The 136,262-nt window shown below is 42.1% G+C and overlaps 2 protein-coding genes and 2 pseudogenes across 2 annotated transcripts in view; 3 read left to right on the forward strand and 1 right to left on the reverse strand.

The window, feature by feature from the left end:
- Papln (papilin, proteoglycan like sulfated glycoprotein) overlaps positions 1–159 on the forward strand; it is a 30,116-nt gene extending 29,957 nt beyond the window's left edge. The window contains exon 27 of the mRNA XM_059279191.1: positions 1–159. This exon is cut by the window's left edge and continues 417 nt beyond it. The gene's annotated coding sequence lies outside the window, so the exon portion shown is untranslated.
- A 3,338-nt stretch (positions 160–3,497) lies between these two features.
- Numb (NUMB endocytic adaptor protein) lies at positions 3,498–115,784 on the reverse strand. The gene is made up of 12 exons (XM_059279629.1): positions 115,576–115,784; positions 86,801–86,933; positions 52,728–52,868; positions 40,803–40,877; positions 34,204–34,236; positions 17,276–17,350; positions 14,757–14,897; positions 12,164–12,368; positions 9,784–10,077; positions 7,870–8,025; positions 5,180–5,326; positions 3,498–4,221 (listed from the first exon to the last, which is right to left on the reverse strand). Exons 3-12 carry the CDS (start codon positions 52,851–52,853, stop codon positions 3,506–3,508), a joined length of 1,968 nt encoding a protein of 655 aa, XP_059135612.1. The 5' UTR covers positions 52,854–52,868; positions 86,801–86,933; positions 115,576–115,784; the 3' UTR covers positions 3,498–3,505.
- On the forward strand, positions 48,671–49,025 carry LOC131924546 (uncharacterized; annotated as a pseudogene).
- Positions 56,550–57,797, forward strand: LOC131924354 (glyceraldehyde-3-phosphate dehydrogenase-like; annotated as a pseudogene).
- Positions 115,785–136,262: the final 20,478 nt, after the last annotated feature.

Consider the following 136,262-nt stretch of genomic DNA (forward strand, 5'->3'; position numbering starts at 1 on the left):
GTTTCTGCTGCATTGAGGATCCTTTATCTGAAATGTGTGGGACCAAAGTGTTTTAAACTTTTAAATATTTGCAGACTTTACTAATTGAGCATCCCTAATCTAAAAATCTGAAATGCTCTGAAGCTTGAAACACCCAAATGCCAGGTCAGCCTTCAAAAATGTCTGAAAGTATGTTTGATTTTGAGTGAGGGATGCTCAATTTGTAGAGGATCCACTCAGCACAGCGCAGAGCAAGCTGGGTGGGAGGTCTGTGACAGGAGGGAGTGGTAATTGCTCAGTCACAAGTATGCTGTGCTAGAACCCAGTCACTGGTCAGGTGGTGAGCTGTCAATCAGGCCTTTTCATCTTCCTAGGAGGTGGCACAGCTGGCATTAACACCCTCACTGTATGGAGTCCACACTGATGCTCAGCAAAGCTCTCAGCAGGGTAGACACAACCAGCAGGCCTCAATGTAGGGTTGTGGGGTGAAGAAACCAGACAGCACTGTAATCTGGGTGTGAAGGAACCGGGAAAGAACTAGACTGCAGAGATGGGCCTTGAAGCTCTCCGGGGCTGCCCCACAAAGCGGGCTGGGAAGGTTCACGTGCTTCCTCCTCCTTTACACAGTTCACTGGCCTGCTCTGAGCAGCCAGGAGAAGCCATGGTTCCTTAAGTGGGAATCTGTGGATCAGAATATCCGTTGCTAGAGAAAAATCAGAACTATGTTGAAAACAGCAGCTGGGGGCTGGTGAGATGGCTCAGTGGTAAAGCACTCACTGCCAAGTCTGACGACTGGAGTTTGTTCCCTGGAACCTACTGGTGGAAGGCAGAACTGACTCAGGCCAGTTCTTCTCTGACCGCTAGGTGTGCGCATGCACGCTCACCCACGCGTGTGTGTACACACACACACACACACACACACACACACACACACACACACACAACTGGGAATGGTGGTGTATGCATGCCTATAATCCCAATGCTTGAGGGGCTGAAGCAGGATGCCCCAAGTGTAAGCCAGCCTGGGCCACAGAGTGAAATCCTGTCTCAAAGTAAACAACCCCAAACCCACAAACCCCAGTATTAGCAGGATGAGGGGGTGCAAGGTCACAATTGGGGAAGTGGTTTTAGTAGTCTGAGATGTAGGAAGGGATCCTTCATCTTTTGGATCCTCTGATTTCTTAATACTAACACTCAAGGAAGAGGCCTGCAAGAATGAGCTTCCAAGGCTCCCCACTCTCACTCTCCGATTCTCCTGGAAGACTATCTAGTATCAAAGGTAACTATGGGACCAAAGCTCTGACATCGGCTGGGAAACAAAGCTTCATGTATAAGCAATGTCTCAGGCCATCTAGCTCAACAAAGAGAGAGGCAGAGCCTGCCTCTTTAAGAGATGAGGAACATCCGGTGTCAGCTGTTTGCAGGTACAAGGAGGGGGCTGAGAAGTGAGTGGTAAACTATGCTAATCCAGGGGTGCTTAACCTGCTATATAGAGCTTAACAAACCACCACAAACAATCTCCTCAAGATCTAAAGTACAACTTGGTGTTCCTGATTTATTGGCCTGGTGAATAGGCTGGATATTATAGGTTTTTTTTTTTTTTTTTTTTTTTTTTTTTGGTGTGTGTGTGTGTGTGTGTGTGTGTGTGTGGTGTGAGCGCTGGGGGATCTTTTTTTTTTTTTGGTTTTTCGAATCAGGGTTTCTTCATGTTGTTTTGGTGGCTGTCCTGGAACTCGCTCTGTAGACCAGGCTGGCCTCAAACTCACAGAGATCCACCTGGCACTGCCTCTGGGCACGCTGGGAGATCTTAAAGCATGCTGAGCACACATTCCTCTGAGCTACATCTCAGGGATTCCAATAGACAGCTAAGGCTGAGAAGCAGTGCTCTGTCAGGTAGTAGTGGTGCACGCTTTTAATCCCAGTACTTGAGAGGCAAAGGTAGGTGGATCTGTGAGTTCGAAGCCAGCCAGAGCTACACAGTGAGACCCTGTCTCTATACACACAGCACCACTCCACCCCAGGGCTAACAGTCTCCGGTTTCTGGGTGTAGTCCCGACTGATGCTGCAGATCAGACTCTGAGCATCAGAGTCACAGGTGCACCCACGACGTTTAAGGATATACCAGTCCCAAACTAGAAATGGGCAGTAGAGAGAGAAGTAAAAAAACACAACTATAAACTCATTTGCAAATAAGAACAGCCCCTCGTGGGCAAAAGCTTCTACCACGAACATTTATTTTTGTTAAAGCAGATTATAAATTCTCATCAGTACAAATATATATATATATGTATATATAACTTACATTTGATTGTAAGGCCAACGTTCAAAAGTAAAAATGAGATGGGGTCTCAGGGTGTTACCCGAGGTCAGGTAGCTGCAACTGGCATGGGATGTTCTGTTCATGACGGGAAGAAGGGAACTGACACACAGAGCAGATAAATCCAGAATCCTCGTCCTATAAAACTTACGGGAACAAAACGTCAAGGGTAACCCATTCAGACCACACTACAAACCAACACAACAGCCTGCGTCCCCTTCTGGATACGATGATGTCACTGTCACCTTGACGATGAAGGATCAACAGGAGGCGATTGCAATGATACACAAAAGATAATACACATTCTCTAGAGTGTAGACTGATTCCATTAAAGTAATGCCATTAGAATTTCACCATAGGTTTAAAACAGGACAACACTGCTTTCGATTTATTTAGAACTACAACCTAGTGACTGTACTGGTCATCATATGATTGTTGTTGCAATGCACTAGTTACAATGAATGATCACAGACAAGCCAGGGCTCCTGCCTACATTTCCCAACCCTCCCTCTTTACTTCAATAGGCATCAATGATAAATCAATCTTATGTACAATTTCTTACAACTAACCCGCTCACTTTTGGCAAGATTACTTACAACTCATACAACTTTTTAATATTGAGAACTATTTAAAATATTCTAGGTGCATAAAAATAAAGATTTGGCTTTTTTGATATATATATATATATATTTATAATATTTATCCTGTTACTCAAAATGGAAGCTCAGCTTTATCCCCAGTACATAGCTCCTGTGAACCCAGCAGGCCATGGCCTGCCTTGCTTCCCAGCCTGCACAGCCACACTGTTCTCTATAGAGCTAAGACAGGCCAGTCCTGGGAGGAATGGGTGACTGGCTTGAAAAATAAAGGGAGATTGTTTTGCTTACTGTTACGTTTTATATTCCAGTATATGTGCTTTGAATACAGATTCCTGTTCAGATACTTCGGCCTCTCTATTGCCAGAGACTTGTAAGGGTACGAGAGAGGCCACAAGGCTACATTTCCTTGATTTCTCTAGCTTAGCTGCAGGGCGGTCCTCTCCGGGAGTGCGTTCCTCACTGGACACCGCCCTCACTGGACTCTGTGCTTGGACTTGCTCCTTGGGACATAGGGATTAGTGAAGTGTACTCATCAGGAAGGCACAGTCCCCTTCGCTCCTCTGCCCCGTGTCCTTGCCTAAGTACAGAAAAGACGCGTCACAGAGCTTGTCTAAAGTTCTATTTCAAACGTCTTCTGTAAGTCGCTGGAGAAAGGGTTGGTAGGGGAGGGGTTACTGCGCTGCTTGGACTTGCTTTCTAGTGCGGCCCACTGGGCTTCGAAAGGATCCACGGGGCAGGCGCCTGCGGGGACCTCTGCGTGCCTGCTTCCTGAGGCCAGCCCGCCATCGTCTACGCCGTTGAAAGCTGCAGAACCATTGAGGTGCTGAGCAGGAGGCTTAAAGAAGGGACTGGTGGTAGCACTGCTCGTCTCATACTGAGGGAATGTCTGCTGCTTGGCCAGGCTTGGGGACTGATGGGGATGAGCGGCCTGAGGATGGCCTGCAGTGCCAAACACGTTAGCTACCATCTGGGACGGGGTGATGCCCACTACAGGCACGTTAGAGGCTGCATAGGGCATCCCATTGGCCACAGGGTAGGACTGGGCAGGGACAAAGGCTGGCTGCAGGGGTGGGACCACACCGATGGGCACAGGCTGAGAGGCGAGGAATGCATTTCCTTGGAAAGGTGCTGCTGGTGGGGCAGTGGCGGCAGGTGGAGGAGGCTGCAGAGCTGGCTGCAGAGCGGCAGCTGAGGGCTGGGGCTGCTGGACCCGGACGCTCTTTGATACTTCTTCTAACCAACGGTCGGCCTCAGAGGGAGTTCGTCTATGACCAGCCTGGAAGAGACCTGGAGAGGCAGCACCGGAAGACTGACCCCACTCAGTCCCTAGAACCACAAGATGGAGAGAGGGGGAGGAGGAATTAGAGCCGTTCTCACCTGGTAACCTCCATTATGTGAATGATCCTAAAAGGTGGACCGTGTCCCCATGATGGGACACGTGGTTCTGATAGAGGCACTGAGGTGTCACCAGCCAAGGAGCTCTGTTTTGGTGGGACAAGCAGAACCTGTCAGAATATGCTATTATCTTAAGGCATACTGAGGCTGTTCAGCTATGGCTCAAATGCCCTGAACCAAGGCAGGTGACTGGTGTCAAAAACCTATCATGTTGCCATCGTGCATCCACAGTAGAGAAACTGGCTTATAATACTCTGGTGGGTCAAAGAGCTGGGCACAATGGTGCACACCTGCGTTCCCAGAACAATGAGTTTGAGGCAGTAGACCAAGAGTTTAGGGCTACATAGCAAGACTCTTGTCTCAAAACCCCAGAAACACGAATAGTTAAAAAGAAAAAAACACATAAAGCCAGGACTGGTAGTGCACACCTTTAATCCCAGCACTCAGGAGGCAGAGGCAGGCAGGTCTCTGAGTTCGAGGCCAGCCTGGTCTACAGAGTGAGTTCTAGCCAGTTATATAGTGAGATCCTGCTTCAAAACACCCCAGAAAAGCTAGTAAATATATGTGTGTGTGTGTGTGTGTGTGTGTGTGTGCGCGCGCGCGCGCGCTCTTTGTGGCACTTTTGGTAGGCTACCTTTACCTACAGACAGCTGTGTGTGCTGCTAAATCCAGTGATAAAGTTCTCTGGTGGTGGCTCATTAAAACCCTACGGTAGCCAGGTTCTACAGTCTGAGAACCTCCCATCTAGTCCTTTTGTTCCCAGCTTTAGAGCCTTTTTTCACAGCCTCTTCTGTCTGGGAGGGAATGTATTTTTATAGTCCTCACTCAGGGAACTGGCCGATTTTAGAACCTGCTCCCAGAATCCACTTCACATCTGTGGCCACCTTACCCGCATGTATGGCTGCCATTTCCTTGTTAGCAGCATCAGGGGCATGGGCCCAAGGGTTGGTTTCACGCACAGGCATTGCTACGGGTGCTAGAGCAGTATTGGCTGGCTTAGCAGTAAGCACAGGGAAGGCTGAGTCAGTGCCATTAGCTACAACGGGAGCAGACAACATGGATGGAGTTAATGCATGCAGGGTGTCCAAGCTACCCCACGGAGAGGGGTCTGTCAGGCAATGCACAACACTGGTGAGACAGACAAGGCAGAGCAGCTGATGCTGGGGTGACCATGCTACCCTACAGCGGGTACACACACCTTTGACAAACAAGAGAGAGTATCAAATGACTGTGCTATGAAAACATGTACATGAGAGGAGAGATGAAGCCTGATACAATTCCAAATGAAGGTGAACAAGACTATTCATGTAACTAAGCTTTGGATTAATTAAGTAGATAAAGCACATTTCATCCTTCTTTACTTTTCCAAAAGATCAAATCAGGCCAACAATATTTTATATTCATCACCAAATTTAATTCTCTCAAAAGTCCCATAACTCTGGAATTGGGAAATAAGTTCCCAGATGTTCTACAGATGCCTAAAACCCTATATAATACTGTTTTTATCTATACCTTTGTACCTGGGATAAAGTTTAATTTGTAAGCTAGACACACTGAGGGGTTAATAACAATTATTGTAAGAACATATTGTAATAAATTTACTTAGAACTTATGAATTCCTTCTTCCTGGAATTTTCTATTTAATATTTTGAAATAGTAATTAACCACAGGCAACTGAAACGTCAAAAATACAGACCATGAGTAAGGGATACTACAATATGTCTATACAACAGATGAGAGATCAAATGGTATGTGTTTTCATTTATGTTAATACATTTGTCATTTACTACAAAATTAAGTTTATATCTTTAAGTCTTTCCCCCCATGTAATAGTTCTTTTTTTTTTCTTTTTTCCCGAGACAGGGTTTCTCTGTGTTGTTTTGGAGCCTGTCCTGGAACTCACTCTGTAGACCAGGCTGGCCTCGAACTCACAGAGATCTGCCTGCCTCGGCCTCCCCAGTGCTGGGATTAAAGGCGTGCGCCACCACCGCCGGCTGCCCCATGTAATATTTATAATATCCCAAATGCTGATCTTTCTTCCCTCATTTCTTTTACTCAAAGCTCCTAACCCTTGTTTCTTTTACTCCTTCATCAGTTTCTAGTCTGTGTTTCAGTTCTCCATCATACGCAGCATGGAGCAGACAAGTGCCTTCCCCTGCCCTATGACAAACCCTGCTTCTTTAGGACTGGACAACCACACTTAGGGTGATAGTATTTTTTACCTGGGGCTGAACAACAACAACAACAACAAAAAACCACCTTAGCCATAGACTGGAAGCCCTTTAAAGACAAAGGATTATGTTCTGTTCAGGTTTTAGACCCAGTACCCTGTAAGCAGACAGGGCCAGTGGGATGTAATTGGTTCTGGGAAGATCTCAGTTTAAATCTCAGCCATACAGTTTGGGCAACCTACTTAGCCTCTTTGAGCCTCATTTTTCTTTTCTTTCTTTTTTTTGAGACAGGGTTTCTTCATGTAGTCCTGGCTGTCCTGGAACTCACTTTGTAGACCAGTGGTCACAGAGCTCCGCCTGCCTCTGCCTCCTGAGTGCTGGGATTAAAGGCGTGCGCCATCACCACCCAGCCATTGTTATTTGTAATGCCTACCTCAAAGAGCTATTTGAGGCTTAAATGATAACGTGTGAGGATTCTCCACCGTGGCAGGCACAGTTGGGTGCTCAACAGACCAAGCTTATCTTTTCTAGTACTACAAATACCTGTCAGATGGAAAGAAAATCTATGATCTAAAGCACACACGATTATAGGCATTTGCTTCAAAAGAGACAGAGATCAAGACCTAGACCCAAACAAAGGCGTATGGCACTGTGTTTCAGGGCAGCCTTTCCCTGCAATCTCAAAAGAAATGGGAATGGGCAATCACTGGAGCTTTACTTCAGAAGTCACTGATTTAAGTGTACGTAAATTCTTTGTTGACCTATGAGTGAGAACTTCGTTTAGCATCAGGGGCTCTAACCTTGCAGTATAACTACCTCTGCTGTCACAAAGGCCAATGTAGGGTACTTGTTACAGACCTAAAATGAACCAGTGAGCCTCTCGATAGAAGGCAGGCAGGTCCAGGTCTCCTCAACTTTAACACCACTGACATTTTTGGAATGGGTAATTCTTTGCTGTGGGTGCTGTCCTGCACTTTGAAGAATGTTTGGCAGGATTTCTGATGCTGTAGTTAACATTCCCTCCCAAAATGTCTCCATACAATGACTGCCGGATTTTCCCTGTGGGGCACAACCGTCCCGGTGGGAATCACTCTGCTAGAAGGACAGAGCGTGAACCAGTCCTGAGAGCTGCCGATCTGTAAAGCTGGCTAGCTGCTCTGACCCTCAAGTCAAGAGGCAAATAAAGTGCGGACTGAGGTTACAGAGGCTCTTACTAGGAGATGAAAGACAGAAGTCTGTGTGCTAAATGACGAGACAATTTAGGAGACGGGCGGGGGAACAAAACCCAAGGGGTGGCTGGGCAGGAAGATGAGGATAATGGCAAGCTCAGGATGCCAACTTCCTTTCATAAGCAGCACACTAACAGGATTAGCTTTAAAGAGAACAAATGAGGTCAGAGGCTACCAACCTTGTAAGACAGGAGACTGCGGTGCCACCCACGTCACTGGTTTGGTCATTGGGGCCGAGGAAAAGGGGTCCTCAGAGGGTGTGCTGAAGGCACTGGTGATCCGCGAGCACAGGGAGCTGATGCTCTCCGCCTCTCCCTCTCCCTCTCCCTCTGGCACTGCAAGGCAAAGACAACGGTTCTGGAAAACGGAAGAGCCCTGAGATGTGGCAGGATGGTGTGAGAGCCGGTTCTCACTTTGTCTCTTCCCCCTGCAGAAGGACAAGTCTCAACTGTCAGGCTACACAATCGGCTTCAGTAAATTAACTGATGAACACTTCAGCTTTCAGATGGGGAAGGAGAAAGCATCAGTAACTCACGCACTAAGACAGAGTGCCTTTCTCTGCAAACCTCTAAATTCTTTATTTCCTCTTGGGAATTTGGTGTGGTTTTGTTGTTGTTATTTCGTTTTTGTTTGTGTTTATTTGTTTTAATGTAAGAGTGTTTGTAATAGCTGGATCTTTCTGGAAGATCTCTGCAATCTATTTGCCTTTCAACCAGTTCCTAGAAGCTATGACCCAATCAAGTTCTAGAGCTGTCAAGCGATTTTACCAAAAAAAAAAAAAAAAAAAAAAAAAAAGGTTAAGGCTGGATGCAAAGGCTTTCCCCTGAATCAATCGAGACATGTCGGCACTCTCCTTTTGTTCAAGTTTCTAGTACATGAACTATGGTATCAAAGAGAAGTGAAATGAAATGCAGGGCACTAAAGGCTCTCCTGAATACTAATTCTGGAAAGCCAAGCAGGAAGATTGCTTTCGCCCAGAGTGTGGGTCCAAGCAAGTTTGAGATCCTGTGTGTGGGGAAAACAAGACTCTGAGAACACTTCCTTATCACTGAGCAAAGAAATGATGTGTACTGAACCTTTATTCATCTGTGAAAAGAGAAAGACTTTTATGCCTCATCTGCCCCACAGGGAGAGTGCAATGTGGTACGTGAAGCATCTGGAGTTTGTTTTTGAGGGTGCTAGAGGCTGAGAAGATTTCCTGGGGTCACCTACCTCCAACTGTTCTTAAGCCTAGTTTTATTTGGCCACAGATCTTACCTCTCTGTACTTTTTCTTTTTTTTTTTTCGAGACAGGGTTTCTCTGTGTAGTTTTGGTGCCTTTCCTGGAACTCACTCTGTAGACCAGGCCGGCCTCAAACTCACATATCTGTCTGCCTCTGCTTTCTGAGTGCTGGGATTAAAGGCGTGTGCCACCACCGCCTGGTTTTACCTCTCTGTACTTTTATACAATGTCAGTAGAAGTGCCTATTGAGCCAAAGCTTCCTCATGTTTGTTCTAGCGATGGCGTGACGTGTGTCAGAGACAAGTATAATAGGGCTGATTCAACATTTTAGCTCTAGATCATATGGTAAGGATAGAGCTTACATGCTGCCTCAGCTCCACAGAGGACACACAGAGATGGATGACTGTGAGCAGCCTCCTGCTTCTGCTCCACAATGGACCTGAGATTTGTATAAGAGAGCCATTTAGAGCTGCTTCCCCGTGAAGCCAACCTCCCACAAGCACAGGGACACTCACTCATTTCTTCTGTTCCTCTGCAGTGGTACTATTAACCTGTAAATGTTTCTAAAGCCTCTTTAGCTTTCCCGGGTCCTATGCAGCACAATAAGAACGGGAATTCGGAGCACCTGATGTTTGGAAACAGGCTGGCTGAGAGACCAGACCTATGGCTCAAGCTCGAAATTCCATCATGGCTCTGTCAACTACTCATGGAAGAGAAGTTAATTATGCCTGGGCCCTAAGTTTGCTCTCATGTGAAATGACACACAATATAATTAACAGCTTCAGAGAGACAGGATTGACTAGGGTTCTCACTAAGTGAAACTTTGTGTCGTCACTGAAGGTGATGGCACTCCAGAGCTAGAGCATATTACCTGCGTTTTTTATTGGGAAATCAGTCTTCCTCTGCATAGTGGAAGGCAACTCATTGATGCGTAGGGACAGTTGGCGTTTAAAGGGTGACATCTTCTGGCTAAGAGCAGGAAATCCCCGGAAGGAGCCTTGGCGAGCAAGCTGTTCAATTGGTGCATGCCGGCGTGGGATGGCATGAGGATTGTTCATCTCCAGAGAGGCAGTGGTATCCGAAGTGGGAGAGGTGGGAGAGGATGGGGATGGAACAGTGTTGCCAGGGGTCACTGATGAACCAACAACTGCCTTATCTGTCTCTGCTCAAGAAAACCAAAGAAGACGACCTTAGACCTCAGCAGTGACCTTCAAGTCTTCGGAGTTCACAGAAGCCCGCTTGCTCTTTAACTCCCCCACTTCCCCATGTCTTATAGAGGACAGGCTGGAAATGGTTCAGACTTCCTACACTCCGACGGATGAAGGTCTAGCAACACCTACTTGTCTTATCCTCTATTAAGACTGAACAGACAGGGCTGGAGACATGCTCAGTGGTTAAGAGCACTGGCTGCTCTTCCAGAGGGCCCAGGTTCAATTTCCAGCACCTACATGATGGCTCACAATCATCAATAACTTTATTCCCATGGGATCAGATGCCCTCTTCTGGTGCGCAAACATACAAGCAGACAAAATACCTACACTCATAATAAGTAAATAATCTTAAAAAAGAGGTTAAAAAAAGACTCAACAGACATAAATAATCCGGCTCCAATGGAGTTCTCGTGCAAGGTCTTTGAAAGAATAATGGTTTGGGGACTAGAGAGATGATACAGTAGTTAAAGAGTATTTGCTGCTCTTCCAGAGGGCCCAGGTTCAATTCCCAGCACCCACATGGCAGCTCACAGGGGATTCAGACACTCTTCTGAACTCCACAGGTACTTGCACTTACATATGCATGCACAAATGTTAAAAAAAAAAAAAAAAGAATGGTGGGTCATCTGGATGGTAAAATCCTATAGCCAAAAACACATGCTCTGGCATAGGACACAGAAATCAAGTCAGAACTGTGCTGGAGGTTTTCTTCCTGCTGGCCAGCCTTCACAGCACAAGATGCTATGTAGGTTGCTGGAGGGAACTGTCACACAGTGTTGCTCAGCAGTGGACCCTGCAAGCAGCAACAGTGTGTCCACTGGAGCACCAGTATGAGGTCTATGGGGGAGTAACCACCACTTTCTAGCTGGAAGGAGGGGCTTCATGTCTGGCACTGGAAGTATAGTAATAACCTGTGATGAAGGCTGAGGAGAGAGCTCAGCAAATGCAGTGCTTTCTGTACAAATCTCACGACAGGGTCCATGTAAGCTGCCTGGGCATGGTGGTCCCTGGAGATTCCGGCACTTGAGGGGACAAGGTTGAACCGAGACCTCGTCTTTTTTTTTTTTTTTTGGTTTTTTGAGACAGGGTTTCTCTGTAGCTTTGCGCCTTTTCTGGAACTCGCTTTGGAGACCAGGCTGGCCTCGAACTCACAGAGATCTGCCTGGCTCTGCCTCCCCAGTGCTGGGATTAAAGGCGTGCGCCACCACTGCCCGGCGAGACCTTGTCTTAATGAGTAAGGTGGAAGGGACCAGAGAGATGGCTCAGGGGTTAGGAACACCACTGGCTACTCTTCCAGAGGTCCTGAGTTCAACTCCCAGCAACGACATGGTGGCTCACAGCCATCTGTAATGAGATCTGGTGCTCTCTTCTGGCCTGCAGGCATACATGCAGGCAGAACACTGTATACATAATAAATAAATCTTAAAAAAAAAAAAAAGAATAACGTAGCACTACTGAAGAAGACTTGATGCTGGCTCTGGGCTTCTGCATACTCTCTCTCACACGAGCATTCATACAAAAGTTAAAACAATACTTAAGCACCCAGGATTGGCACAGTATTGTCATTAACTCTCCGCCAGCATCACAGCCAGACTTTAAACCCTGGGGGCTTGTGCTTCGTCCTCCAAGATGGTAGGTCTTTGATGGTATTTGTGTCTCACAGAAACAGACACATCACAATTAAATCTGTTCCAGGAGGCAGGAGCAAGGGGTATTTCTCTGCAGCTTCTTTAACTGCTCTCCACCTTCCCCAAAGGAGCTGATTTTAATAAAGAGATATGGTTTTTAAGTCACTCGAAAGAAAGCACCTTTATTGGTCTTCTTACATCGCTAAGAGATCTCTCTTTGGGTGTATGGTGTAGGTGGGGGAGAAGGAACGATAAAAACAGAACCCAGACCAGGAACGCTCTACCACTGGGCTAGCTCTGCAATCCCCAGGGTTCTTTTTGTCTGTAGGAAACTTGTCTCTGAGAGCTTCAAGTATAAACCTGTTGGGAAAACCTGCATTAAATAAACACACCACAGCAGAACATACTGTACCTTTCTTGGCATCTTGCAACTGTTTCATGATCTCCTCTCTTTCTGCTTGTTCAGTGGCAGTTGTGACTCGGAACGACCCTTCTCTTGTAAAGGTGGTTCTACTGGCGTCAAAAGTAGCAGTGACTCCACACTCCTTCTCCCGTTTCTGTTTCCGCTCTAAACAGGCTGCAAAAGCACAGCCCACGGCGTGGCTCAGTCTTTCCCCCTGCAGAGAGCAGGTTTTGAAGGCTCTATGAGAGTCACAGCACCAACAACGGCATACACATAAAGCTGCCGCAAATCCCAGTTTAAAGTTAATGTGCAAAATGAATTGTCTTTGTACTCAAGCCTCCAATTCCCTTTAAATTTTAATTGTGTGTGTGTGTGTGTGTGTGTGTGTGTGTGTGTGTGTGTGCGCGCGCGTGCGCACACGAATACAGTTTGTACCCTCAGAGACCAGAGGTGTTGGATTCCCCTAGAGCTGAAGTTTCAGGAGATTGCGAGATGCTTGCAGTGGGTGCTGGGGACAGAACTTGGGGGTTCTCTTCTCACTACTGAGCCGCCCCTCAGCCCTCCAGTTGCTCTGTAAAGGGAAACAGCAGGAACATTTGCCAGACATTCCTAAGAAACCACTGGAGAGGCAGGAATTTCAGGAGCTGACTACAGTGCCAACGTATCGGGGTGGGGGTTTACAAACTTCAAAACAACTCCCCATTAAAAGGGACTCCAGTAAAGGAGCACTTTGCTTCGACTCCTTCATGCTGGCAGCCTCATGCTTTCCCTCATGCCTTCCCTATAGTCTAGCTCTCTCACTCCCCATTGTACCTCCCGACCACACACAGGCCAAAGTGCAAACATGTTTTCATCTATGCCCTACTTAGAAATGGAACTGATCTGCTTGTGTGTGGCAAGAGAATGGAGTTATATAAACCAATCATTATTTTATAGATCCATTCAATTACCCAGAGTCAAGTTACCAACCCAATAGATTACTTTTTGACAAGGCTATGTATTTTAAACCACGTCCCTACTATAGAATAAAAAAGTTTTGGGGCTGGGGATTTAGCTCAGTGGTAGAGCGCAAGGCCCTGGGTTTAGTCCTCAGCTCTGAAAAAAAAAAAAAAAGTTAGGTGCTGGTATAATAACTGTTGATATCATTCACAGTGAGAAGAGTTCTCTGGTAACAGAGAAGTTTTTGTGGTATTCTCAGAATCGTATTATGTAGGCAGCTGTGAACAAGCCAGTTCACTGGATTTTACATGCTAATGTTAGCTACGGCAAAGGAAGGTGATGTTTAAAATGCTCATGTGTGTAAGATATTACATAACTGTGGACCTCTGGCTGCTCATGTGACGACTGGCAGATTTATTCTAACTCTAGGAACAGAACTGGGGTGCGTGGGGACCCAGGTTCTTAGAGCCACACGCATCCAAGCACAGCTGTTATAAGGACGAAGATGTTCTCTCCTCCCAGTTCCTCTACATGCTTATTTTTTATAGTCTTTAAGAACTTAATACTTTTCAGGCTAGGCGTCAGTGGCGCACACCTTTAATGCCGACATTCAGGAGGCAGAGGCAGGCGGATCTCTGTGAGTTTGAGCCCAGCCTGGTCTATAGAGTTCCAGGACAGCCAGGACTGTTACACAGAGAAACCTTGTCTGGAAAAACAAACAAACAAACAAACAAACAAACAAACAAACAAAAAATCAAAACAAAAAACCCAACCAACCAACCAACCAACCAAAAACTCAGAGATGAGAGGATCAGGAATTAAAGGTCATCCTCAGGTACATAGCAAGTTTCAGGCAAGCCTAGCTACATAAGACTATCAAAATGAATAAATAAAAATTAAAAAAAGAAAAGGAAAAATCATTCCAGAAATTATACATTTAATGTTACGTGAAGAAGATTATTATCACAAAAGACTAGTCTTTTATTTTCGGATTTTTGTCATTTTTTTTAAGACAGGGTCTCACTCTGTAACCCTGGCTGTCCTGGAACTTGCTCTCTAGACTAGGCTGGCCTTGAACTCAGAGATCCACCTGCCTCTGCCTCCTAAGTGCTGGGATTAAAGGCGTTTAACACTGTCCAGACACAAAGTCTATTTTTTTAATTAATTATTTTTTTTTTATGTTTATTGTTGCTTTGTCTGCATGTATGTCTGTAATCCACAGTCCATGCTTGGTACCCATAGAGGACACCAGATCACTGGGTCTGAAGCTTAGATGGCTGTGAGCCATCTGAGTGCTGGGAATTAAACCAGGTCCTCTGGAAGAGCAGCCAGTGTTCTTAACCACTGAGCCATCTCTCCAGTTCCCAAACTCTATTCTAAAAAAAAAAAAAAAAAAAATCTGCAAGCACTTTACTGATGAAAAGCTCCAACTAAAGTTTAGTATTTTCCTCCTCCACCCCCATTCTTTGTTTGCTTCCTTCTTTGTGGTGCTGGGGAATGAACCAAGGTACCAGCCCATGAGCTCACCAGGGCATCTCTGCTTCCCTTTAATGACTCCGGGCATCCCGTCCTTACTAAAAGTGTAGTGGCACTGCTTGGCCGACCTTAGCTGCCAGCAGCTCAGCTAGACTCCTCAGGACGGCATATATCATGCTGGACTTACCGTGTCCTTGACAGCCATGAAGCAGTGGCAGATCCAGCGCCGAGTAGTGCCGTCTCGACATATATAAGAAAAGGCTCTGTCAAAGTTCCTATCTGGGGCACAGAAAGAAACCTTCTCTATGGTCTGGTCAACTATGAGGTCCTAGAAAATGGAAGCAGAGAGCAAGCGAAGGCTTATGAGAGCTTTCTGTCTTCTTAGAAGCATCACAGGGTTCATTTTACAAAGCAAAATCCCTACATAGGTTGCAACTGGGCTACGGAATAGCTGTATCCAGTAGCTGGAGGCTGTATCCAGAAGGTGGAATAGAGTTTGACTAGGAAGCATCACTTTGCTCAAATGGTTCCCTTACTTCATCTCCATATTCTAAAGTGCTTATGTGTCAGCTGGTCCGAGCTTGGGGCTCTTTCACAGTACATGTATGGACATACGTGATACATAAATGCATACGTAAATCAATGTAAAATCCTCTTGGTTTACTTGCAGATAGAGCAAAAACATGATAGTGTTCTATTCTTTTTCTTTTTTCAACCAGTAACTGTATCTCCATCCCGTAGATCTTTTTTTTCACTTCAAGTACTGTATTTCTTAGACGTACAATTTTCTCTTCCAGTCCTAGGATTTTTTCTTCTTCTTTCCTCTTCATAACTTCTGAGATTTTCAAGTTGTTTACTGACCAGTAGTGTCCTTCCTTTCACATCTCTCAGTGCAGCTGTAACACCTGCTTTACAAGTCTTGTCTGCTGCTTCTAACACCTACATTATTTTCGGAATCGGTCTCTGCTTTCTCTGCGAGAATGATATTTTCTGTTTCTTTGTATGCTAGAGATTCATGCATCACCACAACATTAGTTTCTTGCTCAAAGAAAGGTTAGGGACCTGAAGTTCAGACTTCTTTTTGTTGTTGTTTTTTGAGACAGGGTTTCTCTGTGTAGTTTTGGAGCCTGTCCTGGAACTCTGTAGACCAGGCTGGCCTCGAACTCAATAGAGATCGCCTGCTTCTGCCTCCTGAGTGCACAAGCACTAATTCCAACACTGTGTTTAGTCTCTGACAATAGGTAAAGTGGATCCAATGGTCCACCAATTACAGTATTCATAGTGGCTCACAACTACAATCCTAGCACTTAGGAGGCTAGGGCAAGAGAACTGATGCAAATTCAAGGCCAAACTGGGTTGGTGCACAGTGAATTCCAGACTGGACAATGGGCTCCCTATGCGCTAAATAGAGAGACCTTGTCTTTACCGACCCAACCCAACCTATCTACCAGTTGCTATCATCAATGTGGAAAGAATGAAATTCATAAAAGCAGGTGCTACAAGTAGCTACCAAGGGGCAATATCCATTTCCAACAATAGTGAAAAACAAATACACAGCCACAAGCATGACAAATTTGCCTGGTATGGCAGCACAAACCTGCAATCCCAGCACTTGGGAGACTGAGGCAGAGGGGTTGTTAGATCAAAGACAGCAAGACCCCTTTTCAAACAGAAATGTCATCCAAAACATCAATTAAAATTATACAAGTTTTAAAAGATATTTAAAAAATTTGTTAACGGGGTTGGGGATTTAGTTCAGTGGTAGAGCACTTGCCTAGCAAGCAAGAGGCCCTGAGTTCGGTCCTCAGCTCGAGGGGGAAAAAGTGTTAAAATTTAAGGCTATTAATATTTTGAACTTAAAAAAAGGTCAAAGATCTGAAATGCAGCTGTATTAAGCCACTTAAAAATTACCAGACATAGCTGGTCGTGGTGGTACACACGCCTTTGGAGGCAGAGGCAGGTGGACCTCTATGAGTTTGAGGACAGCCTGGTCTAGAGAGAGAGTTCTAGGACAGCCAGGACTACAGAGAAACCCTGTCTTGAAAAACAAAACAAACAAACAAAATGGGATAAATTGCTTATCAAACCTGCTCTTTGTCTGCCCAACTGTATCCACTTCCAAATTAAGTTCTGGTTAAAAATGTTTCCTGACTTTAGGTCTCAAGAAAATTTAGTAATGATTAAGTGTCCTTACATATCTTAAGCACTTAGGGTCACTTTCTATGAAATACAAAATGCCTAGAATACTGTTTGAATCCTAAATAAATTCTCACCTCTAATGTTTAAAATTTCACTTCAATTGAGCTTAGTTGGCTAATTCATTTATCACTTTCTAAAACATATTTTCTTAAGGAACAAGGGTAAGTTGAAGATGTGGCCTGTAATCTAAAAATTATAGTAAGAGATACATCACCTTATATACTCATGAATCTGAAAAAAAAAATTAAACATATAACAAAAATAGAACTCATATCTTAGCATTAAACAATTAATGCTTGGTCATGTAGAACAAAATGTTGAGAGGTTTTTTGGTTTTTTTTTTTTCCCATAAAGTAAATGAGTTACTCAATGAGTTTCCTGGACACTGAAACGAGACTGTACTTTGGACCCGTGGCAGGCTATCACAGAGCCACTACAGTTGATGGCACTTTGTCAGCAGAGATTAGAAGAACCACGAGCAGGACGGCTGAACTCCCAGAGCCTTACCTTGGTTTTCTCATCCACAACCCTGAGTCCATCGGCCGACACCCACAGAACTGCCTTCACCGCTTTCTTCCCCGTCTTTAAAAGATAAGGGAGGAGGGAGACACATACGTACGTACGTAATGTTAAAAGGAAAACAAAACTCATCTTCCACAGAAAATACTGATTTCTGTCTTCCAAAGGTCACAAGGGGAGAGGAAGTCCCAAGTTCAGGAAGGATGCCCAAAGCCAGATAACTCAACCAAACTGCAGCAACACTCAGGAAAAAACAAGCCCAAACGACACAGAAACACAACACAACACGGTAAGATAAACTAAGTAAGGGAGAAGGGACAGAGAACTAAATGAAGATAACACACTCTATACAGGGCAAAGAACTTACAACCAGACTCCTCACCCACTAAAAAAACAGTCGAGAAAACTGAGAGTCAGGTAAGCATTAAATACATAAGGAGTTACACCACAAGGACTTCTACAGGTATGATGTAGAGAGGAACAGATAAATCTGAATCATTATGCCCACCATTCCACTATCCTCTGAAAACATGTGTGACCCTTGGTCACCTGAAATTTTCATGTTAAAAATGACAAGAAACCTTCATTATTCTGTGAACAATCTTCAAAAACCATTATTTATCCCCTCAAGATTAACACCACTTCTGCTTAGGGTTTTTTTTTTTTTTTGGACAGGGTTTCTCTGTGTAGCTTTGCACCTTTTCTGGATCTCACTCTGTAGACCAGGCTGGCCTCGAACTCACAGAGATCTGCCTACCTCTGACTCCTGAGTGCTGAGATTAAAGGCATGCACCACCACCCAGCTGCTTAGTTTTTTTTAAAAAATATTTATTTATGTATATGGATGTTTTGATTGCATCTACATCTGCACTGCAGATGAGGGTATCAGATCCCATGGGACTACAGTTACAGATGGTTGTAAACAGTCATGTGTGTGCTGGGAATTGAACTCTGGACCTCTGGAAGAATAGCCAGTGCTCTTAATTGCTGAGCCATCGCTCCCAGTAAGCTCCTGATTTAGCTTAGTTTTTAATTTGACATTAAATGCATGGAAACATTTTGATAGCATAGGAAGATTTAAAAACTACTGAGAAAATAAGGGTTGTTTTGTTGTTGTCTGGTTGGTTGGTTTTTTGAGACAGGGTTTCTCTATGTAGTCCTGGCTGTCCTGGAACTCACTCTACCAGGCTGGCCTTCAACTCAGAGATTTGCCTGCTTCTGCCTCTGCCTCCCAAGTGCTGGAATTAAAGGCATGTGCCACCAACCCCCAGCCTTTTTTTTTTTTTGCTTTCTTTTCTTTTTTAACTGGCTGGAAAAAGACCTTTCTTTTGGGTTGCCACCCAAACAAGAATCACTGAGAACAAGTTGGCAATTTATTTCCCTTGTGAGACAATGTAATGGTACTTAATGTCCTTTCTTAACTTGTCTATGGATATAAGCAAATTAAAACAAAGGCTGAGGGTGGATATCAGATTATTATAGAAGTATAGACCAAAGGGAATCTGGTGCTAAATTTGGAGCAGCAGTTTCTAGAAGGGACAAGGACTAAGAGAACTGCCATTCTCCCTCCCATGTCCCCAAGCCCAGGAATCCTGGTTGCGGAAGCATGCTCTTAGTTAAAAAAGCTGCTAGGACCCACTCCAGGCTCATCATTTCCACTACCACCACCACATGCCAGATGAGTGTCTGCAACGGTTTAGTCACCGCAAATACAGGAAGACCTCACAGACCCCTGCAAAGCGATACTCCAAGAAAACATAATAAATAATAAGTGCTAGAGATGAGTGGAGAATAAGGTACAGTGATGCTGAGACAGTCAAGTCTGTCTGTGGGACTGGGGAAGACTATACCAAGAAGACAGAACTGAGCCCTAAGATCATGTTTCTCGATGCCCTAAAACAGGGTTAGGGAGGCAGAGAATGGCATGGACATGCCAGGCAGAAGACAGTAGTCCAAGAAATTGAGGCAAATGGTACAAAAATCTGGGACCCTGAAGTATTTTAGTACAGGTTGAAAGTAGACTGGGCAAGAAGCAACGGTAGATGATCAGGAGGGAAGTCTCGTCATGCAGGACCTGTATGCCTTCCAGGGAACTGGATCCTAATTCGATGGGCAATGGAAAGCTTTGGAAAGAATCAAACACAATGAAGCTGATTTCCATTTCTATTTTTTTTTAATTTTTTAGACCAAGCTGGCCTCGAACTCACAGAGATCTGCCTGGCTCTGCCTCCCGAGTGCTGGGATTAAAGGCGTGCACCACCACCGCCCGGCCCATTTCTATTCTTATTTATCACGTGTGATTGTGTGTGCAGTCAGAGAACAACTTGCAGGAGTCAGTTCTTTCCTTCTATGGTGTGGTCCTGGATACTGAACTCAGGTCACCAGACTTGGCAGCAAGGGCCTTTACCCACTGAGTCATCTCACTGGTGTTAGGTCTGCATTTATTAAAAAATAACTCTTAATTATGTTTGTGTCTGTGCACGGGTCTGTGCCTGTGAGTGCAATGTCTATGGATGTCAGAAGGTGGTGTTGGATCCTGTGGAGCTGCAGTTACAGGTGGATGTGAGCCGCCTTTTGTGGGTCCTCTGGAAGAGCAGTAAATGCTCTTAACTACTGAGTCATCTCTCCAGTCCCTAGATTTGCATTTTGAAACATCACTTTGCAGCAGTGTATGTGAGGTCAAAAAGAGATCAACGAGTAAGATTCCAGGTGGGGAAAAAACCTTCAGTGTTGATCTATCTTGGTTAAGATAGAAAAGGAGGTTTTATATAGTGTAGGGGAGAGGATGGGTTCCTGTCTTGTGTTACTGAGTGAAAAGTAACTCTGGCTAAGATAGATAAGAGATGCGAAATACGTTTTAGAGATTTCAGGAAGTCTGAGGTGTCTGTCAAACATCCAGCTAGGTGGGGATCAGCAGACAACTGAATATACTGGACTGAAGCTAAAAAGAGAATTCTTTTTTGGGAGGAGGTGGGGGCAGGGAAAGAAAGGGTCTCTCTACACAGCCCTGGCTGTCCTCGAACTCACAGAGATCCTCCTGTCTCTGCCTCCCAAGTGCTTGGATTAAAGGAGTATGCTGCCACATTTGGTAAAAAGATAATTTCTTAAAAGAGTTATTTATTTTATGTATATGGGTGTTTTATCTGTGTGTGCATCTGTACACTAGGAAAGGGCACTGGATCCCATGAGACAACAGTTATAGACGGAAGTGAGCTGCCACGTGGGTGTTAGGAATTGCACTCAGGACCTCTGGAAGAGCAGCCAGTGCTCTTATGCTGAGCTACCTCTCCAGCACCAACAGAAAATTCTTAAGACAGAATTCTAGATTGGGAGATAATAGAAGGGTAACGACACAGACCATCAATAATTAAAGAGTCAGGAGGAAATAAGCAATTCCTTGAAATATCAGAAAAGGAATACAGTCATGGGACAGAACAACAGGAGATGACAATCATTAAAAGTGACGGAGGAGGGTTTCAAAAGAGGCTGTGTCGCCGGGCGGTGGTGGCGCACACCTTTAATCCCAGCACTCCGGAGGCAGAGCCAGGCGGATCTCTGTGAGTTCGAGGCTAGCCTGGGCTGCCAAGTGAGTTCCAGGAAAGGCGCAAAGCTACACAGAGAAACCCTGTCTCGAAAGACCAAAAAAAAAAAAAAAAAAAAAAGAAGAGGCTGTGTCAAATGTGATGCAACGACCAAGTGAAGACGATGTTAAGAGCCCACTGGATTGAGCAACGAAGACACAGCAGAATGACAGGATGGTAACTTTCACGTGTTAACATGGCTAGGCTGTAGTACCTAGCTGCTTGATCAAACACTAGTCTAAAAGTTACTGTGCCTAGGCATGCCTGCAATCCTAACACTCAGAAGGCTAAGGAAAGATCAGCATGTGCTTGAGCCAGATGGATAACATGATGAATTCCAGGCCAGCCCAATGTACCAGGAACATCCTCCCACCCCCCTCTTTCTCAAGACAGGGTTTCTCTGTGCAACAGCCCCTGGAACTCACTTTGTAGACCAGGCTGGCCTTGAATTCAGACATCCGCCTGACTCTGCCTCCCGAGTGCTGGGATTAAAGGTGTGCACCACCACGCCTGACATAAGACTGTGTCTTAAAAGAAAAACAAGGGCTAGAGAGATAGATGGCTAGTGGTTCAGATCACTTATTTTTTAGAACTGAAATTCAGTTCCCATCCCTCAGCTCAAGTGGCTCACAACCACCTGTAACTCTAGTTTCAGCAGACCCAGGACACAACACTCTCTTCTGGCCTCTGAGGACATGGCATGTAGGCAGGTACACAACAAACAAACAAACAAATAAATAAATAGCGACTGACTTTAGATAAAGAAGATTAGCTTTTAAAATTTGGGCAGGTCTTGCCTGTTCAACCAGTTGATAAAGAGAGTCTACCTTGAGTCTGGAACACAGTAGTCTTGCTTGAGTTTCCAGCCTGCCAGGTTCAAACTTAGGACTTGCCACATGCATGAACTCATGAGCTAACTCCTCAAATAATCTATCTCACATGTACATGCATGTGCCCAAAAGTACATGTGCAGCCATGTACACCTATCAGGTGGGCTTCTCTGGAGGACCTGATAGTGAAGTGGAAGTTAGATTAGAATGGGCTGAGAAATAAATAAAAGGTAAGAAGAGTCTGTGAATATTAAACACACTCTTTAAAAAGCTTTATTAGCTGAGTGTGGTGGTGCACTCCTTTGATCGCAGCACTTGAGAGGCAGAGGCAGGCAAACCTCTGTGAGTTCAAGGCCAGCCTGGTCTACAGAGAAGCTCTCTCTCTCAAACCAACACCAGGCTTTCCTATAAGGTTAGATGTGGTGCTGCATGCTTGTATTGTAACCTGAAGCACTAAGAGGTTAAGGCTGGAGGCATACACAGCAAAACTATGCTTTAAAAAAGCTTTTCCATAAAAAGGAGTTACATACAGGGCAATGAGGGAGGCAGAGGACCTAAGGATGTCTATAAGACTGTGAAAAATTAGCATGCATTTGCAAGCTACTCTAGAAACACAAAACAAGCCTGAATTCAGTGCTACTATTTACAAGCTAAGCAAGAGATAGAATTTCTGTTTCTTCATGCGTAACATATATGTATATGTGTTAAAAAGACTGGGGATTATATACAGTACCTGGAATTTTTAAAAAGTAAAAAGGTAGTATGGTAGCCTGCCACTTCTCATTATTTAACTGCTCCTGTTCATTTTCTTAAGTTGTGCTTTCAGCTTCGCTAAGTGAAGGACATTAGTTCTTCCCTTTTTTTTTTTTTTTTTTTTTTTTTGGTTTTTCGAGACAGGGTTTCTCTGTGTAGCTTTGCGCCTCTCCTGGAACTCACTTGGTAGCCCAGGCTGGCCTCGAACTCATAGAGATCCGCCTGGCTCTGCCTCCTGAGTGCTGGGATTAAAGGCGTGCACCACTACCGCCCGGCAGTTCTTCCCTTTTTATGTTCAAAGAATTGGCTAAATATTTGCTGTGGGGAATAGAGAAGGCAGCTATCCAGACATAAAAGGCTGCTAAATAGTAGAGAAAGTCCTGAGTATGTCCATTTACAGATTTATCACTTATCACACTATACTACTCTATAAACTGCAGTAGACAGCATTTGCAACAGATAGGTCAAGGTTAGCCAACTGAAGGTGGGGAAAAACTAGTCATTTTAGAATTGGTCTCTGTTAGATTCCTTACAATACTCAGAAATGTTCTGAAACTCACTCTCGGCTCAAATTTATGGCTATAGAAACATTTGTTTTTCATTTATGCCTTCATAAAAAGTTTTATGTTATAATAATGGATTGTATTATGTATAACCTAATAGATTCTGGAAGATGCATACTAAGACTGAGTTGTGATTCTGGGAAAGAGATCTGTAAGGAAGAAGAGGGGATGGGGGTTGGTAGCAGTGGGAGGGAAGTATGGGAGGCCGGGGAAAGAGTAACCAGAATGCATTATATACCTGTATGAAGTTGTCAAAGAACAAAGCCTATTACTAAAAAAAGGCAATTCTGAATAAGCACAAAATGTAGGACTTACCTATGGTAGAAATACCCCCTCCAAAAGGTGCATATTTTAGACGCTAATAAAACTGTGGTAGTGATGATGTATGCATGAGAAATTTAGAATGAGTTCATTACTGTTGCTACAACTCATTCTGGCTGGGTCATTGTTTCAAGGTTACAGGTGGAATTCCTACAGGCTAATGCTCATGTCAAGAAGAGTTTCACATGAAAGATTATTATTTTTCAAAGAAAGACAATGGACCTAACACAGACAGAATGGTAGTAACAGAATTTAGAGAAATCTGGACAGAAGGATCAAGCCAACCCGTGACTAGCGAAAAGCATAACCTTCAAGTCATCACTTTCTAAATAGCCACCTTGGAATTAAGAAATTAGAATCTGCTTTACATTTCTTTCATTACGAGTAAATCTTTTAAATTTAATTTCTCTCTCTTTTAGATTTTGAGACAAGGTTTTACTATATAGTCTAGGCTGGCCTCAAACTCTGTTAATCTAAACCTACATGGCTAGTAACCAGGCTCAGGCATTGAAGAAAAACCCAACAGGCAGGGAGTCAATTATAGATGACTAAAGCCACTGTGGGGACCTGCTACAAATAAGAGTCATAGGTTTTGTAATTTTTGTTTGTCTGTTTTGGAGACAGGGTCTTGCTACCCTTGAACTCTCTATGTAGCACCTGGCCTTGAACCTGTGATTCTCCTGCCTTAACCTCCTGGGATTACAGGAGTGTGCTACTATGGATGCCCAGTGTATGGCGTGTTGGGACTGATCCTCATGCATGCTGGTCCAGCACTGTGCCAAGTGAGCTACACTATATTCCTTTAGAGTGATTAAAGAGAAATAACTTCTTAAAATAAATTGAGGGGGCTGGAGAGATGGCTCAGAGGTTAAGAGCACTGGCTGCTCTTTTAGAGGTCCTGAGTTCAATTCCCAGCAACCACATGGTGGCTCACAACCATCTATGAGATTTGGTGCCCTCTTCTGGTGTGTAGAACAATGTATACATGATAAATAAATCTTTAAAAAAATAAATAAATGAACAAATAAATAAATAAAATAAGTTGAAAACCAATGAACATAACAGGCTGTCAATTGTCTTCCCAGATTAGAGGAGACTTGCACTGCTTTCATTTTACATACTGATGCTAAGCTGGAAGAAATGAGACACATTTATAGGAATGAGGTTTTTGGTTTTTTTTTTTTTCCGAGACAGGGTTTCTCTGTAGCTTTGGAGCCTGTCCTGAACTAGCTCTGTAGACCAGGCTGGCCTCGAACTCACAGAGATCCACCTGCCTCTGCCTCCCGAGTGCTGGGATTACAGGCGTGCGCCACTACCGCCCGGCAGGAATGAGTTTTTAAACTGTTTAAATCAGGGACTGGCACTTTCTCTGTGAAGGGCCAACTAGCAAATACTTTGAGTACTGTCATCCATATAATCTGCATGGCAATTACTCAACTGTCATCGTGGTACAAAAGAAGCCAAAGACAACATGTGAACAAATGGGCATGGTCTTGTTCCAATAAAACTTGAGTTTTCAAAGACAAATATGGTGAGCTATGCTCTGAAGATTTTTCTAGAACACAGTCATTAACTGAATCTTTTGAAAGATTCATTATTCATTATTCTGCACCCCCCATATTTATACCCTATCCAATATTTTAGACTGACTCACATCTTAGGTTCTGTCTAAATCTACAATTCTATGATTCCCAGGATCACTAATGAAGTAAGAACGCACACTACCATAAACAGAATTGATACTCAGAGACGAGACGGTTTGGGAGCACATGACAGCTAATAAGAAGGGTAAGCAGATGTTCTCAAGGAAGTCAAAGTAAGGAAATGTCATGAAGGCCAGGGAAGCAGATGTGGCACAGCTATGACGACGTTCCCAGCAGCAGCACATACACTCACAGATGACTCAGTCCCCAGAGGAATAACGACACACGAGCCAGGTAATCATGACGCGGTGTGCCTTGTAAGAAATAAAGAAGAGCAGGGAGGGGGTGGTACATGCCTCTGATCCCCGCACTCAGGAAGCAGAGGCAGGTGGATTTCTGTGAGTTCAAGGCCAGCCCGGTCTACAGAGTGAGTTCCAAGACAGGCTCCGAAGCTACACAGAGAAACCACATCTTGAAAAACTAAACTAGAATAAATAAAATAAAAATAAATAAATAAAAAAGAGAACTTATTCCCCACAGGGAACTTAGATTCAGTTGTTGTTGTTTTAAACTTTATTTAAAATTTGAGGAACAAAGACTGTGTCTATAACTCAGTATTTGCATTTCTGAGAAGAATGACATACTGAACAAATACATGCATACTCTCCAGAGCAATAGAGGGACGGAAACACAACCCCCTCAGATTTGAGGTTGGCTCAATGTCTAATGGCTGCTTCAGTAAAAGTTCCCCTTCTTTTCCAACGTCATTAGCCAAACCTCAGTGGGAAATCTCAGCCTAGGTGTTCTCTCCAGAAAGCCTTCATCAGACCTTCTCAGGTTTAAATTTCCATCCTGCTCTAGCAGCATTGGTCACTGTTGAACAATTTGGTAGTATTTCATTAGCACTGACTGATTCTGTGTATTACAGAGTGAACTTGAGAGTATATATTTCAATTATTCATCCACCAAACTCGAATATTGTAGAGTAGAAACGAAAGACCACGTAGTACTCTAGGTACTGAAGGTTCTGCCACAAAGTGAAGACCCATGTCCTCCGAGAGCTCATGTTAGAGTGACAGACACACACACACACACACACACACACACACACACACACACACACACGTCAGTCAGTGTATGGAATGACAGCGAGACAGTAAGAAATAGAGCTAGGAAAGAAACAAGGAGCATATGGATAGACAATGGGGTAGGTCTAGAGTTGTAAACAGACGCCTCGTTTAGACGAGACTTTTGAGCAGAGAAAGAGCTGGAGAAGTGGGTCATGCATGTATGTGTCTGGATGGTGTGTGTTCCATATTATTAGTAAATACAAGGGCCCTGACATCGGAGCACTCCTGGAGTCTTGTAGGATGAGATGAGAGGAACAAGGACAGGAGGAACAGCTGTACAATTACCTACAAGTTCCTAAAGTGTCTTGGGTAAAGTCATTTTGCTGAGGTAGGTATAAACCACAAAGCTTCTAAGTGCTTGGGGTAGAATTAAATACAAGTGGCTCCAGAATCTGTCTTTGATCCCATGCTATATACCATTTCCATAACAGAAATACTAGTACCAAGTTCAGAATTCCTGGCACAACACAGCATCGGGTGACGTCATCTAGGGAGAGTTGCATATAGAGAGATATCCAAAACTAAGAAGTATTTGGGCAGGGGCTGAACAATGTTTCAAGCCAGACTGTCAAATGCTGGTAATAGTCTGCGATCAGGGTGGTAGAGTCATTGCAATAACATGAAAGACTTGAAAGGAACAGCTTTGGTAGAGAGCCAGAGGCCAAGGCAACGGTGGTTATGAACGCAATCAACAAAAGACAGGATGGCAGATCTGAAGACACCAAGGAGCTTCTCTAAAAATGTGTTTTATTTTTAGGACATTCCACTGAAGAAAAGACTACGGAGGAAAGAGGGGATTGCAGTAAGAGCTGAAATAGTAAGAAACTAATGGAAGCTGGGCATGAAGGGGCAGCCTGTCAATCCCAGCCCCCAGAAGGCAGAGGCAAGAGGATTCCGAGAGGTCAGCTTTCCCTGCCTGGAGAAGCCCTGTCTCAAAACCAAACCAAACGAAAGGAAAAAAACAAGAGCATACGGGCACAGATTCCAGGCAGGCAAGTGGATGTGACCTAAGGCTGGACCAGAAGCTCACTTGAGCCAGGCAAGTGCTCTCCTACAGTTACAGCCTCAGCCCTAGAGGTCAGTTTCATATTCTCAGTGAAGCAAGAAGCAGCTGAAAAAAACAGAGTAAGAAATTCCTGGGGCAGGAGAGGTGGCTTAGCAGTTAAGAGCACTGGCTGCTCTTTCAGAGGACCCAGGTTCAATTCCCAGCACCCACATGATAGATCACAACTGTCTATAATCCAGCTCTAAGTGATCTGACACTCTCACACAGACATACATGCAGGCAAAACACCAATGCACATAAAATTAATTAAATAAATAAATTCTGAAAGAGTTTTGTTGTTTGTTTGTTTTTGAGACAGGATCTTACTATGTATCTGTCTGGAACTAAGTGTGTAGACCGGGGTGGCCTCAAACTCAGAGAGATCTACCTGCCTCTGCCTCCCAAGTGCTGGGAAATTCTGAAAGTTTAAGGAAAAAAGAAGTGTAAAAGTTATCTAAAACAAGAGAGTAACTGTGCTATGAAAATCAAGACATCTTATTCATCCTTGCCTAAGGACAGATAGCACATTCTCTAACATGTTTTATATACTAATGCTGACTTGAGAATGACTGAGATGCTATGAATATATAGTGTATATATGAGGATTGGCTTCTGAAAATTAACAATTTACCCCTAAATTTTAAATCTAGAAAAGGTCAATGACTAAGACCTTTAAAAGACTAAGTGCTCACGCATAAGAAAAAAAGGACACAAAGGTGACTGTTAAAGCCTCGTGGTTACTGGTTACTTCTTGTTCGTTCCTCCTTCCCTTTCAAGGATTTGTCCTAATATACTTTCCTCTGGTGTGTGTGTGTGTGTGTGTGTGTGTGTGTGTGTGTGTGTGTGTGTGTGTGTGTGTAGAGGCCAGAAGACAACTTCAGGTGTCCTCCTCAGAAACACTGTCTGCTTCCTTTGAGATGAGGTCAGACCGTCTGTCCGGGGAGCCTCCTGCCTCTGCCTCTTCAGCACTGGATTACCAATGCGTGCGTACTACCACACCTGGCCCACTGTTTTCACCTGGGTGCTGGGGTTCACACTCAGATTCTGTGCTTGCTTCACTAAGCTAGATTCCCACTACGGGAAATGGACTTTCAAAAGGAAAAATAAAGCAAATCCTAAAAATTATCTAAGAAGGAATTGAAGAATATAAAATTCATGTAAGGAAGAGTTCAGGAATTTAAAAAGCAATAAGGAAGAAAAGGACCCAGAGGTTGGGGACATATAGCTCATGGCTAACTTACAACTAACTTGCACAAATACAATATTCTTAGTAATTTTTATACGTCAGCAATAAATGACATAATAGCTTATATAAGTTCACAAACTTAGATTCTTACAGAGTTCAAGGCAGACAAGACAACAAGACTGAGTGAAGGTAACATGAAACTTCTGGAACTGTAAGAAACAACAGTCCAGGGCACAGACGCTCAGCTCAAGCTACCTTTCACACAGAATGCATGCTACTTTCTCTGAGATAACCTGGCTTTTTTGTCAGAGTACTCAACATCTGAGGTGTCTGCAAGCAGTGCAGTCCATGTCTAGCATCCTCTGTGTTACATACTTCTTCTCCACTCATTCTAATGAAAGTAGACCCAAGGAAAGCAGGTCAGTGCTTTTAAATGAGATGATATTGACATGGGGTAGGGCAAAGATATTTGCACCAAATTTCAGAAAAATTCCCATTTTAGCATATGGTGAAATGTACTAGGTAGGTGACTCTTGAGCTTGTCTTTATGTGCTTGTAAAATGCAGCCTCATGAACCACCAGGCAATTCACCAGATGTTGTTAAGTAGCAAACCAGAAAGTAGGCCAGGTAGCCGGGCGGTGGTGGCGCACGCCTTTAATCCCAGCACTCGGGAGGCAGAGCCAGGCGGATCTCTGTGAGTTCGAGGCCAGCCTGAGCTACCAAGTGAGTTCCAGGAAAGGCGCAAAGCTACACAGAGAAACCCTGTCTTGAAAAACCAAAAAGAAAGTAGGCCAGGGCTCACTGTAAGCTACGAAGCTCAGAGTAACTACTGGTAACTCTATTGATATAGTTTTCATCTACAGAGTTGGTTCTCTCATAAAATGGGAATAGAGACTACATAGCTCATAAGACTTCTCAAACATATTATAAACCGCTTTCAAATGTTTAAGTGAGAGGTAGGCAGATCTCTGAGAGTTTGAGGCTAGGTCGGTCTATAGAGCAAGTTCCAGGACAGCCAGGATGGTTATACAGAGAAACCCTGTCTCAAACAAAACAAAACAAATAGTCTTATGCCAGGTGGTGGTAGTGTAAGCCTTTAATCCCAGGACACTGAAAAACAAAAAACAAACAAACAAAGAAATGTTTATGTGTCATGTAGCTATTTGGTAATAAAGTATTTGTTAAACACGGCATTTGTACAAAAGGCATGAGGTGCATATAATCATTTCTCAAAAGCTGAGTACACTATGGACTGCAGAGAGCAATTAGCTAGTTTGGAAAAAGTTAAGCTCAGGTCCAGTTACCCTCCCTTTCTTTTTAGATGTTCATGGTACAGTTCTATAATCAATCAGATGTCTATGCTTTTATTACTGAAGTTTCTGGAAGCATTGCTGTCACCATGGAGGTAAGCAAGAGTGGTTGGGTCAAGAGGTGAAATTCGAGATGATAAAGGCAGCTTCTTGGCTATGACTAATGAATTGAAATCAAGACTAACTTCTTTCACCTACTTACTTCAATGTAAAAGTGTGTGGTGTAAAAAATTACTAGCCGGGCGGTGGTGGCACACGCCTGTAATCCCAGCACTCGGGAGGCAGAGGCAGGTGGATCTCTGTGAGTTCGAGGCCAGCCTGATCTACAGAGCTAGTCCAGGACAGGCTCCAAAGCTACAGAGAGACCCTGTCTCGAAAAAAAAAAAAATTTACTATTGTTCTCTTTATCGTGGACCATTAAACCATACAGGCTCAAACACTAGGATAGCATTATAATTTATGAGGAGCTGTACTATAAAAACACCACCTGCTGGGCGGTGGTGGTGCATGCCTTTAATCCCAGCACTCGGGAGGCAGAGGCAGGTGGATCTCTGTGAGTTCAAGGCCAGCCTGGTCTACATAGTGAGTTCCATGACACTCAGAACTGTTTACACAGAGAAACCCTGTCTCAAAAAACCAACCAACCAACCAACCAACAACTCCATATACCTGCTATTTATATTTTGTTTTTTTGAGATAAGGGTTCATGTAGCTTAGGCTGGCCTCAATCTTAGTACGTAGATGAGCCTTGAACTCCTGATTCTTTGGCTTCCTCATCTACACACAAGAACTAAAGGTGTACGTACACTACTATCCCCCCTACTATTTAGACACACACACACACACACACACACACACACACACACACACACACACACCTTGAAGATTGAACCTAGGGCCTTATACATGCTAAGCAACTGTTCTACTGCTGAACTACATCCACTTTTCATTTTTAGTCTGAGTCAAGGTCTTGCTAAAAATCCCAACTTTGCAATCATCCTACCTCAGTCTCCTGAACAGTTGGGATTACCTGTGTAGCAACATGCCTGGCCCATCAAATATTCCTGTATAAGATTCTTCATTTATAGGGTGACTGAGATGGCTTAGCAGATTAAGGCACTTGCTGCCAAGCCTGACGACCTGAGTTCCATTCCTGGGGACCACATGGTGGAAGGAAAACTGTCCTCTGAATCTATATGGCCCAGACTGGCCTTAAACTTTTGGCAATTCTCCTGCCTCAGCTTCTCAAGTGCTGGGATTACAGGTACACAACACTTCATTACTATTAAATTTCCACATAATCTGAGTGTGATGGCACAATGTCTTTAATCCCAGAATTTAGGAGACAGCAGCAGGTGGATCTCTGTGAGTTCATGGCCAGCCTGGTCTACATAGCAAATTCCAGGACAGCCAGGGCTACATTATAGAGACCCTTTATCAATAAACAAACAAACAAAAATCTCTAAATTAAAATGAAGTGTTAGAGCCAGGCATGGTGATGTACAGAAAGCAAGAGCCTCATGAGTGGAAGACTAGGCTCTACACGTGTTTCAGGCCTGACCGATTAACTAACAAGACACTGTCTCAGAGAGGGAGGGAGAGGTGGGAGAGGCAGAGGGGCATAGAGGTCAAGCTCAGTGGCACAGTGCTTATCTATCATGCTCTAGGACCTCTGTTCCATGAATTAGTTTAAACCACTGGGGAAAAATGGTTTTTATACCAATACCAAGCTGTTTTTATTACTATAGCTCTATAGTAGAGCTTGATGTCAGGGATGGTAATTCCTCCAGAGGTTGCTTTATTATATTTTAGCTATCCTGGGTCTTTTGTTTTTCCATATGAAGTTGAGTATTTTTCTTTCCAAGTCTGTGAAGAATTGTGTTGGGATTTTGATGGGGATTGCATTGAATCTGTAGATTGCTTTTGGTAAGATTGCCATTTTTACTATGTTAATCCTACCTATCCATGAGCATGGGAGATCCTTCCATTTTCTGATATCTTCTTCAATTTCTTTCTTTAGAAATTTAAAGTTCTTATCAAAAAGGTCCTTCACTTGTTTAGTTAGTGTTATCCCAAGGTATTCTATATTATTTTCGGCTATTGTAAAGGGTGATGTTTCTCTGACTTCTTTCTCAGCCCTTTTATCATTTGTGTATAGGAGGGCTACTGATTTTTTTGAGTTGATCTTGTATCCTGCCACTTTACTGAATGAGTTTATCAGCTTAGGAGTTCTCTGGTAGAAGAAAAATGGTTTTTGAAAAACTATAATAAAAAAGTAATTTATGCTGAGTGGCGGCGGCGCATGCCTTTAATCCCAGCACTAGGGAGGCAGAGGCAGGTGAATATCTGAGTTTGAGACCAGCCTGGTCTACAGAGCAAGTTCCAGGACAGGTAGGGCTGTTACACAGAGAAACACCGTCTCAAAAACAAACAAACAAACAAACAAACAAACAAACAAACACAAAAAGCCACCAGACAAAAAGAGTAATTTACTGGGAATAAAATCCAAAGACAATTATTAGCTCTTTAAAATGAAAGTCAGATGGTTAGGGATGTAGCTCAGTTGGTTGAGTGCTTGCCTAACATGCATGACATCCTGGTTTTTGCAGCACTAGGCACAGTGGTACACTCCTGTAACCCCAGCACTTCTGGAGGCAGAGCCAGGAGAATGAGAGATTCAGGTGATCCTCAGCTAGAAAGTAAGTTCTAGGCCATCCTAGGACACATAAGACCTTGTCTCAAAAACCCCAAATAATAGCTCCCTACCCCTCAACACATAGGAGAATGGAAGCCTGTTAGCACAGGTCTGTAATCCCAGCTATTTAAGAGAATCACTAAATTCAAGGCCAGCAAATTAGTAAGATCATACCTTGCTGTGGAACAATCCTTTTCTACACTATGAATACATATTACTCTCATTGGTTAATAAAAAGCTGACAGGCTAGTAGCTAGGCAGGAAGTTAGGTGGGAAAGCCAAACTGAGAATAATGGGAAGGAAGGCGGAGTCAGGAGAGACACCAGCCAGCTGCTGAGCAAAAAGGATGTGTAGAAAATGAGGTAACAAGCCATGAGCCATGTGGCAAAGCACAAATAGAAATATGAGTTAATTTAAGTGTAAGAGTTAGCCAGTAACAAGCCTGAGCTATCAGCCGAGCATTTATAAGTAATATAAATTAAGCCTCTGTGTCAGTTATTTGGGTCCAGGCAGTGGGGACAGAAAACTCTGATTACAACACCTCAAAAGAGAAAGTAAAAAAAGGCTGTGGATATAGTTCACAGTAGAACACTGGCCTGGCATGTGCAACCCCCAGCATTACAAAAGAAAACAGAAAAACAAAAGTGATTGTGTATAGCACAGTGGTTAAGAGTATAGACTGGAGACAGATTATCTAGGTTCAAATCCAAACTCCTATCAATTTATTGGATCTGGGATTAAGGAGGGCACTTAACCTCAGCTGAAACCTCAAGTTTCCTCACTGTATAAAGGAGAATAATAATTCAGTGTTATTTAAAGATTAAGCTATAGCTTTATACATTCCTACAACTTGTTTCCATTTATTTAAAACTCTTTCGGAAAACTTTATGATCTTTACAATAACAATTTATATAATTTTTTCATATCTCATATAAATTTGAAGTTGTGACAGTATTGTCAACTTGGCAGAATCTGAAATCACCTGGGAAAAGTGTCTAATTGAGGGGCTGTCTAGATTAGGTTGGCCTATGGACTAGTTGTGAGCTATCCAAAGTGGGTGCTGGGAACTGAACTCAGGTCCTATAAGAGCAGCAATCACTCTTAATGGGCCATCTCTTTAGCCTCTTTTATTCTATTTTGCTCTAGTGTTGAAGATAGAAGCCTGGGCCTTAAGCATGCTAATTCTGGGCAAGCACTGTACCACTGAGGTACATTCCTTGCCCTGGTACTTCTGAAGATCTGAGTAGTGAACAAGTATCACTAGAAAAATATCAGAGTACCTACATAAACAGCATCCATGCAGCAGATTTTGGTAGACAATTAATTGAGACAGATTTTCCTAGATCAGCAATACAGGTTAAAGATCACAGCAGAATCTTCAAAGATAAGTTTATGTACTTTCATTTATTCTCCTGAAATTTAACTTAGATTTCAAAAATAGTAATAGTCTTGAATGTAAAGTTTGGGGTACTTTAAATTTTTACCTGAATCTAATATTTCTTCCTATTTCTGTCAGTCTTGGGCCCTAACTAAAACCTACCTGTTAAAAAATATAGCTAATACACTAACAAAACAGTTATGAAAGATCAAATAGAGTTTATCTAATAGCAGGTGCTGAAGAGATCATTAAAAAAACTTACTTGATTCATTTATTGGGCTTTCCTAGAAATGAGATTAAGTATCAAAAGAAAAACAGGTAAAACCATAGACAGCAACTACTTCACTAATTTTCAGATACAGTCAAATCTATTTCTGTTTGTGTAGAAATCAAGGCTTTATTCTTATTCTGTTAGCATGTCAGTGCTATACTGGGGTGTAACTCCTTATAGAATAAGCACAATCACGGCATTAAACTTACTTTTCCAAAGAAGCCTTTGAAGAACTTCCTTTCCTGGAGGAACAGGGGGACAAGTCGAGTGCTATTATTGAATAGGCTAAATGTCCCAGGGTTTCACATCAATTAAGCACATACAGAAATAGAAGAGAAGGAAAGTGGGAGAAGGGGAGGGATGAGAGTTTTAAAGAGTTATCCATATCAGGAGTGACAGGGAAAAGGAAAGGTGCATGAAAACACAGGGCAACACACTGTATGACCTGAGGATCCCCGGAAAGAGAGGAATTCAGAGCTGTATTCATGCAGTGCAAATACTTAATTAGGAATCTCTTTTTCCAACAGAGATTATCCAAATTTGGCAGCAGAGGAAAAGATTAGGACATACAAGTTGGGCACGACTTTGTATTTAAAATTCACAATAGTAACAAATAGAAGCTTAGTTCTACATACATTTTTCTACTTAAAATCAATGGTAGTCAAATGTGGTGGCATGTGCCCATCATCTTAGCTCTTTAGGAGGCTGAGGCAAGGCTGCCTGACCCTGGGAATTCTTGGTCAGCCTTGACAGCATAGTAAAAGCCTGCTTCTTAAAGAAATAAAAAGAAAACAGGAACCTGTGAAGGCCTTTATAGTGAGATCCCAGACCAAAAGCAAACCACCACCTTGTTGGTATGCTGTTAGGTTCTGAGTTTGATGCCCTGGAATTGCAAAACTTAAGAAAACACAAAAATGGCAACCCATATGCTAAATCATGAGCATACCTCAACAGTTCTTGCCACACCTTTTCTAATTCAGGGAGCTTAGTCACAGGTGGTCCACATTCATTAGTGTAAGTGTGTGCTCAGCAATTCTACAACACACAGAACTAGGAGGATCTATTCCAAGTCAGAATAAGTCATTATAAAGGATCTAAGGCTAATGTTTACACTGGGGCATAGAAAAAATATGGGAGAACGAAATTATGTTCATGGGCCACAAATGGAACTTAGGAAACAGGGTTTTGTTTTCTTTTTAACTGTTCTTTTAAAACAAAGACTCTTGCATGGATATAAACAATTATCAACCATCAGGATAAGGGAGCCATAACAATCTATGGTCCTACCATCATTTCTTTTGTTTTGTTGAAACAGGGTCTTACTATGTAGCCTGAACTCACTGGCCTGAAACTCAGAGATAGATCTGCCTCTGCCTTCTGAGTGTTGGCAGTAAAGGGGTTCACCACAACTAGCCCTACCATCGGTTTTTAAGCATCATTTATACAAACTGATTATTAAGGAAATTTAAAGAATGTATGCAAAGTAGATAGGTTCTACCCCCCCCCCCCAGCTTTATATTCCCTTCCTAGGGCTGAACTATACTTTTAATCCTTTACTTTTTATAACCAACTTTTGTAGCTGCAAAAATGTCTAGTAAAAGACAACTATGCTGAAATTTGGGTCTCCCAGTTTTTGAACTCATTTAGTGCTTTTAAACACTACAATGGGGCTGGAGAGATGGCTCAGAGGTTAAGAGCACCAACTGCTCTTCCAAAGGTCCTGAGTTCAATTCCCAGCACCCACATGGTGGCTCACAACCATCTGTAATGAGATCTGGCGCCCTCTTCTGTGTACATAATAAATAAGTCTTTAAACACTACAATGTTTTCCCTTAAGTTTTGAAAGTCACAAATGGCATCAAATATTTTCACAAGATACTCTAAACTGAAGCTGGAAAAATAATCATGTTATTCAGGTAGCTGTCACAGCAAGACTAAAATGATTTCTGCTGCCAAGTTTGGTGGCCCTAGTTCTGTTAGACTGTGAGTAATGCTCAGCTTTCAAGGATGCAGCCAATGTTAAAGATTCACCATTCTCGCGGGGTGGGGTGGGAGTGACAGTTAATATTTAATTCCGCTCCTAGAAAAGCTCTTGTTAAAGATGGCATTTTTTCTTTTCTATAAAAGACCCCAGATGTTAATGAAAAAAGATGACATGCAAAATGCATAAAAGACAGATAATGGATTAGAAAATATTAATGTTCTTAAAAAAAAACATGTTATGATTCTTTTACCTGCTAAAATAAGAACATATATTAAAACAAATATATCAAATAGTGAATAAAAACCCAACATACTAGGAACTAGTTATATAATGAAACAAATCTAAAACCAAGGCAGAGAAAAGAGAGACATTCAGAAGACAATGGAATGAAATAGCCTTCTACAAGGTGTTTGAATGAAAGGTGTTTTGGATCACAGTGAAGCAAGGCAAAGCCTGATACAATAATTATAGAGCTCACTGCTAAGTGACAATATTTATCACCCTGTAACATACAGGTAACACAACTAAGCAACAGCCATTTCTGAAATTTATTCTATGCAATCTAAGATTTGTAGTAGCTTGAGCTATGTCACAAAATAATTGAGTTAAAAATACTTGTTACTTTATGCATATGAAGGTAAGAAATGGTCTGAGGTACACATTTAAAAAACTATCCCAACTCTATTTTCTTCACTGGAGAACGTCAACTTTGCCAATGATCTCTAATACAAGTTAAAGTAATTCTAAATTACAAGGGACCATTTCTGGGAGGGCCTCCATGCAACTATACTTGTAAATTATTTTCAATTCCCCACAAGGTTAAAACCAGTAGAAATAGAATTTTTTGGTTTACAGGCCATTACATATGACAAGCTTAATATGTCTGTTTTGCTGCTTAACTGGTACCTGAGTTACATAATTCTTCAAATTTTAAAGCTCTGATAGTCAAACAGATTCCAAAGGTATTTATCCTCTATAGCTTTATACATTCCTACAACTTGTTTCCATTTATTTAAAACTCTTTCGGAAAACTTTATGATCTTTACAATAACAAACACTAGTGGTATAGCATTTGACAGTTGATTAGCTTGAACTGTTTAGGGGTCCCCCAGGCAGTGGGATTGGGACCTGTCCCTAGAGCCGGCTTTTTGGAACCTAGTGCCTATGGTGAAACACTCTGCGCTGCCTTGGTGCAGGGAGGAGAAGCTTGGACCTGCCTCTGCTGAATGTACTAGGCTCTGCCGACTCCCCATGGGAGACCTTGTCTTGGAGGAGACGGGAAAGGGGGATGGGTTGGGGGGAGTGCTGGGGGGTGGAGGAAGGAGAACAGGGAAATCTGTGGTTGGTATGTAAAATGAATAGAAAACTCTTAATAAAAAAAAAAACTATTAAAAAAAAGAATCGGGCACAACAGGATGTAGATCCTAGATGGGCATCTGTTAAAAGAATGCTGTCAAAGAAACAAGGGAACCTAATATCTCTAATTCGTGAAAATGAGAGAAGATGACAAAAACATATCGCAGAACTATGTGGACTCATAAGACAATATCCTGAAGACTTCCTAGTTACTGCAAGGTCTCAGTATACCACTAAGCAGCTTATCTACAGAACAGTGATGTTTTATTGAGCATAATAAACAGAAGTTTACCTATTACCCAAAAATCCAATTTGATTTTTTAACATGTTTGCCAATTTAGGTCTATACAACTGTCCTAAGTTTCCTAGATATACCAGAGGATGATGCAGGGGTATTCCTCAATTGTTCCGTATTTTTTTTTGAGGCAGGGTCTCTCTGAACCCAGAGTGTACTAATTCACCTAGACTGGTTGGGTGAGTGAGCCTCAGAGATCTTTGTCTTCAGGCTCCCAGCTAAGGGATTATAGCCTTGTGAGTTGTAGCCAACTATCTGGCCCTGAATAACTACAATTTTTAAAATGCAAATTTAGGTTATATTTATGGTGAATATAAAAATACACTAAATGTTATTCAAACAGTCCTAGGCCTTAAATAATAATCTTGTCTTAAAAGTAAAAGGTAAAATTAAAAAAAACCAATCTACTCAACAAAAAAATTGGCTTTAAACTAGGTGATGAGCAGAGTGGAGTGGCTTGTATCTGTCCTTCCAGTGTGTGGGAAGTGGAGGCCAATAAGACTTGGAGATCCTGTCTCAAAAAAGACAAAAACCCCAACAGCAGCAGCAGCAGCAGCAGCAGCAGCAGCAGCAGCAATAAAAACTAGACATTTAAACACTGGTGACACCAGGAATTGGAAGAGATCTTGTTTTATTTAATAAATATTTTTAAAAAATTAATTGTATGTGCATGGGTATTCTGTCTGCATATATGTCTATGCACCACATATATGCCTGGGACTCTTGGAGGCCAGAAGGTGGTTCAGATTCCCAGGAACTGGAGTTACAGACAGTTGTGAACTACCATATGGGTACTGGAAATTGAACTTGGGTCCTCTGGAAGAGCAGACAGTACTCTTAACCATTGAGACATTTTTCTAGCCCCTATTTATAAATCTTGAGGTTCATTTGTACTTTATACAATAAATTTCCTACACAGTAAAGAGCCGTTTCTAATTTTTTTTTTTAAAGTTAAGATTCAAATGAAGTGATGCACCCAGGAGGATAATGTGCTGGAAGTTGAGACTGTCTCAAGAACCTAAATAAGACAGACACCAAAGTTTAAAAACAAAACTAGATAGTAGTGCTAGATGTGTGGCTTGGCAGAGTGCTTGGCTCCTGTGAGGCCCTGGGTTTGATATTCAGCATGGAAAAAGAAGAGGACCGATTGTTCCCAAATGAAAAGATTTTCTTTTTAAATATTTATTTATTTTTTTATGCACTGGTGGTTTGCTTGCATATATGTCTGTATGAGGGTCCAGATGCCCTGGAACTGGAGTTACAGGCAGTTGTGAGCTGGCATGTGGGTGCTGGGAATTGAACCTGGATCTCTGGGATAGCAGCCAGTGCTCTTCACCGCTAAGCCATCTCTCCAGTCTTGAATTAAAAGATTTTCTAAAGGCTAATTCCACAGTGGCCTCAGAACCCTAAGTAATGTAAATTTTAAGACTTTAATAACTATAGTTTGTTTCAGAATAAACTATTTGCTTCCTAGGATTTTAAATTAAGATTTATTTTTATTTTTAATTATGTGTGTTTATATGAGTGTGGGTTTGTGCACATGTTATGGAGTGATGGCCTCAGCCAGAAGAGGGCATTAGATCCCACAGAGTTGGAGTTAGAGGCAGCTGAAAGCCACCTCAAGAGAGTGCTGGGAACTGAATTTGAGTCCTCTACAAGAGCAGCAAGCCCCTTTAACTGCTGAACCATCTCTGTCTCCTCCCCTACCTGTTTCCTGGGAGTTTTCTGTTGTTTCCTATGATTAGTAATACACTGATATAAAATATTCTTTAGGCTGGGAATAGGGGCTCATGCCTATAGTTTTAGCACTAGGGAGGCAAGCCAGGATCAGGCTAGCTTGGAGTACTGAGCTATACAAAGAAACTATCTCAAAAAAGAAAGAGGAAAGAAACAAAAACATTCTTTAAGAAGGTTAAATAATTATTTTTAAAACATCCTAAGCTAAACTCATCTAGTTTATCATTCTAGAGGAATGGAGAATTACTTTATGAGAAAAAAATCTAAAACTTTTATTTCTCTTTTAAACTAATTTTGATAAAAATGGAAAGCTAAATTATCCGAGTCTGTATTTAACTAAGGAATAGTTATATAAGAGCTAGTCTGTCAAACTAGTTTCATGGACCACAGAACACAGACACAAGTCCTCTTAACACTGATGAAGTCAAGGAAACTTGCTAGGCTTCTATCATTTAAGAATTTAAATGTCCAAAACCCGAGATAAAGGGTTCTATACATATAGATGAACGTATCTGTGCTCATTTGTACACAGGGTTGTTTATGTTCTGCTTTCTACATTTAGTTATTTCTCTGCTTTTCTTTTTACAACAGATTCAGGCATTTACTCCAAAGTACAATCTACCTCTTTGATATATTTTTAAATTTTACATATTTTATACTGAGGGAATACATAAGCAGTAACATAAACTTTATCAATAAAACAGAAAAGTTCTGGTTATTAAGCAAATTGAGAAATAAAAAGCACTCATTAGTAGCCAAACTTATACTAGCAAACCCAAAGTAACATCAATGTAATGCTGTTTGGGGATAGCACATGCGGAAGTAATGCTTAAAGCTCTCACAGCAGAGTGGGGACGGCTACGCGCTGGGGAGAAGGCAGGTGTGAAGGGGCTTGGAGAGTTAGGGGATGGTCCTCAGACGTACTGGAAACAGGAAATTAATACTTCAATGTGATCCTTTACAACTGTGGATATTTTCTCCCCCTCATTAAATACATATGAATGTAGGATGCAGTCTATGGTGTAACAGGCAAAGAAAACGTTTATCTTGAAAAGGACTTACACATTTCAAGTTTATGCAAAAGGAAGGGAAAGTAGGTTGTTTGTGTCGGAGGGACATAGGAAGAAAGATGTAGGAGTCAAGATAATGAGACGTCCCTCTCACCAGGCATCACTCAGGCATTTTCTACTTTTGTTCCCAGCAAGCTCTTTCTTACAGATTTAAAATTAACAGTGTTATTGTCCAGGTATCACAATTAAGTTGTTAACGCTAACATTTCTGTGCTGGTTTTAGAATATGATCAGATTTCATGCTGTTTCATATAGGCCATAATAAGTGAAAAGCATAATTTGGATAATGTAGGAGCAAAAAGAGAACACAATCTTTTAAGAAAATATTGGCAGCATATAGATCAATAGCAATCACCAAATACATACAGCTTTCAATCTTTTTACAGCATCTTCACAGATGTGCATTCCTCTTGACTCATCAACTTCTACGTGGCCAAGGTACTGTGGAGAGAAGGGAAAGGATGATGTTTATTGAGACGCTATTTATCTAGTAGATAGTGGATGATAGAAAATTAAACTCCTGCATCAAGAAAATCATGGTTATTGTAGAAAAGTGAAAGTAATCTTATTTTATTCACTCAGTGTTTTCATAGGAATGAAATTTAGAATATATCAGAATTATTAGGGGAATAAATGAAAAAGTATATGATAGTCACTAAATGTTACCCGAATCTATGGGATCAAGTGCATAATAGCCTAAGTGAGATACAATTCCTCTATCTCAGATAAAACATATCAAACCAAGCCTAAGACAAAATATGTACACCTAGCATGAAAAAGCACAAACATGACCAGCAAGATAGCTCAGCTGATAAGGTGCTTACTAATAAACTTGACAACCTGGGTTCAATCCCTAGAACCCATATGGAGGAAGGAGAGAACCAATTCTCACAAACTGTCTTCTGACCTCTACACATGCATCATGGCATACATGTGCTTGTGCGCGCACACACATATGCAACACACAGATGTGTAAAGTTTGAGAAGGAAGGAATTATAAGGTTCAGAAATTATAATGAGCTGAGAGAAGTACACAACCATGTATGTGTAATAACTAAACATCAGCAAGTATTCCTGTCGCCTGGAATATGAGCTATAAGAGCATGGAGATTTTGAGTACTGAAATGAGTCTGTACTTGACCCTAGAGACAGTAGGAATGTAAGAATGAATTTATTTACAAGGTGATTATGATTTAAACTAAACCTTATTATAGGACTAGTCTCAGGTTAAAGCAAAAGGGATGGTGGCATTATGCTCCTGATACCATATTCTAAGGGTTCCCTCCCTCCTTCCCTAATAGACAAGATCTTAAGAGTCTTGTTATGCATCTCAGGCTGGCCTTGAACTCATGATCTTCCTATCTCAGCCTCTGGAGTGGCTGGGACTACAGGTGTGCATCATCATACATGACCTACAAGTGCTTTCTCTTTTCTTTCTTTTGTTTTTGTTTTCTCAAGACAGAGTTTCTCTATGTAGCCCTGGATGTCCTGGAACTTGCTTTGTAGATCAGGCTGGCCTGAAAGTGCCTGCCTCTGCATCTCTAGTGCTGGGGGATGGTCTTTCTGTACGCTGTGAATATGTGTTGCTATTATTGGTTAATAAAGAAGCTGTTTTAGCCTATGGCAAGACAGGTTATAGCGGCAGGAAATCCAAGCAAAGATACAGACAGAAGAAAGGCAGAAGAATCAGAGCAGATGCCAGCCCACTGCCCAAGGAGCAACAGGCCAGCAGAGTAATACCAGTCATGTGGCAATACACAGATTAATAAAAATGGGTTAATTTAAAATGGAGAGCGAGCTGGCTATAAGTCTGAGCAATAGACCAAAAAGTTTCTAATTAATATTAAGCCTCTGAATGATTCTTTTAAAAGTGGCTGTGGGACTGCGGGACCAGGGCAGGACAGAGAAAAGTGTCTGGCTACCAATGTTGTAGAATATTATTTTAAAGTGTGTTACTTTTGTTTATGTTGCATTTGTTTAACTCTGTGAAGCTGTGTTACTAAACACCTGATGGTCTAATAAAGAGCTGAATGGCCAATAGTGAGGCAGGAGAAAGGATAGGCAGGGCTGGCAGGCAGAGAAAATAAATAGAAGGAGAACTCTGGGAGAAAAAAAAAAGAGAGATGGAGGAGAGAGAGGAGGAGGAGGAGGACTGACGCAAGGGGCCAGCCACCCAGCTACACAACCAGCAACGGAGTAAGAAAGAAAGACTACAGAAATAGAAAAGGGTAAAAGCCCAGAGGCAAAAGATAGATGGGATAATTTAAAGTTAAGAAAAGCAAGACAGGCGGTGTTGGCGCACACCTTTAATCTCAGCACTCGGGAGGCAGAGCCAGGAGGATCTCTGTGAGTTCGAGGCCAGCCTGGTCTACAGAGCAAGTTCCAGGACAGCCAGAGCTACACAGAGAAACACTGTCTCAAAAACCAAAACAAACAAACAAACAAACAAACAAATAAATAAATAAAGCTAAGAAAAGCTGGCTAGCAACAAGCCAAGCTAAGGCCAGGCTTGCTTGCTTGCTTCCTTCCTTCCTTTCTTTTGCTTCTGCTTCTTCTTTTTTTTTGTTTTTTCGAGACAGGGTTTCTCTGTGTAGCTTTGCACCTTTCCTGGAACTCACTCTGTAGTCCAGGCTAGCCTTGAACTCACAGAGATCTGCCTGCCTCTGCCTCCCGAGTGCTGGGCACATGTGCTTTCTTAAAGGCAATTCAGAATCTGGTTCCAGGTAAGATGGAGAACACTTAGTACACAGACCCTAAGCCTCCTACTAAATGAAACCATAAAATCTGGATAGAGTGCATTGGAGCAGCTATTGAGGTTCTGAAAAGAAAATAGAAGAATCAGAATACTTAACTCGAGGCATCACTAATTTTTAAGTTTAAGTTTACTTTTCCCACTTCCTTCTTTGGAACCTCCAGCTTAAAAAAAATACAGCCAAAGCAGTGAGATGGGGCATGAAGAAACTCTGGTTAAAAAAAAAAAAGTACTCTAGTTCTGACGTGAGGACCAGGAATGGAAACTCCTAAACTCAGAGAGAGCCAAGGAGCTGCAGGAGGAGACAATGAAGCAGCAGAAGTAGCATGACTGAAAACATCTTCATCAGAGTATCCTCTCCGTTGATTCAAAGAAAAGAACCAGAGAATGAGGATGCGACAGAAGAGATCCAAGAAGCAAATAGCTATTCAGGAGCACAAAAGCTTGAGACCCAAGTTCTGGGCTAAACTTGGACTACACAGGTAAGGATCTGCTCCTATAACTGGTATATCAGATTTTCAGAGCTGAACCAATAGAGATTTCCCAGTTCTCATACTCACCACCAATGGGTGATATGCACATCACAGATTTATACAGGCTTTGAAAACTAGACAGATACAATTCTCATATCTAAGTAAGAAAGTCCAAAGTCCTCCAAAATATGGAACTTTTTGAGTATTGACTTGAGATATAGATATGATATATGATATGATATATAGTATGATATGATATAGGATATAAATAGTAACAAAGTCCACACATGGCCTCAGGTGGTAAGTGACAGTCAAAATCAGGTATGCTAAAAATACTATATATAATTACCATTAGGATATATATATAATGCATATATGAAACATAAATGTTTATATTTAGACTTGGGCCCTATCTCTAGGATATCTTACTATGGATATATGCAAATAGTCCAAAGTTTTAAAAAAAATCTGAATAATACTTCTAGTTCCAGGACAGCCAGGACTGTTGCACAAAGAAACCCTGTCTCAAAAAACCAAACCAAACCAAACAAATAAACAAACAAAAACAAAACAAAACAGAAAAGCCCAAAGTCTAACTACTGTAGTTTCTTTTTTGCTTCTGTGATATCTTTACTAGGTTGTATAGTACTTTGTTAATTCCACCAATCTATAAAACTGCCCATGTTTTCTATTTATTTCAATATATCTAAATAAAATAGAAATAATTTTTTTAAAAATATTTTATTTTGGTTTTTCGAGACAGGGTTTCTCTGGAACTCCCTCTATAGACTAAGCTGGCCTGGAACTCACAAGAGAGTCACCTGGTTCTGCCTCCCAAGTGCTGGGATTAAAGGCATGTGCCACCACTGCCTGTCTAGAAATAATTCTCATAGGGTTTTGGAAACAATGGTCCTTAAGACCATGTCTACTCAGTCATTTAGAGAATTTGTCAATTTTAAAAACAGCTCTCTTGCTGGGTGGTGGTCGCGCACGTCTTTAATCCTAGCACTTGGGAGGCAGAAGCAGGTGGATCTCTGTGAGTTCAAGGCCAGCCTGGTCTATAGATCGAGTTCCAGGACAGCCGGGGCCACACAGAGAAATTCTGTCTCAACCAACCCTCCAGAACCCCCAAAAAACAAAACAAAAAATCCAAAACAAACATTCAAACAGCTTTCTCATTTTACTCATGGCTAAGGCCTGTTCAACTTTTATTTTTCTACCTTAGTCAATTTTAATAATGTATATATCTATAACATTCATAGTTCATTACATTTTCAAAATCATCAGTATAAGTTATAAAATGCTTACATAACTTAATTTCTTTGGGCCTGTGGTAGCATCTCCTCACATTCTTATCTCTAATACAGATGTATATGAATTACCTTTATATTCTAGAAATGAATACAACATTTTCTCATCATTTTCATTCTACCATGTAACTCAGTCAATTCAATTGGCCACACGTGACTATTAATGCCAACAATAACAAAGATTTGATAAAAAGCAAAAAACTAAAGTATTTTATATTTGTGCTGACTCTTAGTGGCGTTCTGTTTAGAAACATGAAAACAGAGATCAGCCCTGAGTCTCAGTAGACTGTGAAAGAACATGTCCACTGAAATAAACACCATTTCAAAGGTCTCTTTTCTTCTCTGAGACACTATCTCACTGAAAAACTGCAGCTGACTTATGCTTTAATGGCTAAAATATTTAACACTGGAGCTTCTTTTGTGTATGCCTTTCACAAATTCTCTGAGAAAGGGACTTTTATTCATAAAAATGTGCACTAGAGAAACTACTATGTGGAACTGCACCCTTCATGAATGAAATCATTTTCCCCTTTTTTGAAAAAATTAAAAATTAGAACCCCTGCCCCCACTTGGTCATGTTGTCCATGGGAAGAAGCATGGAGCCTGATGTGAGAGACCACACAGGAGTACTTCCCAGCAGTAGCAAAAAAGCAACATCCATAATCACTCATTGTAACAAACTAGGAAGAATTTCATCATGCATATATAGATATTATTTATATAGCAAATATTGTATGCAAATATATAGAAAACAGTATCAAAGTTTTGTATCTTTAACCCAAGTGTAGTAACAAGTCAAATTAAAATATTCTCATCTTTAAAATCTGGATTATAATTACTTCAGAGTAAGTCATGACACATAATTGTGGAAGTTCAGTACTGGAAAGAATTTCATATATCCAAACCTTTTCTTTTACAAAGTGTCAATAAAGTTAAACTAGTAGAGTCAAAGTCGTATTAACTAGTAAATTGACAAAGCCAAGAACAGAACTCAGGTCTTTTGCTTCCTAGGTCTTTTCCAACTACCAAATACTATCTGTTAAATAAAGTACATGTGAAACTCTCCTGTTGAAATAATGGCTCACAGTTTACTGTTCTTACATGCATTTACTTAATGTTATTCTTCAAAACAAAGTGGCCACCCAGACAGAGCAGCCACCCATTTTGGTGGCCCTACTTATGGCTCAAGCAGGATTTAAGCTCAGTATTTCCCTCACTATTGTCTTGCCATACCTTTCCTAATTAAACTACAGGACTATTGCTAACAGAAGATTAGATACAGGGAAGTTTAAGTTTATAGACGATACATAGATCATAAATGAATAAGGGATAGGAGAATTGGAGTAGCAACATTTTGCAACTCTTTCTGTTGGTGTTGTTTTTCTAGACAGTCTCTGTGTAGAAAAACTGGTTGTCCTGGAACTCTCTATAGACTAGGCTGGCCTCACATAAAACTCTCAACTCTGGCTTTGAACTTAGAGATCTGCCTGCCTCTGCCTCCTGAGTACTGGGATTAAAGGCATGCACCACCACTGCTAGCCCTCTTTTTTTTTTTTTTTTTTTGCGCTCACATGCATGCATCACGGTGCAAGTATAGAAGTCAGAGGACTCTCCTTCCACCATGTAGGTCCTGGAGCTCAAACTCAGGTTGTCAGGCTTGGTGGCAAGTGCCTTAACCTAGTCAGTCACCTTTTTATGCACCTCTTAATGAATCAATAAACCCAGGCAATGATCATCAATGGCTGATGTACCCCAAAATAGTTTGTTATCTGTGGCTGCAGAATTTCTCTCCAGCTCTCCAACTGCTGTGGAATGGTCTGTATGTCAAATTGCTCTGATTGGTCAATAAATAAAACACTGATTGGCCAGTGGCCAGGCAGGAAGTATAGGCGGGACTAACAGAGAGGAGAATTAAGAGAACAGGAAGGTGGAGGGAGAGACTGCCAGCCGCCGCCATGACAAGCAGCATGTGAAGATGCCAGTAAGCCACGAGCCACGTGGCAAGGTATAGATTTATAGAAATAGATTAATTTAAGATGTAAGAACTAGATAGCTAGAAGCCTGAGCCATTAGGCCAAACAGTTTAAATAATATAAGCGTCTGCGTGTTTATTTTGTAAGTGGGCTGTTAGACTGCCCGGACTTGGCGGGAGCTGGAGAGAAATTCTGCAGCCACAGATAACAAACTATTTTGTGTGTTCAGGTAATAGTCCACACTACAAGTGAAGTATTGTGTGGGGGGTGGGTGGGATGTGGGGGATAGATAAAAACTAAATTTGAAGCTGGGCGGTGGTGGCGCATGCCTTTAACCCCAGCACTCGCCTGGTCTACAGAGCGAGATCCAGAACAGGTACCAAAACTACACAGAGAAACCCTGTCTCAAACAAACAAACAAACAAACAAACAAACAAAAAACCCTAACTCTGATAAACATTTGTCTGCCTCTAAAATCAACAATTTAAAATAACTTGTTAAGCAAAATGAGTTCCTGGCATTTTCACTTTAGTAAGGAAATGGAGACTGGAAATCAGGAACTACAAGAGAAACAGGCTCTGCTGAATACACCATGCTCTCAGATGAAACACCTAGAAAGTACACCCTGTAAATGGAAGTAAATGAGAAGTAGACAGAGCCCTGCCCAAGTGATGCTTCACTTTTGTTTGCTTATTTGTTTGGTTTCATTGGTTTTATGAGGCAGGATCTCAGTTCAGGCTATCGCCAAGGAGGACCTTCAATTCCTAAACCTCTTGCCTCCGCCTCTCTCTGTCTTACATGTACTGGGATCACAAGCTTGTGCCAACCATGTCTGGTCAGGCTTACTTTACTAAACTAAAACCTGGCAAAAATATTATAAGAAAGAAATTTTTAACAGGCCCAAATGTCTCAAAACAGTGACATAAACTTTTTGAACAAAATATTAGCACACAGAATTTAGTTGTGCCCTAATAAACTCACCTTGGTTGTGATAAGCATTAATCAAATTAAGATTCCAAGAACGTACAGTTAGTTGACTTTTAGAATACGGTCATGGGCTAGAGAAGTGCTTCAGCAGGTGAAGGTGCCTGCTGTCACGCCTGGCAGTTGTCCTCTGACCTGAACATGCACATCATGGCATTTGTTCACCTACACATATACATTTACATGCGCACATAAAATAAAATTTAAAAATGTAATAAAAAAAAAACAAACAAGCAAACCAGAATTTGGGGCTGGAGAGACACTTCAAAGGTTAAGAGAACTTACTGCTCTTGCAGAGGACCAGGTTCAAGTCCCAGTGTCCACATGGTGGATCACAACCATCTATAATTCTAGTTCCAAGGAAACCAACGTTCTCTTCTATTGGTGCATATACATACACGCAGGCAAAAATGCCTGTATACATAAAATACAAATACTGGGGCTAGAGAGATGGCTCAGCGGTTAAGAGCACTGGCTATTATTCCAGAGGACCTAGTTCAGTTCCCAGCACCCACATGGCAGCTCACAACTGCCTGTAACTCCAAGATCTGACACCCTCACTCAGACATACATGCGGGCAAAACATGGATGCACACACACAAAAAAATTTCTTTCTCGGGGTTGGGGATTTAGCTCAGTGGTAGAGCTCTTGCAAGGCCCTGGGTTTGGTCCTCAGCTCTGGGGGGGGGGGGGGGGGACAAAATAAAATAAAAATTTCTTTCTCTGCAACGAGGCAGCCAACATGCAGATCTTGGTGAAGACCTTGATGGACAAGACCATCATTCCAGGTGGAGCTCAGTGACACCATCAAGAATGTCAAGGCCAAGACCCAAGACAAGGAAGGCATTCTACCTGACCAGCAGAGGCTGATACTTGCCAGCAAGCAGCTGGAAGATGGCTGCACCCTGTCTCACTACAACATCCAGAAAGAGTCCACCCTGCACCTGGTGCTGTGCCTGCGTGGTGGCATCATCGAGCTATCCCTTTGTCAGCTTGCCCAGAAGTACAGTTGTGACAGGATGATCTGCTGCAAGTGCTACACACACCTGCACCCCGACCCCCATGCAGTCAACTGCTGCAAGAAGTATGTCCAATAAAGCTGGGGCCATACTTGGCCATGATCCCAGGACCAAATACAGTTCCTTTCAATTGACTAGAGCAGTTAAAAAAAGAAAGAAAAGAAAAGAAAAAGAAGAGAAAAGAAAAGAAAAGAAAAGAAAAGAAAAGAAAAGAAAAGAAAAGAAAAGAAAAAGAAAAAGAAAAAGAAAAAAGAATATTCAAGTTAATTACTAAAATTAACATCTGAGTTTAGTAAGGTTGCTAGATTTTAGTTAAACATTCGAAAGCTAGATGTGGTAATATATGACTATATGAACACATGGGAGGCAGAGGCAGGAGGACTACTCTAATTTTGGAAACAGCCAGTCAGGGTTGTAGTGTGAAAGGTTGTCTTTTAAAAAACAAAAACAAAACAAAGGGGGAGGGGCCCCCTCTGTACTTATGTAACATTACAAAAACAAAATGAAAATTTAAAGAGATCCCATTCACAACAGCAAAACCGAGTTTATATTCTCCCACTCACAAATAAATATAACCCTCTAACAATCTCCTCCAAAAGAATATATGCTGTTTAACCTTTTAACTACTCAGATTAGCCATCTTAACGGTGTGGGTTGCACACCTGTAATTCCAGCACTTCTGAGGTAGAGACAGGAAGATTGGGAGTTGGAGGTCATCCTCAGTTACAGTAAATTCAAGGCCAGCTGAGACGCTGCCTCAAAATAAGTATCTTGAACCATCCTTTCTTTTTCTTCTTTGTGATACATCACAAATCTAATCCATCAATATATGCTATCAGCTTTCCCTATAAAATATATATACGCGTTTTATAATCGTAGCTGAGTGCTTACGGTGATGGTCTTAAAAACTATCTCCAGAAACTGGAACTGAAGAAAGGGGTCAGTTATCACCGTGTCTATTTCACAAGGACTTCTGCAGTGGCCTCGTAACTACACTCTGCTTTTAATCTTGTAGTTCTATAGCCAACTATAAGCAAAGGACCCAGAGTGAGCCTTCAAGAGCAGCAGTCCCATGATGAGATTTCTCTGCTCAACAATCTTTAATGGTTTCCTATTTTGTCTAAGTAAAAGTCAAAATCCTTAAAATGGAGTTGGGCGTGCTGGTAATAAAGCACTCAAGAGAGTGAGGCAGGAGAATCATGTATTTGGGGTTAGCCTGAGCTGTGTAGCAAGACTCTGTATCCCCCAACTCTCACCCGTTAAGAAGCTCTAGGCAAAGTACTTTTCAGTAGTGTTTAGTGACTGTAATGAGGGCATTTGTAGTAACAGCAACTGAGAAAATTACTTCTAGCTAGTAGACAAGGGCCCAAGAATGAAGAGATGACACTCTATCAGACACCTGTAACACAGAAACAGCTTCCTCAGTTATCTTTTATTAGATTCTAATTCCTCTTTCAATACACATACACACAGTGACTTTTGACAGATGTAACTGCTATGTCAATCACGGGAAGACTGCACATGCTAGACACAATTTTAGCAACATTTATTTCTTCTTTATACACAGAATGAAGTGCAAGTATGGAACTGTGTAAACTAATTCAGAATTTATAAGGAATATTGTATTTGTATCAAAGAATGCAGCTGGGAGGGGTGGTATTATTTGAAAGTACTAAACTACACAATGGACTTTCTACTTACCCACTTTCACGGCTACCTGGTCTACACAATGGCTTCTTTTGCCTCTTAGTACGCCAGGCCTCTCCTGCTAACGAGCACTCCACTTGCTGCCTCCCTGTCTAACTGTTTCCTTAGACACCTGCAATGCTTATTTTCTCAAATGGCATTTCCCCTGCAATGAGGACTTCCCTAACCATCATATTTAAACTCTATCTATCCTCATTTATTCCCTTCATACACAGTTCCTTCCTGGTACATCAGACAGTCTATGTTTGTTCGCTCTCTAACAAACATGAAAACCCTGCAGGGATTTTTTTGTCTGCGCTGTTCATTGCATACCCAGGATCTAGAACATGACCTGTTCTAGGCAGCAGGCAGCAGACATTCAGCAATTATCTGTCAAACTTATCAATGAACCAATGGTTTCAAAGAGAAGAAATTATAGTAAATTCCTTAGATTTACATTAAATTTAATGCCTCATAATACATATTTTTAGAATAAACATAAGATATAGGAGATGGGGCTGGAGAGATGGCTCAGGGGTTAGGAGCACTGGCTGCTCTTCCAGAGGACCCAGGTTCAATTCCCAGCACCCACATGGAAGCTCATTAACTGTCTGTAACTCCCGTTCCAGGAGATCTGACACCTTCACACAAAAGCACATAAAATTAAATAAATTATTTTTTAAAAAGATATAGGAGATTTAATTAATATTTATAGGAGAGATTGTAAACATTAGCGATCTATTAATATGTGAAGAAAATGAAATAAAAACAGCTGATACAAATTTGAAAATACGAGAAAGTGGTTTCATTTTTTATGACGGAATATCAAGAAAAACCACCTAGTATTCATGGAACAAGGAATTAAAATGGAAAAAGAAATTAAAAGTAATCTAATCACAAATGTTGGGTGAAAAAGAGTTTAAAAATTCAGACAGAGAAAAATGCAAGGATAAACCATGATAAATGTGAATAAATTGAGACTGGGTAGAAAATTATATTAGCTAAAGAAATCACAACATTATTACTGGGAGAAGCAAGCAAAAACAATTAGCTCTCACTGGGAGGGAAAAACTGAGAGTGGGGTGCTTTTGCTTTGTTCTCTTTTGGTAGTGTTGAAAATAAACCCTACTCCACTTGTCTCCTCAGTTGTTAAACATATCTCACTGAAAATAACTTAATTCTCCAGGATCTTTAGATGTTTCAGGACTTGTATTCTCATCGCTTAGAAGCGATCTTATCTGGCCAGACATGACGACAGTGCACGATTCTAGGTAATCTCACCTACCTGGGAGGCTGAGGAAGGAGGACATAAGTTGATGCCTCCCAGGGCTACAGGGTAAGCTCAAAGACAGTTGGACAATTTAGTGAGACCCCGTCTCAAATAAGTAAAAGGGCTGGGGATGTAGCTCAGGGCACTTGCCTAGCATAGGCAGCAGTACCCTAGGTTCAGTTCCCAGTACTCCAGTACTCCCAACCCACACCTATGTGTTCTTATTTGTACTAATTCCAGATTATATAGCAGAAATTATTATTATTAATTAAAACTTTTTTTTTGTTTTTCAAAACAGGGTTTCTCCGAGTAGCCCTGGCTGTCTTGGAATTCATTCTACAGACCAGGCTGGCCTCAAACTCAGAGATCCACCTGCCTTGCCTCCTGAGTGCTGGGATACCACCAGCCAGAAATTCTTATTTAAATAATTTAAATACAAAAAGGAAAATCACTAACTGCAACATATTTTTCTCATTTATTTCCATCACTGAAGCAGATTATGGAGATTAATTTTTGGAAGACTTTTTTTTTTTTTTTAAAGATTTATTTATTTATTATGTATACAGCACGTATGACTGCAGGCAGGAAGAGGGCACCAGATCTCATTACAGATGGTTGTGAGCCACCATGTGGTTGCTGGGAATTGAACTCAGGACCTCTGGAAGAACAGTCAGTGCGCTTACCCTGTGAGCCATCTCTCCTGCCCCGGAAGACATTTTCAATTGCCCTGATTCATGGGATTTCACATCCTATGCGCTATCATGGAGAATTCCTCACTCCCCACCCCAGCCCCCTGACAGAGAATCATAGACATTTGATTTTACCTTAACTGGGAAGCTACACTTTCCAGTTCGGACTCCTTCTTCATCTGTCTGCCACTGATGTGGACGACTGGCCTCCGGGACATAAACATCTTTCTTTCTCCTAAAACTTTGCCGTAGTTTGTTCATGTTAACTTTTACAACCTGCAGACACAGTAAAGAGGTGCAAACAGTTATCATCTTCTACATAAACTTCGGATCACCATCTTAGTACAAAACTCATCCCAAACCCCAAAGTCCCATGTGAAGGTATGGCTTAAAGGAAAAGCGGCCATTAGTACACGTCCTTTGAGAGGCATTAAGTTTAATCAGAACTATCATTTTAAAGACAACCACAGTCCCCTCTAACCACACTGCCCCCGCAACAATGTCTGATGCCTGTGTCATCTTTTCAAATGCTGGGATTATGGGTGTGTAGCACTGTGCCTCAGTTCATGTGGCACCAAGGATTGAACCTAAGATTTTGTGCATGCTGGCACACATTTTGCCAACTGAGCTACAGGCCCGACTCTTCACTCTTTCTTTCTGTGGCCTTATCTACTGATGTTACTTACCTCTGTAGTATCTTTTCCCTGTCTCTTGTCCCACTACTCCTTCATTCTCATAGTCTATCCTACCCTTTCATCTGTAGTTATATTACTGGCAGACAAGAGAAAGACACTAGTGTTCCCGATCTGAAGGACATTTGACAATAGCCAGGACAGCACACACTGCTGGAGTGAACAGAAATGCCTCCCCGTCTGGTTTGCAGGGCAAGGGACTGAAAGCACAGCCCTGTACACACCAGGCGAGCACTCCGTCTCTGAGCCCCTTAGTCACTTTTTTCTTGTTTTACTCTGATCACTTCTCATGCCTCCTGATGAGGATGGAACTCACAGGCAACTAGAATACAAACTCCACAAGGACAGGATTCTATCACACTCCCTGTTTACTCCCTGGCTTCCTGGAGCTGGCAGGCAGAGTAGCTGCTCACGTCTAAGTACTTCTGATTAATAAATGATGCACACCCGAGGTTCTGTCACTATCTAGGTTATGTACCGGGGCACCTCAGCACAACTCAAAGAACCTTGTAAGTTTTACAATGAGACAGACCTGAGCTGGAATGCTATGCTGTCACTGCTGGTGGTGTGACTGAAGCAAGTAAATTAAATTTTCTAATCCTTAGTTTATATTGCTATAAGATATGGTAATAACTGTTACCTTGCAGGATCATTGTGAAGTTCAGAAATAATGTTAAGTAAAATGGCTAAATGTTTTAAGAGGGACTCATTATGTTTCTAGGGCTGGCCTTGAACTCTTGATCCTCTTTCCTAAGCCTCTTGGGTAGCTAAGGCTACAGGCCTGAATGTGGCCAGCATCCAATTCTACTATTCTGACTGAGACAGTTTTGTTTAACGTCTTGCAAAAGGCCATTACTGAGACTGCTTCAAATAAAGGCCCACTTCATTCTAATCTGTTCCGATTACTGTCAGCTTCTAAAACATCAATCTGACCATGCAATCACTCTACTTTAAAGTCCTCCAATTGCCTCACATCACCTTCAAGACTAAGTCCAAATGCTCAGCACGGCAACCACAGTCTTTGTCTTACGTCTTCTCTTACCAGCCCCCATGCTCTTACCAGCATTTGCATGCTAAGTTCCAGCTACACTAAGCTACTTACAGTCTTCTACAGCCAGTCCTTTTTCCGTGCCTCTGTCTGCACAGAGAAAAAATACTTCAGTTTGAGTTAGCTCAAGAGAAGCTAACATTTAACAAAAAAATCATTATTTTTCTGACAAGCCCTTACCCTGCCTTGGCTAGGTCCTTCTACATTCATATGGCTCCATTAAAGCTTTTGCTGACTTCTATGACTGTACTCATTAGACCCTGGAGCAATTGTCATTTCCTTAACAGCAGGCTGTATCATCCTAATCCGGTCCAGTCACGTGTGGCATACTATAAATTGGGAGAAACAACAAAGAGCCCTCGCTCCTAGCAGAGACTATTCAGTGAGTAGGATGGCGCTGTACAACGCCCAGAGAATCATCAGTGCTGGGAAGACTACAGATGTCACAGCCCATCGACACATCAGGACCCCCACCTCTGTCTAACCTGGGGCACTAGCAGAGCAGAGTCTCTTTACTTCCCAGGCAGACGTCCTGTTGTAGCATTCTGCTTGCTGAATAACAGAATGAAAATGTCAAAAAAAATTGGGGTTTAAATATTGAATCACTTTTGGTATTCAAATGATTTGCTATCTGTATTTCTGCCATGGTTCTTGAGTTATGCTTTAACTAACCATAGGATTTGCAGTAGAAAGGCCCAGCAGCCACTGCTTGTCTAGGAGGAAACGTTAAGGAAGATCTGGAAGACTGGACACAACTCTTAGGAAAGGCTTCAAGTGCCTGTCACAACTTCAGAGAAGATCCATTTCATCTGATTTCCATGTAAAAGTTTAAGGAAAAGGTTCCATAGGTAGGGCAATTTGGAAAAGCAGTGACAAAAGAGTTCTAAAATAAATTTAAAAAGTAAAAAATATGTAATTATGATATCTTGCTCACTATTTTTTTTTCTTGGTTTTGGTTTTTTTGAGACAGGATTTCTCTGTGTAGCCCCGACTGTCCTGGAACTCACTCTGTAAACCAGGCTGGCCTCGAACTCAGAGATCCACTTGCCTTTGCCTCTTGTGTGCTGGAATTAAAGGTGTGCGCCACCACCGCCCGACTGCTTGCTACTTCTTTTTTGTTTGTTTGTTTGTTTGTTTGAGACAGGGTTTCTCTGTGTAGTTTTGGTGCCTGTCCTGGATCTCGCTCTGTAGACCAGGCTGGCCTCGAACTCACAGAGATCCACCTGGCTCTGTCTCCTGAGTGCTGGGATTAAAGGCCTGTGCCACCACTGGCCAGCTGCTTGCTACTTCTTAGTGAACAACTACCACTAGCCTGAAGACATCCATCCTAGCTGAACATAGGTGACAGATTAAAAAAAAAAATTTTTTTTCCGGAGGTGAGGACCAAACCCAGGGCCTTGCACTTGCTAGGCAAGCGCTCTACCACTGAGCTAAATCCCCAACCCCTGACAGATAAATTTTTAAGTATAAGAATTGAGAATTATTTTTGTCCTATAGGCCGATTTTTTAAAAAGCTCCATTATACTACAATTTCCAAAGGTAACTAAATACAATTTAATTGTCAAAGTGTGTGTGTGTGTGTGTGTGTGTGTGTGTGTGTGTGTGTGTGTGTTATCGGCATGTGGGTGCCTCAGGTCATTAGGCTTGGTGGCAAGTGCCTTCACCCAGGAAGCTGTACCTCTGTCCTTAGAAAAACTTTTATCTCTTTTATATACTTGTTTCCTCCCTAGACCCCTCTCTTCCTCAGTATTCCTCTAGTTAATTTCTTCATCAATCTGTTGACTCTTGAGGGCTTCTACTGTCTCCAATCATTAAAGGTATTCCCTAAACAGCATGGTTCCACTGTACTCTCTCATTTATACTATCATTCTTTAACAAGCCATTACCCCTATGTATGATTTTTCTCCATCTGTGCTTTTAATTCAAATGTATGATGTTGTTTCACATATACTTAAATCATCCCCTTTTACCTCTCATTCCTACACCTCCTCTTCACCTCAATTATGTGGTTCAATAAAAACTAAAAGGCAGAGGCAGGATTGTATTTCTGAGTTTGAGGCCAGCCTGGTCTACAGAGCAAGTTCCAGGACAGCCAAGGCTACACAAAGAGACCCTGTCTCTAAAAAAACAAAAAACAAGCAAACAAACAAACATCCCAAAACCTGAAAGCTTATTGTGTGTTGATCTAGTTAAAGCTAGTGGTTACAGGCTCCTCCCTCTTCCAGAGACAGCCGCATCTTTCTGTGCAGTGCCAGCCTCGTTCCTGAGACACGATGGTGAAGGTTGGAGTGAACGGATTTGGCCGAATTGGACGCCTGGTTGCCAGGGCTGCCTTCCAGACTGGCAAAGTTGATATTGTTGCCATCAATGATCCCTTCATTGACCTCAACTACATGGTCTACATGTTCCAGTATGACTCTACCCATGGCAAGTTCAACGGCACAGTCAAGGCTGAGAACGGGAAGCTGGTCATCAACGGGAAGGCCATCACCATCTTCCAGGAGTGAGATCCCGCCAACATCAAGTGGGGTGAGGCTGGTGCCGAGTATGTTGTGGAGTCCACTGGTGTCTTCACCATCATGGAGAAGGCTGGGGCCCACTTGAAGGGCGAGGGCCAAAAGGGTCATCATCTCCGCCCCTTCTGCTGACGCCCCCATGTTTGTGATGGGTGTGAACCATGAGAAGTACGACAATTCACTCAAGATTATCAGCAATGCTTCCTGCACCACCAACTGCTTAGCCCCCCTGGCCAAGGTCATCCATGACAACTTTGGCATTGTGGAAGGACTCATGACCACAGTCCACGCCATCATTGCCACCCAGAAAACCGTGGATGGCCCCTCTGGGAAGCTGTGGCGTGATGGCCGTGGGGCAACCCAGAACATCATCCCTGCATCCACCGGTGCCGCCAAGGCTGTGGGTAAGGTCATCCCAGAGCTGAATGGGAAGCTCACAGGCATGGCCTTCCGTGTTCCTACCCCCAATGTGTCTGTCGTGGATCTGACATGCCGCCTGCAGAAACCTGCCAAGTATGACGACATCAAGAAGGTGGTGAAGCAGGCATCGGAGGGCCCACTAAAGGGCATCCTGGGCTACACTGAGGACCAGGTTGTATCCTGCGACTTCAACAGTGACCCCCCACTCTTCCACCTTCGATGCTGGGGCTGGCATTGCTCTCAATGACAACTTTGTGAAGCTCATTTCCTGGTACGACAATGAATTTGGCTACAGCAACAGGGTGGTGGACCTCATGGCCTACATAGCCTCCAAGGAGTAAGAAGCCCACCCTGGACCACCCACCCCAGCAAGGACAGCAAGAGAGACCCTCGGCTGCTGAGCAGTTCCTGTCCCATCTCAGTCCCCGATACTGAGCATCTCCCTCACAGTTTCCATCCCAGACCCCCAGAACAACAGGAGGGGCTTAGGGAGCCCTACTCTCTTGAACACCATCAATAAAGTTCACTGCACCCATAAAAAAAAAAAAAAGCTAGTGGTTACAGAAATTAATAAGACTACTTCCATGGCTTTAGGTGGCTCTCTATAGTAGTAATAATATAGAAACCCTGAAACATATTATTTCCTATAAGCAGTCACGGTCTGAGTTAAGTTTCAAGGAACCAAAATTAGTGACAGATGGTGGGGTAGAGGAATAGAAAGTATTCCAAGTAGAAGCAACTACATCAACAAAAGTAGAGATGTGGAAAGTCTAATGCTGGTGGCAGCACACAGTAAGAGGAGTGGCAGAGATAAGGCCAGAGAATCTCAAAGGAGTGAGGCTTTATGGAAAATCAGAAGCTGTCTAAAGAGCTTAAACCATGACTGGCATGGTCAGACTTGCAATTTGGTTTAATTACTCTGATAATAATATGGAGAAACAAACCCAAAGGGGAAGACTTACAGACAAGCTATGAAGAGAACTAAACTAGGGACTGGAGGTGGCCTTGGTGGGGACAAGGGAACTGAAGAGAAGTACAGGAAAGCAGCAGTAAGAACTGAGTTAAGGGCACACAAACTGAGGGGAAGGGATGGGGGTGGCGGGCGAGATAATAAACCTGTTAAACAGTGGTTTTCAAAATTTAGGTCACGACCCCTTGGGGATCAAATATCAGATATCTTGCATATCAGATATTAACATTAAGGTTGGGGGTTACTACAACACAAGGAACTATATTAAAGGGTCACGGTATTAGGGAGGTTGAGAACCACTGTGTTAAACCCTTAATTAGTCTCACTGATTCCAGAAATCCTGGTGAACTAACTATCTAGACAACTAGGTCCTACATTAGGGCAAACAGCTTTCATACCAGGACAAGGGAAAAGACTCCCTTCTTGCTGGGCCCACCATTCTAAGTGTGTCACACACTTGATTTCACCCCAACCAGCTCAGGACCTTGAAGGACTTGTCTAAACCAAAGCAAGGTACAGTGATTGGCCTGTAATTCCAGTGCTTGGACTGAAAGTAAAACAAACAAGATGTATGTCTAGATTCCATTCCTGGAGTATTAAAACACGATCATTTAATTTCTCTCTTTCAACACACTGTGGCAGGGGTAAAGCCATGGTGCCTATGTGGAGGCCAGAAGACAACTTGGAGGCTCATCCTTCCTCCACAGAAGTGAATCAGGGCGTGAACTCAGATCACCAGGGGCAGTGGTAAGCACCTTTACACGCTGGGCAATCTCACCACTCCTGAAATTTAATTTCTGAATCTGGAGGGGGGTTACAACAAGTTCAAGGCCAGCATGGACCACCTAGTGAGAACTTATCTCAGAAGATGCCTGGGGTTTACTGGCTGGGCAAGCCTAGCATACTCAGTTAGCTCCTGGATCAGTGAGAAGCTTTAACTCAAAAAATAAGATGGAGAGCAATTAGGAAAAACTCTTCTCTCATGCGTGGTCTCACGTGGTCTCATATCCTCACAAACAAGCATACACACATACACCACAAACATACACATAGCAAAATCAAACAGAACCCACTGAATCGACAGCTTAAAAACAAAACAAAAACCCCTATACTCTTTTTAGACAGTGTTTTTCTCTGTGTAGCCTTGGCTGTCCTAGAACAAATTCTGTAGACCAGCCTGGCCTTGAACTCACAGAGATTCACCCGCCTTTGCCTCCTGAGTACTGGGACTAAAGGTGTGTGCCACCATTGCCTGGTTAAATACTCTTTCTTAACTTCCCCTAATAACCAATAATCTGTCAAAGAGGTGCTCTCTCTTGATGCAATAAATCAAGTGAATTCATCTTTTGACCAACAGGAGTCTCTTGGTAGGGAAAGTTGTCTACAAGAATTGAGAAAGACTATTTTAGGTCTTAGAAAACTACATAGAAAAAGATGAGCAGACTACAACTGGATGTGGTTTCACACGCCTTTAATCCCAGAGCTCAGGAGGCAGAGGCAGGCAGATCTCTGAACCTGGTCTACACAGCGAGTTCCAGGACAGCAGGGCTACACAGAGAAACCCTGTCTGGAAAAACAACAAAACAGGTAAGAGAATAAAGAGGGGATCAGAAGTGCCTAGGGCCATGTGAAGTTTTAAATTATAAAACAGACATTTGTGCTGGGGGTGTAGCTCGGTGGTAGAGTACTTACCTAGCACTACAAAGCCCTGGGTTTGATTTCAGCACAAGTAAACAAATTACATTTGAGCAAAGAATTGAGGGAGGCAAAAAGTTAGGCATGGCAGTCAGGTAAAAAGTAAATAATGTAGTGTTCTAAGTTAGTAAGCTTGCCTACGGTATCCGTGAACCTGTCCTCCAGACACATTCACTGGTACACTGACGTCAGAAATAAACCATGGGGGTTTGTTCTCATTTGAAAGTTTTCACAGTATCCCAGCACAAAATCCTTTGACAATCAGGTCTGTGACTCTTATTTCCCTACCACCTCTATCACTTCATGAGAGAACGGTATCCACTGTTTATGCTAGGATTTAAGAGGTCCATCCTCACCTTTATACTTCCTAAAGTTGAGATACTTGTTTGGAGGGTTTGAAGGTGAGTTGAAATTAGTACAGAAGCTCAACACCAAACTCAAAAATCAAACTTTAGGATCCACAATAATTCTGAACACAGTCAGAATGAACTCTGAATGCATTCTTCTGTTGTTTCACTTTTTTTTTTAAAGATTTATTTATTTATTACGTATACAGTGTTCTGTCTGCATGTATACCTGCAGGCCAGAAGAGGGCGCCAGATCTCATTACAGATGGTTGTGAGCCACCATGTGGTTGCTGGGAATTGAACTCAGGACCTCTGGAAGAGCAGCCAGTGCTCTTAACCGCTGTGCCAGCTCTCCAGCCCTGTTGTTTCACTTTTACCTTACTCATTCACACAACCGATTCAAACAGGAAATCCTACAAATATCAATTAGAAGTCAGCTGAATTTTTATATTTTTCATGGTAAATAGCTGTATACTTGACAATAATTTCTGAACATTCCTAAGTTTATGTGCCTATGTGGCAAATTATACTCAAAATCTTGGGATTGTGCATACATGCACCATGCATGGTATATGTATGCACATGCACACAACTACGTCCATGCCATAATCCATTCTCCAAAGAAAGGAATAAAATAAAAACAAGAAATAATAAACACCACTAGTCACTGTATAAATAGTATTACAAAAGGCATTTCATGTGCAAGTTTACAGATTGGCAAGACGAAATTGTCTCAAAATATCAGATGCTCCATGTTTAGGAAGAGACTAACTGAAAAGCAGTTCCAAAGAACTCTATAAAACATAAGCAGGGGCTGGAGAGATGGCTCAGAGGTTAAGAGCACTGACTACTCTTCCAGAGGTCCTGAGTTCAATTCCCAGCAACCACATGGTGGCTCACAACCATCTGTAATGAGATCTGGTGCCCTCTTCTGACCTGTAGTCATACATGCTGTATACAAAATAAATAAATAAATCTTTAAAAAAAAATAAGCAGAGTGACAAGTAACACTCCAAGGAAAAGAAAACTTTAAAAATGAATGTTCTACTGTAAAAAAAAGACTCAATGAGTAAACAAAGCTTTACTGACTAGGTTCACCAACTAAGGAGGTTTTGGTTCCTAAAACAATCTTCTACAGCCAGTTTGTCACAGGACACCACTAGCCATGGCCTCAGACAAACAAAACTTCTCTAACAGAAAATGATGAACCATATGCCTCATATACACAAGCTATAAAATAGAAACAGAGCTGGGAAAACATATCAAAACTAAAGAGGTGAGGAATTAATGCACTAAAGGTATAACCTAACCATGGAACAGCAGCCAGGAAGGTGAGACAGGAGGATCAGGAGTTTAAAGTGTCTTACGCACTGAGACCCTGACTCAAAACAGAAACCAACTATTCCAGCAATGGCAGAACTTCAATGTACAGATGTATGGAATCGGCTTTGAATCTGCAGTTATTCTGATATTTAAAAAAAGAGGCACTTATGAGGCCCCATGTCTGAGGAGCTACAGAAGTTAATGGCTGCTGGGAGAGGGCGTCACATTCCTCAGTAATATGGCCACTAGTAAGCTGCCCTTGCTCAAATAAATAGTCTACCATCCAGCCTGACCCAGGTAACCCTGATTAGATGAAGTGGGCCACCAAACACAAACAAAGACATAAAAGTAGGAGGAAACCTTGTTGGGAACAACAACAGGTTTGGTGGAAGGGAGAAGGGAACAAGAGAGGATAATGGGTAGGGGGAGGGAGCTATGATCAAAGAACATCACATACGCATGAAATTATGAAATGGTTTTCATTAAAGTGTTAATGAAACATTTTAATGAAAGCTATTGTTCAGGAACTCTGTAATTATATAAGACTACTTTTCTACCTTGATAATTCACACTGCAGTGGATTACTGAGGGATACGGTAAAAGCCTCATGTTTCAAAAGCACTACTTTCGGGTTCAAGGACTAAATGTTATACATGCCAAACAAGGCACGAGTTCTAACGAAAGAATTTGCTCTCATCAGAAAAAGGAAGGAAGAGCCACCCACCTAAGATGAACTGGGAGCCACTACATGCTGGTGGCCATCAGTGGCTATAGGTTTCTGCTATCACAATCCTTACTGGACCCCAGGCAGCCCTGCCGCCACTTCCGCCCGCTTCCCTAATGTCGCAAGCGTACATCCAAGGAAAGTCTCTCGAGTAGCCTTTCTTTGCCTACTTGAGTAGTGCAGCCTGGGCTGGTAACACGAAGAAAAGCACAGCGGACAGTGCAGTGGCAGCAAGGACAGGAACAGCAGGGGGACAACAGCCATGATAGCCGAGCAGTCAGCAGGTCAGCTGCAGAGGGGGTGGGGCTTCAAGTCCTGCCGCTGACCGTGGTGGAGATGGTGAAAGATGGGCAGTAACTGCCTCCTTGGCAGTGGCATCAGTGACAATGGCCATAGCAAGAAGAGGCAGCTGAACAGTGCAAGAGAGTGAACAGGGCAAGATGAGGAGAGAAAATGACAGCAGAACAAAGTTAAAGACCAGGAAGGGCCAGAGAAGTCAAACTGTAGGCCCTGCTCTCCAGAAGATGAAAAGCTGTCAAATGTTGAAATCCCAGTACACAGGCCTGTCTGGAAGCGGCGACACCAGTTGTTGCCCAGGGCCTAGAGAGGAACTCTCACACCTGCAGACCTAAGAGCCTCTTGACTAGCAGCACGTGAGCCAGGAACACTAACTAGACAGTAGTAGCACTGCCCTAGTGTGCCTGCTGCCACCACTTGCTACTCAACCCCAAGGGCTGCAGCAAAGGCTGTCAAAGGCTGTGCTTGAAGAGGTCCTCCTGGCCTACCCTAGATTTCTGGTACCAGCAAAGCACTTGACTTCCATGTACGAGGCCCGGCTTCAATTCCTAACACTTCAAAAACTCCCAAAGCAACCAAACATGGTTCTTCTTGTAGTTACAAAACCATGTTTTAAAAACTTCTATTATTATTACTAGCGTGTTCATGTATCTGACGTATGTGTGACTGCTGGTCTACAAGTGCCCGAGCACACCATGTGGAGGTCAGATGGTAACTTCAGGGAGTCAGCTCCACTGGGGGTTCCAGGGATCAAACTCAGGTTATCAGGCTTGCACAGTGAATGCTTTTACCTGCTGAGCCATCTTGCAAGCCCTAATTTTTTTTTTAATTGGGAAAACAATCAGTGAATTGAATTTATGATTCATGAACATGTGTCTTAAGTCATGTTAACATTTTATAGATTAAAAAATACATACGTAAATGGTCAAAGCTGGACACTGTAGTACTAGCACACCTGTAAGGCTGAGGTAGGAGGATCATGAGTTCAAAGCCAGCCTAGGCTAAACAGGGAGACCTAACCAAAAAAAAGATATGGCCATCACCCTTAAGTCCACAACACACATTCACATATGATTTCATTAGGAACATACTCAAGAACTTACCTTTACTTTAAAAATAAAATTTAATTGTGTTCTGATATAGTAAAAACTGATTTAGCAAGGAACATCTTGGTGAGAAAGGGCCGAGTTCCTGAGAATGATAACGTACTTTTTCCACTGGCTCTCTTCCCCTAAGCATCTGTCAAGTGTAGGAAGAGGAAAAGGTGCTGAAATCTGGAGAGGCAGACTAGAATAAAAATATGCTTGGTTCCAAGAATGAGAAGTGAGAAGAGGGAGAAGAGAAGGAGAGGCAGCGTGGCAGGCAGGAGGGAAAGTGGAAAGCAGGAGGAGGGAGGGAGAGAACGGCAGGGCGGAGGAGGAGAGGGCAGGACCGCAAATGTTTGTAAGCTGGGAAGTACTTTACACACCTCATCGTTTAGCTTTTTCAACCCTCTCGAATCGTGGTCTTCCCTTTCTTACACTCCTACTCCCTAATCTAAGCTATCAACAAACACTTCTAAAACAGAACTCACATCTGTCCACTGCTCTGTCTCCCGAACCACCACAGCCCAATACAACTTATCTAGGCTACCGTAAAGTGCAAACTAGGATTTATTTCTATTGTTCCTCTCTGATCAGCCATGTACGCGGTAGCCAGAGCTTTATGTTTACGGACTGACTTATTATAGAAGTCTGTTTTATCTTTCCAACATGGGGGTCCCAAGGACTGAATTCAAGTCACCACTTGGTGGCAGGTGACCTTACCTGCTGAGCCATCTCAAGCCCCCAGAATAATCTTTTAAAAATAGATTATGGCACTGTGTAAGCGTCCCATTGGCTTCCTAAGTGTATTTTCAAGTCAAGTTCAAACTCAGCATTTAGTGCCTCCGCTCCAAACAGCATCCAGACACAAATGCTCAGCAAATGCTCACATACTGAGTAGTGCCTCTGCCTGACTCTTAGCTTCAAGTGGCCCTCTCTGTAAGGAACTCATTATGATTCTTTCATTTCCTGAAGCTATTTCCAGGTGAAGCCTGTTGTTTCTTTCTCCTGAAATGTTTTTCTTCTAGACTCCTCAAGGGCATATTTCTTCCTCATACTTCAAGTTTCACCTTCAATGTTATCTCATTGATGAGATCTTTTTTTTACTTTCTAAACACTTTTCTCTATAATTCATTTTTAAAAAGATTTATCTATTTTAAATTTTTTTGATTTGTAATTTTTTCTGTATATGAGTGCCTTGCTTGCATGTATGTATGCATACCCACTACATGCACACTTGGCTCCCACAGAAGCCAGAAGACGGCATCAGATTCTCCTGGAACTGGGGTTACAGATCGTTGTGAATCTCCATCTGGATATTGGAAACTAAACCCAGGTCCTCTGCAAGAGCAGCAAGTATATTTAATCACGGAGTCACCTCTCCTGCCCTCTTTAATTCTTTAAAAAAAAAAAGAAACAAATGGGTTATCTCTAATATGTATCTCTGGCTATCCTGGAACTTGCTATGTAGACCAGGCTGGCCTCACAGAGATCCACCTGCTTCTGTTTCCCAGGTGCTGGGATTAAAAGCGTGGCCCTCCACTCAACTCTTCTTTATTATACAACTCTTCATTTCTTTCACAGTAAATTGTAATTACTTACTTTTTTGTTTCATTGATTTAACTTGTCCTTGAATATTTTCAGATGCTTCAACATTCAATAATAAGTTCCCTAACTTGTTTTAAAAGCATCTTCTTTTGCCCCAAATAATCTTAGCTAAAGAATATTTAAATTCTCTCACCAAGAAGCTGAATGTCGCTAACATACTGTTATAGTCTGCACTATGATTCATCAGACCTACATGCTTCCCTTAATTGCTAACACCTTTTGGCCAACAAAGTACTGTGCTAGGTAATGGAAGAAGCGCAAGGATAAGAAAATTAAATTATAACCTCAGGCAGGGGGTATGATGTTAGTCTAGCATGGGTAAAGCAGGGCTTGATTTCAGCACCACAATGTGTATGCGTACACATATATTTCATCCTTTAAAGGTTTTGAATGTGACAAGAAAGGGGTATTTCAAGTAGGATGAGGTCAAGAACCATACCGTACTGTCTATGTAAAAATGCATGTTTTATCAAGGAGGTAGTGGTAGGAATTGGTAATGCAGCCAGCCCTCATTTTCAGGCAGTTTGTCAAGTTACAGAGCCAAGAGAAATAGTAATCTATGCCGTGGGGGAACCAGTAGTCACCTCCAACAACACTGAGGTTTTACAGCGAACAACCTAATTGGTGAGCTTAAGGAACTAAAATCTAAAAAGCCCTGCCTCATCAAAACACTGGCTGAACACTCTCTTCTTTTTACTTGCTGGTTCCTTACCCCCCACATGGAACTTTTGGTGGGCTTTCCTGAGACTGTACACGCCTGCTCATCTGATCAGAATTCCCCACTTACATATAAATTAACTATCCAGATTCATCCTGGCCTAATACCTAATTTGCATACTGATAGGACCAAATTGGCCCGTTCCCAGGACACAAACATTCTCTGCTCCAAAACCATTATTTGGCAACTCATTAGAGAGCTGTTTCTGTCCTTCCAATAAACTCTGCTGCTTGCCCTTCTTGTACTGTCCTCGCTCTTCATTCTTCTTCATCGTGAAACAGAAAACTTGGCTCTGACTCAAGAAACCAGTAACACTAGATACCGTCATCTGCAAGATGTACCATTATTTTATATTCCACTAAAGAAAAATGCTGCTGAAAGTATTAATAAATGTTCATTAATTATGAAAAAATGTTAAAAATGAATGAGAGATGCTCCCTAGTTTCAGAGATGTTAAAGTTTGTGAGGAAGGAGGGAAAAAAAGGTGGATTGGGAGGAAAAGTAGAGACAAAAGAAAAAGAAAATTACCATTCTATCAATAACACTAACTGAGTTCTCCAGAAACCATAGGACATGAAGACATGGGTCACTGGTTATTCCTTTAAGCTTCATCAGCATGAGGAGGAGAAGCCACAGAGGTGCTGTCCCCCAGCAACTGCTACTTACTGTCTTCATTTGCCTGCTCACCCTGGCTCGTTCCTTTAGATTTAGACTGACTACACCACCGTGCTTTAGATGGATCTCTGCTGTGGGATGTCTTTCTGTATGCTGTGAATATGTGTTCTCTGATTGGTTGATAAATAAAACACTGATTGGCCAGTAGCCAGGCAGGAAGTATAGGTGGGGTGAGCAGATGAGGAGAATGCTAGGAAGAAGAAGGGCTGAGTCAGGAGTCACCAGCCAGACACAGAGGAAGCAAGATGACAAGGCAGACCTGAGAAAAGGTACCAAGCCACATGGCTAAACATAGATAAGAATTATGGGTTAATTTAAATGTAAGAGCTAATCAGTAATAAGCCTGAGCTAATGGCTGAGCAGTTATAATTAATATAAGCTTCTGAGTGATTGTTCTGTAAGTGGGCCACGGGACTGTGGGGGCTTGGCAGGACCAGGGAAACCTTCTGACTACAGATCTCTTCTTGAACACAGTAGATAGTTGAATCTTGTTTTGTAGTTCAAATTGACTATGACAGAAAGATATGCATATGTAAACACACACATACACACTTTCAAAACTTAAAACCACACATGGACTTATAGACTACAGATCATAGCTTATGACAGAAAGATAAAGACAATTATAACAGAAACTTTGCACTTGAAGATACACATAATTAATAATAAAAAGACTCACATGCTGGGCCACTTGTAAATTAGACTAAAAAAATAAAACTAGGATGCCTCTGCCTAGCATGGTTTGACCAGCACCACAGAAGGAAAGGAGGAGAAAGAATAGTTGATAAGCTTCTATCTTAAAGAATCATAAATACGAAAAAAAACTTTAAAAAAAAAGATGAAAATAGCATTCCTAGTAACACTAGGCTAGATTTATCCAGTCAATTTCTCATTCTAAAACCATGTAATTACCAAAATTATTATTATTATTTTAAATCTTAAGAGTATTGGAGGCTGGGCGGCAGTGAAACACGCCTTTAATCCCAGCACTCGGGAGGCATAGCCAGGCAGATCTCTGTGAGTTCGAGGCCAGCCTGGCCTACAGAGCGAGATCCAGGATAGGCACCAAAACTACACAGAGAAACCCTGTCTCAAAAACACAAAACAAAACAAAATAAAAAAAACAAACAACAACAGTATTGGAGAGCTGACAAGATGGAACAGGACTGCTAGATTAAAACCCCCAGAGGCGGGGGTGGGGGGGGTGGGGGTAGGGTGGGGGTGGTGGTGGTGGTGGTGGTGGCAGCAGATGGCCCAGCAGTTAAGAGTAGTTAAACACTAGCTGCTCTTCAGAGAACCCAGGTTCAGTTCTCAGGACCCACATGGTGACTTACAACTATCCCTAACTCCAGTTCCAGGGGACCTGATGCTTATTCTGATTTCCAAGTGCTCCTGTATGAATATTGTGAACACACATACCCTCAGGCATATATACATACACACAGAATAAAATGAAAAAAATATTTTTTTAAAGATTTATTTATTCATTATGTATACAGTGATCTGCCTGCATGTATGTCTGCAGGCCAGAAGAGGACATCAGATCTCATTATAGATGGTTTTGAGCCACCATGTGGGTGCTAGGAATTGAACTAAGGACCTCTGGAAGAACAGCCAGTGCTCTTAACCTCTGAGCCATCTCTCCAGCCCCAAGAAAATATTTTTAAAATTCATGGGAAGGGACCAGGCAGTGGTGGCATATGCCTTTAATCCCAGCACTTGGGAGGCAGAGGCAGGCAGATCTCTGTGAGTTCAAGGACAGCCTGGTCTACAGAGAGAGTTCTAGAACAGGCTCTTAAGCTACACAGAGAAACCCTGAGTTGAAAAAACAACAACAAAAATCATGGGAGGGTATGGCTATGACCAAAATACTTTGTTGATATTCCATGAGAATTCCACATATAGAATTCTCTATACACACACACACACACACACACACACACACACACACACACACACACGAACATAGTCTTAAAATGGGAACCACGTCTCACAGACACCCTTCTGCATGAACTTGGGGCTCTGCCATGCCTTTCCGCCATTATGGCCTCAGACTCACTAATGATGTGAGTCCAAATAATCTTCTCTTAGGTTGTTTCAGTCAGGTGTTGTCATCACTGTGACTACGTAAGATTCTGGTAGGTGTCAGACTTGTAAACAGCTACCCAACATGCTTCACAACAGATCTGAATTTCATCAAATTAGTGATTTTCCTCTAGGTCTAATTTATTCCAGTTTAATTTTGGTTTAAGTATATTGTAGTCTAAACTTTGTCATTTCCTATTTGGTAATTTACTAGCTGCTAAAAGATGAAAATACCTAGTTGACATTTATTAAATGCTTACTATGTGCCAGGCATATAGTAAGACAAGTGCATACAAGTAGAAAAGTGTCTTACATGTGTAAAATGACCTCGTATTCACAGCAATCCCACCACAGCACTACCAGTATTTTACAGAAAGGGAAACTCACCTATAAGCAGTTAAGTAATTCCCAATGTCACACATGTAAGCACAGAAGCTTAAAAATCTCTACCCATGTTATCTGTCTTCAAAACCCAAGCCCTTAGCTACTATGCTATATTACTTTTCACAATACTTAAAATGAAAAATGTAGGAAGGACAAAAACCTCACCATTAAAAATTATCCAAAGGAGTTAAGGAATACGTAAGCAATATTAATACCAAGATAATTCATCATAGGTTGGCACATGACAGCTATTTCAAAGTGTCTTAGCCTTGATTAGTAGTTTTGAAGTTGGACAGACCTGGCTCTGAATCTTGGCTGTGCCTTTTACAAGCTGTGTGACTTTGGACAAATTTCGTAACTTCACCAAGTGTCAGTTTCCTCATCTGCAAAATGAGAATAATAAATGTCTTACACCACTGTTCTTAGTGACACAGGTACAAAATAAAAAGAGGTTTTCAATTGTCAGGAACGGCTCTACTGTAGTGAGAGAACGAAGATCATCACTCTGAGTCACTGGGCTGCAGCTTCAGATCCACACATGGATTGAAAACACAACAAATAACCCCACAAATACAAGCAAAATGCCTAGAGATAAGTCACTTGGATTTCTGTTGTTTGTGTTTCTGCAGCATCAGGGACAGACGCAGGGCTTTGCAGGCCTATGCTAGTCCACAGCTGAGACAGACACCCGAGCCTGATCACTGGATCCTGGCAATGAAACAGAAAAGGGAAGATCAAGGGACCAAGAGACACAAAAGAGGAAGGTCTGTGTCAAAAAGGATCAATTCTTGGCACTTTCAGGAAGGAGTTTTTATGGAAGAAAAACAGAAAGAGTAGAAAATGGACGCAGAGTTGTGGAATGCAAGGGAAACCTACTCAAAATGACAGGGATCTCCATGATTAATCTTAAAGTCTTACCCATTTTTTTTCCTTTTTCATATCAACTAAGGCAAAAAAAAAAAAATTCATTTTCTTGTAGCAAACAGGAGCTCTGCTATGTGTTAAAAAGTCATTTATAATTTGATTTTCTTCCAGTGCCCCCTGGTATGTATGGCCAGTAAAGGATAAATATTATAGAGTTATAGTTAAGAACAAGGATTAGATTTTCACACATGAAACAATGGTGAAAGGAAATCTGTTTTGTAAAATCTGGTTTAGATTCATTTATTTTATTCTATGTGTATGAGTGTTTTACCTGTATGTGTATGTGCACCACATGAATGCCTGGTGCTTGTAGAGGTCAAAAGAGGGCATCAGATCTCCTAGAACTGGAGTTATGGACGGCTAAGAACCAAACTCAGGTACTCTGCAAGAGCAGGCAGTGCTCTTGACCACCAAGGCATCTCACCAGCCCCAGGAATCTGTTCTGTTCTTAAAAAATATTTTATTAATGATCAGTGTGTGTGTTCATATGAGGTGTGTGAGCACATGTGCCATACTGTGTGTGGAAGTCAAGGGACAACTTTATGGAATCAGTTCTCTTCCACCTTTACGTGGCTTCTAGTAATTGAACTTGGGTCAGTTGAACAGGTTTGTGCAACAGGTATCTTTACCTACTGAACTATCTCGCCAGCACCAAAATGGAAATCTGTACATTGAAGGTCTCTGCTTTGTGAGAGCTATTATGCATGCAAATTAAGCTATAAAATGGTTTTCAAGACTAAGAACAATTCAGATCAAATAGTTAGGGAACATCTACTATGTACAATATAACTACAATATTCAGTCTCAGGAGTATAGAAGAACAGTGATATCATCTCCAATCCCCAAGTTCTCACAATCCATAAAATACATAAAAATAAAAACCTATATACATTAAAATGTATTTAGAAAGAAACACATTGCTACCTGCTTTAAAAGGAAATTGAGCCGGGCGGTGGTGGCGCACGCCTTTAATCCCAGCACTCGGGAGGCAGAGCCAGGCGGATCTCTGTGAGTTCAAGGCCAGCCTGGACTACCAAGTGAGTTCCAGGAAAGGCACAAAGCTACACAGAGAAACCCTGTCTCGAAAAACAAAAAAAAAAAAAAAGGAAGTTGAGATTACTGAGTTAGAGAAAAATGAAGAAAGGTTTCTTGAAAGATAAAACATTGAAAAACATGGAACTCTAACAACCCTAACTTCTGACTATATAAATAAATTAAATAAAAATGTTATCCTTTTGTCAACAAGGTGCATACTGACTGTTGGTTACTATTAACTATGAGAAAAGTAGAAAATAAAAATGTACTAAATAAATCTAAGAGGATATTCTTGAAAAGGAGATCGACAACAATAAATAAGTATATTGTTAAATTTCCATTTACCTCAACTACCTTAAAATTTTATATTAAGAAATGTGAAAGACTAACAGAAAATACATTTGAAGTAACGTATTCATCCACTTTTACTACTTTAGAAACCACTTTAAAAAAAAAAAAAAAAAAAAAAAGCCCTTAAGAGCCATGTCTCCACTGTCCATACTTCTCTTGGCATTCTGGTCTTTCATACTACCATTAAGCTCTGCTACATTCTACATTCTAGCTTGGAGTTCTTCTACATTCTACATTCTAGCTTGGAGTTCTTCTACAGTCTACATTCTACATTCTACATTCTAGTGTGGAGTTCTTCTACATTCTACATTCTAGCTTGGAGTTCTACATTCTACATTCTAGCTTGGAGCTCTTCTATATTCTACATTCTACATTCTAGCTTGGAGCTCTTCTACATTCTACATTCTAGCGTGGAGTTCTTCTACATTCTACATTCTAGCTTGGAGCTCTTCTACATTCTAGCTTGGAGCTCTTCTATATTCTACATTCTACATTCTACATTCTAGCGTGGAGTTCTTCTACATTCTACATTCTAGCTTGGAGTTCTTCTACATTCTACATTCTAGCATGGAGTTCTTCTACATTCTATATTCTACATTCTAGCTTGGAGTTCTTCTACATTCTACATTCTAGCGTGGAGTTCTTCTACATTCTACATTCTAGCGTGGAGTTCTTCTACATTCTAGTTTGGAGTTCTTCTATATTCTACATTCTAGCTTGGAGCTCTTCTACATTCTTCTTCTTCTTCTTCTTTTTTTTTTTTTTTTTGGTTTTTCGAGACAGTGTTTCTCTGTGTAGCTTTGCACCTTTCCTGGAACTCACTTTGGAGACCAGGCTGGCCTCGAACTCACAGAGATCCGCCTGCCTCTGCCTCCCGAGTGCTGGGATTAAAGGCGTGCACCACCACCGCCCGGCTGGAGTTCTTCTATATTCTATATTCTACATTCTAGCGAGGAGCTCTTCTACATTCTACATTCTAGTGTGGAGTTCTTCTACATTCTACATTCTAGCGTGGAGCTCTTCTACATTCTACATTCTAGCATGGAGTTCTTCTACATTCTACATTCTAGCTTGGAGCTCTTCTACATTCTAGCTTGGAGCTCTTCTATATTCTACATTCTACATTCTAGCTTGGAGTTCTTCTACATTCTACATTCTAGTGTGGAGTTCTTCTACATTCTACATTCTACATTCTAGCTTGGAGTTCTTCTACATTCTACATTCTAGCTTCGAGTTCTTCTACATTCTACATTCTAGCGTGGAGTTCTTCTACATTCTACATTCTAGCGTGGAGTTCTTCTACATTCTACATTCTAGCGTGGAGCTCTTCTACTTTCTACATTCTAGCTTGGAGCTCTTCTACATTCTAGCTTGGAGCTCTTCTATATTCTACATTCTACATTCTAGCGTAGAGTTCTTCTACATTCTACATTCTAGCGTGGAGTTCTTCTACATTCTACATTCTACATTCTAGCTTGGAGTTCTTCTACATTCTACATTCTAGCGTGGAGTTTTTCTACATTCTACATTCTAGCATGGAGCTCTTCTACAGTCTACATTCTAGCTTGGAGCTCTTCTACATTCTACATTCTAGCGTGGAGTTCTTCTACATTCCTCCTGCAAATGATACAAAAGCCTACAAATCATGTGGTGAGGTTTATCATAGGAGCTTACTCCTTGATACCAATTTCTGTGTTAGTTTATTCTCTCACTGCTCTGACAAAATACCCAACAAAAGTAACTTAAGGAAGGTTTACTTTGGCTCACAGTTTGAGAGTACATCCATAGTGGGAGGGAAGCCTGCTGTGGCTAGTCACAGTCAGGAAAAAGAGAAATGAATGCGGGCACTCTGCTTGCAGAAAACATGTTTTCTGTTCGCCTTTCAAGTTTCTCAGTATAAAATTTTAAGCTAGTCACAGAAGACGGGTCTTCTCTCCTCAGTTAAATCACTCTGGCAACCCTCTCATGGACACATCCAGAAATGTGTTATCTAGAGGACTCTCAATCCAGTCAAACTCATAGTCAAGATCCCATGGTTTTAAGTTTTTAAAATCAACTTCTGAAAAAACTGAAAGCACAATCTTAAAACAAATCTGAATTTGAATTTCAATGACAACAGGAGCAAACATCAGACAACTTATTTACGATTTGAACTCTTTAATATAAAAAAAATTATAAAGTTGTGCTACGCATAGCCTTTAATCCCAACGTTTAGGGCTAAAACTGCACAAAGTCTGCAATTCATTTTCACCTGGTTTAAATAAAATTAATTCCAGGACTCAGAAGGCAGAGACAGGTAGATCTGTGTAAACTTGAAGCCAGCCTGACCTACACAGTGAGCTCTAGACCAGCCAAAGCTAAATAGTGAGACTCTGTCTCAATCTCCTTCCCCTGCAAAAAGATGGTAAAGTTATAACGTTTAAGTAAGAAAATAAATGCACAGTATTTGGTATAGAATATGTGCAGAACTGAAGAAATAGTTCTCCTATTTTTCTCCTCCCTCCTCAAGGGGAAGCTCTATTAAAGGTAGTCTCATACAGTCCTCTCCCTGCTGCACCCATTTGGTTCCCTCTGCCTGGATGCCCTTCTTTGTCACATGTAACACACTCGAATCCTCCTTCTTGTTCAAGTTCATACTTCAATGCTACCTCTTCTCCTATCTCCCACGACTAACTATATTTCATCTATGTTACTTAATGTTTTTTCTGTCATAAGCACTGTCTCAACTGCCTGCTTGAAAAGAACACAGCTCATTTATTTTCATTCCTCCTCCTAACACAAACCACAATTTTGAACATGGTAAGCTCTCAAATATTTGACAAATAAGACTATTCTAGATTTCTCATTACAACTGCATATCATGTTGAATTCTTTCTAGCATTTTACAAATAAAAAGATAACTGTCCCTATGCTGTATTCAGAATCTCAATTCTTCAGTAAGTATCAACATTTGTATCTGACTTATTTTTTAGGTGGGGTTTTGAATGTAGCTCATGCAGATACATAAAAGAGATGTTAATTTAGGAGTTTTAAGATAAACTTTTGGTTTTATATAACCTCAGAGTAGAGGAAACTTTATTAAACTGTATTTTGTCCTACTTACTTTATCACTGTGTCTCACACTCTTTCTTTCCTTCCCCCTTGAGTCAGGTATCCTTGGCTGGCCTAAAACTCAGAGAGATCCATCTACATCTGCCTTTTGAGTGCTGGGATTAATCTCACACTTTCAAAAACAAAAAACAAACAAAAAAATGTGAAAATGAGTTGCAGACACCGTACCACTTAGCCCTAAGCATTTCCCTATATTTTCTTAGGAATGAGGATATTTGCTTAGATAACCACAGTACAGCTAAACAAATCAGTATTACAACAACGTGACACTTTCTATAAAATTATTTGCCTTAGAGTTATTTCCCTAGTTCAGAATATGTTCAGGGTCATGGATTACAGCTGTCAGGCCTCTGTAGCATGTAACCTTCTACAGCAGCTCCTCAGATTTTTTGCACCTTTTGACCGAGAGTCTCACCAGTACTGAACAGTTACTTGCACAGCAACACTTCATTTAGGTTCACCTGCATTTACTTCAGGTTAAGAGGAACTAATGGATAGAAAATCACGGAGTTACTTTACATCCTGGTCCACAGGCAGAGTAAGACAGACACTGGGCCTATCGTGGGCTTCTGAAACCTCGAGGGCCACCCCCAGTGACACAACTCCAACAGGGTGTCATCTCCCAGTCCTTCCCAAATAGTTCCACTAACTGGTGACTAAGCATTCAATTATATGACCCTATGGGGGCCATTTTCAAACCACAAGGGGCAAATAGCATGTGGGTCAAATAAGGATACTATTTGTCAGAAATCTGAAACTTCTCTAAAATAATTATACGTTTTAAAGCTGTACTAATTGAAAACTCTTCTGAGAGCCTGAGAATTCTTGTTATCTCTTGGGCAATACTTGGTAAATGACAAATTTCTTTCTTTTTTTAACAAAAATAATGAATGACAAATTACTGCCTGCTTTTATTATATTCCTGTTCATGAGTAAGGTAAAGCGTCTGATTATTTGTGACAGAGATGGCTGGCTCTTCATCCGTATTTCTTGTACTACTAATATAGATGTGTTCAGGGCTCATGTTGTTTCCTGAGCTGATTATAAAGAAGTATGTGGATTACCTACTGCTGCTGGAGATAATTAAGCCCAGTTCCTGTATTCCTACACAGCAAAAAGTTACCCTCTCACAAGATTATGTTGGACCATTAGAGCACCCATAATTACCACTGTTACTTTACAGAGTTTGTGTATGAAATCCATGATCATATCTCCCCTCTGCTTTCTCATCTGATGTTTGTCCGTTACATATTGCATTGTAGACTGTCTTCATGGAGTGTGGAAAGCCATCCTTCATCCATCATTTATATTGCAAATGTCTTTCATTACTGAAAAATTATAAGGGCCAGAGGATTGGAAAATGTGCTGTGAAATACTGTCTTCTGTACATGACACAGCTGATACACTCACAAATGCACAGAAGCTGTGGTCATCTGAATAACATGTACACAAGATCATAATTCTAGCATGGATGGGGGAGGGGCTACCAAGATGAGGAGCTAACAGAAGCTGATGGCTGCTGAGGGAGTGAGAATCCTTCTTCAGGGTGTTGACCACTGGTAAGCTGCCTAAGATCCAGTACATGGTCTCACAACCATACACATACAAGCAGCACTAGCTGGATTTAGCAGATTATTTAAAAAATAATAGGACAAGAAATTGGGAGGGACATATGTTAGGATGGATCTGGGAGGAATTAGAAAGGAAAAAAAATAAATGTTTATGATCTTATTTCAATGTATACACATATGAAATTCTCAAAGAATAAATTTAAAAACTTAAAAAATAACAACCATTTATTGATATCTTTAAAAAAGAAAAAAAGAAAAAAAAAACCCATGGAGTTACAAGTAATATTAAACTTAGTTTGATTCTAAAGTAACTCTTTAGGCTGAGCACATTCAAGCTCCAGCACTGCAGATATCCACATTTTCTTGAATCTACTATAGTACCAAATTTAGAACCTTACCAATAAAAGATATCTAATATAATTCTATAGAATAAATAAGTAAGTCTGTGTAGCTGGAGTTATCTCTAGTCCTGCCTGGGCCGCAGCCACTCAGACCCAAATAAACACACAGACGCTTATATTATTTAAACTGTTTGGCCTAATGGCTCAGGCTTCTTGCTATCTAGTTCTTAAATCTTAAATTAACCCATTTCTATTAATCTATAAATTGCCACATGGCTTGTGGCTTACTGATACTTTACATCTTACTTCTCATGGCGGTGGCTGGTAGTGTCTCCTGACTCAGCCTTCCTGTCCCTAGAATTCTCCTCTCTGCTTGTCCTGCCTATACTATACTTCCTGCCTGGTTACTGGCCAATCAGCATTTTATTTATCAACCAAATCAGAGCAACACATTCACAGCATACAGAGCGATCAATATCCACAGCAAGTCTGTCTCGGGACAAAGGAGACTAAGGAAAAAGCAGAGTCAGATTAATGATCAGATTAGAGCTGGAAGAAAAAGGAAAACTGTAAGAAAATCCTTACTGTGGCTTACAAAGTCTAGCATGATTTAGCCTTTACTTATCAGACCAAACATCCCAGCCTTCTTTGAAACTTTAAACCTGCCATGCTTCTCACCTCAAAGTCTTCAATTCATAGTTCTCACAAGCCATTACTTTTCCTGAAGTTAATCTGTGCATCCTTCAGAGCTCTGCTCAAATATCACTTCTTCAAAGTAGCTGCCCTTAACCACCTCCACACTGTAACCAAGCCGGCTACCTCTATAAGTTTATAATACAATGAGCTGCTCCTTTCCTGTTTATTACAATTTTAAATTAAAAAGTGAGTATTCAATAACTGCTTTCCCTACAAGAATGTAAATTGTATGATGGCAGGATTCTGATACATCAAATTAGTGAATCAACATATGTTTAAACTATTAATTTGTTATTTTATGTTATCAATATTATTTGTTAAATTCTTAATAAGCTGAGATACAGAATACCTTTCATCCAATCAATTCTGGTAAGAAAAATTGTAGGAACTTTACTTAAAACAAAGATGCTAGAGAGATGCTCAACAATTAAGAGTGCTTCTTACTGCTCTTGTAGATGACCTGAGTTCAGGTCACAGCACCCACATCAGGGAGCTCACAACTCCTGCCCTGGGGGATCTGACACCATTTTCTGGCTGCCCAGGCAGTTCCCTAGCCCTACATAAGTAATTAAAAATAAAAAAAAGTCTAAAACAAATAAAGAGACAAAGCAATTGGGATTACGAAGTATATTAGAGAAAAACAAAATATAGAGGAAGTCCGGCACTTTCCACTACCTTTTCTGAATGATGGACTATGGGTAAGAGCTTCTCTAAGTCTTAAGGCAGCTGCAGAGATAGAAGTCAGAGTTCAGAGCTGCTGAAACAGGCAGGATGTGAGGGGCTGTCTTTGTTAGGGTTTCTAGTACTTCAATGAAACACCATGACCAAAAACCAAGTTGGGAAGGAAAGGGTTTATTCAGCTTACACTTCCACTGCACTGTTCATTTTTGAAGGAAGTCAGGACAGGAACTCAAGCAGGGCAGGATCCCGGAGGCAGAGCTGATGCAGAGGCCATGGAAGGGTGCTGCTTACTGGTTTGCTCAACCTGCTTTCTTATAAAACCCAGGACCACTAGGCCCAGGGATGGAACCACCCACAATGGGCTGGGCCTCCCCCATCAATCACTAATTGAGAAAATGCCTTTCAGCCAGATCTTATGGAGTCCTTTTCTCAACTGAGGTTCCCTCCTTTCAGATGACTCTAGTTTGTGTGTCAGGTTGACAAAAGACTAGCCAGCACAGGGGCTAAAAATCCAGAGAAAAAGCAATCACAGGAAAATAACTCTAGACATCCAATATTGCTTCTGTCCTCAGAGTAATTAAGTGAATTCTAACCTGGGTGAGGCAAAACGTCAAGAATTAAGCAAACTGCCTATTTTGAAGTATAAAAATAAATAAAATAAACAAATAGAGCCTTCAGATTGACTAAGAGAAAAAAAATGAAGAGTTCAAGATCTGTCAAAAAGCAAAGTCCTGGCAAACACCCCAGGGTTCCATTTGATACCTCTGAGGAGCAACACTTGAAGCAAATGGAAATTGGATTTAAACCAGCCCTTGAGAAGCCTAAAACAAAGGCTCAAGCCATCTCAAGCCTACGAATCAAGGTCACTTGCTTCTACTTTTAACTACCATCAGAAGAAAATTAAATCTTCTCTAACGAGCCATATCATCAACAGCATCTATCATTCCTCATGTACAAGTTTTGACATTCATTTGAAAAATTACCAGAAAAGGTAAGACAAGACCAAATGAATGAAAGTCAAGAGAAAAAGCAGACAACAGAAAAACCAAACAAAAATAACAAAAGGCTCTAAACACTGCAATTACCAAGTACAGACTTGAAAATAACTATGATTAGTATGTTTCGGAAAATAGGTGACAAGATTTACCAGAGAATTGGAATCTATAAAAACAAACAAACAACAACAACAAAGACAAAAACAACCCGGAATTCTAGAACTAAAAAATACACACTATATAATATCAGTATAACAGATGCCTTTAGCAGTAGATTGAATATTAAGTGAACTAGAAAATGCATCTGGACAAACCAAACAGATGAAGCATGAGGGGGAAAGGTTGGAAAGTACAGAAACAGCATGAAAGTGGCCAGGGATGCAGCTCAGATGTAGAGTGCTTGCCTAGCAACCAGTCTCCAACACTGCATGAAACAGGTACAGTGGCACCAGCCTCTAAGTCCAGCACCAGAGAGCTGGAGGCAGGAGGATCAGAAATACCGGTCATTCTTGACTGCACAGTGAGTGGAGGCTGGCCTGGGATTTATAAGAACTTGTTTGTTTGTTTTTAAAGGAAAACAGCATGAGAGACACATGGAACTCAAGGAATGATTTAACACAGAGATATCTAGAATTCAGAAGAAAATGAACAAGTAAAGCTGAAACAATATTAGAAGAGGTAGGACAAACTTGGCAAAAGACAAGTATCAGTGATGGACTTCAAGTGTCTTAACTTAAAGCACAACAAAACAAAAACATGGCTCCTTTAACCAAAACAATGGACTAAGAATACAATAGCATGATATACTTGAAAGGTTTAAAGAAAATTATTTCGAACAAGGAATTCTATGTCTGACGGACAGATCCTTCAAAAATTAAGGCAAGTTGGGTAGTGGTGGTGCATGCCTTTAGTCCCAGCACTCGGGAGGCAGAGGCAGGCAGATCTCTGAATTCAAGGCTAGCATGGTCTACAGAGTGAGTTACAGGACAGCCAGGACTGTTACACAGAGAAACCCTGTCTTGAAAAACAAAACAAAACAAAACAACAAAAAACAATTAAGGCAAAATAAAAAAAGCTGTCTATTAAGAAAATTCCAGATGGAAGCATGATAACAGGAAAGAAATAAGGCACTACAAAGAAAAAACATGGGTAAAATTATTTAAATAACCATGGATTATTTAAAAAACAATGAAATCACAACAAGAAAGACTATATGGGAATAATAACTGGAATGAAAGAGCTGTAAGGCATAGAAAAAAATCAGTAAATTGTGAGCAAAACTGGCCACAGTAATTCCTCCTATTCTTTATCTGTAACTCTTCACAATGTGGCTTTGCTATTCTTCACATCAAGAGATGGAATCTATCTCTACTCCTTGAGAATTCTGGCTTGGCTATGCTCATTGGACACGGCCAGTGAAACATTACAAAATGTGACATAGCTGAGACTCGAAAAGCATTTGCGCAATGGGATTTGTTCTCACCTGCTACCTACAGAACTCAAACCATCAGGCAAATGAACTAGTCTGTTGGAGGACCCATAAAGAAAGAGAAAAATATTTCTTTACATGTACACTGGTCAAAAATCTATCAAACAGCAAACATAGGAGTTTTATTTTACTTTATCTGGCCTCAAGCAAACTACCAGCAGATCAGAGATCAGCATATTCACAACAAATGCTAGACCACCAAACTATGAACTATCAGTCACTAAGCTTTAATGCAGAACTCAAGTGTATTTACTGTGCTCACATGTAGACTAGTGATCGCCAAGCAGGGCCAACTGTGCTCCCTACAGGCATCTGGTTACTGTAGTCTGGATCTTAAATGTCTCTCAAAGGTCTATGTGTTAAAAGCTTGACCAATTTTTTTTTTTTTTTTAAACTGTGATAGAGTTTGGAACCCAGGGTTGAGTACATGCTAGGCAAATGCTCTACAACTGAAATTATGGGACTTTTAGAGGTGAGACCTAATGAGAAATCTTCTGATCATTGAAGGAAGTCCTTTAAGTGGATGGGGACACGAGCTCCTTCCTCTTCCTCTTTTATTCACTTCCCAGTCAGAAAACAGGTGGTGGCACCATGTACAACCACCATGACATTACTGCCTCGTATAATAGCTAATATTGACTGTCAATATCTAAAATCATCAAAGAAACAAGCCTCTGTGCATGGCTGTGAGGGTTCCCTAGACAGCTTAACTGAGGTAGGAAGAGTCACTCGCTGAGCAGGAGCATTAGCGATCTTCAGTGACTAGCTGCCACAGTCTCCTGCTGCCGAGTCTTCCCCACTAGGATGGAGGTGTCCTCAAACTGGGAACTGAAGGAAACCCATTCTCCTTGAAACTGCTTCTGCTGGTATTTGACCACAGTAACAGTAGTAATTAGAAAGGGAACATACAGAAAACTGGAATCAGAAGTGGGGTCACTGCTGCACTAAATCTCATCATGTGGCTCTTAGGTCTTTGGAAGTAGAGTGTAGGAAGAGTTTGGAATTATTGGCTGAAATATCTTAAGTACCATGAATACCTTAAGTAGAGTTTAATAGGCCATTTTGGTAGGAGCTTGGGAAGATAAGAATGCTCTGCGTGCCGGCAGACATGATGCTGGAGAAGGAGCTGAGAGCTCTACATCTTGAACTGTAGGCAGCAGAAGGAAATTCTGTGCCACACTGGGCACAGCTTGAGCATAGGAGACCTCAAAGCTGGCACACTTCCTCTAGCAAAGCTACACCTCGTAAGAGTGCCCCTATGGGGGTCATTTTCTTTCAAATCACCACAGTCAGGCTTGGTGGTAAGCACCTCTGTTCACTGGGCCTTCTTGGCGGCCCAGATCTTATAGTCTTGATACAATCGTCTCTAGCTCTAACTGCTTGTTGGATATATACATCCAGACTGTACTTCTTTGCTGATTAGACACACTACTTTGGACAACTTTACAAAAGAAAACCTTGTTTTTCTTTTCTGCAACAAGGGAGATAATGAAACAATAACCCAGTCCTCTATATGAAGAATTAAACCACCACAGAGAAATATACTAGGCCTAAATGATGCATTAAATAGCACTGAGGAAATACCATTGTGTGCTGGTGATGGCTCAGTAAATAAAGGGCACTTGTCACCAAGCCTCAGGACCTAAGTTCAATCCCTAGGATCCACATGATAGAAGGCAAAAGACTCCTTTTGCACATTGTCCTCTGATCTCCACCCCTTTATCAAGGCATGCTCATGTCTATGTCTGTCTGTCTGTCTGTCTCTCTCTCTCTCTATGTCTGTCTGTCTGTCCGTCTGTCTGTCTGTCTGTCTGTCTCTCTCTCTCTCTCTCTCTCTCTCTCTCTCTCTCACACACACACACACACACAAATAAATGTAATTTAAAAAAATTATTGAATTATCAGTAGGAATACAAAGATGGTCAACATACTATTCTGTACAACCTTGTCTTTATCTGAAAGGTTTCCTAATAAATTGCAGTTAATATTATTTTCCTAGCTCGGATCACCACTATACCTATGTAATATATATAACGTCTGTGGAAGAACAGGGTAATGAGCACTTCATTGCTTTCTTGATTAACTTCTTGTGAATCAAAAACCATTTCAAAATAAAAGTTAAAACAAAAATGTTAGGAAGCCTCCCATTCTGGTATATCTTATCTTACCTTTCTTCTTTCCACCAAACTAAACTGTAAAACTGGACGTAGAACTCTATATAATGACTGGAGCATTATCTAACAATATCATAGTATTGCATTCAAACTAGGTATACTGTGTCACAGGAAAGTTATAGAATTGGGAACTTTCATCAATAAGACAACCAACCAACCATTATAAGACTGTAAGTTTTCTTGTACCACTGAATTTTTTTTTTTAATTTACTAGAAATTTACCAAGTAAGATTGTTCAATTCTAAGAAGAGAGCATACAGTTTTCTATAAAGGAAGCAGAGACAAGAAAAACTTGATGTGTGTTGTTAAGCTGACACTAGTTTTTCAAATTTAAATTGGACACCAATTCCTCAAATAAGTCTCAAATTATTAAAATAAGGGAGAAAACTCCAAGCAGACTGTAAAATTACTAGCATATTCTGGAAGAAGAAGAAAACAAAGCCCGTTATAGATCTTATACTTTGTCTTGTTTGTACACTTGTATCTCTGCTTTTAATTACAGCTGTGTATTCATTACTTTGTCAGCACAAAATAAAATCCAAACTCCATTTCTTCTCTTTCTATTTAGGCATTTCAATAATTAATTTTAACTGTCACCTTCATTGTCAATTTAACTGTCAACTCCATTAGATGGAGAAACACCTAAAACATTTAGGAAAGCATACTTCTAAGTATGTCTGTGAGAGCATTTCTAGAGATGACTGACACACAGAGCAGCAGCTAAGGAGAAAAACCCTGCCCTCAACATAGGGGCACTTCTAACAGGCTGGGGGGGGTGGTGGCAATGCATGGCAAGATGGAACAAAAGGTGGAAGGAAGCCAGGTAGTGTGTGCCAATTTCATTCTTCCTGAGTGAACGGTCTACTGCTGCTGCCACCGTCTGGACATCAGACTCCAGTTCTTTAGCTTTCCATACAGACTCACACCAGTACCTGCAGGGGACTTCCAGGCCCTCCTCAGCCTCCGACTCGGGCTGCATCACTGATCCCTCTCGTTCTTACTTCCTACTTCTTGGACTGAGAAGCTACCTGGAATCTGTCTGTCTAAGCATGCACATGGCCACTGCTGAACTGACTAGACAGACTTCAACTGTGTAAGACAATCTAATAAAATTCTTTTATAAATCATATATGTATGGTTATGTATATTTGAATTTTATTCCTCAAGAGCCCTAATAATTTTAGACAAGAAGAACTCAAATTTTTATTGAATGCTCATCTTTTTCATTTATTATATATTTCTCCTTTGGTTTTTAAAAATAAACTTTTTAGCCGGGCGGTGGTGGCGCACGCCTTTAATCCCAGCACTCGGGAGGCAGAGCCAGGCGGATCTCTGTGAGTTCGAGGCCAGCCTGGGCTACCAAGTGAGTTCCAGGAAAGGCGCAAAGCTACACAGAGAAACCCTGTCTCGAAAAACCAAAAAAAAAATAAAAAATAAAATAAACTTTTTATTTTGTTTTTCGTTTATTTTTTTAATTTAATTTTTTTTTTTTTTTTTTTTGGTTTTTAGGCTGGCCTCAAACTCACAGAGATCTGCCTGGCTCTGCCTCCCTGAGTGCTGGGATTAAAGGCATGTGCCACTGATGCCCAGCTCTAAAATTTTTTTGATATTATAATTACATCACTCCCTGCTTCCCTTTCTTTCCTCCAACTCCTCCCATGCAACCCCTTGGCTCACTCACAAATATATGGCTTCTTTGTTGTTGTATATATACACATACGTTTGTGCGTGCATGCATGTGTGCGTGTATGTATTCCTAAGTACAAGCTGCTCAGTACGTACACTGTTCATTTTATGATCTCAGGACCCTGGATATTGGATAATCAATTGAGGGCTCTTCCTGAGAAAGACAATTTATTATTTCCAGTCTCAGTGTCCCAACTTACCTGTGACTCTTTGTCTAGATCTGAGGCCCCAAGCTTTCCCCTGTTTTGGGGGGAGGGAGAATTTGTTTGTTTGTTTGGTTAGTTGGTTGGTTGCTTTTTCAAGACAAGGTTTCTGTATATATCCCTGGCTGTCCTGGATCCCACTCTGTAGACCAGGGTGGCCTAGAACTCAAGAGATTGGCCTGCCTCTGCCCCCCAAGGTGTGTACCACCATGCCGAGCTTAAACATATTTTTAGTTTTATTTTATTTTATGTATATGAGTATTCTGCATGCATGCATGTATTGCACCATGTGTATGTCTGGTGCCAAAGAAGGTCAGAAGAAGGCATCAGATCCTATGGAACTGGAATTATAAATGGTTATAAGTCACTATGTGGGTGCTGGAAATTGAACCTGGGTCCTCTGCAAGAGCAACAAGTGTTCTTAACCACTGTGCCATCTCTCCAGTCCCAATTCTTTCTTTGGTTTTTTGAAATGGGGGTCATACATTGCAGCCAGGCAGGCTGACCTTAAACCCTCAATCCTCCTGTCTCCATCTCTATGGTGTTGGGATTATAAATACGTACAACACTTAGAGCATGCCTACATACAAGCGCGCACACACACATATTTTGAGACAGTCTTGCTGTGTAGCTTTGGCTGATTTAGAATTTACTATGCATACAGAATGGACTCAAACTTGCAGCAATCTACCTGCCTCTGCCTCCTAAGTACTGAGATTACAGTGTGAGCCACCATATCTGAATAGCTACAAGGTTCAGTACTGGGAATCAAATTCATGGCTTCACACATTAAATTATTTATCTGGGTCTGTGAGATGGCTCAGTGGGAAAAGGTGCATATTGCCAAATCTGACAACCTGAGTTCAATCCCAAGGTTACCCACGGTAGAAGAAGAGAACTGACTCCTAAAAATTGTCCTCTGACTTCCACATGTGTGCTGTGAACTTGTGCAACCCCCTCCAACACACACACACACACACACACACACACACACACACACACACACAAAATAAGATAATTTTAAAAATACAAACTGTGACAAATCATATCCCTGAAAGATGGCAAGAACAGTTGATTCCCTATGAAATGCTCTTACAATGTGATACTGATAGTCCTGCCTTCAAAGGAGGGGTTTATGTCCACTTCCCAATTATCCTAACCTATACAGACTTTTATAACTTCTCAAAAAACATAATGAAGTAGCCGGGCAGTGGTGGCATATGCCTTTAATTGCAGCACTTAAGAGGCAGAGGCAGGCGGATCTTAGTAAGTTCAAGGCCAGCCTAGTCTACAAAGCAAGTTCCAGGACAGCCAAAACTGTTACACAGAGAAACCCTGTCTCAAAAAACCCCAGAATGAAGTAATACTATGTGACTTCCAAGACTTCCAAGCTAAGTCAAGTAAATCATCTACCTGCTCCCTCCTCTCTCAGGATGTTCTTGAATCTGGTAACCATGCTGTGAGAAAGCCAAGCAGTCGGAGGAGAAGTACAGTATAGGTGTTCTGGCTAACAGCCCAGGCTGAGGACTCGGCCAAGTCAGCATTCACCACCAGACACAGGAGTGAGCAAGCATTCAAATGACTCCAGTTCTTAGCCACTGAGTCACACTCCTAGCTATCCCACCTCATACCACGAAGACAAGAAAACCCATCAAGAATCTTAATCAAATTGCAGATATGTAAGGAAAACAAACAAGCCTGCCAGGTGTGGTGACGCACGCACACCTCTTATCCCAGCACTCAAGAGGCAGAGGCAGTGAAACGCTGTGAGTTTAAGGCCAACATGGACTACATAGTGAGATGTAGGCCAGCTAGGGCTACAGAGTAAAACCTTATCTCAAAACAAAATAGATGGATGGATGGATGGATGGATGGATGGATGCTTTTAAAAGCTACTAAATCTACAATAACTTATAATGAAATCAATATGTCATACAAGTTCAGAAACACATTACCACTATAATATCTTAACAAATATTTTATAATACAAAAAGTATATTACCCACTTTCGGATGCTTTGTTTTTACCAAGCAAAAAAGGTTAAAAATGTAAAGACAGTTAACTAGTTAGTCTAACCAAAAACAAGAAGAGTGCTGGAGAGATAGCTCAGCCTTTGAGAGCACTGGCTGCTTTTCTAGACCCAGGTATGATTCCCAGCACCCACATGGTAGTTCAAAATAATCTATAACTCCAATTCCAGGAGATCCATTGCACTCTTCTGGCCTCCTCAGGCACAGGCACACACATGGTACACAGACATACATGCAGGCAAAATACCCATACACATAAAATGGAGTTAAAAACAGGAGGGAAGGACTTTTCCAGCAGTTAATAACCCACATTTCCATTCCCCAGTCTTTCACTTACCTGTCTTAAGGTTTCTGAGGACTGTGGCCCACCAGTATTCCAGTCTGTGGCTATGTATCAAGATCTTGGTTGCCAAAGTTCTGCACTGGCAGTGTTCCCTAGAAAATGTTCCTTAGGCTCCAAAATCTGAAAACTGCAAGGAAAGGAAATTCTCAATATAGATACCTCTTTTCAATTTCAATCCTTCATAATCTACCCCATAAACTGAAAAGGCAGTTGGCAAGATGGCTCAGTGGGAAAAGTGCAAGCCTGGTGAGTTTAATCTCTGGAACCCACAGTAGAACTAGAGAATCAACTCCCCACAAAGTTTTCTGCTATCTTCTACACGTATACTATGGCATGCACCCCATCACACACACACACACACACACACACACACACACACACACACACACACTACATGAAAATATATAGGTTGAAAGAAAATGAACAGTCTCTTAAGGTACATAGAAACAAGTTTCACTAAAACTGGGGGTCACGCTAAAATAGAGGTGGATACTGTAGATTCAAGGTCCAGCTTCACTTTTTTTTTTTTTTTTTTAAAACAATTGTCTCCCTATGAACCCAGGCCAGTCTAAAACTTGTGACCCAAGTACTAGGATTACAGGTGTGCCTATCTTACCTGGTCCCATCTCTACTTTCTAAAGAGCTACTACTGATCCTAAATAAGTCATGGATTTTCTGTGCCTGATTCTTTATACCACAAATTTTCATGTGGTGGAAACTGAGGAGATCGGATTATAATTTGGGGGGTCTGGGTCTAGACTCAGTTGTCAAACTACTCAGCTTTAAGAGGTCTGATACACTCCTAGGTGCAGTTCTGTCTTTAAAAGAGAAGATTAAATTAGCAATTCCTAAAATCCAGAAATTCACCTAAACAGGCACCAGGTATGACAAGACAATATGTATAAAGTTATCAACTGTGCTTAATATGCGATTGCCTTTCCTAGCTTCCCAGGTTAAATTCTTCTTTCATTACAGTATGACAAACAACATAGTAGTTATTTTTTTAATGTTGTGACCGAGTCAAAATCCATTATTGGGATTATAGGCATGAGATACCATACCCAGGTCTGGACTTCATGGTATGCTCCAAGCCAGCCTGAGCTACAGAGTGACAACCTGTCTCAAAATATCAAGCAATGCATGTCTATGATCCCATCACAATGGAGATGGAGGCAGAAGAATTAGGAGTTCAAAGTCATCCTCAATTCCACAGTGAATTCAACGCCAGTCTAGGCTACATGACATCTTGTCTCAAAACAAAACAACAAAAAAAGTTATGATTTCTATTTTAGAGTTTCTACTGCTGTGATAAAACACCATGACCAAAAAGCAACTTAGGGAGGTAAGGGTTTATCTCATCTTTCAGCTTGTAGTCCACCATCTGGGGAAGTCAGGGCAGGAACAAGGCAGGAACCTGGAGAGTGGAACTGAAGCAGAGGTTATGAAGGAACACTATTTACCGGCTTGCTTCCCATGGTTTGTTCAGCCTGGAGTCTTATACCATGAAGGACCAATGGCCTAGGGGTAGCACCACCTGCAGTGGGCTAGACCTTCCCACATCAATCATTAATCAAGAAAGTGCACTGTGCAGAGGCTTGTCCACAGCCCAATCTAGCAGAGAGATTTTCTCAACTGAGGTTCTCTCTTCTCAAACAACTCTGGCTTGTTTCAAGTTCACAAAACACTAGCCAGTATGGAATCTGAAAGTAAACATTTTTAGGGCTTTTACCCAACAGTAATTTTTTTAATGTGTAGTCTAATTAGACACATATATCACACTGGAATAAAAATATGCTTGTGTTAAGAAGAAATACAAATTCACCACAAATGATATAATGGTGTTGTTTCTGAATAAAAAGGCTGGCAGCAGCTAACATTTACTGGGTACTAGTTGACAGTTTCTCCTAGACAATTTCTATGAGTTAAGTCATTTAATCCTGATGGCTCATAAAATGAGCTATTAGTAATATCATTTTATAACTAGGAAAACTGAGGTACAGTGAGTTTAGAAACTTTCAAGATTACAAAACTACTAAAGAGTGGGGCTAAGACTGTTTCTATTTTATTATTATGCTTTTCTAGATTTTTTTTTTTTTTTCCTAATGATAGTGGGTTGATCGGGAGGATCTGGGAGGAGTTGGAGAAGGGGAAATTTTAATCAATATATTGTTTGAAAAACATTTTCAATAAAAAAAATAGTTGTTTGATCTTAAAAAAAATAACAAAATAAAACAGATCAAGATACCTGACTGTAAAGTCCTTTATTTCTTTAAACTAATTTTGTTTATGAAACTCAGATTTTGCCAAAATTAGAAACATTTGCTGCAAATAATTTTGTTAACATAGAGATTATTATTATTATTATGTGGGTTAAACATAAATACACAGTGCCCTCCAAGACTTTTTAATATGGCATTGCAACACTAAACTGACACACGGAGTAATCCAGTGGAAGAGTATGTATTAATTTATAAAGCCCTGGGTTCAAACCCCAGCACTGCAAAATACTACTAATGATGATGACGCTGGGTATTTTCTAGTTTTCTTTCTTCCTTTCTCCACTCCCACCTTTTGGGTACTGAGAACTGAATCTAGGGCCTGTCATTGAGCTGTATCCCAGCTCTCTTTTATCACTTTGAGTTTGGGGAGGTACACAGGAAGGGCTCACATGGCTTTAAAGGAAAAATGAGGTAGAGTTACAGGCTGAAGAGCACCAACAAACTGTTTTGCACAGCCATCTAACATTAGTCAGCTAATGTTATTTATGAAAACAGAAAAACAACAGTGAATTTCATTCCAAGACAACTTCAGATGTGATTTGTAAATGAGTTTTAGACAACAATGTGTTTCAGTTCATTTCTTCACTGGCCTAATTCTTGAACAGACTAATGTTTCTGACATTTTACTTTCAATTCTAACAGCTGCATTATAAAATAGACTAAATATAGTAATAAACCACAGAGAAATGACAACAGGTACGACAACTGCTTTCCAGATATGTAAAAAACCACAGTACTGGTTAGAATAGCTGACATGTATTTGACCAAACTTAACATCAAAAGTAGACATTTAGAGTTCTAGGAGAATCTCACATTCTCCCAGGGCAACATTTTCCTTCTGCTTCTGTAACAGCAAAATAAATGAAGCCTCTTTACTGTCTTGTGGCTGTTTTCAAGGAACTAACTATTCCAACGCCAGCCCAAGAGACAGAATGTACGAGTGAAAGCCAGGCATGGTGAAACATGGCTGGAATCACAGGGCACAGGCAACTCAAGGAAGAGGACCAAAAGCTTGAGGCCAGCCTCTGAGTGAATCCCTGTCTCAAAACACACACATGCTCACAATCATGCACATGCACACACATGCAAATACACAGACACACGAGTGCATGATCTATTTGACATTTTAGGATTAGAATAGACTAGGTGTTATATGTAAAATATGAAAATAGATGACTTTTAAAAATAGTACCAGGGCCAGCTGTGGCAGCACACACCTTTAATCCCAGCACTTGGGAGGCAGAGGCAGGCAGATCTCTGAGTTCGAGGCCAACCTGGTCTACAGAGTGAGTTTCAGGACAGCCAGGGCTACACAGAGAAACCCTGTCTCAAAAAACAAAACAACCCCCCCTCCCAAAATAAAAATAGTATCAGAAAGGAAAAATATCTAAATTTCTAAAATCACCATTAGAAACACTGTGTGATGGCTAGTTTTAATCAACTTGTCACAATCTAAGAGTCACCTGGGAAGATAGTCTCAATGAGAAACAGTTTATATTAGGTTGGCCTGAGCTCATACCTATGAGGGATTTTCTTAATTAGGTTAATAGATGTGGGAAGACCCACCTTGAATGTCGGTGGCACCATTTCATGGGCTGGGCCCTGGACGAAAGGAAAAGGTAAGGGCCAGCAGCACCCTGGCCACCATGCATGCAGTTCATTTTGCTCCATGCTTGATTTTTTTTTTTTTAATTTTCGAGACAGGGTTTCTCCGTGTAGCTTTGCGCCTTTCCTGGAACTCACTTGGTAGCCCAGGCTGGCCTCGAACTCACAGAGATCCGCCTGGCTCTGCCTCCCGAGTGCCGGGATTAAAGGCGTGCGCCCATGCTTGATTTGAACATGACCAGGTACTTTAATTTCTGCAGCCTTGGCTTCCCTACTATGATGGGCTGTAATCTGGAATTATAAGATGAAATAAACTCTTTAAGTTGTTTTTTTTTTTTTTTGGGGGGGGTCAGGTTATTTTATCATAGCAGCAGAAATGAAACTAGAATATACTGACAATATGAACTCATAAGACACAACTAAGTTAGAGACTATTGGCTCAAAGATTTGGCTTGCCAAAATTTCCCCTATATTAAAAAGCTGTATCTCCACTGTAACATTTTACACTACCTCCAAGATTAAGAGTCTTTCACTGGTCGGGCATTGGTGGCACATGCCTTTAATCCTAGCACTCAGGAGGCAGAGGCAGGTGAATGAACTCTGTGAGTTCTAGGCCAGCCTGGTTTACAGAGGGAGTTCCAGGGCAGCCAGGACTACACACGGAGAAATCCTGTCTCGAAAAACCAAAAAAGAGTCTTTCATGGCTAGTTGTGCTGGCACACACCTTTAATCCTAGTACTCATAATGCTGAGTCAGCAAGACGGCCAGGCTAAAGCCTATCTGGGCAATCTAGACCAAATAGTGGACCTTATCTCAAAAACTACAGCAACCAAGGGTCTCTAAACTCTCTAAACGTGAACACCAAGACTGCTTACATTCTAGGTAGGTCCATCCTAGAAACAGCTCAGAGAAGACCAACTAGCCTAAGATTTAAGTTTTATTCAGACCTGAGTAATAATTTTGATAGGTATCCAGATTCAGTGACTCTGTTTCAAAAATCAAGTTGAAAGACACCTGTTATCAGCCTCTAACTTCCACATGCATCTGCACACACCTATGTGTACACTCATGAATCCCCCCACTACATATACACATAAAAAAATAAAACAAAGGATCTTTAAGATTTCATAGACTTCACAATTTTCTTTTTCTAAGAAAATCCTAAATTTCCTAAGTCTAGGAACTTGATTTATTTTCAAAAGGAAAACAGAACCAGTCAAACTCTGTGGAGGGTCTGGAGAAATGGCTCAGTCAGTAAAGTGCCTGCATGAGATCCTAATTCAGATCCTAAGCATCCACATAAAAAAGCCAGGTGCAGTGGTGTGTCAACTTGTTGTAGACTATTACTTTAAGGTAATCTATGTGGGTCCAGGCTCTAAAACTAGAAAAAATACTTCATTTAAAGGTCTCTTAGTCTCTTCTAACACTCGAATCTTAAAAAAAAAAAAAAAAAAACAGGGTCTTACCATGTAGTTCTGGCTGGCCTTGAACTCAGACATATCTATCTGCATCTGCATCTGCCTTTGCCTGAATTAAAGGCATGAGCCACCACACTTACTCTGTAATACCTTTTTAAAGACACTCTATGAAGCCTGTTAGGCATAAAGATATGTAACATTTGTATAATGTCTCAAGAACTTCAAAGATTTTTTTTCCAGTGCTAATGACGCCTATATACCACATCCTCCTCCCCCAAGTGACATAAGCTGAATCTAAAAACAGAGTTTGAGATATGTTTCTGCACAATTGTTGAAATTTTTTTTTCCTTTTCAGACAAGGTCTCACATATACTCAAGGAATGCTCAATCATACCACAAAGATACATGCTCAACTATGTTCATAGCAACATTATTCGTAATAGCCAGAACCTGGAAACAACCTAGATGCCCGTCAACTGAAGAATGGATTAAGAAAATGTGGTACATACATACATACATACATACAACTCAGCAGAGAAAAACAATGACATCATGAAATTTGCAGGCAAATGGATGGAACTAGAAAATATCATCCTGAGTGAGGTAACCCAAACCCAGAAGGACAAACATGGTATGTACTCACTCATAAGTGGATACTAGATATAAAGCAAAGGACGATCAGACTGCAACCCACAGATCCAGGGAGGCTACCTAGCAGGGGGGACCCTAGGATGACTGTGGCTTATAATAAGTTTTGGTTTTACTCAATCACTGGGCAAGCCTTAGTGAAACATTTCATTATTAGGGTAAGAATTTGTACTGTATCAAGCTGATGAAAGAATATGCTGGCTGTATTTTCAGGAGGGGAGGCTAAAATCTTTTTAGATTATGGATTAGCCTATAGAAAAATGTCTGCCGTAAATCAAACAGTGAAGGGGAAGATGAATAGGAATCTCAATTATACAACTTAGGTAAAACATAGCTCTCTGAACAGATGAAGATAGGTTTCTTCTGTATCCCAGAATCTAATCAATATTTATATGTATAATTCACCTATTATTTGGCTTAAAAGGGCTTATTGGGAAATGTTATCATTTTTACTATTTTCTACAGAGACAAGGTCTCTATGCAACCATGGCTGGCCTGGAAGTCATTATGCAGCCCAAGCTGGCCTTGAACTTATGGAGAATTTCCTGTCTCTGCCTCCCAAACACTGAAATCACAGATCTGTGCCACCATGCCTGGCTCCAAAATACTTTATGTGCTAGAACTTTGAAATGTAACTTACATATATTAAAACCTAATTTTCTCAGTGTACATGTAGCCTTTATAGCAATCAGGATAAAAAAATATAAAATGTTAAAAAAAGTTCTCTCCATGCCCAGTGCAATCAAACCCTCCTCAACGCCTGGAAACCACCAGAGTTTTCTGTCCCTGCAGTTTACCTGCTTTAAAATATCCTAAAGGGGGACTGAAAAGATGACTCAGTGGTTAAGAGGGCTTACTGTTCTTCCAGAGAACCAAGTTTGGATCCCAGCACTCAAGTCAGAAAGCTCAAAACTGCCTGTAACTCCAGCTCCAGGGAATCTGACACCCTCTTCTGGTTTCTGTAGATACCTACACACACATAGTTCACACACAGACACACACAAAGTAAAAATAAACACATCTAAGTTGAACAGTGATGGCACACACCTTTAATCCCAGCACTAGGGAGGCAGAGGCAGGTGGATCTCTCTGAGTTCGAGGCCAGCCTGATCTACGGAGTGAGTTCCAGGACAGCCAGGACTATTACACAGAGAAACTCTGTCTTGAAAAACCAAAAATAAGTAAGTAAATAAATAAATCTACAAAAATGTTTTAGTGGAATCATGCACAGCCTTGTGAGTTTTGCTTCTTTCACTTAGCATAATACATTCATTCATATTGTAAAACAAAGTACAAAATATTATTTCACTGTATGGAGGTACCAAAGTTTCTTAGCTTACCAGCTAAAAATTCATCTGGATAATTTCCACTTTGGGCAATTAAGGCACTAAAGCATTTAAGTTTCTATGTGACTGTATGTTTTCATTTCACTTGCATATATATCTAGCAGTAGTATTGTTGGATCATTATGGTTAAGTGTACATTTAGCTATGTATGAAACTTAAAAAGGGAGTATACCAGCAATAAATATGAGTTTTTGAATCGCTTTAAGGGAAATAAGCTTAGACCTTATGGTGGTTCAAACGAGAATGACCCCACAGGCTCATATACTTGAATGTCAGTTCCCAGTAGGTGGGCTGCTGGGAAGGATTAGGAGGCGTGACCTGTTGAAGGAGGTGTGTCACTGGGGGTGAGCTCTGAGGTTTCAAAAGCCCACACCAGGCCCAGTGTCTCTCTGCTTCTCTCTCTCTCTCTGCCTGCTGCCTAGGATTCAAGATGTAAACTCTCAGCCACTGCTTCACAACCATGCCTGCCTGCTTTCAGGCATGATCATGGACTAACCCTCTGAAACTGTAAGCAAGCTCCCAATTAAGTGCTTTCTTTCATAAGAATCGCCTTGGTCAAGCCAGGCGGTGGTGGCACACGCCTTTAATCCCAACACTCAGGAGGCAGAGGCAGGTGGATCTCTGGGCTACAGAGTGAGTTACAGGAAGGGCTCCAAAGCTACACAGAGAAACCCCGTCTCAAAAAACAAAAAAAACAAAAAGATCACCTTGGTCATGGTGTCTCTTGACAGGAATAGAACAATGATAAAGACAGACCTTATGCCACAAACTTCCCAAAAGATTCTAAATATATCCAGACATTTATCAAAGGAATTATTTTTCCTGTGACCAATTTAAAGGAAGTACAAGTCAAAAAAGAAGTGGGTTAATACTTGCATTTATTAAATAAACAAAGATTTTTAAGACTTTAATATGTCATATTTGAAATCACACATACAAGCCCTAACAGTCACTGGGTATAGGTGTGCATGTTCAATCCACTTGGCTACAAGGTGGGCTTAAATTATCTTAAGGCTGTACAAATTAGATGTTCTATTGCTGATCCTCCAACTCACTTGTTCATTTAGGCTCCCAGAAGTAATTCTTTGTTTTGAATGAGATGAAATTATGACCCCTCCACTCTCTTCCTATCAGTTCCCGGTTTCATTTCCTTCTTTATCAACTTAAATTCCACAGCTCATCAATAATTATCCTTGTCCCTCACTTCACCTTTATCTCTCCCCTTCCTAGTTCCCCAGAAAAACTGCAAACAACTTCCCCGACTTCAATAAAGCACTGGAGAAAATCACAATCCCAAAAAATTAATTATTATAATTAACTTCAATCAACAACCTCAAATGCAACAATACTACCCTACAATCTCCTCTAGTGAGAACTTTTCTTCATTCCTTAACTATCTAATACTCCTTTTTACTAAGACACCTTTTGGCCATTGACATGGTTCAACAGGTAAAGATACTTACTGCCAAGACTGACAACCTAAGTTCAAGCCCCAGAGCCCACATGGCGGAAGGAGAGAAACAACTGCCACAATTTGCCTTCTGACTTCTGCATGCACACCATGGCATACAAAATGCTCCCAAGCGCCCACACGCACACAGGTTTGATCACCGGGACCATAAAACAGTTCCTTTTCCTTCTTCACACCACACACTAAGCTCTAACCTCACTCCAGTTCTTCAAAATGCAAATTGTTTCCCATTCAAAAGCTTTCCCACATGGAGAAAATACTTGACCTATCAACTAGCCTCTTGCATGCTGGCTCCTTCTACTCCTTTGTAAGAACTTAAATGTCAGTCTCAGGTGCAGCCTTCAACAAGATGAAAACTGGTTCTCCTGTTCTCTCATTATGACAATTATTTTCACTACATATTCTTGTGTGTATGCCTGTGTGCACATGTGTAAAGGTGCACTCACAACTGTGTGTGCACACATAGAGGCCAGAGGTTGACAATGGTGGCTTTTCCAATTGCTTTCAACCTTACTTTTTGAGACAGGGTCTCTTACTGAAACATTTTGGCTAGACTGAATGGCCAGGGAGCTCCAGGGATCTGCCTGTCTAGAACCACCAACATTTCTAGGAACACACGACCATTCAACTGTTTACATGGGTGTTGAAGATCTGAACTAGGTCCCTGTGTTTGCATACAAGCACTATCCCCAATAAGCCATCTCCCCAATCCTCACGGTACATTCTTAGACAGCAACTTAAACTTGAGCCATCACTATCACAGAATGGTCTGTTCTAAAGAGAAGGCAAAATTTATTGAAGCAGTTTAACACTGAAAGTTAAGAGTCTGAGATCTAGGGGCAAGCTAAATGTGAATTCCGTTTCCACCACTTACTCTACAATCTTGGGAAATTGTTTATTCTCTATACCTCGAAGCTTTTAACTGGAAGATAAAGATAAAATCGCAACTTGTAAGGGTTGTTGAGAGGACTAAATTGGTAAGTAGATTAAGCTACTGAGAACAAATCCTTTAACACATCATTAACTAGTGCTAATGTTATTACCTACACCCTGCAGGACTATCACTTCTCACGTGTAGATTAAATACAAAAATGTTCTTCCAAGCAGATCATGAGACTTTAAAGTTCCTGAACCAATAAATGATTCCATATACAAAACTCAAAAAATAACTCTTAAAACACAGCCTTGCTGGGCGGGGGTGGCACACACCTTTAATCCCAGCACTCGGGAGGCAGAGCCAGGAGGATCTCTGTGAGTTCGAAACCAGCCTGGTCTACAGAGTGAGATCCAGAACAGGCACCAAAACTATACAGAAAAACCCTGTCTTGAGAAAAAAGAAAAGGAAAAACAAAACAAAACAAAACAAAACAACCCACCACAGCCTTAAGTATTCATTTTGGCATTTAAGTTATCAAAACTCCCAATAATCAACAGCAAATGTTTAAGTCCAAAATCCAGTATGAATTATCACTGCGGCATGAAACTCTGAAAAGTCATTTACTTGGAATAACTGCTTTTCATTTTATTTTTAAGTACAAATTAGCTTTTGCTCTTACAGACCAAGTTAATAAGTCTAGATCCATATACAGTAGTAAAATATACTTGTTAAGATATTTAGGACCTTGGGAAATGGCTCAGTCACAACAAAGTGTTTGTTGTGCATGTATGAAGACCTAGGTTTGGATCCCAAGCACCCCCACAAAAAGCAGAGTATGGCAGTGCACACCAGCAATTCTAGCATTGAGGAGGCAGAAACAGGAGGTTTCCTGGGGCTTGCTGGCCAGCCAGTGTACCAGAATTAATATGTTCCAGGTTCAGTAAGAGATCCTGTCTCAAAAAAGAGTGGAGGTGGGAGGGACGAAGCTGGAGAGATAGCTCAGTAGTTAAGAGTACTGGCTGCTCTTCCAGAGGACTCGGGTTCAATTCCCAGCACCTAGTACTCACAATTGCCTATAACTTCAGTTCTGGGGAACCCAACACCCTCTTCTGTCCTCCACCAGCACCAGGCATTGGTGCACAGACACACACAAAATCTCATATGCACAAAATAAAATAAAACTTAAAAATGTTTAAATACAGTAGAGAGTAGCTAAGGAGATACCGAACATTGACCTCTGGCCTTCCTATACACACACACACACACACACACACACACACACACACACACACACACACGAACATGTACACCCCCTTTCTAAAATGATCCCGAGCCTCAGGTGCAGGAGTTGTGTTGTAAATTTATAAGTTGAGACTGGGCTTCACAACTCTGCATTTTGATCGGCTGTGCTTTTCTGTAATGCTGTTTGTTGCAAGGAGAAATGTCCTTGATCAAGTGTGAAGACTACACTTGTCTGTGGGTATAAGAATAAATATTTAGACTGTAATTACAGATTACACTGATTTAGTTTAAAAAAAAAAAGTGGTTGTTTCCATCGCTAAAAAGGAAATACTTAAAAGTTAATGATCTTACTTTCTTATTTTGTAGTTTTAGTGCTGAAGACTAAACCCAGATTAAGCTCAGGCTCTATTACTGAGTCTCTACTTCAACCCTTTGATCATATTTTAAGTATTCCAATGATTGACAATGTTGAATTCATCAAATATACACAAACTTCAGAAATCAGCTACTACTTTCTCCCCATAATATATACATTTTAATAGAGGTAGCATATATTTTAAATAATATTGTTTCAGGGCTGGAGAGATGGTGCAGTGGGTAAAAGCAGTTCCAAAGGACCCAGGTTCAATTCCCAGCACCCAAATGGCAGTTCACACCTGTCTGTAACTCCAGTTCCAGGGGATCTGACTCCCTCACACAGACATACATGCTGGCAAAATACCAATGAACATTAAATAAAAATAAATTATTAGCCAGGCGTGGTTCCAAGACAGCCAGAGCCACACAGTGAGACCTTGAATCGAAAAACCTCCCCAAAAGTATTTTAAAAAATAAGATTAATAATAATGATGATGATGATGATGATGATGGTGAAGCTCCTTCTCTGAGTTTCACTGTTAATGAAAATGCAAACTGGAGCCACCTCTAGAAAGGAACTGTGCAGTGCTTTTGCAAGCCTGAAAATCTGTTAATATACTTTGAATTGACCACTTACAAGAATCTATTCTGAGGAATATAGAAATATGGACAAAGATTTATATACAACAATTGTTAATATTCTAATCCGCCCCTTGAAATCCCACCCCTAGGCTCCGCCCTGCATCTTGATGTAAAACCCTCATTCTAAGAAAAATCTCCTCCCCTTCCTCTCTCTCTGTTCCACTTTTCCTCCCATGAGGTGTGCACCCTCTACCGACCTCCCTGACCTCCCTCTCCTCCCCTCTCTTCTCCTCTCCTCTCCTCTCATCCCCCCTCCCCCCTCCACTTCCCTCCCCTCCCCTCCTCTTCTCTCTCTCTGTCTCTGTCTCTCTCTTCTTTTCTCTCTTTCCCATCTTCCTCTTCATCTCTCTATTACAATAAACTCTTCACGTGGATGCAGCCTCTGGGTTGTGAATTACTGGCCACCTCTGCCACTGCCATGCTTGCATGGCATGCATCTGCCCAGCATGTTTCTCTGCATTCAGGGGATATCCTCGGGGGTCCCCCCACGAAATAATTCATAATAATATTCTCTGGGGCTGGTGAGATACCTTAGTAGCTAAGAGCACTGACTGCTTTTCCAGAGGACTTAGGTTCAATTCTCAACACCCACTAACTCCAATTCAGGGAACTTTTTTTTTTTTTTTTTTTTTTTTTTTTTTTTTGGTTTTCCAGCACTCAGGAGGCAGAGGCAGGCAGGTGGATCTCTGTGAGTTCGAGGCCAGCCTGGGCTACAGAGTGAGTTCCAAGAATGGCGCAAAACTACACAGGGGAACTCTTCCTGCCTCCACATGCACCAGGCATGCAAGTGGTATGCTTAGACACATGCAGGCAAAACACCCATACACATAAAGCACATTTTAAAAAATGTTCAATGAAGCTTATTTATGACTGGAATTAAACAATCTAAATGTTCCTGTTATGAAAACTGACTGCACAAATGATGATACACCCATTAATGAAATAGTTCACAGCAGTGGTAAACTATTTTCAAGTACTTATATTAAAATGTATATTACACGGTTTAAAAGAGGGAAAGAGAACAGAATCAATCAAAACTAAGTATGTATGAAAAAGCCAAAAGAAAATCTGTTACTTTGTATGCTAATTAAAAACTAAAGTTCCACTGAGCAGTGATGGCACACACCTTTAATCCCCAGCACTGTGGAGGCAGAGGCAGGAGGATCTCTGTAAGTTCAAGTCCAGCCTGTTCTACAGATAATGAGTTCCAGGACAGCCAGGGCTGCACAGAGAAACCCTGTCTCAAAAACAACAACACAAACAAACAAACAAACACCCTGAAGCTCCTCACTACACTCAGGTATAGTGGTACAAGCCTATGATCCTGCATTTGGGAGATTGAAGCATCAGGCTGCTGAGTTTGATTCCAAGTCTGAGCTACATAGGAGAGCCCGTCTCAAAGTGGGAGAGGAGGAAAAGAGGTTCAAAAACTGGGTTTAGGTCTAGCAAAAATATGTACAAAGGACAAGTGTAGTGATACATGCCTACAATTCCAGCACTCAGAGACAAAGGCAGGAAGATCAACTGCAAGTTCACAACCAATCTGTACACACTGCAGCATTCCAAGCCAGCCAGGGCTACACAGTGAGACCCTAGCTCAACAACGAGCTCTTTGCTGCCAGGCAGCCTCTGCCCTGAGTTACATGCATGCTCCCAGGGAGAGCCTGTTCCAGTCCTAGTCAGCTCTGCCCCATCAGCCCCCTGGCTGAAGGTGAAGCCTGACAAGTGAAGGAGATTTACAAAGAGGCAAAGAAAGACCTGACTCCCTCACAAACCAGGGGCACTGCACAGTAAATGTTGTGACTGGCAATAAAATGGGGAGGTTTTTTTTCTTCTTTCTTCTTTTTGAGACAGGGTATCACTGTTAGTTGGTGCTGGCCTAGGGCTGGCTATGTAGACCAGGCTAGCCTCTAACTCACAGAGTTCTTAAATCCAAAGAACTTACTCCTGATCATCCCTGAGGACTTCTACAATTTAATCAAGAAAGCAGTCGGGAGGAACAAGAGGTTGGTGATACTAAATTCCACTTTTTTTTTTTTTTTTTTTTTTTTTTTTTTTTTTTTTGAGACAGAGTTTCTCTATGTAGCCCTGACTATCCTAGAACTCACTCTGTAGACCAGGCTGGCCTTAAACTCAGAGATCCGCCTGGCTCTGCCTCTGCCTCTGCTGGGATTAAAGGTGAGGGGGAGAGAGGAAGGGAGAGAGAGAAAAACTAAATGAGAGATTCATAACCCTCACCAACTAGATCTACTGGACACAGGGAAAAGACCAAAACTATAAGAGTATAATTTCAGATATTAATATTCCATTTATCAAATGAAATCAAAGTTCTTCGAGGTCTGATAATAAATCTATAATAATGAAAAATACAGAATTCAATACAACCTAAACATATACCAACACATTTAATCTGAATTAGTTAAAATAAGTAGAAGAGTTAGTGATTTTCCATAGAACAAAACTCAGCTTTTAAAAGGCAACAAAAGAGAGGGAAGACATGGCAAGAAGTCAAGCCAACAACCTGTCTTCCCAGGAAATCAGTTCATATCTGGCAGAGAACTGGCCTCCTATTCTGAAATAGAACCCTACAAATAGAAATGAGACACATAAAACCCAAATATAAAATATATACACTATATATATATATATATATATATCAGTAAAAGATATTTTATATATAGATAAGATATATCAATAACAGATAGATATAGATCTCTTTGCTTTTGCTTTCAAGGCATCCAAAAGAGATAAAGGCCTATTAAAATCATGGCTGGAGGGATGGCTCAGTCATAAAGATCACTGGCTGCTCTTCCAGAGGATCCCAGTTTGATTCCCAGCATTCACATGGCAGCTCACAACAGGTTGCAACACCAGTTTCAGGGGATCTGACACCCTCTTCGGCCCTCCACAGGCACTGCATGTACATGGTGCACAATCAGACATGCAAACAAAACACCATACATGTAAAAAACACAGTAATTTTTTAAAAATCATAAGGAAAACACTAAAAGCCCAATTTAGTGGTGAGAAGATAGCTCAGTGGTAGAACAGTTGCCTAAAATGTACAAGGCCCTGGAATTGATCTCCAGGACTGCAAAAAAACAAACTCTCTCTATATATATATTGTATGTATGTGTGTAATTTTTAATAATATATTTGATATATATATATATATATTTTTTTTTTTTTTTTTTTTTTTGGTTTTTTCGAGACAGGGTTTCTCTGTGTAGCTTTGCGCCTCTCCTGGAACTCACTTGGTAGCCCAGGCTAGCCTCGAACTCACAGAGATCCGCCTGGCTCTGCCTCCCGAGTGCTGGGATTAAAGGCATGCGCCACCACCGCCCAGCTTATATATATATATTTTTAACTCTAACTCAAAAAGAGAGTTCTACAAATGTTGCTTTCTTTCAAAAATGTCAAGTAAATCTCACAATTTGAAAGAAAATCTCACAAGTTTTCTTTTCTTGATAGTACTGGAGATCAACTCTTGTGCCTCGCGAATACTATGTCAGTACTCCACCACTGATGAGCTACATCCTCGGCCCACATTTTACTTAAAAACCAGACAAAAAGTTGGCTATTAGTGTTGGTACAGGGTGTGTGGGAGCATACATGTCATGACATGCACATAAAGGTCAAAGGACAGACAAGTTTATGAAGTCAGTTCTCTTTCCACCTCTACACCAGTTCCCGGGATCAAACCGATTGCCTGTCAGGCTTCCAGGACAAGTGCCCTTATCCACTGTGTCATCTCCCAGCCCCACTGCTGACATTTTTAGCCCCAGGAAGCCAGCGAGCATGTCACTCCTGGAGCTAGAATTACAGGCAGTTATGAACTGCCTGAAGTGGTTGCTGGGAACAGATCTCAGAAGAGTATTCAAGCACTTTTTTTTTTTAGATTTTAATTTGTGTGTTTGTGTGTGTGTGTGTGTGTGTGTGTGTGTGTGTGTGTGTGTGTGTCTGCATGAGTTTATGAGTACCACATGTATGCAGGTCCACCACAGAGGCCAGAGGGCAATGGATCTCCTGGAACTGAGTTAACAGCTGTGAATACCTAATTGTGGCGATATTGTGTTCCCCAAAATATTGTGCACCCTAATAAACTTATCTGGGGTCAGAAAACAGAACAGCCACTAGATATAGAGGCCAGAAAAATGATGGCACACACGCCTTTAATCCTAGCATTCCAGAGGCAGAGATCTACCTGGATCTCTGCGAGTTCAAAGCCACACTGGAAACAGCCAGGCGTGGTAACAAGAGCCTCTAATCCCAGGAAGTGATTACAGAAAGCAGAAAGTTATATAAGGCGTGAAAACCAGGAACTAGACTGATTAAGCTTTTAGGCTTCTAGCAGCAGTTCAGCTGAAATCCATTCTGGATGAGGATACAGAGGCTTCCAGTCTGAGGAAACAGGATCAGCTGAGGAACTGGCAAGGTGAGGTGGCTGTGACTTGTTCTGCTTCTCTGATCTTCCAGCATTCACCCCAATACCTGGCTTCAGGTTTGATTTTATTAATAAGATCTTCTAAGATTCACTCTACACCTAATGTGGGTGCTGGAACCGAACCTGAGTCCTCTGCAACAGCAGCAAGTAATCCTAACCATTGAGCCATCTCTCCAGCCCCAAGTAGCAAACACTCTTAATCAACAAGCCATCTCTTTGGCTCCCCTTTATGAACTTTTGTGTGGATATGTATTTTTATTTCTATTGGGTATGTATCTAGTAGTGGTAGAGCTGGATTGTATGGTAGGGGTTTTGGTTTTGTTGTTGTTGTTGGTGGTGGTGGTGGTGGTGGTGGTGGTGGTGGTGATATGTGTGTGTGTGTATCTAGAGTTAGTTGGTTCCTTCTGGAAACCTTTATGTGGGTTTCAGGGATCAAACTCAGGTATCCAGGTTTGTGTGGCAAGTGCTTTCATCCACCGAGCCATTTCATGGGCCCCATCCTGTGGCGTTTTAAAAAGCAGTTGCAGGATTCACATTCCCACAGACAATGAGAACAGACATTTCAATTTCTTTCTTTTGTTTTCTTTTCCTTTTGTTTTTTTTTTAATATTTATTTTTGTTTGTTTTTACATCCTGATCGAAGTCTCTTCCCCTGCCCCCAATCCTTCCTCAGTTTTTCTTCAGAAAAGGGCAGGCCTCCCATGGATATCAACCAGCCATGGTATATCAAATTGCAGTGAGACTAGGCACCTCCTCTCCTATTAACGCTGGATGGATAAGGCAACCTGGTAGGAGGAAAGGGTCCCAAAGCAGGCAACAGGGTCCGAGACAACCCCTGCTCCCACTGTTAGGAGTGCCACAAGAAGAGCAAGCTAGACAACCTTAAGATATGTGCAGAGGCCTTCAGACAGGCTCTCGTGTTGCCCAGGCTGACCTTCACTCTACTATATGGCAGACACAGACCATAAATTCCTTCTCCTCCCCCTCCCCCTCCTGAGTGTGGGGATGACAACTGTGCCCCAGCACACTCAGCTCAGGGTCCAGATTCTTCACATCCTCACCTGCACTTATTGTTTCTGCCCGTCCCCGCCATGTTGGGGATCAAGAGACTACACTGAATGCTATACTCCCTTATTTTTTGTTTGTTTTAATGTAGGTCACCCTACATAGTCCAGGCTGAACTTAAATCTACACTTCTCCTGCCTCAGCCTCCCTAGAACTGAGATTACAAGCAGGTGTGTGCCACCATGTGTAAGACTACCTATAACCATTCTTATAAATGCTAAGCAGATAGATATTCTAATAGATGCCAGGTAGATTTGCATTTCTCTGATGGCTAATGATGCTGAGAATTTTTAATGTGCTTATTGGCCTTCTGTACCTTTGAAGAAATGTCTATTTAGATCTTCTATCAATGGACTGATTATCTTTTAAAAATGAATTGTCTTTTCATTGTTTTGAGTTATAAAATTTCTTTATATGTTATGAATATAAGTCTCTTACCAGACACAATTTGCAAATCTTTTCTACCATCTATAGAGAATTTTCTATATTACATATTTTTTCAACATATCTCTATATAATATATATTTTCTACCATTTATGACCTATTTTGAGGTAATTTTTGTGTATAGGTGTGGAAGGGTCCCAGCTCAACCCTTTATGTATGTTTATCTAACTGTCCCAGACCTTGGAATGCTAAGACAGGAGAAGAGCTATGAGTTCACGGGCAGCCTGGACTAAACAGTAAGTACAGACCAGCAGGGCTACGGAGCAAGACTGTTTAAAACAAACAAATAAATAAAACCATTAACAGTAGCAGTAAATGAAATTATTCATTAAAAGCAATGATGTTAATAAAATCATTAATATAGCTGGGCGGTGGTGGCACACACCTTTAATCCCAGCACTCGGGAGGCAGAGCCAGGCAGATCTCTGTGAGTTCGAGGCCAGCCTGGTCTACAGAGTGAGTTCCAGGACAGGCTCTAAAGCTACAGAGAAACCCTGTCTCGAAAAACCAAAATAAAATAAAATTAAATTAAATAAATAAAAATAAAATCATTAATATAATGTTGAACTTTTTTTCTGAAAAGAGAGTTAATATTTCCTTCCCATTGTTATTTACTTACTTATTTGGAAGAGGATCTGGTTATATGCTAGAGACAGAGCCTTTAAGTACACAATAAAATACTGGCCTAATTTGCCTTGAGTTTTATAATCCAAGTAAACAAAAAGCCAAAACCACAAAAACAACAGCTAAGTGCTTTAAAATGTAAGTTTTTACTTTTTAAAGATTTTATTTTTAATGTGTATATATGTGTTTGTCTGTTGTGAATGTTTATACATAAGTGCAGCACCCACAGAGGCCAAAAGAAGGTGCTGGATCCCCTAGAGCTAGAGTTACAGGAGGTAATGAGCTGCCTGACAGGTGCCAGGGACCAAACTCTGGTCCTCCACAAGAGCAGTATATGCTCTTAACCACTAGCCATCTCTCCAGCTTCATATGTAAAATGTTAAAGTCTACTTTTTCCCCTAACTGCCAAATAGCATATAATTACAATATCTGGGATACTAGCCCACCTTACAAAGAGAAGTCTGTAAGTCTAAAGTTGTTTTAATTATAACCATTTACCAATATCATGTATTCAATGCTTACCACAAACAAGGCAATTACAGGATGCTTCTCATTTATTTATCAATATCAATCTGGTATTGAGTATAGAAATATATTCAATTTTATAGATGAAAAACTGAGTTTGAGAGGTCTTATAAACTATACAATCCATAAATTAATAAGATAAAGATAATTTTATACAATTGTAAAACTTGGATTTTGTCTGTTTTATTGTGCTTCATCTAGACACAAATCACATCTTTTCCAACTTTACTATATGAGAGATATAGATATGCCTCTGTAATAATCAGGCTATTCTGTGGCTCTGTAAGATTCCAGATTTGTCTTTTTGTTTTAAGAAGGGAACAGACCCAGCACTTGGGAGGCAGAGCCAGGCGGATCTCTGTGAGTTCCAGGAAAGGCGCAAAGCTACACAGAGAAACCCTGTCTCGAAAAACCAAAAAAAAAAAAAAAAGAAAGAAAAAAAAGAAAAGGGAACAGAGTGATTTATCTTAATTAAGGAATACCAAGAACTAAAATGTGTTATGGTTTGGATTCACTGCTCACTGGCTCATATGTTGATCTCTCAGGAGCCAGATGGTGGCACTGTTTTGGGAGACTGTTCCACCTTTACGAGGTGGGGCCTAGCTAGATGAAGTAGGTCTCTAGGGGCAGGCTTTGAAGGGTCATAGCTCAGCCTCATTTCCAGCCCAAGTTCTCTATTCCTGCTCTGCCTAGATGCAACAAGCTGTACCCAAAGCACCAGTCACCATGGACAGAGTCCTAGCAGCCATGCTTTCCCTGATAAGATGGACTGTATCCCCACTAAATCATGACTCAGAATCAACCTCTCCTACCTTAGTTTTCCAGAGTGACAAAGGTTAACTAATACAGAAAATTAGTACCAGGAATGAGGCTATTGCTGTAATAAGCCTGACTGTGTGGTTCGCAGGCCTTTGGAACTAATTTGTGGAAAGAATGTGGAAGAGTTCAGATCAGTAAGCTAAAGAAGTCTTGGAATGCTGTCAACAGAGCTTACCAGGCCATTCTGGTGGGAGTGTGGAAGAACAGAATGCCATTAGATATGCAGACAGTAAAGACTCATGAAGTTTTGAGGAAGAAAAAGATATAATAGGAATCGGGCTACAGGCCCAATTCATGTTACATTCTGGAAAAAAAAAATCTGACATATTCTATATCCTGATTAATTTGAGTGAGATTGAATTTAAAATGTATTAATTGTTTGGCAGAGAAAATTTCAACACAGCATAGTATATAGGCTGTGGCATGTTTATTGCTGGCTGCCTTCAACTAGGTTTTCAGTGAGAATTCTAAGCTAAAATGGAACAGAAAGACATGAAAAAATGTGCAGTTTGTCAAGGAAAAAAGCATGAGAACATTTAAAGTTGCATATGAGGTGAATATGGACAAATGCTCATATTCAGTTATTAAAAAGACTATACTTAAGAAAAGCCATATACTTTGCAAGACCCCACCCATTGGAAGCTCTTGGGTATAGCATTGCAAACTCCTTTGGAAAATCTTCAATTAAAAAGGAGAGTACCATCCAGCTGGGCAGCAGTGGCGCACACCTTTGATCCCAGCACTCAGGAGGCAGAGCCAGGAGGATCTCTGTGAGTTCGAAGCCAGCCTGGTCTACAGAGTGAGCTCCAGGAAAGGCACCAAAACTACACAGAGAGACCCTGTCTGGCGGGGGAGGGGGTTGGATAAAATAAAGGAGAAGGGGAGTGTTTGAACAGAGTGCCAGAGCAGTGGTGCCCTGATCCAACAGGGCCACCTAGGATTCTAGGCCCACCCTGAGACTGCTACAACTAGATATGTGGAAACCAAGCTACATGCTGAGCTGGCAACAGAATCTGGCACCATCCAGGTGGTGCTGATTTTGGAGGCATGCTTATGCTAAGGTTTCAGGGGGAAAAAAATCAAAAACAATGAGGCCAGGCAATATGTAAGCAGAGAAGGCTCTACAAAGAGGCCCTGAGAAGGTGATATGTGACACTGTGAGGGTGAAGCCTAAACTGCAATGGAAACCTAGCATGTAGGAGATACCAGGAACAGGAGTAGTCTGCTGGAAAAAGCTATTTGTACACGGCGTGAAGGTGTACTGCTGTGATTGGTATAATAAAAAGCTGAATGGCCAATAGCTAGGCAGGAGGTATAGGTGGGACTTCTGGACAGAGAGAGCTCTGGGAAGAAGAAAGGAGAGACGCCAGGAGAGGAAACAGGAGGTGCATGATGGAAGAGAGGTAACACCACGTGGCAGAATGTAGAATATAAACGGGTTAATTTAGGTTATAAGAGCTATTAGGAACAAGCCTAAGCTATAGGCTGAGCTTTCAAAATTAATAAGAAGTCTCAGTGTTGTTATTTAGGAGCTGGTGGCCCAAAGAAAACTCCGACTACATGCAGGTACTGAGAAGAGCCAGCCCTCGAGAAAGGCCACATGGCTACAGGTGACAGAATTGAGGGCAGAGCTAGCTCTAATCCAATGGAGTACGAAACCCCAAACCCAGAAGCCAGATACGGAGCCACAGGAGCTGTAGTTTCCCTGATGAGTTTTAGTCTTGCTGCAGTCAATTTCCCCTTGCTAACTTCATTCTTCTACTGTGCAATGGAGGTATGCAGCCTGTTTTTATTTTATAGGTGCTCACAGCTAAGTTTGCCGTAAGGATCAAAAGAGACTTTGGGCTTTGGATGTTAGTAACTGTTGACACTGGCACAATTACATAAATACTAAATGTATCTCACATTATGAGATGGTACCTGAGTCTATGGGGAACAAGGACAAAAAAAGAATGCGGTTTGGATGTAAAATGTGCCTTAGGCTCTGTGTTTCAACACTTGGCATCCAAGTAATGCTATTCTGGGGAAGTTGTGGAACTTTTAGAAGGTGGAACCTTGCTGGAGGAAATGGGTCACTAGGCAGTAGGTCTTGAGGGCTATACAGGTCAGCCCAGTTCCAGTCCAAGCTCTCTGCTTCACAATCTGCCAAGATGTAACAAGCTACAACACAGGTTCCTCCTGCTATAATGGAGCCCCAGCCACCATGCCATCCCTGCCATGATGAACTCTAGCCCTCTAAGCTGTAAATTACAAGGGGACCCCCTCCTCTCTTCAGTTGCTTCTCTCAGGGAATCTGTCGCAGTGAGGAGGGGGCTAATTTTTTTTTTTTTTTTTTTTTTTTTCCTGAGACAGGGTTTCTCTGTCCAACAGTCCTGGCTGTCTGGAACTCACTTTGTAGACCAGGCTGGCTTCTGCCCGCCTCTGCCTCCCAAGTGCTGGGATTAAAGGGGTGCACCACCACTGCAGACTTTAATTCATTCTTATACTAAAAAGCAATAATGCAGGGCTGGAGAGAGAGCTCCACAGTTCCAGAGATCCTGAGTTCAGTTCCCAAAACCCACATGATGGCTCAGACCATCTGTAACTCCAGTTCCAGGGGAATCTAATGCCCTCTTCTGACCTCTGAGGGGACCAGACACACACAGGGGCCATACATATATGCAGACAAAACACTCATACACATAAAAAATGAAAATAAAAGTTGTAATCTTATCCACAATACAACTGAAATGTACTAAGATATACATTTGCACAAATCTTTCCAAAGGGAAAGGTAATCAAGATCAATCTTAAATAAAATAAAAAATTTAGCCAATTTCTATAGGTTCTTCATATCTGTCGCTTTGCCTTTATTTCATTGCTCTACTGATTTAAATCCCTCTTCTTCCCTAACAAAGCATGGTGGTAGAGGTGGTGAGGGTTCCATGGTGGCACAATACCTCTAATTCTACTACTCTGGAGGTGGAGACAGAAAAATCAGGAATTGAAAGTTATCCTTAGCTATATTACAAGTCTGAGACCAGCCTACGGTACATGAGACCCTGTCTGAAAAATGCAAAATAAACACACACACACAAAAAAAAAAAAACCAGGAAAAAAATCTAATAATCATTTTCTGAATTATCATACAAACAATATAAGCTTTTGCTGCCTAGTAAGATAATTCAAGACTTTGACAACTAGTTTAAAAAATGTAAGGGCTAGATGTTATTATAATAACCAGTATTCAGGCCACTAAGGCTAAAGGATTATGAGACCTGACTGAACTATGGATTGAAATCCTACTTCCAAATAAAATCTAAAAAAATTTAAAAGGGTGGCGGCGCACAACTTTAATCCCAGCACTCGGGAGGCAGAGGCAGGCGGATCTCTGTGAGTTTGAGGCCAGCCTTGGGCTACCAAGCAAGTTCTAGGAAAGGCACAAAACTATACAGAGAAACCCTGTCTCAGGAAAAAAACAAAAACAAAACAAAACTTTAAAAGAAGTCCAGGAATCATTCTAAGTACTCCTAGGGCTGGGACTAAAACTCAGTGCTTAAACACTTGCCTAGCACATACAAAGCCATGAGTTTGATTTCCAGCACCTAAAAAAATAATTTTCAAGGCCAGCCTGGTCTACGAAGCGAGATCCAGGAAAGGCGCAAAGCTACACAGAGAAACCCTGTCTCGAAAAACCAAAAAAAAAAAAAAATAATTAAAAAATAATTAATTAAATAATTAATTAAATAAAATAAGAAAAAGAAATAAAAGCATAAGGTAGCAACAATAAGTAGAGAGGAATGGGGTATAGCTCATACTGGCTTAGCATGCATGAGGCCCTGGTTTTGATCCCCAATACGTGAAAAACAAAACAGAGCCAATGAAATGGCTCACCTAGTAAAGAACCTGTTGCCAAGTCTGCACACACACATAGTTTAAAAATACAGCAATAAATGGAAAGAAACTGAGCTTTTGGTAGGGACAGAAGGGGAAGTCACTGAACATTAATGGCTAACACAAAAGCTCTTTGGTTAATCCTGAGATTTCTTATAAATCCCCATGGCTGAGGCAAGACTGTAGCTCAGCCCTGCCTAGCATACCCAAGGCTCTGGGTTAGATCACCAGCACTAAGGGATGAGGGAAGCAATAAATCAAGAGAGTCCTGCCCATCTTCTCATCCTCCAGGACTCACAAACCTCAGTCAACTGACTTGCGTTCTAGCATTATTTCCTGACTGGAAGAAAACAAAGCAGCAGAAACTGTAGAGAACTAAGAATAAGTCCATGCAGAAAGTTGCAAATAGGATCGTCCTCCTTCACATATGTCACTCCAGGAAAACTGCCAAGAACAGCTCACTCCTTTAGCCACATTTCCTGCAGATCCTCCAGACTCTGGAGTCCTTAAGCATGTCAGTATTCTCCCTTGATTTCAACCCTCCCTTTGCTTCAAAGTGCATAATTTGTATTCTCCAAAATCCCTCTTTACTCGTGTCTTAATTCTAAATATGTATCCTAAAGCCTTGTACAGCATTTCTACATCTAATGATGAAATTCATAGGATGTTATAAAATCAAAATTTCTAATGCCAAGGTTTAAAAAGCTTCTCAAGTACTTTATTGAATAAAATACTTTTCAAAAAGGTGATAACTTTACTACTGGGTCTTTTCTGATAAAGGAATTCTTGAAGTAAAGTAAAAGTCAGATAGAGGGAGTTTGTGATTTTACAGACTGGATTCCCAGGCACCAACATTTCCAACGATTTACTATATAAGCAGTTGAGAATAGGAGGCAGAAAAGGCTGAACAGAAACTATTATAATGGAAGGATAGACCTCCTGAAATAGAAAATCAAATAATTAACTATTGCTAATTAAAATTGCATTTAAAATCACTTGTCTAAATAAGCCTTGATAAGTGAAAGTGAGTCTCAAGTACAGGTGGGAATGGTTTCTTTGGGATTTAGAATTTACTCAATGACAGATTAATAAATTTCACTGTAAAATGAGTTTAGCAATCAAAGCTATTCCTAGATAAGTATGATTAAATTATGGGTGAATAATACATTAACTGAATAAAGTCCAGTTATTAAAGCAAGTAATCTAAGTGCTCAATGTCCAACATTATGAGAAATGAATTTTCTTTTTTTTCTCCACTTAAGATTTTAATTCTTAGCCGGGCGGTGGTGGCGCACGCCTTTAATCCCAGCACTCGGGAGGCAGAGCCAGGCGGATCTCTGTGAGTTCAAGGCCAGCCTGGACTACCAAGTGAGTTCCAGGAAAGGCGCAAAGCTACACAGAGAAACCCTGTCTCGAAAAACCAAAAAAAAAAAAAAAAAGATTTTAATTCTCCCATCACTTAGTATAGAACTAATGATCTATATAAACATACAAAGACTTAAAGGACAATCATGCTAGTGATAGGAATACTGCATTTAATTCAATGTAAAAAATGAATGTTTACAGTTTTGAAAATTTGTCCACCCCAACCCCTAAACAGTGAATTTATTTTGTGAAAGGGCTATTTTTGAAATCAAACATAAAATGATTATGTTTTCTGGTCTTCTATTTAGAATTTTTTTTGTAATCAAAAATTTAGTTTGGAACCATCTGAAATAGAATTTAAAAAGTGGAAAAAACTAAAAAATATTGATGCAAAGCTGCAGCAATATTTCTTCACAATTTCATAAAACATTAATGAAAGGTTACATAATCCCCTGGATTAAAGCTTTTTAAAGAGAACTGCAAGGATCATCTTTTTCAGTTTTCGGAACTGCTTTCCTTATTCTTATATCCATAAAAACAGATCTAAATCAATCTCATCTAGTTTGAAAACAAACCATCTAGTTTTCAGTTTTGTTTTGTTTCTGTTGTTACTATTGCTGTTGAGAAAAGGGCTTTACCAGGTGTGGTGGTGCACGCCTTCAATCATGGTGCTAAGGAGGCAGAGGCAGGCGATCTCTTGAGTTCCAGGATAGCCTGGTCTACAGAGCCAGTTCCAGGACAGCCAGGGCTACACAGAGAAACCCCGACTCAAAAAAATAAAAGGAGAGAGCGAGAAGGGCCTGCTATGTAACCCAGGCTAGCCTCCAACTAACATCAATTCCCCTGCTTCATTCTCCCAAGCGTCTGAATTATAACTGTGCACCATCATGCCTGGCAGCCATCTGGTTTTCAGGAGAAAAAAAACTAATCCGAGAGTGGCACAAAACAGTCACAGTCTTATCACAGCTTTAAATGCACACTGTCAGTTACATTCAGGGTACACCGAACCTAGTTCACTCAGGAAAAATACAACCAAAGCTCCTTTACAACAAATGAGTGTCTCAGTGGGTAAGCTTCAACCCCATCGCTACTTGTTCTCCCCCTACTCCCACCCCTCGCCCCCAATTTTGGTTTTGTTTTTTTTTTTTTTTTCTTTTTGAAGACCGGTCTCTTTCTCTAGCCAGGCTGGCCACTATCTTCCAGCAATCCTCCTGTCTCATCTCAGCTGAGATTAGTCTCTAAAAGCGAGCTATCTTTTCATTTTTCTCTCTTGAAATGTTTATTCTGTGCTTGTTTATCTTTCATACACGAAATATTCTAACAGCAGTTCAATTTAGAGTTAATTGCTTGATGTTAATCTGTCTACACATGTGTCTTCGACCACCGTTAAAGAGAGAAAAACTGGTAAGGCTGAGGGCACAGGTGGAACGAGAGAAGGTCGTCTGAGAAACACCACTGCTTCTCTGCCTCAGATTCCTGAGTACTCACGCCAAAGATTCTCAGTATCCAAAACAGGGCCACAGAATCAGAGGCACAATACAATATATAGTAAAATCAAACTGACATACTTTAATAAGACTACCACCACCCAAAAACTACTACAAAATAAAGATAAATAACCTAATTCCTTAATATTAAAGGGTTGCTTCTGCCATACTGCAGGACTCAAAATAGTGTGTCAAACTTTTCTGAAGGTTGTAAGAAATATATTTTACATTGTGACCTAAAAACATATGTATATAAGAAGTTTCCCTAAATATTTTTCTTCAACAAATGCAAAGCTAGTATATTCTGTTTTACTTTCAATGCTGGTGGTACAATAATAGTTTTTAAAGTTACTAAGTAATCATAATCCGATTTTAAAAAGATGTTAAAAAAAATATTCTGGGATTGGAGAAGCAGCACTCAGTGGTAGAGCCCATGCCTAGCATGCGTGAGATACTGAGTATCATCCACAGTACTGGGGGAGGGGGTGGATATCCTTTATAAAATGTTCTCTCAATCCCCTCCGCACAGAATTTGCTCCTACTATCGCTTCAGCAAGATGGGCAGGTATCCCGGTACTCTTAGGTTACTGACTACAGCCATTTTTCATTAAAGCAAGGTGTTCTCAGAGTATGCTCCCTTGAAGAACATTAAGCATCACTTGAGATAACTACAAATTCTTGGACCCCACCCTAGGCCTACTGAATCAGAAACCTAAGATGGAGTCAACCAAGCTGTACCAAGCCAGCAAGGAACTGCGTTTAAAATCTCGGCTCCTCCTATGTAACAACCCAGTACTGAGTTCTGTACCAATCACTACACCAAAAATTCTACAAATATTTACTTTTTTTTTTTTTAAATGCCTGTAATCCCAGCACTCAGGAGACAAGAGGCAGAAGGATCTCTGTGAGTTCCAGGCCATCCTGGTCTATATAGAAACCAGCCATGGCTGCAGAACTAGACCCTTTCTCAAAAATCAATGAATGAATGAATAAGTGAGAAAATACAATTTAAATCCCACTAAGTAAAAACTGTGAGTACTACCAGGTGAGTGACTGTACAAGACTTTTTTATTTTCAGTTAAGGAGGGCATGCTATCCACTTCATGAATATCCTCTTTCCGATCAAGTCACAGTTTCACCCCTTTAGTTAGGCTACTCCTCCCCTTTTCCTCTCAAATTCCCCATCCTGTTGATGTCCTTATTTTCCAGTATTTTTCGCTGTCACCCTAAAAGTAACTTCTAAAGCCCTAGCCTCCAAGACACTTTAACCTTGCTTTTAGGGACAGTGTCCACGGTCCTGCTCGGCATATTAGTATAATTCATTTCTGTTCTTTTCGGAAGCCCTCGCTGGCACCATTGTTCATCAACTGTCCTGGCCAGCTTCCACAAGACCACTCGCCCACTGCCGGGCAAGTTTTCCCAGATCTACTAACTCCCTTCCTCCAGGGAAATTACTCTTCCCCTCTAACCTCCATCCCATTTTGCTTCGGGGAACTTCCACTTTCCCCCCTGAACCCTTACCCTAGTCTCAGATCCCAACTCCTACCTTTCCAAGCCTTCACTCTGAGGGTCTTCCGTCCCGACTCCGCTCCCAGACCCGCCGTGGGGGGCAGGGCGCTGCGGTCCCTCCCCGAGCAGTTAGTTCAAGGTCTCCACCCCGCAGCCCCTTCCTCCTCCTCCTCCTCCGACCGCTGCCCTTCTCGGGGGAGGAGGGGGGGTTCGCACCCCACTCGGTGCCTTTCCTCCGCTCCCTGCCACCCCGGACCCCGGCCTCCCCCACCTCCCCACCTCTCTCCGACAGGGGCCACTCCCAGTTCCCTCGGTCCCCACGGCTCCCAGCGCACCCAGAAGCTCCGGTGATCCCCTCGTCTCCTCCGGCCCCAGGGCCGCTCGCTCCGGGTCGCCCCCGCTCGCACACCCCAGGAGCTCCGTCTCTTCGGGAAGCCGCGCACATGCCGGCCTCCGGTCACTGCCCCCCGCCCCGGGCCGAGCCGCTGGACTGCCCCCGGGGAAACCTCCCGGCCTGCCCCGCCGGGGTCCCGCGCCAACCTACCCTCCCAACGCGAACTCCGCCGCCGGTAGGAACCCAGCCGTTCTCCCGCCGCGCCGCGCCCGGCCACGACGCGACCCGGCCCGCGGCCCCCCCCCGGCCCTCGGCCTCCGCCTCCGGAGCGCAAAGCTAGAGTTTCCGGCCCGCCGCCACCTCCGCACCTCGGGCCCGCCTCGCTCGCACTCACCTGCCGCTGGCCCTGCACAACTCCGGCGCCTCAGACTCTACCTCGGCCGCCAGTAGCCACCAAGCGCCACCACCTCCCCCATGACAACAGGCCCGCCCCAGACGACACTTCCAACTTATCCATTGGGTGGAGGGGCGGCGGCCCTCTGCTACGATTGGTTAACGATTCCTGCCCGTCAACGTGTCTTGACCGCCCCTTTTCCTGGACGGGGTCTTCACCCCCGCCCGGACCGGGACCGGCCTAGATCAAGCTTTAGTTGTAATTGGTTGATGAGTGGGCAGTTCGAAGTTATGATAGGCTACTGCCAGTGTCTGTTACCTTAACTGACAAGGGGTGTGATGGCCGCGGTTGGTTCAAGCCCTGTGCACAGTTTGGTTGCGCAGTAGAAAGCGGAGAAGGGGCAGACGCTCACGTCCGAGGTTACCGGGAAGGGTTAACTCTTTGTTGTGGGGCTGGCGCTGTAAACTCTTCCTTGTCCGGGTCTCTTCCTGCCAAGGGGAGACATCTCTGCCAGCTTAGGGAGGTAGCGCTTGCAAAACATCGACTTCAGAGGTTGTGTTTAAGAACGGTCTAAACCCTCAGCAGAAAGGTATCTCATAGATTAAAATTTTGACTCGTGTTTTCTTGAAGTTTCCTTGAAGTTCTTTCCGGTAGTCTCCATGCTTTAGGTGAGGGCAAAGCGCGGCCCTTTATTAAGCAGCAGTCCGCTTCCGCTGCAATTATAAATATCGTCGTGAAACTGAAGTGTCTGGCATAGTGAAGGTTCTCCAGCTTCCAGACCCACTCTCCTGGGTCTGCCAAGTGACCAGCCAACCATCACCAAGTTTTGAATAAACCGGCAGCGACTTACCCTTATGGCCCTTTGGAAATGAGAATTTCACCGGCCCGACCCCGACCCCTACCCCTCAGACCCCGCACTTCCCTACAGTACTTGGCTTTTAAGTTCAGCTGTTCTTAAATAGTATTACTACCTGTCTTGCAGATACCCCCACCTCTCCCTCTCGCGCTCTCTTTCCTCCCTCCTTCACTCTCTATTCCTATGGCTGATACTCATGTCTGCCCCTCTCCCTCCCTCTCTCTTTTCCTCTTCCTCTCCCTCCCTCCTTCCTCCCTCCCCTCCCTCTCTACCTCTCCTATTCCTAGCATTCTAAATTAGAACCATTGAATGAATTGCAGAGTTGTTTTTTCTACCCTCGCTTGGTACAATACACGAGAATAAATGATTGCGTTTCTTATTCATTTGGGTACAAATCCCAGTAGGCATTTTTGAGAAATCTGGTGTTGCTATAAAAACTCACTGCTCCTAGAAATGCATTCATCATTATCTTTCTCTGCTTTTCTTTTTCATTCCTGCTGCTTTTCTTGCTCCTAAATAAGAAAATGCTGGCCTGATTACTCTCTCAATTTCTAAGTCAAATTTAAATATACCTTCTCCACAATTCCACCTGGAATTTGCAAACCTGTGGTGATAAACTTTAAGGAGGCCTGTATTCGCAAACTCCAGGTCTTACAGTGAAGGCCTTCCCGTGGAGCCAGTGTGGACTTTGGAAATTGTGTACTTTGCCCCTGCCTTTTGGCTGTAACTCGTTGTCCCATATCTCTTCTATTTATTAACCTTCTGCCCTTTGCAGAGCAAGCTAACCAGAATCTAAAACTGTACAGCTTGTGATGGGGGTGGGGGTGGGGGTGTCTATTTTCTAACCTGTATTTTTAGTTGAGTTTAAATAAACTGCACATTTCTATCATCAAACTTAGCGGAAATTATTCCTCCAGTAACTATACATAACAATAAGGTGTTTTTCCCCCCTAGTTATCTTCCGGAAGCTTCTTCCCCTTTCTCTTATCCTCACCTTCCAATTTAGAAATAACCTCCCATTCAATTCAGTGACTCACAGAAAATCCATAAAAGGAAAGTGGGAAAGCCAAAATAACTTCAGAGATGTCTGAATCATTTCACTGAAGGAACGGCCGTGCACTGACCACGATAAGATGGAAGTCAAGACATAAGGCCCGATCCAACAGCTTACAGCACATGAAGTAACCCGTGCAAACAGGAAGCTGCCCTGTGAGAGTGCAACATCTGAACAGCCTTTTACACAGCCTTTTAATGTGTGTCAGCAGCCTCCCTCTCCCTAGCCTTGGCGGTGTGCCGTACTACTGATTTTAGAGCAAGTTAGAAGGCAATTAATGTCCTAGCAGATAGGAAACAATAACGTCATAGGAGGGCATGGCCATTATTATGGTACTTTAGGTAATAATGGCTCTTCCACAGCCAGAGTGACTAGGTGCCACACAGAACATAGAATTAGGCCAGTCTCATCAAGGGGGCTAGCCATCTAAGTTTAGGATCTCAAATTGCTATCACTAAAGTTGGTGGATAATGGCCACAAAGGTCAGCCACTCATTATTTCACCCACTAAAAACAAGGTTTTCCTGAGTGCTTTTGGACATCTGCTTCTGTCATTCTCCTATGTAAAATAGGAGAAAATTTAAAACAAATGTATATGAACAGCAAGAAGAGGAAAAACTTTAAGTAAAGAAGGCTTTAAGACACGTACGGGGCTGGAGAGAGAGCTCAGAGGTTGGGAGCACCGACTGCTCTTCCAGAGGTCCTGAGTTCAATTCCCAGCACCCATATGGTGGCTCTCAACCACCTGTAATGAGATTTGGCACCCTCTTCTGTATACATAATAAATAAATCTTTAAATAAAAAAAAAAAGACACGTACTTTGCCAAGCATGGTGGTGCATGCATGCCTCTAATCCCAGCACTTGGAGGCAAAAATAGACTGATCTCTGTGAGTTCGAGGCTAGCCTGGTCTACACAAGTTCCAGGGCAGCCAGAGCTGTTATACAGAGAAACCCTGCCTTGAAAAACAAACAAACAAAAAGGCACATACTTTGAGGTAACAAGAGGCTGTGGTGTTATCAAAACTATGCAGGACTGGGGAGAGTCTCCTTTGACCCCTGCGCTTTGATTTTACACGCACAAGGTAACCCTGTAACGGAATTACCTGCCAGCTCGCCTCCTCTTCCCAGTGCTGTGTACTTTTCCACCACCCCCAGCCCCCACGCCCTTGGGAAGCTCCAGCCCTGGAGCCTGGTTGTCCGAAGCCTGTGGTGTATGGCTGCCTGTGGAGGCCAGGCAGGTGCTGTCTGTCCTGAACCTCTTGATTCGGACCATGATGGCAAGTATCGTAGGGGCAAGTGTATCGTTCGTGAACACCAACTGAGTGGAAAATGGAGGACTCGGTGTGACACCCCAATATCTGAGGAGTACTGTAGTATGCCCCCGGCCTTCACAGGCACTGGTGCGAGTTTCTTTCCGCCTGCTTTTTACCGTGTGTCATGTTTCAAGGAGGACAGCATCCAAGTCTCCTTTCTTTCTTTTCTTTTCTTTTTTTTCTTTTCTTTTGTCTAAAGGAGCAAAATCCCACCTGGGCCAAGCTCTATTTCTGCCTGTGGAATTCTTTAACTCTCCCCTGCCCCCCCACACCCACCCCCTCCTAGACACAATTGCAGTTCCAAACGGGTTCGAGAAGTAAATCACTCTGAAAGCAGACAGGGGCCAGGGCTACCTGCCACCAGCCGTTGGAGGCAAGCCAAGATTAGGAGCTAAGAGGTGGTTTCCTGAGGTGGGGAATCTCAGAAGGTAGAGGCTAACAAGGAAGGGGGGATTAGAAAGAAAAGAGAGACTTGGGGAGGAGAAAGAGGGGGGAAAGAAGAAAAGCCACAGAGCAGGCCTGAAAGGAAAGGGTAAGGAAAGCTAGACAGGTCCAGAAGCCCAGGAGAGTGCTGAGCCAGCTTGGAGGCTGGCTGGTCACAGTGTCTGTGGACTTTATACCTAAGAGCGCCAATAAAATGCAGTGTCGGCCACCAGTTAAAGCGGGCTGCGGCCTCTAGTCCTCTTGTTCCTTCGCCTCTTGGAAACCCTCCCCAAGTTCAAAGCCTGCTGCTCTGGCGGCAGATTACATAGCCAACCCAAGAACATGTCTTCATAGAGGTGCACTGTGGCTGAACACCAAGGCGAAGATGATTTTACCATCCCAAGCTGAAGAACTTCTAGAAGATGGAAGTACCAAGCTGCTGCCCACCCTGGAACCAGGCACTGTGGTCTCCAGGTTTAAGGCTGTTTCCTGGATGAGAAGGGGAAGGGAGAGTCTATGGAAGGGGTTGTTCTCATGGGCAGAACCTTTTGCTTTCTTGTTCCAGAGTGCCTGTGACTTTTAAACGCCATACCATGCCTTATTAGTAAATAATCCATCTTCATCCTCGAGAAAAATTGCATGCCCCATCAACCTGATAGGTAAAAATAGTTGTTTACTTATAAAATGGATGAAGAGTTAGCTCATAGTGCGGCCATTGTGCTATTGAAAGGGCCCCTAGTTACTATCATCTAATCTGTGGGTGGACCAGCTATTCTTCTGCAGCAGGGAGTGGGCCAAGCCAAGTGCTGAGCACCATTTAAACTTTTGTCCATCCCGGTTTTACAGGCGTGCCGAGAGTTTCCTGGAAACATGGCTACTTTCCAAAGATTTCGCAGAGCAGAATGCCTTCTAGGACTCTCGTGTTCCAGTCACATGGAACCTTACAAACAAGTAAATTTAGATGTGCACATTTTTCTTTCTTTCTTTTTTCTTTTTTGCTTTGTTTTGTTTGAAACCTGATCTCACCATGTAGCCCAGGCTATCCTCAAGCTCAATGGCAATTCTCCCGCCTTAGCTCTTCAAGTATTGGGATTGATGGTATGTACCACCATACCAAGCTTGAAGTGATACACAAGCTTGGTCTTGAATCTAACACACACACCATATTCACTCATAATTTTGGTTCTGCCATTTACAAACTGTAACTTTGGGAAATTTGATTCATCTCCTTAAGCTTCAGTTTCTCATTTACAACATGATATGTGTATTCGCTGTCTTCTGCTGCATAACAAATCACTCTATGATTTAGTAGCTTAAAACAACAACTATTATTTTGTAGTTTCTTTGAGTACAAAATCCTGGTGCAGCTTTGCCGTGACCTCTAGCTCTGGGTCTCTCCTAAGGTTGTGGCCATTCTGTGCATCGGCTTCTTGGCTCGCTTGCATGGTCTGTGGCAGGATTAAGTTCCTCACAGAATTTACCTGAAAGCTTTAGTTCTTTGGAAGCTGCGGACAGCTGGCCTCCGTCAGTGCCTTGTCTTGGAGACTTTTCTTGGATCATGACATGACAGGGCAGCTTACTTCATTGGAGTAAGCAAGAAGGCAAGAGAGAAGGCCAGACAGAAAACACCAGCAAGACAGAGGTTAACAGTCTTTTGTACCCTGATCAAAGAAGTGATGTCTCATCACTTCTGCCACCTTCTTTTAGTTAGTAGTATGTTATTAGGCCCTGCCTACATTTAAGGGGTGGAGCTTACACAGTATATAAACACCAGCACGAGGCTCATTATCAGGAACCATTTTAGAACGAGTCCACTTTAGGATAATAAGTCTCACCTGTACCGCTCATTTATCAATGAAATGAGAGAATATATGCAATTCAGGGCCAGCGTATATAAGGGAATGTGTCATGCAACACGTATATAACTATTATTACTATTAATGTTATTATTGAGTGTGTATAATGATTGGTTTTTCCTCCTGGCTGCTAGACGGAGACCTTTTATGAGGAATAAATGAGATAATATAACCTCATCCGATCCTGAGACGTCGTAACTATTTAATAGCCTTTGTTATTGTCTAACATTGGTAGCGTGTGATGACAGCTAGTTGTTTCTTCAGGCTCTTGAAAGGACACACTATCAACTCTGGTGACTTTTACAGTTTGATCTCAGTTCCATATGTGATGTTCCATTTTTCAGTGAGCAGCCTATACTTGTCAGAGCACAATTCTGGTTTCCGCTTCATGAACTCTAACCAACAAAGTCATAACCTAGTCAAATTCCCTGTGTGCCTTCTCCAAAAGAGGGTATGCTCAAAACCTGTGAGACAGTCTAATCATGAGAGCTCCTCCAATCCAAAGAGACATGCGCATCTGGCTCCACCCAGGTTCTGGTGAAGGGGGAGTGTGCCAGGAAGAATAAGCAATGAATGTCTTCGAGGAGTGATCTTTGCCCTTCCAGAAGAAGCTGGTCGGTCACTGTGTATTATGTTGAGTCAATCCTCAGCTGAGGCCCAGAGAAAGAGGAGGCCTCGTGTGTCTGCAGAAAGGATAAGGGCACTTCCACACCTGGGTTGGAGGTGTTCAGAACCGTGAGATGAAATTGGGTAATAAATAGCGATTTTATAGCTAGAAAATTGTAAGAGTCCAGTTTGCAACACGATCACTAGAAGGTCAGAATGATCTGGCAGGGCTGCCTTGAAGCTGGCTTCCTTATAAGGGAGGAAGATATGGAGGCTTGGCCTGTAGCCAGAGAAAGGAGGAACTATAATTAAGGAAACCCCATTATTTTGGCTTTGAGTCATTTCTCAAGGCTCACCCATGACTATTATACAAGAAGACTTTGGGGGGGAGGATAAAATTACCAAAGTCTAAATGGTTCTTAAACTAGAACTTCTGTTCCAGCCCCAGCCTGGGCTGCTTAGCAAAGACTGCCTCAAAAAACTAAGCAAGCAGGGCCAGGAAGATGGCCTGCTCAGCAGGTGAAGGCCCTTGCCAGGCAAGGCTGGACCTGAGTTCAGAACTCAGGTAAGGATGGAAGGACTGAACTGGCTTCTGAACCTTGCCCTCTACCTTCACATACATGATGACATATGCTTACACAGGTACACGAACAAATTAAAATTAAAAAAAAAAAAACTGTGTAGACAGACAAAAGTCCAAGTCTTTGCAAGTCATTCCATCTCATCTTTTCAGGCCAGAATAGCTATAAACCACCACCAGCAGCACCACCACCACCCCTCCATCTCCACCACCATCACCTCCACCTCTACCTCCACCACCACCACCACCACCACCACCACCTCCACCACCATCACCTCCACCTCCACCACCATCACCTCCACCACCACCACCACCACCACCACCACCCCTCCATCTCCACCTCCACCTCCACCTCCACCTCCACCACCACCATCACCTCTACCACCCCATCTCTTTCTCCCTTCTCTCCACTACCATTCATATTTCACGTGTTCTAGTCTACTGGGTTACACTAGCCTCACAAATGAGCACTTTAGGAATCTTCAGATCGGCGCTGACTCCAGATCCAGACTCATGTCTAGCAGCAGCATCTGCTGAAATCTTGTTCCTCAGAGCACAATAAACAGGCCCAGGTAATGCTGGTTCAAAACCAAGTTACCTGAGGGGCTAGGTCAGCAGATGGCTCGCCGAGCACGCACAGAGTTCTGTACCTAAACTAGGTGTGGTGAGGATCAGAAGTTCAAGTTCGTCTTTATCTGCATATCAGGTTCAAAGCCAGCCTGGACTGTGTGAGACCCTGTTTTTGTCTGTTATTGTTTTGTTTGTGGGGAGAGCTTTGTTTTTTAAAGCCCACAGACTTTTCTGAGCACCCTACCCCTGGCTGCTTCTCCTGACACATTCCCAACATTACTACACACAGAGAGAGTCGAAGCAGAAGTTGCTGGGAATGGTCCAGAAGGGTAAAGGGAAGGTATGTACCAATGTCAAGTTCCTCTTCCGGTGACTTGTCTTTTCTTCCAATTCTGGGTTTCCTCTCTTTGAGACAGAAGAGATTTGTGAGTTTCGATACCTCTTAATATTTTGAGAAGACCTCAGCCTGCCCCTTAGCAGACTGGCCAATTTTAGAAGGGAAAGCGGCCTGACTCCACGTGGGGATGCTGTGTGTGTTTACTCAGCCTTTTCCTACACTGCAGGGAGCAGCAGCCCCTGGGTTTCACCCTCAGGAAGTTTACTTAGTGCTAGGCTTTCTTTCTTTTCCTGTTAGTTTCCTGTGAAGGGACATCAATGTCTTTTATCAGCAAGCGATAAAAAAAGGATGTCAGTCAAGTGCAGACAGACAAACCTCTTTCCCATCCCAGACACAGACCATCCTGGTGACTTAGAGAACTGGGTCTGATTTTAGAAACAACAAAAGAGGTTGATTTTCTTCTGGGTGTAGTGGATATGTGAGTGTGAAGTGTGTGTGCACATGTGTGCACATGCGTGCACATGTCTTGGAGACCAGAGGTTGACAGTGGGTATCTCTCCATTTTTCTTTTTTTCTTTTTTCTTTTTTTTTTTTTTAACATTTCCTGGAATTATTTTATCTGTGTGAGCATTTGGCCCGCGTGTTTGTATGTGCACCACATGCACGCTGGTGCCTGCGAAGGTCAGAAGAGGGCGCTGAATCGGGAGATCTGGAGTTAACGGGTAGGTGTGAGGCAGCCACTAGGTGGGTGCTGGGAACGGAACCCGGGTCCTCGGAAAAAGCAGTAAGCGCTGTGAACCTCTGAGCCCTTGCTCTGGCTCCGGATGAACCCTCTCGCTGAATCTAGAGCTCCCAGTTTGGGCTCGACTGTCTGGCCAGCATGGCAGCCTGATCTGTCACCTAAGTGCTGGGGTTATGAACATGCACATTGCATGCCAGCCTTTTTACATGGCTGTGGAGGCTCTGAACACGGGTTCTCGTGTCTGCACGGCGAGTTCGTTGCTGGCTGAGCCACCTCCTCAGCCCTCAGAAGCTGATCTCCCTGTCCGGTTCCCTGGTGCTGCCTTCTGTCTTATTCCCGCAGTTCACATTCCAGCTGCTCCCCCCCCATCAATATAATACTTACATCTTCCCCTCGAGTAAAAGCTCACACTCTCCCAAAGTAGCTTCACATTGTGTAGAACCAAAATTAGAGGCATGGGATTGGCAGAGCCTAGTAGTTATATTGGAGTGTTAGCATGAGGAGGCAGCCTGTGGTTTTGTTAAACTTTTTATTTCCTGGAACTCTTACAAATCACATAGCTTTCACCCAAGGTTGGATTTGATGTGCTCATTCCCACTCACCCAACAGATCATCTTCAAAGATGCCGTTGCAGGTGAGGCCCTGACATCACCTCTCAGCCACCACTTGATTATGTGTTTCTGTGATACACATCTCCTGTGGGTAAACTTGCTTGGTTTCTCTCCATCCTACAGAGCGGCAGCTCTGTGAAACCAAGGATCATATCCTTTCTACTCATGACGGCTTCACTCAGGGTCCAGCCATCGGTAGATCACTAAGTATTTAGTGAATGAATGAGTGAGTCAGAAACTGTCTCTAGGGGTAGCCTTACCATAGTCATTTATTTTGGGGTCTTATTTAAAAAAAAAAAAAGGCATGTGCTAATTATCATATCATGATCACTGGTGGTTATAGTAATTTGTAGGTAAAGGGACCATGGTGGAGAGTGACTAAATAAAGCTCCCCACTAACTAGTACCTGTGGGCCATTCCAGAACTCTGAATTTCGGATCCCACTGCCTGCTTCTGTTGGACTCCTGTGGACAGAGCCATTCCTTTGGGAAATTCTGCACGGAGTTGCCGATGGGAGGAAGAGGCAGAACTCCATTTCTCCTACCTCAGCAAAACCTTTCTGGTCTGAAATGAAAGATCCAGGCCTCTCTGCGGCTTTCCCTCTCAGGCTCTGAGCGGACTTCCCCCCTCTAAGGCCTGGGCTGAGTCACCCCCCTCCTCTAGCAAAAACAAGATAACTCTCTTAGGATGGGTGCTGGAAGTGGAGCCTCAGAGTCTAATCTCCTTCATCCTTTCAAGCCAAGGTTCAAGCCTAGTTCTGGGAACAAGAGGGCAAGGCAAGAGAAAAGAACTGCAGCCCCGTTTCTCCCTCCCTCCTGAGCTCACGGGCTTTCTTTTGTCTTCTGCCCAGAAGGAGGAGGCTGGAGAGGAAGAAGGAAAAATAAGCTGGAGGACACAGTACTTTTGTGGAAGGGGGATGGTCTGCTTGGGCAGGGAGAGATAAATTGGGATGAAGGGTAATGAGACATGAAGAATCCCCGGAGAGTCTTCAACATGTCTCACATCCAGGACAGCTGAGGCACAGCCTAGTTGCCAGGACACCAGGGAACCCAAAAATGCAACCAGTGGGAGGCGATGACAGCTGAAATGCTGGCAGATCTGACGCGGGGCCCCTAGAAAAGCTGTGCCCTGTACGAGCATCACACACTGCGTAAGACCGAGTAGGCAAGAGAGGGAGTGGGCGTTCGGTGTGAGACCTTGAATCAGGAGGCCTACACTATTTCCAGCTCAGTAGCCAATTTATGGGGAGGACCCCAAGCAAAAGATGAAGGGCAGTGATGTGGCTTAATCAGCTCCCTCGGGGATGGGCAATGTTTTCAGAATGCTTTGAAATCTCTAGATGAAAGGAAGTGCTGGGGAAAGCTATCATTACTTTTTGAGTTCTGATCATAGAGGAACCAGGGTGGTTTTGAGTTCCTGTATCGGAATCAGAGACCAAAGTATTTTCATCTTGGGTAGACTTAGAGAGCTTTTTTCTAATGATATCAATTGCCGACAGGATCAGTAGCAAGGTCCCTAGAGAAAACAACCAGTTTGGTTAGAGAGCTGGCTTAGTGGGTTAAGAACAGTTTGCAAAGCCTGGAGTTGGGATCTCAGCAGCTCCAGGTTCAGTGAGAGACCCTGCCTCAAAGGAAAAAGGTGGGCAGTAGGACACCCAGTGTCTTTTCATGGCTTGACCTCTCTGCATGAACACAGGTTGCATACCTACACACACATGTACATACATGATGCATGCACATGAGCATGGACCACACATGTGCCATCACACACATGCACGCACGCACACACACACACACACACACACACACACACACACGCGCGCGCGCGCTCGTGCACATGCAAGAAAGAAGAAATAAGCAGAGCCTTATCAGCAGATTATAGCAATTTCCAAGCACATTCAAAACAAGTTTTCCAGGCAGACTAATTTTCACCAGGCCAAACTTACCTAGGGGGATGATGTACAGGCAGCGACACTTCTCCCTCTCTCTTATACTTTTACATGTACATAAAGGCTGCTTAAAAACGAGGACTTGGGCTAGATCTAGTGATGTATGGGTATCTGGAAGCTGAGGCAGGAGGATTGCTTGAGTACAGAACTACATATTAGAGGCCAACCTGGGCCACATCCAAAGGTCCTGTCTCACACAAACAAATCAACAACAACAACAACAAATCCACTTTGATTCACTGACGCATGCTTGGAGATTCCAGAACATTTATGCCAAGTGTGGCTATGACCAAATAACCTAAATAAGTAAATGAATAATAAGAAGAACAAGATGATATGTGTAAACCTTGTGCTAGGCAGATCCATGATTTTGGTATTTTCCCTCTTCGTTCATCCCTTAATACTTGACCATAAATATTCCATCACATCCCCTCTTCTCTTCTGTTTCCTAAAGCATCCAGACTGTTGTTTCAAAGGGACACCTTTGCTACAGAGCTTTTCAGTGAAATGATATTTCCTTCTTGATCTCTCACATGCTCACAGGCTGACTAAACTCAAAACAGACCTTTAATCCAAGCCTGAGACAAGCTCATACTTGTTGGGATCCACCTAAGAAGCAGTGGCTTCGGGTCATAGTCATCTTAGGGAGGTACAGTTGTTTCTGCTCTTGCATAAAGTGGACAAAGGTCTATCTGATGCTGCTTGTAAACCAAAAGGATCCCAACACCAGGCATGGGATGCAAGCTCTCAGGACATAGGAGCTAAGTCTAAGCATCATAAACACCATGGACAAAATGAATGTGGGGAATGTGGATGTCAAGTCCCAGGATTTCTCTGTTCCAAGTTCCAGTAGAGTTAGGCTTAGGATAAATATGTATGCATACATACTTACATATACACGTATACATACATAGAGACAGATGGATAATAGATGATAGATGATAGATAGATAGAGAGATAGATAGATAGATAGAGATAGGGAGAGACTACTATTTTAAACTGTGGGTAATAACTGCACAGGAGTCATTACCCAGAAAGGGGGTATAACCAGAATACAGAAAAGATCTGAGCAATTTATGAATTACAGATACATAAATGAGTGAGGTTATAAATGACCACTGAATTTTGCCAAAACAAAGCGAGATGGTCCTTCAGGTTCCTGCTTTGCAGAGGAGACGGCCAGACTTTCTGCAGAGGCACTTTGGGTTACTGTCCAGGCAGCCAGCTGTCTCTGTCATTTCAAGAATTATGGAAGTTGCTTACAATGCACTTCCTGTTTACTCAGGTAATATATCCTTCTGGGGTCTTTGATGGAGTTGAAGACTAGGTAGTTATAGTTACAATCTTCTCATATCTTAGCTAGAACGTATTAGTACTAGAATTGGAATCTTCAAGATAGGATAGCTTTTAGATTAATCTCGGTAATTTGCCATTTACCTATGTTCTGGACATTTCTGGACATTTAGCTTGTCTTTCTTGTTTGATGTTATTCTTGTTGGTTGTAGTTCCATTTTTGTTTATGTTGTTACCCTTTGTTTTTTCGGGACAATACTTGATAATCTTCTTATTGTATATAGTTTGCATTAAGTTTAGAAGCTTCTTATTTAGACAAAAAGGGAAAATTTGCTCTGCCTATGACCTTAGGCTATAGGGCCTGAAGGAGCCGTTATGTGACCTCTTAACGAGGTTGTATGGATCATTAAGGAGCCACTTTGCAACATTGGTTCTATGTGAGAAACCCAGGCTCCTCTGCTAGTTCCAGAGAATTTCATTGAGTTTGTTAAACTAGGGTCCAGGGACCTAATTATAACTGGGTTACCTGAATAACCTGTCCTCCAAAGTTAAAAACAAAAAACAAAAAACTATTGGAAGGCCCATAGATCTGAGCCAGCCTGGTAATCACTGTAACTAACTGCTTGTTGGTTCATTCAGAGACAAATACAGCTGGTGACCTGGGAATAAGCTCCAGAGTGGCCATTAGATTCGGAATCTGTAGATCGAATCAAGCCATGTCATAGTCTTCTGCTCCCTGGTTCAATCAGAGCCTTTCTTTAAGATCTCTGAGTCCTTCCTGTAGATGTAACCAACCGTCTTATTAAATAAGAAACACAGAGCCGATTCAGAGAAGAAAGCCAAGAGGTCAGAACTAAGAGCCTTACCCTTCCTGCTTCAGCTATCCTGCTTCAGCCAAGAGAGCTCTCCGAAAAAAAAGAGGCCTACTTCCTGTGTGTACGTCTTTAAATACTCTAGATGTTCTGCCTTCTCATTGGTTGTAAACTAAACACGTGACTGCCTTGTCATTGCCTGTATGTACCGCCCTCCAGGTCCTTAAAGGCGTGCGCCACCACCGCCACACACTTGCTATGGCTCTATAACTCTGACCCCCAGGCAACTTTATTTATTAACATACAATTAAAATCACATTTCAGTACAAGTAAAATACCACCACACCTTCCCACCTCTGCAGTGAGCCAGAGGCTTCTAGAACAAAGAACTACTACTTTTGGAAGGAAGTATTTAGGGTTGCTTACTCAGAAGAAGCATAGACTTCTTATACTCCCATGGCTGTAGTGGGTAGCCATTCCAGCTTTGATCTGGAAGTTCCAACCCCCATTGAGACTTCAGCAACTGTCACGCCTACAAGGCGGGGCCAAGGGAGGCGCCTGGAGACCCGAGATCTGGATCAGCTAGCTCTCTCTCTGGTCTGGGACCCTGGATGGTGGAGGTGGGCCAAGCAGAGCTCCAGAGAACACCGCTGGACTGTGATACACCTACCCCAGACCCCGCGACCTACCTATCCCTTAATTTGTAAGTTACGCCATTAAATAAATCTCCTTTTAACTACGTGGAGTGGCCTTAATAATTTCACCAATACATGGCTCCTCTTGGACAGTTTCATAGGCATTCTTTTATTCAGGGAATATTTATTGATTAAGAGTTACATACTTTCTTAGGTGTCAAGGTGGGTAAAACCTCTCACTGCATGAGCCTGACAATCTGATTTTAATCCCCAGATCCCGCAGTGGAAGGAGAGAACTGATTCCTGAAAGTTGTCCTCTCACTTGCACACACACACACACACACACACACACACACATACATACACACACACATACATACACACACACATACATACACACATACATACACACACACATACACACACATACACACACACATACACACACACACACACAGAGAGAGAAAGAGAGAGAGAGAGAGAGAGATTGAATAATAAAAATATTTTAAATTAGGTACATTCTCTAGGCTAATAGTTGTTTGTAAGGACATAAATAAATAAATTAGATAATGGTAAAACATCAGACTACGAGATCTCAAGTCTCTTAAGAATTAAGGGTTCTGGGGCTGGAGAGATGGCTCAGAGGTTAAGAACACTGGCTGTTCTTCCAGAGGTCCTGAGTTCAATTCCCAGCACCCATATGGTGGCTCACAACCATCTGTAATGAGATCTGGTGCCCTCTTCTGGCCTGCAGGAATACACGCAAACAGAACACTGTATACATAATAAGTAAATAAATCTTTAAAAAAAAAAAAAAGAATTAGGGGTTCTGAAAAATCCATTAATACCAACACTCTTAGGATTCTAGTAGGTTGAAAAACTATTCTGGGGCTAGAGAGATGGCTCAGCTATTAAGAGCACTTGTTGCTCTTGTAGAAGACCTGGGTTTAGTTCCCAGCACACACATGGCATTCACAACCATTCATAACTCCTGTTCCAGAGGATCTCTTACCTCTTATTGCCAAGGACCCAGAGCATGCATGTAGTGTACATACATACATACAGACAAAACATTTATATGAAATAAAATAAGAAATCTTTTAAAACTATATTTTATTCTAGTGGCTGGAGTTAGTGAATCAGCCATCTCAGGAAAATTAAGAGTCATTTTTCACCAAGTGATGGTGGCACATACTTTTAATCCCAGCACTCAGGAGGCAGAGGCAGGCGGATCTGTGTGAGTTGGAGGCCAGCCTGATCTACAGAATTAGTTCCAGGACAGGCTGCAAATCTACACAGAGAAGCCCTGTATTGGAAAATAAAAACCAAAACAAACAAACAAAATAACAAGTCATTTTTCACTCCCTTAGAAACACAGCATTTCTGTTCTTCAGATGAGGCCAACCCGAGGCCATGAACAGCCAAAAGAGAGTACACACCTTTTCTTCTCAAACGTACCTACAGGTAAAAGATGCAAATGTTCAGGAGATAAGAATGATGTGCATAGTGCTTACCTGCCCTGAATGACCTAGGCAGAAGCCATTCCAAATTACATCATCACCGAACCTTATACATACAAACGTCTGTGCTCCATTCAAATGAGCAAATGAATGAAGCCTGAATTACAGGAGTAATTTCCTGGGTACTTTTGTGCAAGTCACAGGATCTTATTTGTTTGTGTTCATATGTTTGTTTGTGTGTGTGCACATGTGTGTGAGGCCAGAGGTCAATGTCAGGTATCTTCTTGATTGCTTTTGACCTACTGAGTTTAAAAACAAAACTCTGTGAGACCTGGCTGGCCTGAAACTCTGTAGACCAGGTTGGCCTTTCATTTGCAAAGATCCTCCTGACTCTGCCTCCTAAGTGCTGAGTTTAAAGATGCATACTTCCAAGCCTAGTGTCTTAGTTAGGGTTACTATTGCTGTGATGAAACACTATCACCAAAAGCAACTCCAAAAACAACTAGAGTAGGAAAAGGCTTATTACACTCACACAATTCCATATAACAGTTCACCATCAAAATGCAGTCAGGGCAGGAACTCAAGCAGGGCAGGAACCTGGAGGCAGGAGCTGATGCAGAGGCTGTGGAGGAGTGCTGTTTACTGGCTTGCTCCCCATGGCTTGCTCAGCCCACTTTCTTTCTTTTTTCTTTTTTTCTCTGTATAGCTCTGGCTGTCCTGGAACTCACTCTGTAGACAAGGCTGACCTCAAACTCAGAGATCTGCCTGTCTCTGCCTCCAGAGTACTGGGATTAAAGATGTACGCCACCTTCAGCTTCAACCTGCTTTCTTATAGAACCCAGACTCACCAGACCAGGGATAGCACCACCCACAGTGGGCTGGGCCTTCCCATATCAATCACTCAGAAAATGCCCTACAGGCTTACATACCACCTGATATTATGAAGGCAGTTTCTCAGTTGAGGCTCCTTCCTCTACGACGACTATCACTTGTGTCAAGTTGACATAAAACTACCCATCACACCTGGGTAGACTCAAGGGGCTTGCACTTAAGTTAGAGTTCACTGTTTGGCTAGACTGTGGCTGGCCAGCAAGCCCCAGGGATCCTCCTGTCTTTACAGCCCCAGTGCTGGGACTACACTTGCATGCTGCCTAACCCAGCTTTTCTGTGGATTCTGGGAACTGAACTCAGATCCTCAAGCTTATGCAACAAGCACATCCCCTGTTTGTTTTTGTTGTTGTTTGAGATGACATCTAAGGAGTTCAGGCTGACTTTGACTTTGCAGTGTAGGCCACACTAGTCTCAAACTTGGGCCCTTATTGCTTCAACCTCGTGCCTTCTAGGATCACAGGGACGCACCGCCACCATTCCCGGCATGTCACAGAATCTTTGGCCCTCACCTTCTTCATGATTGAGACAGTATCTACTATGCTTGCTTGCAATACAACTACAAATCATGTTTTAAGAGTCACTGGAGCTGTGCCTGGCCACCACAGGTAGCTGACAAATGGTTGATGTGATAGGATTTAGTTGTTCCCCTAAGAACAGACAACCTGAAGCTACCAGGAAGTGACTTATATGGGAAAACTGACATCTAGTGGTGCATTTTTATAACATGGGCCAAAAGGATACTTAATTGCTGGCTTGAAACTTAATTTGGGGGGAATAACTAGACCGTGACAAAGCACCTGCTTTTATATACAGAACAGTGTTTGGCTCTCATCAGTGATTTTTCAAACTTGGCTGTGTTTTAGAATGACTTGTGAAGCTTTTTGAAACTGGTGGCACACACCTTTAATCTCAGCAATCCAGAGGCAGAGGCGGGTAGATCTCTATAAGTTCCAGGCCAGTATGGTCTACATAGCAAGCTCCAGGCCAGCCAGAGCTACATAGTGAGACTCTGTCTCAAACAACAACAACAACAACACCACAATAAAACAGAAACATGCCAATGTCTTGATCTCACCTGAGAGATTCTGATTTAACTGCAGGAGGTGTAGCTCAGGCTCTCTCTGTCTCTCTCTGTCTCTATCTCTGTCTCCATCTCTCGGTTTTTAAAATTTTCCTAGCAGTGATATTTTTAAAAGTGATTTCAATATGTAACCAAAAGCTGGACATAGTGGTGATACCTGTGATTCCAGCACTTGGAAAGAAAAATCAAGAGTTCAAGACCAGCCTGTGCCACAGGAGATCCTATCTCAAAACACGCACACACACTCCATACCATATGCACCCACATACATCATACACACACTCCACATCATATGCACACACACGCGTACATCATACCCACACAGACATCATACACATACACAGACACGTCACATACACTCACACATGTATGGAATGAGGCTGAGAACCACTGCTGTGGTCCATGAAGTAACTATTACTCTCTTTATTATGTAATTGAAGAAAGTAAACCCAGAGGGTATGGTAGTTGTTGCTCACTTAGTAGGCAGAGACAGTTTGAACTTGATTCTCCCATATTTACCTATCTGATGTTGTCTTTGCAGAGGTTTTTAGAAGTCTGATATACTCTGAATAGCTTCCGAATATAGGAGCTGAATAAAGGTCTGCAAACAGCTTGGGGTGAGTGGGGTAGCATAGTCTAAGGAAGGCACTGGCTGTCTGATTCTCTCTCTGATTTCATGAGTTTAAACTTCATGAGTTTTAAACTCTATCGTCCTACTAATGGATAAATTAGCTGTGTGAGGTTAATTCTGAATCAAATTGCTATAAGATAAACATTAAACTTCTGTGAGTGTGTGTGTATGTGAGTGTGTATAAGTGTGTGTGTATGATGTATGTGTGTGTGTATGATGTGGAGTGTGTGTGTGAGTGTGTGGGGATATGATGTGTGTGTGTGTGTGTGTGTGTGTGTGTGTGTATTGTGATCAGGAGTATATTAGAGACAACAGAGACTAAATTAATTGTCCACTTTTGAGGCCTGGAAAAGAGTTGACTGCCTACCACTTAACTTATCTGAGGCACACTTATCTGCTAGGCATTAGTGGGGGGCGGTGCAGGAAAACAAAAGTCTCCAAACCCTGATATCTGAGACCTTTTGCTAACTTGGCCTCTCACAGACTTCCTCAGAGGATGGGTAACTTTGAAAGGACAGAGGAGCACGAATTTGTTCCAAGCCCATCCGGTACAAACTAAAACTCATTGAGGACACAGGAAATGAACAGGGCCTCCCTGGGTCAGGAAGGGAGGCTGCATCTCCTAATCACACATAGAGACCAGACCAAAGCCTGCCAACACCACGCTCAAGTAACTGCTAGGACGAGTTCCCTGAATTTTATGGTGAATGTTTCTTTGATTGGCTCTTGGCAGCAGTAAGAGCAGGTTGAGGAAACCAAGGTTCAGCCAAGCGAGCAATGGTCTAGAAAGTCATCCTATGAGAAGGCTATATTAGGGGTCACAAACTCAGCCAGAGGACTGACTTTGGCCCACAGAGGTTTTTGGCTCAGGCAATGTTTTCAATATTTTTCAAGTAATTGCCAACATTCAGCTCTGGGAAAAGTTCACATAAAAACTCTGATTTTTGTCATGAAATATAGCGGGGTGTGTGTGTGTGTGTGTGTGTGTGTGTGTGTGTGTGTGTGTGTTTCTAGGGATTGAACCTAGGGCCTCATACATGCTAGGCAAACGCTCTACCACTGAGCTACACCCACCATTCCTCAATCTGTACTTTTTTGTTTGTTTTTGAGGCAGGATCTTATGCAGACCAGGATGGCCTAGAACTCACTATGTATTATTGGATGAGGTTGGTCTCAAGCTCATTGTGTAGCTGAGGAGAACCTTAATTTCTGATCTTCCTGCCCTTCATCTCCCGAGTGCCAGGATTACAGGTGAGGGCCTCTGTGCCCTGTTTATGCAGAGCTGGGAATCAAACCCAGGGCTTCATGCATGCTAGCCGAGCACTCTACTGAACTTCATGCTCAGCCCATCTTCTCCGTTCTGACATACTCATGGGGACCACTGGTCCATGAATAATGTAGCTCATTAAGAAGCAATGGAGGAGCCGGGCGGTGGTGGCGCACACCTTTAATCCCAGCACTCGGGAGGCAGAGCCAGGCGGATCTCTGTGAGTTCGAGGCCAGCCTGGGCTACCAAGTGAGTTCCAGGAAAGGCGCAAAGCTACACAGAGAAACCCTGTCTCGAAAAACCAAAAAAAAAAAAAAAAAAAAAAAAAAGAAGCAATGGAGGTGGGGGGCTGTGAGATCACTCAGTTAGTAAAGGTGCTTGCTGCCAAACCTGATGACCTACCTGAGTTTGGACCCTGGGACCCACACGGTGGGGGGAGAGAACTGATTCCCAAAAGTTGTCTTCTGACCTCCACACTTGTGCCATGACACTTAGCCAAATATATGCACACACACGCATACACAAAATAGTGTCATAACAACAGCAACAATAATAAAAGAAATAATGGATCAGAGTGGGAGAATGAAATGATACCCATAGGAAAGTGTGGGAAGAAGAAAGGAAATTCTAGCACATGAGTTTTCTTTTCCTCCAGCCCTTTTCCATTGATCCGGTCTATTGAAGTGATTCACTGAGAAATGCTAACTTACATGGAATGCATAAACTAAGAAAAACACAAATCTTGGTTTAAAATAGACATTTTTTCTTCCTGGATCTGGATTAAGAAAAAGCACAGTTGTAGTTCGTTTGTTTGTTTCATGGCTGTTGTGGCTTGCATGCTGGGCCAAACAGAAGCTGCCTCTTACATCAGGATGGGGACAAGCCACTCACCTTGTCAACCAGTGAGTTAATGAAAGGGAAGAAAGGGAGAGAATGGACGAAAAGGAGACAATGGAGACATTCTATGAGAAAAGAAAATCAGCCAGCAAGGAGAGTTAGGCCTTTATGAATGGTCACGTTTTGTTAGTATGAAAGATAAGCAAAACAATAAGGGCTAGGCAAAAGGACACAGGCTCCTCTGTTGTAAAGATAGAAGTGTTGTTGTTTTTGCTCTTTTGGGGGCCCGCCACTCAGCTCCCAAATAAATCACACATGGAGGCTTATTCTTAATTATAAATGTCTGGTCTTAGCTTGGCTTGTTTCTTGCCAGCTTTTCTTAAATTATCCCCACCTGTCTTTTGCCTCTGGGCTTTTACCTTTCTCTATTTTTGTATACCTTTCTTTCTTACTCTGATGCTGGTTGTGTAGCTAGGTGGCTGGTCCCAGATGTCCTCCCCTCTCCCAGATTTCTCCTTCTATATATTCTCTCTGACTGCCAGCCCCGCCTATCCTTTCTCCTGCCTCACTATTGGCCGTTCAGTTCTTTATTAGACCATCAGGTGTTTTAGACAGGCACAGTAACACAGCTTCACAGAGTTAAACAAATGCAACATAAACAAAAGTAACACACCTTAGAATAATATTCCCCAACATACACGTGAACAACTTTGGAAATGAGAGAGAAGAGGTGGCCATTGGGTTCTGCCAAGCCCATTCCTTCCCCCAGCCTTTTCTCCCCCTCCCCTCACCTGGAAGGTCTTTTCTCCTCACTCTGCCTATCCAAGTCTTGCAGTCTCAGATCTGCCGAAAGCTCCCAGGCTCCCATGGTTTTCCCAGATCCC

Source organism: Peromyscus eremicus, chromosome 14 (assembly GCF_949786415.1).
Source record: "Peromyscus eremicus chromosome 14, PerEre_H2_v1, whole genome shotgun sequence".
NCBI lineage: Eukaryota > Metazoa > Chordata > Mammalia > Rodentia > Cricetidae > Peromyscus > Peromyscus eremicus.

Coding starts and splice junctions, on each gene's coding strand:
- Numb (XM_059279629.1), bottom strand. CDS start 52,853: ATGAACAAACTACGGCAAAGTTTTAGGAGAAAGAAAGATGTTTATGTC. Junction 14,898..17,275: donor TTGTGGATGAGAAAACCAAG/GTAAGGCTCTGG, acceptor TCCATTTTCTAG/GACCTCATAGTTGACCAGAC. Junction 10,078..12,163: donor GTTGCAAGATGCCAAGAAAG/GTACAGTATGTT, acceptor GGTTTTCTTGAG/CAGAGACAGATAAGGCAGTT.